We start from the raw sequence: 121,896 nt of genomic DNA, 5'->3' as shown, positions 1-121,896 counted from the left end.
GCTGTTTTAAAAATAAACTTGCCGTTCAGTTTCAGCAGACAAAAACGAAACATCGATCAGCCAATGAAAACAGGCAGTCGCTCATCTACGAATGATTACTTACTAACTGTGAATGGAGAGGGGAAGCCGGAAGCGATCTCCAATGCAATCTGCCTTCATTCACTGAACGATTTATTGCTCCTGTGTGAAAGCCTAAAGGGACCCAACTGAAAGTAACCAATCAGGTTCTACTACTTTTATGGGTTTCTATTATTAGTTCAGGTTAGTTTAGCTCCTGGGGATTCCAATACCTCCATACACACCCTATTAGACTCCCCCATTGTAATGTAAATGCCTGAAACCCAAACCAACCAGTTACACTTCTGTTAATATTTGTGTTACTTTCTTTAGCCTAACAGTAGTTTTTTTTTTTATATTGACATACATTAAGTTACTGCATCAGTACATCATTTACATTTGGTCATTAAATGGGATTCCCCACTTAAAACAATTAAAGTGGCAAAACAGTAAAACTGAATTTCATTATACTTTCAGAATTGGTCCCACAACATACATTGCCAATTTCATACACCATTTTCTTATGGGGAAAATAAATATAATTAACAAAAATTAAATATAAAATAAAAACTGAAAAAAGTGAAAATGTAAAAGACAAAATATAGAAAATAAATATAAAAAAACTTAAAATATTATTTGGAAAAATAAAGATAAAAAAACATTTTTAGATTTCAATGATTTAATTGAAATATTTAACAATTTAAATAAGAGATTAATTAAAGAATGGATTAACATGAAAAGTATAGAGAGAACCAAAATTCTTTTAGCAAGGAGTTGGATATTTCCTGTGTTTCTGTCCATATCTGAGATTATCCAGTTTATCAGTGCTAACTATGTTCAGGAAATCAGAATAACAAGACTCAACTCAAAATTTTCCAAATTTCTAGATACTTGGCAATGCTAGTCCCAATCTTCTCACCCTATATCCATGTACGGCCGGATTCAGATGGCTGTATGCAAGTTGTGGAGGAGAAACCTGTACGCAATTCACAGCATTCAACACATAGACATCCATCCGTGTATTGTCACAAATACACATAGCGCTCAGTTTCCTATTCTTATTGGTTAAAATGGACAAGAATAGAGCATGCAGTGATTTATTGCATTTGGAACATCGGTCCATGTAGAAGAACGTTCATTTGAATTGCCTAATTGGCCATAATAGGGCCGTGTACTGTCAGTAGAATACATGGACATCACAGGGCCAAAATAAACGCCAGTCTGAATGGGCCCTAACCCTCTCTTTCTTTTTTCTTACTCCTATTTTTTATGTTGTAAGTTTCATTAAACACTGGTTAGAGCCAATTCACATAGCCGTATTTTCGATCCGTGTGCCGTGCGTGTATTCTTCAGACAGCACCCAGACTCAGAATAGCCAATTATACTATTGACGCTACCATTTTTGCACACAGACCTGTGGTCCAGTGGTCCCTCATGTCCTATTCTCATCCATTTTCATGTATAAGAGCAGAAAATGCAGTGTATGGGCCTTTGAGAAAATCAGACAGCACACAAATGGCATCCATAGCGATCACTTCTGACACAATGCCTTGAAAACTTACCGTAATTCCACCCACTACATAATAATAATAATAAACTTTATTTGTATAGCGCCAACATATTCCGCAGCGCTTACATAATACATATGGCGTTTCGGTCATTATAACGGAAGAAATTATTAATTGACAATACTTTTTAAATAAACTCCACAATGACAATGAACATATTAAAATACAACAAGGATAATGTACAAAAATCAATGTTAAAAATATTTAAAAGTAAGAAAATATTAAAACAATGCAAACACTAGAAAGACTAAAAAAGCTACTTACTGTAGTGATTTCTCTATATGTCTTCCATATTGTAATTTGGAATCCATAGTAACCTTTAGTGTAACCTTTTTCTGTTTGTAAACGATGCTTTCAGGTTATTGACAATATATTTGAGATGGGGCCTATCTAGAACAATGGGTTATTTTATTTACAGTACACCTAGAAAGACTCTATCTAGAACAATGGGTCTTAAGGTTTGCTTGGGTGGCTTGTGACTTCTCCGAGTATCTAGCTAATATTTGGAGATGAGCCAACACAGACCGACACATATTAAGATGAATGAACAATAGAATGTCTATATGCACATAGGCATGTTGCCAATTTTTGTAAATAGTATGAAAGATGGGCTTGAGAGTACAGGTGTAGGAAGGTCACCTATGGATCTGACAAAATGCCTGGGACTTGCACCCTGATGTAGATGTGACTCCTGCTATGACCGAAACCAAGGGCTTCCCTATCTGATGTGCTGGCTGGCATGTAGAGAAAATTCTGTCTAATCGGTGATGTATTCTCTCATGTTTTCTTAAGTCTATATTCATTGTACGACTCCTACAATAAAGGACTGTAATTATATAATGATGTGTCTGAAACATATTTTCTATTTGTATCCTGACTTGGTAAAACACCAAAATTATCAGGTGTCTTGAAAAAAAAGAAATCACACAACTACTCAGGTCCTTAGGGACATGACCTCATTGCCAATGGCAGATTCTTAAAATGGTGGCATTTCCCATTCCTCCAAAAGCTTGTGTCATTCATGAGTTAAGGGGAGCCAGCTGAGGTGCTACTTAGGTTATGATTAGGTTTCCAGTGCAACCCCAAGAGTCTAGGGGTAAATTGGTAGTCTACCCCTGAAATGCTCAACTGTATCTAAGTGGGGGTTGCTGCAACTATTCCAGAACAGAGAAAGTAATTGCTAAGGATACCTACTACTGTCTGTGTATCCAAAAGTCCCTAATTCACGTGGACTGTGAACTAAAAAAAGACATAATTTAATATATAATTTTGCTAAGCAGATCCTGTAACCAACACAAATAGAATAAAGAGCATTTTGTAACAACCTAAGTCATCATCTCTTCAGCTGTTCATGTAGAACCTGTTTACACTTGGTGTCATGAACAGGAGTTGTCTATGAGAAGTATCTCCTGAGCCATCTGCATATCCATTGTTTCCAATGATGATACCAAAGAGTTCTGTTCTACTAAAAGTACCCAAGTTTAATTAACTGAATGTGACTCCAATAAATGGAATAGAGTATCTAAGAGCTATAGCCCGACTCCTTCAAATCCCTATGACGCATCAAGTGCACTTGGCATTAATTCTACTTGAAGGTCACGCACGAGGTGATGTCAATAGAATCAACGCCTGACTGGAAACACTTTACAGGGACAAAACTCCAGGTTCAGATCTTCAAAGAAAAAAATTCAATACCTGTTGTCAAGATAAGGAGAGAACATTTAGCAGTATTCTTTTGGACCTCCAAGCTTTATGGTACTGCCTGGGAAAGAAGGACCACGAAGGACGTCCAATTCCTATAATAAGACTGGTTATTGCGATATCAATTTGTCTCTGGCTTCCAAAACTGCACCCTGGAACATGACCTTAGATACTGGAAATGCCGGAGGCTGAGGGCCAAGCAGCATAGTGTCCTCCTTCATATGGCCCAGGGAAAAGTCACAAATGAGTGGCAGATAGATCCCTAGCACAGGAAAAGCCCCACAGTGACGCTATAATGAGTAGAGTCCTGGCCGAGCATGTGCGGTCGGTGCCCCATTCTTTTCAATGGGCTCAGGAAATAGCTGAGCAGCTCGGATATCTGTCCAGTCCCATTGAAAATGAATGAAGCATCAGCAGCACGCTTACATGACTAGCACTCAATTCAATCTCCTCCATGCGGGGGATGCAGCAAGCACGGAGTGAGGAGGACAGGGGACACATGACCCCCCCAGTGATCATTGGGGGTCTCAGTGGTGAGACCCCCATTGATCAGCAAGATATCCCCTATCCACGATAATTCGGGTACATCCCCTTAAAGAAAACTCTTCAGGGAATACTCTACAAAATACTAAAGTATGGAACTGGTAAATGTTTTTTTTTGTGTGTGTAGAAAATATTGAACGTGAATTATAGATTTAGTGCACACCCCAAACTGTAGAGTGTCATCCATAAGGAAAACATGCATACAAGGGCCGGCTTTGACACTATATAATTCTGGCACACTTGCATGCACCAATTCTAAATCTGAGAATAGCTAAAGCCATTATGGATATGATTACAGATCACAAAGTTTTGAGATCTTCTGAAAAGCACATACATATAGATAAAGTTAGGCTAAAGGTGCTGCTTAACCCTTTGTAGCTTTGTAGCACCTGCAGTCCTAAGTAAAATCACATTGCAGTATCACAGTGAGTTGAACTAAATGATAAACGGCAAAAGCTTGGGATCCTCTACATTTGGACAACAAAGTAAGAAATCTATATGTTGCTTAGCCTGACTTGCAGACATCTCAGGAATACCTTGCAGGAGCAGGAGGGGGGGTTGGCACTGGATGGGTGTATGCTGATGTGAGGTTGAAGTAACCACTACACAATTCACTTTGGCTGTTAGCCCCTTCCCAGCTCACCTCTTCCTCTCTCTAGGGAGGGCGTATCCTCTCTCTCCTCCACTTGTTAGAGGGCTGGCCACAAGGAGGAGGGGGATTAATACTTTGTCTGCTCTTCATCCAAACACTTGATAGCAGAATTCCAGACTGAGAGTACATAAAAAGAGACTCGTATGTGGTAAGTAACAAAAACAGATGTTTCCTATAGTTTCTGGCCACAAGGTCACAGCCGACCTACTCTAGTACATAGATAAAGATGTCCAATCTCAGAATGGGACATTCACCTTTCTATTGATTGTCTGAGTCAGAAAACCTAGAACCTGGCAAATCAATTGTATCCTGTGTAGCGCTGAGCAGGTTGTTGTACTGCTTCTGGACTTCCCTTTGTTGTACTTTCTACTTGCAGAAAAGTTGTAGGATCTTTTGTTGTAGTGATGGACAGGCTCTTTATGCTGTTTATGTTTTTTTGGCTTTACTGTTATTACTTTTCTTGTGATAGGACGGATGAGATGAGAACAATGTTACTACTTCTGGTAATGTAACTTCTGTTTGTTAGGCTACATTCACACTGCATTGTAGGCTCCGTCCCGAAGTTCAATCTGAATCAGCGAGAACCTGAGGATGGAATTGCAAATAAATTTCTGTCTGGTTGAAATGCTGGAAAAGACCAGAAACCTGCTGACACGGAGATCACAGCTGGGCAGCTTGGGTCTTCATTTTAGTAGTAACCGCCTTTGGTTCTGTCTGGATCCATTTCTAGTGATCCAGATGGAACCTCAGGACAAAATCCTGAGACGGAAGCTGAAATGCAAAGTGACCAAGGCCTAAGTAAATAGTTTATTGAATTGGTCATTTAATCCCTTAAGGTCCAATGTCCATGGGCGGATCGGATTCTGCATGCAGGAACCCACAGCGGAATCTGACCCTGCCCGCGGCCGAGGACACTGCACACCTGTCCGGGTCTTCTGCATGCTGTGCGGGTCTACTATTTTCTTCATTGTGGATGTGTGCGGAAGCCGCCGCACATGCACAATGGAGTTTTTTTTTTAACTCCTGCTTTTCCACGGAATTAACGGCCCGTCCGCAATTCAATTATGGATGGGCTACCGATTGGATGGCTTCCATTGACTTCAATCGAACCCGTCTCTGCAGGAACTGCACTGAAATGGAGCGCGCTGCAATTGTTTTCCGGACCAAAAAATCCGCAAATCAGATCTGCATGCTTTAATGCATGTGCTGATGTCCATGTTTCTCTATGGGTGGCTTGATTTGTGGATCTTCCACACGGGTGACCCGCAGGGATTCTGCAAATCAGATCCACCCATGGACATTGGGCTTAAGGGCTCAGTCAGACGAGCGATTTTTTTTTTAAAGCACATCAATAGCCGCGGTTAAAAAGTGGCTCTATTAAAACCAATGCTTTCCAATGAAAGTGTTCACATGTATGTTTTTTAAAAGCACTAAAAAAATCGCACCTGCAAAAGATAGGACATGCGAGTGCAAATACACCCATTCACATGTTTTTTCTATATGCGATGTGCAATTTTTTTTTAGTGCGGCTATTCATGCACTAAAAAATTGCTCGCCTGACCGAGCCCTAAAAAAGGGGCCTATTTTGGACCTAAGGACATGTTGATTTTTTTAAGATTTTCATCTCCGCTTTTCAAAAACCATAACTTTTTTATTTTGCCGTTGACATAGGCATATGAATGCTTGTTATTTGCATGGCAAGCTGTAGTTTTTACATGTACCATAGGGTACATGATATATATTACAATGTTTATTAATCTTTGGGGGAGTGTGGGTGAAAAAAACCCAAATTCATCTTTTTGTTTACATCCTTCATCATGCAGCAGAAACGATGAGCGATGAGTTTAACTATGACAGTGCAGTGTAGATAGCAGCCATTCAGTATTGAACTGCCACTATGTTAACTGAATGGAGAGGGGCAGGGAGAGCGAGGAGAGAAATCTCCTGCTGCCTCCCCGCTGTGAGCCAGCGATACTAGCTCCTGTAGCACGAGACCTAGTATGTGCGGGGATGAGTGTCAGGCATCGGTTGCCCCGACATTCGTCCCGTCTAAATGAGTTTTCGGTCTTTGTGTTCTGGTTTTGGAGCAGAGAAATTGACTTAAGAAATAAAATTACCATTTCAGATTTTTTCCTCATTGATTTCAATGGGTTTCATAAAACCAGAATGCTTGCAGTTTGCTTCCGTTCTGTTTACTGGAACAAATAGTGCAGAAACTGCTTTCTAAATGTCTCCCATTCTAATTCCAGTAATGACACAATGGGCCTTATATGAAAACAGAATTTAGTCCTAGAAACCAGTCAGATTACAGATTTTATTGATCCAGAGCACATTTAAAAATGAGGGAAAAAAAGTTATTTGATAGACTGCCATGAGCAGCACCTCAAGTTCTTCAGGCTTCATATCTAAGTCCCAAAATTAGGGGTCCGCTCTCTACGGAATTTCCATAATATTTGCAAATAATGTGCAACACATTTCCACAGTGAATAGCGGCTGTTGAGCACTGAGGGTCTATATAGGGTTTATGAGTTTTTATGCTGCTGTTTGACTCATAAGCCAGTAATAATCATGTTAAACAAGCCAAAGCATTTGCTGAAGCTGCACACAATGTAGAGTCATAGACTGAATACAAGCACTGCGTAAACATATGCACTGAGGGAAATCTACTAGGATTTGTGTTATAGTATCATATCACACTATTTGTTCATGTGCCTCGGGTATTTCCGCTGTATATGTGATATCATAGCTATTGCACCTGGGGAAGGTTATACTAACCTTTCTGTAAAATGATTTGTTTGGGTTTATCTTGTGATAAGGTTTCTTATTATTGAAGTATGCAACACCAAATCCTGAATCTCAAGCCGATGGGACATCTTGCTAATAAATGACCTGGATATAGGTTTTCTGTATACCTTATAAAGTTGTGGATACCCCTGTGCAGAATGCATCTAACCTAGCTTGTTAAAATGGGCCAAAAAGGGTAGAAACAGGTAAAAGTCTACAGGCCTTTTAATATGTTAATCCCATTGTGGTCTTGTTTCACAAATAATAGTTATTGTATTCATTATAGCATTAGTTCTTGAAGTCATTACTATTTTTACTGTATATAATGCTACTTTAAAGGGGTATTGTATAAACTGTAAGTTTTTTCAAGTTTTCACCCATCCACCATATTTGGATACTGTGGAGTGCTGCTGGGGTCTTACCTATTTAAGCTTCACCCACCCACTGGATAGGTGAAAACTCATAGATTGGTCTGACCATTGGGACCCCACTGATCCTGAGCATGGTGGGCCTGTGTCCCCCCTTCTCCTCACTGCGGAGTTGCTTCTACCACCCACAATGACATCAGATTGAATTGAGTAGTGGTCGCGCATGCTTAATGCCACTTTATTTTCAATGGGACTGCTGGAGATGCAAAAAATATAACAAAAAATCCCAGCACTTCCTTAAGTGGGACTGCCAGAAATAGCTGAGTACAAAGCCCATTGGAATGAATGGAGTCAGGCTGGCATGTGTGCCACTAGTGCTCTATTCAATCTGATGTCACTGTGGGTGGGAGAAGCAACCCTGCAGTGTGGAAGAGGGGGACATGGGTCCCCTGTTGTTGGGATTGGTGATGGTCTCAGGGGTCAGAACCCCACCGATCTATGAGTTTTCACCTATCCAGTGGATGTGTGAAAATTTGAAAAAACTTTCAGTCTCTGGCATACCCCCCTAAAGGATGCTTTATGAATGTCCATATTAAGACTACAAATGTGGAACCTCATGCAATTTGACAAGATGAAACTGAGATCACCATAGAATTTAATGGTTACTATAGTAGATCCTAGGCTAGGGCTACTTGGTGACTGCTCTCTCATTTCGGTTAATGGGTTTATAATGCGACTTGCAAGTTACCGTGAAACGCAGGTCACAATTTCTACAATCTATGGGTTGTGGTGGCTGCAACTTGTGACCTCATCAACCTCAATGAGAGTGCAAGGTTGCAAGGCTACATACCAATCTTTGATTGCATGACCCCTGTCTGGCCAAAGTTGCTGTGTTGTCTTAGTCTAAGGAAAATTGTGGTACATGAAATACGTGTTCAGGCATGGCAAATTTGTTGCCAATTTTTAGAGTGGATTTTGCACAAAAACCCGCTACAAAATATAGTACAATGTTAGTAAATGAAGTTTTCCAAAGTTCACTTACACTTCTCAGAACTTTTTTTGTCATGTTGTAGAGCATTCTGCATATTTTCTAATCTACAGCACTCCATGCATGTATTTGCACAGGACTCACAGAAAAATCTGTGGTGGAAATTTTGTGTTGCACCTGTACCCTTAGCAGGGGCGTAACTATAGCGGATGCGGTTGCACCCGGGCCCGGGACCCTTAGGGGGCCCATAAGGCCTCTCTTCTCCATGTAGGTAGCCCAGTACTATGAATAAAGCATTATAGTTTGGGGACCCTGTTACAGGTTTTGCATTAGGGCCCCGAATTTTCATGTTAGGACTCTGGGTATGGGTACAGAAGGAGGGAGGGGAGCCCAGCTGAACTTTTGCACCCGGGCCCCTGAACCTTTAGTTACGCCCCTGCCCCAAAGCCTTATTTATAAGTAAAATGCAGAACTGATGCATTTTAAAGACCAATCCTGTAGAACTTTCTAATAACTTTTGGAAGCCATGACAAACTATCACAGAAGAAAACAGCAGTAGCCAGCATTCCTTATATATATAACCTAATCCCTTACAGTCCAACATTTCATTAGTTCTCTATGTGGGAGGACTGCTAGAACAATGTTTTATGGTAACCGGTAAAAACTTTGATCTCGTTAAGATTTATGAGGTTTTTTTTCTGACCCTGGAACATCAGCAGAATTTTATTCTGTTAGATGGAAACAGTTCAAGGATGTGCACTCCGATTTCTCTTAAAATAACCTTACTGGACAGAAATCACTGGTTATTCCAGCCCAAACTGACTGTACCTTGTTAATCCTGTTTCTGGAATGTCTGAGGAGATAATAATGAGAATGGGTAAGTCAGGGAAAAATAACATTTATGTACAATGTCAATGATACAAAAAGGTGAAAAGCAGCCAAGTGATAAGAGAGCTGAATTCAAAGAAACATGACGCGGCTCTACGTATTGAACCAAGCAGATTACCATGAATCACAGCTGTGGTCAGTGGATCTGGCATAAGTACAACCACAATAAATGTACATCACCCTGACATCACATGGATACGCCAAGCACAAGGGCAATGTACGTGCTGAGAGGTTCTCGACAGAATAATGTGGTACTATCAGCACAACTGTTGGTTTCACTGATATCCTGAGTTGTGTTGGAAGGTATTTTATGGGTCAGATAGTCACTCATAGTACCTACCTCTAAGGTCCCTTATACATAGAACTAGAGATGAGCGAGCATACTCGCTAAGGACAATTACTCGAGTGAGCATTGTCCTTAGCGAGTACCTGCCAGCTCGGATGAAAAGGTTCGGGAGCCGGCGGGGGGCGGGGAGAGGCGGGGGAGAGCAGGGGGGAACGGAGGGGAGATCCCTCTCTCCCCCTGCTCACTCCCGCAACTCACCTGTCACCCGCGCCGGCACCCGAACCTTTTCTTCCGAGCGGGCAGGTACTCGCTAAGGACAATGCTCGCTCGAGTAATTGTCCTTAGCGAGTATGCTCGCTCATCTCTACATAGAACGATTATTATTCAGTTAATTGCTGGATCGTGCTAATCTTCACTGTAAACATGGCCGCCAACAACTGGAATGAGGAATGATTGCTAATCGTTCATCATTCAGTTTATACAGGCGTAAACACCTGCCTATAGTTGACCTTATAAACAGTTCATTTGTGAATGACTTGAGGCGAGTGGCCAGAATAGATCTCTGGCGCGCTCTGCCTCCATTAAGTAAGTGATGATCGTTGGAACGACTGTCGGGCACTTCAGCATACTTTTCTTCACATGCAGCATCATTTGAAGACTACATACCTTCAGCTGGATCTACTCAATGAGAACCATCACCCCTAGAACTATTCCCAAGTCACACTAACGTACAGCTCAATGCAAGGCCTGAGGGGACAGTAAATGACACAGAGATTTTGTCTTTGCTATTCGTTATAGGGCTTGTCTGGGATTAGAAAGCTGCAGGTACTTTCTTCCCAAAAGAGCAATATACCTGTTCAGGAGTTGTCACTAGTATTGCAGCTCAGCTACATTGAATTGAATGGGACTGAGATGTAATTCTACACACAACCTGTGGACAGGGGTGGCGCTGGTTTTGGAGGGAAGCAGTCATGTTTATCTAAACCTGGACAACCCCTTTAGGACAAGGCCTATTTTGGCATTAAGGACCAAGCCTTATTTTTCAAATCTGACATCTGTCACTTTATATGGTAATAAGTTTTGAATGCTTTTACTTATCAATGCGATTCTGAGAACGTTTTTTGTGACATATTGTACTTTATGTTAGTGTGAAATTTTCATCAATAAATTTTGTCTTTATGAATAAAAAAAAATCAAAATTTACTGAAAATTTGGAAAAAAAAAATAATCACAATTTTCAAACTTTACGTTTTTGTGCTTGTAAGGCCGCTTTCACATCTGTGCTGTAACCTCCGCTCAGAGGTTCCATTGCAGATCTGGCAGAAAATACCAGAAGAAAAATCGCTGCATGCAGTGTTTTTTTGTCTGGTAAAATGCTGGACAGCTGAGCGGAAATCAAACGGACCACATTATAGTCAATAAGGTCCGTTCTGCGCTATTTGGTTCCATCGTAAGATGGATCCGTTCCACCAGGGGATTTCCCATTCCTGCTACCATAATGCAGCAGAAAAATGAAACCACTGAGGGAAGATGTGAAAACAGCCTAGGAAAGATAGTCAAACACCACAAAATATTTAATAATTGACATTTCCCAACAGTGAAAAGAGAGACAGAAACGCTATCTTTTCTCCTTATGGAGAGCAGCTAGAAGGTGAGTGAATGAGGAGACTTATAAGACCAGTCGTGCTCCTCTGGGTAATATGCAAATAAGGAAGATGAAGCAATACCTCTGCAGCACCATCTATTAGTAGGCAGCATTCCTGTATGGATTCCGGCTTGGCGTATAATTCCCAGTCATTGTTAGAAGGCTTGTATAAAGAGTCTGACGTTGACTTGCAGAGGAATTTTTTTTAATTTCCTTTATTTGAAAAGAGAGAGACATGGGATTCCCGTTCTCAGGATCAGTGGTAGTCTTAGCGGTGAGACCCCCACTAATCAGACTTTTATCACCTAGCCTATGGATAGGTGATAAATAGAGATAAGCGAGCGTACTCGCTAAAGCAAACTACTCGAGTGACTAGTGCGAGTACCTGCCCGCTCATCTCTAAAAATTCGGTTGCCGGCGGGGAAGAACGGTGAGTTGCAGGAGTGAGCAGGGGGGGAGTGTTCCTCCCCACTCTCCCCCGCCGCTCCCCGCCGGCACCCGAATCTTTTGAGACGAGCGGACAGATACTCGCATAAGGCACTACTCGCTCGAGTAGTTTGCCTTAGCGAGTACGCTCGCTCATCTCTAGTGATAAACGTTGTTCTTGGTACAACCCCTTTAATTGATAGCGTCATGTGCCACCTCCTGAAGCCCCACACTAGGCATAACACAGTGTATACTTTGCCTAAAGTTTTCCTTTGTTGGAAGCCTTCCAGCGAGGGAAATTAATCAATGCCTAGAAGATCCATTATTTTATGAGACTGACACAAATTTATTAGACACATTTTTCTTCGGTATGCCATCTCATGGTTGGTATGCTTTACATCAGTATTTTGTCAAACGGTGTTAATTTTGTTCATTTTGCAATTCCTCTTAGCATTGTCTCCTTTTCTGAACAATTTTAAAACTTTTAAAGTAGGTATAAAAAGTGTTTAAAACACATGATAAATTTTGAAGGACACAAAGAACAATTTAGCATCTTTAAAAGAGACTTCAGGCTTTATTAGATTCCAAGTTAAAACCCAGGGACACACAGAAGATGGCAGCTAAATTAAAACTTTGGTGCACATGAATTGCTGCAAGGAAAATGCCTGGCTGGCCACGGCTTCCCCCGACAAAATCAGCTGTTTGCCCCTATGCCACATACTGAACGGGGTTGTCTGATAGAAGAACCCATTTAATACTCATGTTGTAATATTTAGATGTTAAACAAAGGCGGAAATAGTAGACAAACATCCTGAGCTCTTCCAACTTTTTTTTTGTCCAGCGTACCAAGATATCTTTGTTTTCTAGTTGGAGATTTGTTGTATTTTGATCTATCATGTATCCAGTGCCAGAAAGCCCTACACTGTTAAAGAGTGTAATTAGTGACAAGCCTCCTAGGCCCAGAAGGTATTAATAGCTTCTTCATTAGTCTTATGAAGCTTGGAGGTAGTGCATGACTTAGCCTAGTTGTGGATGACGCTTCTTCCTTTCTCATTTCCCAGACGGCTTTATAACAAAATTTTATATTTGAAAAGCTTAAATCATAATCTTCAATGGTTGAAGTGCTTTAATATTATATTTCTTATGGCTACTTGATTTCCCATTATACCCATGGTATATAAGAGTATTTTATTAGACATGTTAGTCATAAATTATCAAAATGTGCTAATCCTGCACCAGGAGAGAGAAATAAATCTTACAACTCAAATAGCTGGCTGTTCCTTACATATGAGCCATGGTATAAAATTAACAAAATGATTTGTGAAGCCAGAAGACTCCAGCTTCTATAGCGGCCCAGCTGTGAATCTCATGACCTTTAATGTCTGACTTTAGACTACTGAGTTTGCACTTTTTTTTGAATATTCAGTAGGAATATAGTGGGAAGCCAGAAGGTAAAGGTGGTGGTGGTGGTGGTGGTGGTGGTGGGGGGGGGGGGGGGGAGACACACCTCAGATCATGTTGAATGCAGTAAGAGGAAAAAATGTATGAACTGTTGGGGTTCTGTTGTGATTAGACAATATATGTAATCAATAAGAATAAGATGCTGAGTGAATGTGGCAAATTAATTCCTAGCCTGGAGACACGTGAAGAGAATAGACCATGAGTCCCAGTATTTCCCAAACAACTCCAACCTTCCTTTTTGGTTGGCTATCATCTTGTTTGAGGAGACTAAATTGATTACCTCAACTCCTGGAGGGGTATGTGCCGATTTCCAGTATTTCATTTAATCGATTAAAAAGGCATTGTGATAGAAACGGAGATTACGTATACCCATGCCACCGTGTTGCATATGATGTGACATAATTGAGAATGAGAGTCTAGGTTTAGAAATTTGCCAGATAAATTCGTTCATCTGCTTATGAAGAGAACAAATTGTGGAGTCTGAAATACAAATGGGAATAGTTCTGAGTAGAGATGAGCGAGCATACTCGCTAAGGACAATTGCTCGATCGAGCATTGTCCTTAGCGAATACCTACCCACTCGGAAGAAAAGGTTCGGCTGCCGGTAGCGGGCGGGGAGCGGCGGGGGAGAGCAGGGAGGAACGGAGGGAAGATCTCTCTCTCCCTCTCTCCCCCCTGCTTACTGCCGCAACTCACCTCTCACCCGCGCCGGCAGCCGAACCTTTTCTCCCGAGCGGGCAGGTACTCGCTAAGGACAATGCTCGATCGAGTAATTGTCCTTAGCGAGTATGCTTGCTCATCTCTAGTTCTGAGGCATTTTATATATAACAATTCTACTCATCCCACCTTAAAATCCCAAATGATAGTCGTTCGGGATTTTAAGCATGCTTAAAACTGAATGACTGGATGATTCTTGTCCAGTCATTCAGTTTCCGCATGCTTTTACATGGGTAGATATCATACAAAACCCCACGGGAGCGCAGGATTTTGAACAACCTGAGTGATAATATTTAAGGGCCTAAAGTGTAAAAGGGCCTTTATCCTGAGGATAAGTCATCAACAGTTCAGTCAAGGAGAATTCCTTTAGCTATAAACCACACATATTTTTATCATTTACATTTTATTCTGCATTTCGATAAAATGAGAAGGGGCACTTGATGAAAGTAGTATTACAAGTATCACTAGGAAGCATCAAATCCTCCAATCTTATGCTTACTACACCCTGGCATTACGGCTGTGTAAGACTACAATGTAGCACAGGTCTGAGAAACATATTGAACATTCTGGTGATTTGTTACGTTGTAGTCTGGCAGTAGTGATGATTCAGCAGATGCACATGGGCTGTCAGGACTGACTGGTAGTGGGTGGGAGGACATTGAAGTCTTACCCAGCATGGGATCAAGTTTGTGTTTGTTAGTCTTGCTGTTAACATAGAAACTGTGTTTTGCTTGGGTAGTTCTCTCTCAGTAATCCCATTGTGTGAGTTTATAGATGCTTGAAATTAGGGGAGGAGTACAACGGCTCTAATGGGTTTCATGTCATACTGATAGGGAGGTACTCTCCATACAATCTCTGTCCTTTCTGAGATGTTTTCTGGACGAAAGAAAATAAGAGAACATGATTGTTTTAAAAAATATGTTTAAATCAAATTATTTGCAAATTTACAATTTTCACATAAAGTAAGAAGTACATTATCTATTATAGCGAACACCCATGTTGTGATAAAGCAGGCAGGCGCTCTCATCCACACAAAGCGTTTGGCTTTTAAAAACAACCTCTGACCATATACCTTATAAGGCATGTTATAGGAGTGATCCGTATTCTGGACTCTCTTCTGTGTGCCAGATCAGACAGTCGTAAGAACATGTAACAGTGTCTCCTGCCCTGGTGGACATAACCCATCCATCTGTTACATGAACAGCTATTTATTTGGCCACAGGTTAGAGAAACTAGATCGGCAACAATCAGTAGATTGCCAAGCCGGCTTCCATTTATAAAGGGGATATGATTGTGAGACAGACCTTTAAAACAGTGGGAGCAATTTATTTAAGCATTTTTGCAAGAATTTGGGCAAGCAAATACTGGTGCATGCCTGTTTTACGAAAAAAATCCTGACTTTTTTCTGTGCTCACCACTTTTCTGAAAAGCGGACAGAGTTTAGGGAAAGGGGCCGTAAATGTAAACTTCTTTCAGTTTACAAACACCACTTACGGACTGCATTTCTTGACATGCAAACAAGTGTTTTGTCACTGATGAGACAACCAAGAACTCAATTGAGAAAATGTGTACCTGACTCAAACAATACGTCTTTTTCATCTGACTGCCCCCTGTGTTGTTCAATTCACTACAAAAAAGTTTCGCTTTAAGCCCCCAGACCTAGCTTGGTTTCAGTCGGCATGAACCAATGTTTGCTGTAGCATAAATGAATTACAATGCCAAATACAGGGATTACATCAGCATTGCATAAAGTCATGTCTTCTGTCTAGGTTTAACAATATCTTTACAACCAAAGTCCCAGTTACACATAACAATTGCCGCTCAAAAGTCATTACGTCTAAACGCCAGCTATTGTGCCCTTTTCATTTGCTTTTCATTCATCATTCAGTTTCATCCAGCATAGAAATCATTGACTTCTCGTTACCTTTGAATACTTCCAGGACAGTGTTTCAGATAGAATGTGAATGACTCTCAAAGATGATCTGCCTGTCTAAATGGGCTTCATGAGCACGAACAACTGCAAATGAATTAGTGGTGACCTCAGCCTGTGACGCTCATTTAAATGAGAGTCGGCTCGTGTAAAAGAGGCTTAAGGGTGGACACCCACTGGCGTTTTTTTCTCCACAGCGATGCAAGACTAAAGTTAAAGTCTCGCATCGCAGTGCGAGAAAAAAGCCAGCATCACGCCGAGATATTGGCATGACGCCGGCATATCCCCAGTCTTTTCAATGGGGCCAGCGGCGCTAGCCCCATTGAAAAGAGAAGCAGAATGCCGGGGACTTCTGCCACAGCTGTCACAGCTGTGGCAGAAGTCCCCGGCATTCTAGCCCATTGCTTTCAATGGGATCGGCACTGCTGCCAATCCCATTGAAAGGAATGGTTTCTGCCAAGCCCCGTGGAATGATTATTGGGGAAGGGCTTATATTTCAAGCCCTTCCCCAATAATCATTCCACGGGGCTTGGCAGAAAGCAGTGCTTTTAATGGGATCAGCAGCAGTGCCGTTCCATTGAAAGCAAAGGGCTAGAATGCCGCGGACTTCTGCCACAGCTGTGACAGCTGTGGCAGAGGATTCCTTCATCCCCGGGATCCCCGCGGGGATGAAGGAAACTCCTGTCACAGCTGTGGCAGAAGTCCGCGGCATTCTCCCTATGTTTTCAATGGGGCTAGCGCTGCTGCCGCTGGCCCCATTGAAAACACTAGCGATATGCCGGTCCTATACCGGCGTCTTTTTTGCGCTGCGAGGTGAGTTTTCTCGTGCTCTCGCAGCGCAAGAGAGAATATATCGCCAGTGGGTGTCCACCCTAAGGGTGATCTTACAAATAATGAAAAATCCTTCCCCAAGTGAATAAACAAATGACACAGTTTGCTCGCTTGCTCGGCTGGTCAGTTTAAAGATAAAGCATCTATTCTTTTTAACAGGATCGTTCAGTTCCCTGTACCAGTAAGAACGACTGAATGATCGGTGTTTAACCCAAACGATTAGCAAACAAGCCTATGATGATTTTCTCGATTGCATAGAATGAGCGATAAGCCAACAAATTATCGTTCATCGATCAATTGTTGGCCGTGTTTACACTGAATGATTATTGTTCAAATTTGAACAATCCAGCTTTGTTGTGTTGCTTTTGAATGATAATCGCTCCATGTCAAAGTACCCTAAAGCTTATATATACATGGCGGATAGCGAGTCGTGCCTGAGATTCTTGGGTGCAACTCACCTTGCATATGCCATGAACATCCTGTATTGTGGGACATCGCACATTTGCATGTACTACTTTCATGCGAGACTTGCACCAAAATAGGACATGCTTCAACTTTTCCTTTTCGCAGCATCGAGAAAAAAAGCACCTACGGTATGTAAATAGACCATTGCATACAATTGGGTCGATTTTCATGTGGGTTTCTTGTGTCGCTTAACACACAAAATTTGCGCTAGAATATCGGCGTGTAGATGCGGCCTAAGGGCTCCCACACACTTACATTTTTTTGACGCTGCGTTTTTTTAACGCAAATGTCAATGGGACTTTCTGATGTTAAAACGCATCACAATTTTAACATTAGAAAGTCCCATTGACAACCGTGTTAAAAAAAACTCAAGTGTGCAGGAGCCATTAGGCCGCATCTACACACCGGTATTCTAGCGCAAACTGGGTTCGCACAGGTCGGATTTGCTGCAGTTTTGCCGCGGTTTGCCGTTGCATATGCAGTGCAGATGTGTTTGGGCAAAAAGCTGTTCTCACAGGACGGATTTTTTCCGCAGTGCAGAAATGCAGCTGCGGTGCGGTTTTTCAAGACGCAGCATGTCAATTCTTTTGACTTTTCCGCAGCGCTTTTGTGTGCATAGGCCTCTATGGACACAGTAAAATCTTCATCAAAATACGCTGCAAAAGTAAAAAAGCGCTGCAGATTTTCCACGCGGAAAATACGCAAGAAAATATGCAAGACAAAAATAACCTTCGAAGCGGTTTTGCCGAAGAAGCTGTTCTTCTGCAGCAAAACCGCAACGGAAAAAAAAGCAGCAAAACCGCAACAAATCCGCCCTGTGTGAACACTGGGTGTTTTTCCACTAGTGCGATTTTGCTGCGTTTTTTAAACACTATGGTCAATGGGTAGAGATGAGCAAACGCACTCATTTAGGGCGATTTCGCAATCGAGCACCGCTTTTTCGAGTAACTGACTACACGGGCGAAAAGATTCAGGGGGCGGTGTGGTGGAGCGGGGGGAAGCAGTGGGGAACAGGGGGAGCTCTCTCTCTCCCCCCCCCCACTCCCCTCTGCAACCCCCTGCTCACCCCCGGAATCTTTTCACCCGAGTAGTCAGTTACTCGAAAAAAGCGGTGCTCGATTGCGAAATCGCCCTAAACGAGTATGTTCGCTCATCTATATCAATGGGAATTTCTAATGTTAAAAACTAGAGATGAGCGAACGTACTCGGTAAGGCCGATTTCGCAATCGAGCACCGCGATTTTCGAGTACTTCACTACTCAGGTGAAAAGTACTCGGGGGCGCTGTGGGGCGGGGCGTGGTGGAGCGAGGGGTAGCAGCGCGGAACAGGTGGGAGCTCTCTCTCTCTCCCCCTCTCCCCCCCACTCCCCTCTGCTCGATTGCGAAATCAGCCTTACCGAGTACGTTCGCTCATCTCTCTTAAAAACGCATGGCACAAAAATCGCAAGTTGGTGCTTTACGATTTTTGTGCGATGCGTTTTTAACATTAGAAAGTCCCATTGACATTTGCGTTAAAAAAATCGCGATATCGCAGCGTTAAAAAAACGCTAGTGGAAAAACACCCTGATACTAGGACCAGTAGCAAGGTGTAGCACTACCTCAAATGTGAACATTCTGTAGCTTTATAAAGACCCTTGCTAATTTGTGCAATCAGTTTTCTATTTAAGTAGTTTGTTGTACATCAGTTTAGGCCTTATTCACACGGGCTACAAAATCTCACGACTTTGTAGCACTACAAAACGCATGTATGTGAAGCTCATGCTTTCCAATGGGATCTTTCAGGCTACAAAACATCTCATGTGAAAGAACCCATTGGAAGCGATGGGCTTCACATGCGTTTTTGTAGCGCTACAAAGTCGTGCGATTTTGTAGCCCATGTGAATAAGGCCAATATTTGCCAGGTGAAGCCAGACAATTGTCCGAAAAACGTGATAGCAGCAGACGCTACCGCTTGTGTATTTACCCTCTAAGCATGCTATTACTGGAGTGACTGCTGCATCCCACTGGGAGTGCAACCTCCAAAACAAAGAAAAAGGCACAACCGCGCAAAGGAACATAAAACTAAGGGGAGTTCTCTCCCTATAAACCCCTAACCCGGGAGGGGGCCCTGCCTACTCGGCGGGCCGATCGCTCCAATAGGTGCGAGCCCGCACTCGTGCCTGGGCCACTGACAAGTCCCTATCCGGGAGCCCTAGCACCAAAGAAAGGAAAACAAATAACCAAATAAAGCAGGAATGGACTTAGCAAGAATAGAGGAGCTCCAGCCAGGATGTGTTCCTCCGTCGCTGTGCAGCGGCAACTGAAGCATTGACCAGCACAGGGGTCAATGCTAGCACAGTTTAAATAGGAGCTGAACTACCCAGCACCAGGTGCTGACTGACATCACTCCTGCAACTACCACACCCCTCAGCTCCAGGAGAAGCAAGGGCACACCCTAAACCAGGTCTGGCTTGCAAGCAAGGTGCAGGCCTCAGAACGGCTGCAACAGTGACATTAACACTTGTGTAGCACTAATTGCAGGGCTGTACCTGCACTAACAGCTTCAGCCCAGCAATTGTTGGGAAAACACAAGCACTGGTGGCAGCCGCTAGCATTCATGTAATAGCAGCCTAAGGCCTGTTGCACACGGGCGGATTTGCATTGCCAAATCCGCAATCATCACCAGCGTGGTACAATCCGCGTTATTCCACACACATTGAAAGAATACAGAATAGTAACAGAATTTGTAGTAAGAAAATGCACCAGTTACCACTTACCTTGGGTGAGTTCTGGGCGATGGTAGAATGAAGAAGAGTATATATCCAAATTGACATGTTTTACAAAACAATGAGACTATCACAGGTAATTATAATCTATATGTAACCGATCTGTGGCTCAAGATCATCTACAGAACCATTGTATCTGTGTAACTGTATAAGGCTTTTCAACAATATACAGTATATACATTTACTAATCTTTTCCTTTTATTCTCCTTTTAGAAACCAGTGGAGATGGCATACACACATTACCTGCTTATTTTGTGCTTGGCGTCTTACTTGAAGGAAGGATTTACTGAGAATTCAACTCTGCCACCATATTCACCAAACACTTCGGCGTGGCCAGCTGGCTGTGGTCAGGATGTCCAGTCTATCTACTTTGCTCTTTGCGATCTTACAGCCGTCTGGGGTATTGTCCTTGAAGCAATCACCTCCTTAGGCATTATTTGCACAATCATTTTAGGGATAATTTTTTTCTCACTTGCTCCTTCAGTTTCTCAAGATGCACGCAAGGGTACCCTAGCCCTAAACTTTCTGTTTATATTCGGGACCCTGGGCTTATTTTCTTTAGTTTTTGCATTCATCATTGCACCCAATTCCAACGTCTGCATAGTTCGAAGGTTTTTGTTTGGTGTTTTGTTTGCCCAGTGCTTTGCATGTCTGGTAGCACATTCGGTCAGGCTCAACTACTTAGCTCTTCAGAACAGAGGTCCAGGTGGGTGCCTGGTGTTTCTGTTAGCAATTGGACTTTTCTTGGTAGAAGCTGTGATCAACGTGGAATGGCTGCTCATTACTAATGTGCGTCAAACAGTCCATGATACTGGGCCTTTTATAAGTCCATGTAACATCACCAACCAAGATTTTGTGACAGCTCTAGTCTATGTCATGTTCCTCATTGTAGCATCACTGGTCATCCCTTGCCCTGTGCTCTGTGGACACTACTTACAATGGAAACGGCATGGAAGACACATTGTATTAACAACATTTTTCTCACTTCTCATCTGGGTAGCATGGATTGTAATGTACCTCTACGGCAATGAGAAGCTAGGACATTCCTCCTGGGATGACCCAGTACTGGCCATTGCTTTAGCATCAAACGCCTGGGTTTTTGTCTTGTTTTATATTATTCCACAGTTAATGGAAATGACAAGGTCTGGATACAAATATGAAGATGATACCTTTAACATACTGAAGAGACATTCTGACACTACACAATCCATAGTGATGGAAAACAGAGCATTCTCTATGGATAACCAAGATGCTGAAATGGTCAACTCTAGGCATGAACAAGGTGAGTTTACTTAATATGTCTTCAAGGGCCAAGACATAAATTCTCCGTTCTCAAACCTCACATCTGTTTTCTAGTTGTATTAAAAGAATATAATCATATTATTATATTTATTTGCCTTCGGGCCACATAATATTCTTACTAGTTATCCAAAACAATTCATGAGGATGTGGTTTAAAAGTCAAACTGAAACCTTAGCTATAACACGGCATGACGCTTATAAAATGGCCAAACGTTGAAATTAGATTGAAAGTAAAATTGTTATGTCAGCTATTGAAGTAAAGGAGCCTCCTGTCTCTTTGTTCTGATGATTCTGGGGATTAACTGTGGTCAGATTCCCACCAATGATGCACGAATTCATCAAAGGGATGGAAAACCCCTTTCATGAAGGTTGCTCATGTGTCTATGCACTGAAGCTGCAATCATTGAACCGCAATATAGTGAGGGATCACTGTATATATATATACATGCCTCTTTGGATCTATTTAATTATGCCTGAGGGCTCAGTCACACGGGCGCATCGGCAACCATACACCGGCGCCGATGCGCCCGTGTGACTGACAGTTAGAGGACGGCCGTACCTGAAGACGGCTGTCTCTCTCCAGCGCTGATCATAGAACACATGACCACACATTCTGTTAAGCTGGCTGCTATTTTCCCAGATGACATAGTGCAGCATGCTGTGCTATCTTACCCTGGATTATAATGGCATTCATCAGCGGAGGTTCAGAACTGAGTACTCAACGCTGGTGTGAACAAAGCCTTATAGGAAAAACACTGGTGATAATCACTATCTTCTACACTTCAGACCCCAGGAGCTATACCTGCAGCCTGGTCCTCTCCCTATAGTTTCCCTACTGGCCGAGCTGGCATGGCAACCTAAATACTCACCATAGCCATCCAGCATTCCATACCCCAGCAATTATGAAGAAGAGGTTTTTCCTCGAAACGCATTTGTTCTGCTGGTTATACTCTTTATATAATAAAATCTTCTTATCTTACCATCATGATCATTTTTGGAGTCATTGCAGCCATTTTTTCTTTCACTCCCACTGTGTACTTCTTGACCTGTCTTGTACAGGTGCACGTCTGGCCGGTAGCACCTCCTACGTACACTTGTACCACTAATCATCATCGAACTGTATACATCCACCCACGGAGTAGCTCCCCGATCTCCTTTCACTTAGAATCCTTCATGCAGTCTTTCTCTAATTATATGCATGGCCACACACTGGTTTACATGGAAATTTACATAATTACACATTTGTAATACATACATCCTATTTCTCTTCCAGTCAATGAAATAATCAATGAAATGCTTATATTGCACTGTATCACTAAAGCTATTTGTGTTTTGTTTCTTAACTAGACAAACCAGTTTCTCCATACAGTAACTATCCTGGACTCTATCCCACTCTACATCTGAGCCCTGCGGTAAGTTTCAGCTCAAAATAAAGTGGCTATAAAAGGTTATATTTAGTCACTATCTTCGTGTTTGCTAATATTCTAAACATGGTGATTAAAACGCCTAAAAATATCCAAAATCAAAGGGGTTGTCCGACTTCCAGCTGTTTTGCTACAGAAAGTAGCAGCTACATACATTGTGCAGTGGCCCGGATTGGTACTAAAGACGGACTTCTATTGAAATAAATGGGACTCAGCCTGCAGTACCAACCTGAGCCACTGCGTAATGTATGGAGCTGTCTGCTTCCTGTAGCAAAACTGTTCGAAGTAGGACAACCAAATGAAAGCAAATCTGTTGGGATGGTATTTTGCTTGAAAGTTATAGAACATCACTACCTACTGGTAATGACATGTGCTTAGCTTTGCCTTTTAAAGAGGATCTTTCAGTTGTACTCATTTGTCTATTTTAGTAATTACATTAACTACAATATAACAATTTTGGAGCATCATCACTTATAGCTCTCTGTTGTGCTGTTCCTGTTATTCCTCCTTGGGTGTTACCAGTAGGATGTGTCCCTGCAAACTTGCATAGTCCAATCAGGGCTGACAGTATCAGACTGTGTAGGGACACACCTTTTTGACAAGTTGTTAATTTTTTCCTATACACTTGTGGAAAAAAAAGGAAACAAGATGGAAATGTTGGATTGCTGCAAAACTTGGCTTGCAGTTATAGCTTAGCTCAGGCAGATACGTAGATGATTACAGTTGTGGTCTGATGAGACATTGGGTCCTACCACCATATCCGTGAAAGTGCTTCCCCTGTTGCTTTGTAAAAAGACCCTCAGAGTTTACCTTTGTGTAGTGTGCCTCTAGTTGAGAGATCGTTGACTGCTAGACATGCCTCTCTGATGGACTCGGAGACATTTTGCCCAGTTAACAGACTTTGAGAAGGGGCGCATCATAGGAATGACAGAAGCAGGATGGTCATTTCGATGAAGTACCCAACACGAGCACGAGTAGATCCAACAGTTTTGTTGTCCACCGTCCAGACACGTGTGGCACCTTCCACTGCTGAGAATGCAAAACATCACTGATCTCATGATATTTCCTCTTCTCTGTCGACCATCCCTTAAAGTGATCATCAGAAGACATTTCTTATGCTGCAATCAACTCCTCTTGAATGAGAAGTGCACTTAGCATACAGGACAGGGGCGAAGCTGAATTGGTTGAGGGTGTAGCTGCTGAGTTAGAGAGGGACTGCAGACTAATGAAAAATGTAGTGCAGTTTATTACCTGTGCCCAATTAGAAGTTGCAGCACAATTAAAGAAGAGTGCCTAAAGGAAGTGTCATGGATCATAAATTAAAAAAAAAAAAACATGAGGGATCGGTGAGTAGGTATTGTTGCAACACATTTTGTTTGAACATTCGATGAAGTTGGATAACCCCTTTAATCTTCCCCATAGGACATGGAAACTGTGAGCCACATACCGGTACATTTACCGCGGATTTCAATGGAACCTTGGCGTTACCATCTGTGAACTTGGGACACATTGACAGTGAAGAGCTACAGGCTGATGAGAAGGCCACTCTATGGATCTCATGCTATATAAGAGCTCCCTCAGATAAACTTCAGAACAAAACTTGTAGGTGTAATGGGACTGATGAAATCCTGCGGGAGGCTGACAAAATGAGTTTTATCACAAGTTCTTCTATCAATTCTTTCCAGCATTATGAATATTTGATAGGGTTGCATTACATTTTAATCATTCTAGTCTGATTTACTGTTTCCTACTTGCCAGACGGTCCCCCTGAGCCTTCATTAACCAACCTGTTAACATTTCAGAAGAACAAATGTTTACTCGCTGTGCCGAACGCAGCAAGCATCCAGTCAGTTCTGGTCACTAAACTCTTATACTAGAGGGAGTTGTTGAGTTAAATGCACTGGCACTAGAGCTAGTAACGATCCTGATGGAGTGAAGAGTCAATAAACTGTATTATATGTTGGCGAACAAATGCCATAATTACTATCTTGTTTTATCATCTTGTTAATCAGTTGTCTTTCCACTTAACTTTAAGGCCGCTTTCACAGCGCTACAAATCGCATATATGTGAAGCCCATGCTTTCCAATGGGTTCCGGCACATTAGTGATGTTTTGTAGGCTGCTACGTTGCGAAAACAAAATGTGGCATGTTCTATACAGCTGCGATTAGCGATTTTTTTTTGTAGCTCATGTTTCCCTATGGAGCCTTCCTTTGTGTTGCATCGTATCGCACGAAATTGTGGTTTTCGTGCACTGCAATGTTTACAGTAAGAAGTCCTATTGTTTGTCCCTAAAATAAACCCTAGCTGCATTAAAAAAAAACAACAAACCAATACATTACCTAACAGGCGCTGTCCGCTCCACCACACTTCTCTTCCGGCAGTTCTGACACACTTGTTTGTAGTTTTCAGGCTGCGTTTCCTGGGCAGGGGGTTCAAAAAATCCAGGAAGCACTGGCTCTGATTGGTTCTCAAGCGCCAAGTCTCAGCCAATGACTGCAGCACTCGATGAGCCAATCACAGATATTGCATTGAATGGCTCTGATTGGTTCATCGAGCGACAGCAATACCGCACAGAACACAGCTGCAATTTTCTCGCAGGGATATCATTGTTGCCCGTGTGAAGGACGCCTAAAAGTTTACAAAATATCAGTTGACTGTTGATTTATTTCTCTTATGGATCAGTGTAATTAAGTGAAAATTAAAATGTTTTTTTCATGTACACTGACTGCTCTTTATAAACAAAGGTTGTTGTTCAGCACTTGATATAATCATAAAAGCAACAGTGATTGATATGCTTTAGGGTGCATTCACACGAACGTATATCGGCTCGGTTTTCACGCCGAGCCAATATACGTTGTCCTCGTGTGCAGGGGGGGGGGAGGATGGAAGAGCCAGGAGCAGGAACTGAGCTCCCGACCCCTGTCTACCTCCTCTCCGCCCCTCTGCACTGTTTGCAATGGGGAGAGGCGGGACAGGGGCGGGGCTAATTCGCGGACCTTAGCCCCCGCCCCCGTCCCACCTCCACTCATTGCAAATAGTGCAGAGGAGCGGAGAGGAGGCAGAGAGGGGGCGGGAGCTCAGTTCCTGCTTCTGGTTCTTCCATCCCCCCCCCCCCTGCAGAGAGAGACAACGTGTATCGGCTCGGCGTGAAAACTGAGCAGATATACGTTCGTGTGAATGCACCCTCAAAGCCACAGAGGTAGGTACACAGCATGGAAGACTTACATGTTTTAGACCCTTACAACTGGGTCCTTACTCATGACTAACTTCCCACAACTAAGACTTAGATTAAAAACAACAAGCTAGTATGCTACACCCCCTCCACAATCATGTGACACACATTATAAACATATCTAAAAATTCACTAAACAGGTAAGTATAATATTGGATATTCCAAAACTAATATAAATACCTTAATTCTGTGCGGAGATTTAAACCTTTGGAAAATCTTGCATCAAGTGTTACTATCCAATATGCTTCTGCCCCCTTTCAGATTGCGACTCCAGTCCCATTCTCTGGCGGCTTCTTAACTATTTCAATGCTGTGTACTCTCAAACTATCAACGTTGCCATGGTGTTTACTATAAAAACGGTGAAATGAAGCAGATAAACTTCAAGTAGCCAAATGTTTAATATCTAAAATATCCTCCAAGATGCAAAGACAGCTCTGTACAACCTATATAGCAGTGCGGAATAAGTTGGCGCTATACAAATAAAGATTATTATTACATAGTGCAGCTTGCATTATACACATATAATCTTCTATATAAAATGCAAAGTCTGTTTGTTTGTGTCGTATACAAATCCACAGTTCTGGTCCAATTTGAGTGAAATGTTGCAAGAGCGTTCTTCAGAACCAGGCCCCAAACACTGGCATAACTAATACCTTAACGCTGCAGGGCATAAATTTACATTCTGCAGCGTCAGGGTATGTTTGAAGACAAATTGTGGTTTCTTATAGCTCACACACGGCAGCAACAGCTTCAATAAGCCGCGCGGCTCATCGGAGCTGTTAACCCTTCAAATGCCACTGTTAATTCTGACAGCGGCATTTAAATGTTCGGGGGTCCCATACGCACCCCCCCTTCCCCTATGAGATCATAGGGAGCCGTGTGGGTGTCATGGCAGCCGTCTGCCTTCTGAATGGCCCCAGGGCTGTCTTGGCAGAATGCCTATCAAGCCATGCCTGTGGGGTGGCTTGATAGACTGCCTGCCCGATAACAGTATAAACCTATTTTCTTTAGGAATTGTATATGTGTTGTTTTCTAGTGACAAAAAAACTGTGTGGACTTTTGACTAGCAGACTTGTCATCACTCCAGACATGTCTACTTTAATAAATAATTGCATTTCCCTCACAATAACAGTTCTGGAGCATCAGAACCATTGCTCTGTTGTTCCTCCTAGAAATGTATGAATAAATTGACAGCTGGGTGTTACCAGTTGGGGGTGTCCCTACACTAACCAATCAGTACTGGCCGTATCAGACTATGTAGGGACACAGCCCTTCGACAAGGGGAATGAAAACACCTAGTTGTCAATTTATTCATAAATTTCCAGGAAGAATAACAAGATCGACACAGTGCAGAGCTATTGATAATTCATGGGGAATACAAATGCTTATGACTAGAGATGAGCAAATATACTCGTTTCGAGTAATTACTCGATTGAGCACCGCGATTTTCGAGTACTTCCGTACTCGGGTGAAAAGATTCAGGGGGCGCCAGGGGGGAGGCGTGGCGGAGCGGGGGGTAGCAGCGGGGAACAGGGGGGAGCCCTCTCTCCTCCCCCCCCACTCACCCATGGCGCCCCCGAATCTTTTCGCCCGAGTACGGAAGTACTCGAAAATCGCGGCGCTCGGGCGAAAAAGGGGCGTGGCTGAGTAGGTCCGCTCATCTCTACTTATGACAGGAGAGCTGACAGGTCCTCTTTAAGCTTTTGTTGGTGTATTCATATCCTCTAAGAACGGTACAGATTTTGCGTATAGCGTAAAAATAGAGCTTTATATATTCTATTCTGGTAAAGACACCTCTTCCCTGGAAAGTAGAAAAGGACATCGGCTTTCTCAAATGTTCCAGACATGGCAGATTTGTTAAGACCACCTGTGTTAGTGTATCTGCTCTGATAGCTGCCACTTCTATCTGTGCAGTTTTCTGAATGTATCCTAAGTGTTCACATTGCTATTGACTGGCACACCTAGCACCAGGTAAGGCCTGGGTTTTCTCATACATCATCTCATATATTGGATACAATGTAAAGGGCAACTTGATGAGAACCTGACTGCAAGAGCCCCCAGGATGCTGATGACAGAGTTTCCTGACATCAAAGTGATCCAGTATGTGACATACACAATCTCCTAGTCACTGAACATGTATGACTGCTGGTCAATTATATTGATATGAGATGTGCAACAGGCATATGTGAACAGGTATTAATAAACTTTTTTTAATTGATTGGCCACTGCACTAAATACCACACTGCTCTAGATGTAGGAACGTTTCTGTCTCCAGGAGGAAATGCTATGTGCAGCCTCTCAGATTGTTGTGCTTAACAGGTGAGCTTAGTAAATTCTTAATTAATTAAAGAATCCCCAAGTTATCTTGGTAAGCATATGTCTACAGTCAGTACACAAGTATCCAAGGCAACATTTCCGTCTTGCAGCACCTTTCTCAAGTCAATCTCCGGCATACTAGCACTGGCTTAAAAAAAACCTGGCAACTTGAAAATCTGCCTGTTTATCACACCACATCTGCATAAACATTACATTTTATTAACAAGCCCCTCCGGCCCTGGAGAAACAAAGATGCTCCAAAACAAACATGAATGGCAGCAGAACAGCTTTGGTGCATAAAACTAATGTTTTACTCCATCTTTTAAAACAAAATAGGCAGCGACATTTCGACCTTGCAATGGTCTTCATCAAGCATGCATCCACAATAAACTTACCCCCTTAAATAATAAAATCAATGCCTTAATGACCAATCAAATGTTCAGGTATCACTCCTCCCCATCATCATTATGCACACACTCATCACAAATACATAATAATGAGCTTCTTCATTCTACAAAGTAATTAAACCTCATCGAGTTCCCAGGTGCTGGTAGTACCATCCATGTTGTCCTTCCACGTTCACAGCATCCATAATCACTTAGGCGTGTGTGCCCGCTGACGTACGCCACATCACCTCCTCATCACATGACCCGAGGTTATGTATTCCTCCACTGCGCATGTGTCAGTGAGCGCTCCCCTCATTCATGTATCATCGCGCTTCTTCTATTGCGCATGCGCTCAGACACACACCGCATCACTATGCCATCACATGACCCCACACTCTGCAATTTCTTAATGCGCATGAGCCGGTGAGCATTCCTAGCGTCCATACGTCATCACACTGCCACAACCTCCACAGCGATTATGTGAGGAACCACATATCAACCCCCGGACTTATCACGCATGCGCATACCATCGCTTGGCTCCTAGCAACAATTATTCCACAGCGCCCATAGCGACCAACATACCGCCATACCAAGAGACACCTAAAGTATCTCAACCATATCAGACCTTATGCAACTACCTCAGTACTACGTTAGATCTCCTCATAGCATCTGGAACCCTGCTAAATCACTATGCCTCAATTAACAACACAGACAGATCACTGGTAATAAGGCTATAAGAGATGGGCGAGCATACTCGCTAAGGGAAATGCTCGATCGAGCATTGCCCTTAGCGAGTACCTGCCTGCTCGGGAACAAAGATTCGGCTGCTGGTGGTGGGTGGGGAGGAACGGAGGGGAGATCTCTCCCTTCCTCCCCCCCCCTCCGCTCCCTCCTGCACATGGCCGCAACTCACCTGTCACCCGTGCCAACACCCGAACCTTTGCTCTTGAGCGGGGAGATACTCGCTAAGGACAATGCTCGATTGAGCAATTGTCCTTAGCGAGTATGCTCGCTTTTCTCTACTAACTATACTATCAAAAAAGGCCACAACAGGGGTATAATCCAATGCTCTTTATTATAAAGTGAACACATGTCAACAATCGCAATCAGCAGGTAATCAGATGGGATTTTTCTTTTTCACAAAAGCCCAGTGATACTGTCAATATCATGTAGAATAGTCATCCACCAAGCACCTGGAAACCGGAAGGTTCTTGGCCCTATAAAAAAGGGAACAAACAAAAGGATCAGTTCACTGATTTGGCAAATAACTGTATCAATAAAGGCATGAAATTAAAACAACTGACACTACTACAAAAACCTCGGCTTAAATATGCGGCAGATAACTGTGATCTATGTTCAGTTGGTATCTAGCGTGTAGATCCGTTTTAATTCTTTACGTTTCAGTAACAACGCCCTACCACCACCCCTAAACAGCTCTGGAACATGGTCTATGACCCTGTAACGTAGTTGATTCACAGCATGATTGCATTCCATAAAGTGTCTAGAAACCGGTATTTCTTTCATTTTAGTTCGAATAGTGCTCTTATGTAGAGATGAGCGAGTATACTCGCTAAGGGCAATTGCTCGAGCGAGCATTGCCTTTAGCGAGTACCTGCCCGCTCGAGACTGAAGGTTCGAGTGCCGGCGTGGGGGAGCGGTGAGTAGCGGCTGTCAGCAGGAGGGAGCGGGGGGAGAGAGAGATCTCCCCTCCGTTCCTCCCTGCTCTCCCCCGCAGCTCCGAGCCCGCCGCCGGCACCCGAACCTTCAGTCTTGAGCGGGCAGGTACTCGCTAAAGGCAATGCTCGCTCGAGCAATTGCCTTTAGCGAGTATACTCGCTCATCGCTACTCTTATGCTGTGTAATCCTCTTTTTAACCTCTTGTATCGTTTCCCCTACATAGCCCAGCCCACACAGGCAGGTCAGTAGGTATACCACATAGCTAGTATTACACGTATACCTATCATTAATCGGAAACTCTTTACCAGTAAGGGGGTGCCTGAACGTGTCCCATTTTACCAAATTGCCGCAACAGGCGCACCCTAGACAGGGAAAATTACCTTGATGTAAAGGTTTCAATAGCTTCTGTCTAGGACCTCCTTCCACCTCCAACATCGTATGCACTAGCTCATCCTTCAAGTTCCTACCCCTCCTGTATGCCATCATTGGGAGCGACGCGAATTCCTGAACCTCTCCACATCCTCTCTGGACCAAAGGCCAGTGTCTTCTAACCACGGTAGCTATCTTTTTACTCATATTACTATACGTGGACACAAATGGAATTCTCTTAGGCCTAGGGCTCAACTTTGGTTTGCAAAGATCTTCCCTCTCCATGTCCCTCACTTCATCCTTAGCCATCTTCAAGATCTGTTCTGGATAACCTCTCATCTTGAATTTCAAACACATCTGGTCAAGGCGTTCCTTAGCAACCTCCTAATTTGCTATCGGCTTCACCTTCTGTAACGGACTCTATGGATGGAAACTATCGAACCGCAAGAGGTTATTGTGGTCCGTAGGCTTTGTGTAGATGTCTGTGACCAAGGCGCCAGACACGTTGGCCACCAAGACATCCAAAAACGGAATCTCTCTTCCTTCCTGCCAGACAAAATAATTCTTTTTTTTTTGCTGTACTACTTTTATTTTTTTTCAAAGACATTTAATTTTTTTAATGATTTTCTGCCGCCATCTTCTGCACGCAATAACTTTATTTTTCCGTCAACATAGTTGTGCAAGGGCTCATTTTTTGCGAGACATCCTGTAGTTTACGTTGGTACCATTTTGGGAAAAATATGTACGACTTCCTGATCGCTATTTATTGCATTTTTTCTGGGAGACAGGATGACCGAAAAAGTGCATTTCTGGCGTTCTTTATTTATTTATTTTTCGGAAGACGCTCATCGTATGGGGTAGATAATGCACTACTTTGACTTTTACGGATGCGGCGATACAAAATATGTATTTTTGTTTTATGATATAGATTTTTTTATTATAGATATGGCAGAAGAGGGGTGATTTAAACATTTACTACTTTTTTTTCTTACAATTAGAAATTAGAGGTTTTAACCCTTAAGGACACGGCCTGTTTTGGCCATAAGGACGCAATGATTTTCATCTACACTTTCAAAAGCCATAACTTTTTTTATTTTTCCGATGACGTGGCAATATGAATGCTTGCTATTGGCGTGACGAACTGTAGTTTGTATTGGTACCATTTTTGGATACATATAATGTATTGTAAAACTTTAATTAATTTTTTAAGGTTCGGGATTGTGATGTGAGAAGATATAGCTAATATGTCCTCTGCAAACATACTGATTTTGTGGTGGATCGAAGAAATTTCAATTCCTTTAATGTCGGGGTTGTTACAAATTTTTATAGTTAATGGTTCTAAGGCTAGAATAAAGAGGAGTGGGGAGAGTGGGCAACCTTGCCTTGTACCTCGATGAATCGTAAAATTATCTGAGCAAAAGCCTTTATAACGAACCAAGGCTTTAGGAGAGCGGTATAGAAGCCGCAACCATGTTAAAAACTCAATGGGAATCTTCCAATGCTCCAATACTGAAAACAGGTATGACCAGCTTGGAGTATCAAAGGCTTTATAAACATCCGAGAGAGCAACATTGCAGGAATGCCTCTGGTTTGTCAGATATGTGTAAGTTGCGTTATCATACGGATGCTGTCTGGAGCCGGGCGACCTGGGACGAACCCTACTTGATCTTTTCCAATTATAGATAAGGCCGGGTGTGACTAGGATTTTGGTGAGGAATTTTTAAATCTACATTGATTAAAGATATAGGCCGGTAAGTCTGCTTATCCAGTAGGTCTCTCTCGGTTTTGGTGACCATTGAGATATCTGCCATAAGTGATGTCTGTCGCACTTGTTGACCATCTCATTAAAATAATTTGTCAGATGCATGTGTAAAGTTGGGGAGACATTTTTATAGTAGGCGGCGGAGAAGCCATCCAGACCTGGGTGCTTGTTGACTTTCATTGTTTCTATTGTGTCCTTGCCCTTTTCTGGAGTGATTTTGCAGCCAGGTGAACCAAAAATGCATCAGGTAGTACGGGAAATGTAGTGTCTTGAAGATATGCGGTTAGTAGCTCTGCAGATGTGTGATGTGGCTGGGAGTATAGTTTGGCCAGAAAATGCCTGAATTCCGATATTACTGTCAAGGGGTTTGCCGTGACTGTGCCATGTTTTGTGTGGAGCCTGAAGAAAGGGCTCACTATTGGGTTGGCTCGGAGTCTACGAGCTAGAGGTGTTGTTGGTTTGTTATTTAATATGTATTATCGCTGGTTGGATCATCCTAGTTTTTTCTCATCTAGGTCTGTAATGCATAAATCCATCTCTATTGGGATGGAAGTTTTTTGGCAGCCTCTTCTGACTGTAAAACTTTTTGCTCTAATTCTAATTGCCTGTGTAGGCGTGCTTTTCTCCCAGGCTGGTTTTACACTGGTGTGTGCCCTTTTATATGTACATGTGTGTATATATATACACACACTTCTTCAGATCTATCCTATTTACCTGAGGAAGGACCCCAAGTAGGTTTGAAAGCTCGCTATTACATCATGTATTTTTGTTAGGTATCATATCTATAAGATTAGGGTTTACACAGACTAAGGCAATGATCTCTCACACACTGCTTTTTGCAGCATTTAGCGCAGTGTTTCAAACGCCATGCTAAATGGCTCCATTGATTTCAATGGGCTTCTCATTCAAGCGTTCGAATGTTGCGTTTTTCTAACTGTTGTCCGCTCTATTTTTTGTGTTTCAGCGCTTTATAACACACCTCATCACTAGAGTTGAGCGAACATACTCTGCCAAGCTTGATGCTTGTTCGAGCATCAAGCCGTGTGTGACCCCGCCCCAGTTTTTGGCTCCTCCCCGTTCCTCCTCTTGCATGCAATTCCTACACATGAGAAAAAATAGGGCCTAATCTATCTATGTTTTACACAGAACGCTGCCCTAGAAGTCTATGGCAGGTTAAAAAATCAAGGGAAGGGAGTGACCCTGTGGACAACACAGGGACAAGAAGACAGTTGCCCTTATTAGGCTCTAAGTAGCCATTCTATTCCATGAAAAGGCGGTGTTAGGCCTCCTTCCCACGAACGGATTTCCGCCGCGTAATTCGCGGCGAAAATCCGCTGCGTTGCACGCAGCTATTAGGTTCTATTGAACCTAATAGCTCCATGCTCACGATGCGTAATTCCACCGCGGAATTACGCACCGCGATTTCTCCCGTCCTCACCCGCAGCATGCTCTATTTTCTGCGGGTGAGGACGGGCTGTACGCACTGACGGCTTCCATTGCAGTCAATGGAAGCCGTCCATTCACGCTATCTCCCGCTGTAACCAGCGGGAGATAGCGTGAAAAAACGCTTTCCCGCCCACCGCCGAGCGTCATATGACGCCAAATGACGCGGTCCGGCCGCGTCACGTGACACGGCTGGTGACGCGAGAGCGGTGGGCGGTGACGAGCGGTGACGAGCGGTGACGCGGCGGTGGTGGGCGGGGAAGCGATTTCACGCTATCTCCCGCAGGTAAGTATAGGGGCTCTGGGGGGCGCCGTGACGGGCTTCACAGCGGAATATTACGCTGCGGAGCCCGTCACGCTCGTGGGAAGGAGGCCTTACACGCGCTTGTGAACTGGCATGGTGAGCGCAAAATTTCATAGACTAATAGACTGGTAGAGTTGGAAGGGACCTCCAGGGTCATCAGGTCCAACCTCCTGCTCAGTGCAGGATTTACTAAATCATCCCAGACAGATGTCTGTCCAGCCTTTGTTTGAACACTTCCATTGAAGGAGAACCACCTCCTGTGGTAACCTGTTCCACTCACTGATCACCCTCACTGTCTAATATCTAATCTGTGCCTCCCCCCTTTCAGTTTCATCCCATTGCTCCTAGTTTTTCCTGTTTCAGCAAGCATATTTGCGCATACGTTTGTGGAAGCCCTAACTTAGTTTCTTAGGCTAATTTCACACGGATGAGACATGGGGCCGTGGATCACTTCGGGGGAGTAGCGATCCTCCTCTGTGGTTGATTGTAGTTTCTCCCATTTTCATAGGGGAAGCCTGGCACTGCATCAGGTGGTGAGATGTTGCTGCTGACCCCATTGAAGACAATGGGCATTGCGAGGGCGCAGCCAAAGATAAGCTGCAATCTGGGGAAAAGACATGGCTGGTGTGTATAAACCTATTTATAGGAAGGGGGATCATATGTGTGTGACATTTGTGTGTCTGGCAGCAACGCAGAAATCTCACGCATGTGAAAACGGCCTTTGGCTACATTTACACGTGCGAGTGCTCCCTCAGCCCGATATCGCGCTCGCACGCTTCACAGCGATGCGCATTATTGATTAAAAATCACTTCTGTGAAATTGAGATCTTCACGCGTGTGACAGGATGGCGTTTCCTGTTGACTTCAACGTGATACATTGCACCACACAGCAAGGAAGCGTTGTGCGACGTCATTTAAGGTCCCATTGAAAACAATGCGCAAGGCATTCCGGGGGGAACGCACAAAGATAGAGCGTGCTGCGAGGAAGGGTGCCTGCACTCGAACGGAATTTCTAGCGCGTTATTTTATGCACATTGTCCGCCCCAGACCGCAGCCAATATACTCCTATGAGGATCCGCAGTTGTCCCCAGACGGACGGATTTGTATCGCGTTTTTTCACGCGCTTGAAAAAATCTGCGACCTGTTCTAATTTGGGTCAGATTCTGCGCGTGAAGCCTCCAATACAAGTGAATGGGTGCGTTTTTTCACGCAGTACATCCGCAGTGCAGCTGTATTTTATATTTGTAGGAGTTTTGCGCGCATCTCAGAAAACACACGGTAATCTCGTGAATAACCGGCGCGATCACATAATACACAGTCACGTGACCGCCGGGCCCTGCGGTATATGAAGGTCAAGAAACTTCTGCCTGCGGAGCCGCACCGGCACTCTGTGAACACGAGCCTACGTGTGAGGCTGACGGTATAGGTCTACGTATAATACACACACGCCGCCATTCTGCGGTATTTCCCGCCGCACGCAGCACTTATATAGCGGAATGTGAGCTACCGCCGCCGCTCATCACCGCACCGCGCCGGAACTGAGCGCTGGTCACGTGGTCTCTAACTGCAGCATCGTGGCTCCGCCCCAACCGCTCAGTTCACGCCCCTCCGGCTTTGGAGCACCGCCCACTGCTCCCTGCTGACAGCAGCCCCGTCCTACCGCTGCCTTCCATTCATTGCATGGAGGAAGGAGGGAGGGACAGCGGGTACACATGGAGCTCAGCAACCAGGAAGAGGACGGTGTGCACGGCGCGGCCGCTGCAGGTAACCGCTGTATGCTGGGAGAAGTAGTCCTGCAGAGCTGCGGGATGCTGGGAGAAGTAGTCCTGCAGAGCTGCAGGTTACTGGGGATGCTAGGAGTAGAAGTCCTTCAGAGCTGCGGGTTGCTAGGGGATTCTGGGAGTAGTAGTAGTCCTGCAGAGCTGCAGGTTTCTGGGGATGCTGGAAGTAGTAGTAGTCCTGCAGAGCTGCGGGTTACTGGTGGATGCTGGGAGTAGTAGTAGTCCTGCAGAGCTGCAGGTTTCTGGGGATGCTGGAAGTAGTAGTAGTCCTGCAGAGCTGCGGGTTGCTAGGGGATGCTGGGAGTAGTAGTAGTCCTGCAGAGCTGCAGGTTTCTGGGGATGCTGGAAGTAGTAGTAGTCCTGCAGAGCTGCAGGTTTCTGGGGATGCTGGAAGTAGTAGTAGTCCTGCAGAGCTGCGGGTTACTGGGGGATGCTGGGAGTAGTAGTAGTCCTGCAGAGCTGCGGGTTACTGGGGGATGCTGGGAGTAGTAGTAGTCCTGCAGAGCCGTGTGTTACTGGGGGATGCTAGGAGTAGTAGTCCTGCGAGTTACGGGGGGGGGGGGATGCTGGGAGTAGTATTCCTGCAGAGCTGCAGGTTACTGGGAGATACTGGGAGTAGTAGTAGTCCTGCAGAGCTATGGGCTACTGGGGGATGCTGGGAGTAGTAGTAGTCCTGCAGAGCTGGGGGATGCTGGGAGTAGTAGTAGTCCTGCAGAGCTGGGGGGATGCTGGGAGTAGTAGTAGTCCTGCAGAGCTGGGGGGATGCTGGGAGTAGTAGTAGTCCTGCAGAGCTGCGGGTTACTGGGGAATGCCGGGAGGAGTAGTAGTCCTGCAGAGCTGGGGGGTGCTGGGAGTAGTAGTAGTCCTGCAGAGCTGGGGGGTGCTGGGAGTAGTAGTAGTCCTGCAGAGCTGGGGGGTGCTGGGAGTAGTAGTAGTCCTGCAGAGCTGCGGGTTACTGGGGAATGCCAGGAGTAGTAGTAGTAGTATAGAGCCTGGCTCTTGCCTATGACCTGAAGGTTGCAAGTTCAATCCCTGCATGATTCAGGTAGTCGGCTCAAGGTTGAACTCAGCCTTCCATCCTTCCGAGGTCGGTAAAATGAGAACCCAGCTTGGTGGCGGGTAATAAATAATAATTACCTGAAAGCGCTGCGGAATAAGTTGGTGATATACAAATACCAAGATTTATTTTTTTATTTAGTCCTGCAGAGGTGCAGGTTACTGGGGCATTCTGGGAGTAGTAGTAGTCCTGCAGAGCTGCGGGTTACTGGGGAATGCTGGGAGTAGTAGTAGTCCTGCAGAGCTGCGGGTTACTGGGCGAATGCTGCAAGTAGTCCTGCCGAGCTGTGGGTTACTGGGGGATTCTGGGAGTAGTAGTAGTCCTGCAGAGCTGCGGGTTACTGGGGGATGCTGGGAGTAGTAGTAGTCCTGCAGAGCTGCGGGTTACTGGGGGATGCTGGGAGTAGTAGTAGTCCTGCAGAGCTGCGGGTTACTGGGGAATGCTGGGAGTAGTAGTAGCCCTGTAGAGCTGCGGGTTACTGGGCGAATGCTGCGAGTAGTCCTGCCGAGCTGTGGGTTACTGGGGGATTCTGGGAGTAGTAGTAGTCCTGCAGAGCTGCGGGTTACTGGGGGATGCTGGGAGTAGTAGTAGTCCTGCAGAGCTGCGGGTTACTGGGGGATGCTGGGAGTAGGAGTAGTCCTGCAGAGCTGCGGGTTACTGGGGGATTCTGGGAGTAGGAGTAGTCCTGCAGAGCTGCAGGTTGCTGGGGGGGATGCTGAGAAGAACCACTATTACTAAATCTAGACATTAATACCCTTGTAAGTGACCCGTGGGCTCCGGCACCCCTACCTAATAACCACTACTAGGCTGCTATAGGAAGAATGATGAGGACTTTACTCAGTGCCCGCCACCAGTACGAACGAAAGGCTTACGGATTTTTATTAGTAGATTCCAAGTAATGGCGGGCTCACGCGAGCGTGTTGGTATAGCCTATTCCGTGCAGAATACACTATATCAGCCACCCATAGGCGGCCATGTTACCACTGACACGAATGGCACAAAATAAAGGCGCAAGAAAAATTTCAGCTTGTTTCATCCTGGCGCGTATTATTCATGCAAACAGCCCAGTTAGTACATGGTGATTGGCGGAAGTATGTAATGTCGTTGAGTACCGCGCGCATATCTCTCGCAGCCGTCACACTGCAAGATACACTCATATGAGCCTGGCCTAAATAAAAGGGTCCAAATTTTAATTGCACTTCTCGTTATTTATCTTGTGGAATATAATTGTGGGCTGCACCCCTTACCAATACAGGGGTTGTACCAGGAGCACAAGTTACCCCCCTCATCTGAGACCCCCGCTGATGTCAATAATGGAGGGCCCACATCCTCCGCACTGCTGCCTTACTACTCTCTCCGCAGTGAGGACGAGACTGAAGCGTGCTGCCGCTCCATTTACTTTCAATGGGACTGCCGGAAATAGGCGAGCGCTCGGGTCTTCACGTCAGCCCTATTGAAATGGAGCGCCAACTGTGCATTCTCAGCTAGCGCTCCATTAATTCTGATGTCACAGTGGGGAGTGTTGCTACCCCTACAATGACAAGAGGGGGGGGGGGGGCACGAGACCCCACCGATCAGCAAGTTGTCACCCATCCTGTGTATAGGGGATAACTGTTACTCTTGGTACAACCTCTTTAAAGGAAACCCGTCACAAGGTGTGTGTGCTGTAAACTAAGTTATGGTGCTAATATGGCAGACTCCTAGGAGTCCGTGGAGGTAAATCTTCTACTTATCCAGCTCCCTGCCCCATTGATTGCTATGGGAGTGCGCACATCGCGTCCAGCCAGCATCCAGCTGACTTTCAGGGGTGACGGTGGTGGATCAGGGAGCCAGATAAGTATAAGAACTCCTGGGAATCTGCCGTATGAGCTATAACTTTCACTTATGGTGCCCCTACCTGCTGATGGGTTCTCTTTAAGCGTTGCCTAAATCAACATAGATACACTATAAGAAAAAGAGTTATGGACCTCATAACTTCGTATCTTTAAAGAGTGCCCGCACTTTCCTCTTCTACATCGTCGGCTGTGTTTGGAGCTGGAGCGCTTCGATGGGGAAAGTGCAGGTACTCTTTAAGCCTTCTGTTGCAACTGGTAATTCTTGGCTGTGATACATGTTTGTCATTTGTACAGAGCATTCCCGGATCCTGATCCATCTTCAGCAAGGAAAAGCCTTCGTATGGAGATCAGAGGATGCCCGCAAGATCCGGGAGGAGCACGGGCTGGTGGGGAACCTGGTAGGAGCGTTGGTGAGGAAACCTAGGCAGAACACACGGCTCGGCCTCCCACTACAGCTGCTTCCCGAAGAAGCCCGGATACTGGTGGAAATTGGGGCAGCACGACTAGTACATCATTGCTCGATGGACGGGGAATCCTCAGTAGGTGACGGATTGTTAGTGGTATTAATGTTACTCCTAGATGAAGCCTGCAGAAAATTAGTACCAATGTTTTACACTAGTAGTTTTTATATTTATTGGGGGTCAGTCAACACTAACTCAGGCAATAAATGAGACATGGAATCTGGTGGCAATTGGCAACTGTTCCATGATTAAAGGGGTTGTACCAAAAACTACTTTATCACCTATCCACAGAATAGGTGATCAAAGTCTGATCAGTAAGTTTCTCACTGCTGAGAACCCTCACGGATCCCAAGGAAGAGGGTCCTGTGTCCCCTCGCTTCTCATCACTGTGGGTCGCTCGCTGCCCTTGCCCACTGTTACTTCGCAGTGAATGGAGCAGTGGGGGCACATGTACGGTGCTACTCCCTTTATTTCAGTGGGGCTCACGGAAATGGCCAAGTGCAAGCACTCGGGTATCTCCAGCCGTCCCATCAGGGGCGTAACTATAGAGGATGCAGGGGATGCGGTTGCACCTGGGCCCCAGGAGCCTTGGGGGGCCCTTATGGCCTCTCTTCTCCATATAGGTAACCCTGTACTATGAGTAAAGCATTATAGTTGGGGGCCCTGTTACAAGTTTAGCATCGGGGCCCGGGAGCTTCAAGTTACGCCTCTGCGTCCCATGGAAAATGATTGGAGCCGCACATACGCAACCACCACTCTATTCTATATCCTCCTCCCTGCGGAGGATGCAGTGAGTAGGACGGGGACATAGGAACCCAATCTCGGGATTGTAGGGCATTTTTCAACAGTGAGAATTCCCCCCCCCCCCCCCCCCCCCCTTTACCACCACTGATCAGATTTCTATCACCTATTCTATGCAGATTTTTATCACCTACTTTATGGATGGGTGATAAGTTGTTTTTTGTATCACCCCTTTAGCTTTCTCCAGTTTTCGGCCACCATAGCTCCAAGATGTGCCCAAATGCTGCATGACCCAGCTGCTATGTCGGACCCTTGAACCCAAGTAGGAAGGGAGCTACCTGATCAACTTGGGTGCGACTGCTAACACTCCTAGCAAGAAGCTGACTTTGTAGGGGTCATTCAGATCTAATACGAGGAGGGTTTGAGTTCGCCAGCTCTCTGATTGTAGCTTTATGGAGAGGTTTCCCTGTGTTTTTATGGGAAGACTGGATGACAGCAAATATTGGTGAACTTGCACTCCCTTTTCTTGAGCCCTCAGCGGCATTGAAAATGCATTGATGTGAGATCCTTGTTCTTCTAAGCCAAGTTATATGGAACGTATTTTCATTCGCAGAAATTTCTTCAATATGTCTGCCATGTGTGATATACCCTGAGAAAACCATTTGGGAATCCCTATTTGAGCTGTAACCATGGCCATATTTGTGTCAACCAGCTGCCCAAGTAACTGAAGGGGCCAAGAAATGGCTAAATTAAGTTTTTCGCAGCTTGACAAGGAATTATATTTACACTACATATTATTTCCATATTTTCCTAATCATGGGGACAGTTTCACACAATCATAATAAAATTGCTTATTGGGGTCCATATTATGCATGAAAAAACAGATCCTACACGGTTCATACAGTACTGCGCGGCTTCCATGTGTTGCAGCTATAACACGGACCCTAACATGCAGACGTGTTTCAGCTGTCGGAAATTAGCCGTAACGTGAGTTAGCTTTACTTTCTCTATTTGTGAAACAAATGTTTTTGTAATTCTTTATGTACAGGATGGACCGGATGTCTCCACTGCTGCAGATGTAAAGGAGTCCTATGCACAATTTCTGCGTTCTAGCTATGAAGAACAGTGCAAGCTGGCCTTGCAAGAAAAGAAGCGCACATTGGAAGACTTGTCAGAGCGGATTGCTGAGGGCAGAAAGAAGAAAAAAAGGCGAGTTGAGCAAGAAGGTATGTGGAGACTGGTGTAATGGCTGACCAGGCTAATGCTCTTCAATAGCAGTGCCTGCTTTAATTTCCGTGAAACAGCTAAAGGGCTGACAACCTTCCTAAATCTGGTTTTGCATTTTTACACGGCTATTTAGCTTATTGGATTAATGTATTTATTCATATGGGTGATAAAATTGGGGCGTGTGAAAAAAAAATCGCAGCATCAAATTGCTGATCATTTTCGGTTGCCAATTAATTTTTCAGTAAGTGATAGGTCTTGCCTAGAGATGAGCGAGCACGCTCGGATACAGCAGTTACTCGAGCGAGCATCGCTCTTCTCGAGTGACTGCTTACTGGTCCGAGCGTGCTCGGGAGAAGCGGCGCAGGGGTAGAGAGAGATAGAGATTTCCCCCCCCCGAGCACGCTTGCACCAGTAGGCAGTTACTCGAGAAAAGCGATGCTCGCTCGAGTAACTGCTGTATCCGAGCGTGCTCACTCATCTCTAGTCTTGACTGGAGGCTCTCATAAGTTACGGAACTTAGCTCCGCCCCCCGCCATTGCAAATAGTGGTGAGGGGTAGAGAGGGGGCGGAAGCTCAGTGCACTGCTCCCAGCTCTTCCAGCCTCCTCCCCCTGCAGAGAGGGACGCCGTATATCAGCACCCGGCCAATATATAGTTGTCTGAAGGCGCCCTCAGTAAGAGAAACCAAGTAATCTTGTAGATATACTTTTTAATGGCTAACAAAAATACATTATGTTGCAGCAAGCTTTTGGGAATTCCCATCCTCAGGCTAACGTTTCATTCATTATCCTGAGGAAGGGGATATCCCGAAAGCTCGCTGTAACATCATGTATTATTGTTAGGCATCAAGAGGGTATCATATCTACAAGATTACTTTTTTTTCTTACTGAGAACAATCACACTTTACTCTACTGGCTAACACCGTACCAAACCTTTTTTCAGGATAATGGGGCATGTAGTAGGTAATGTAGTATAAAGCCCCATTCACATGACCGCTCACGAGTGACTCGTTCTTTCTCTCTTTTGCTCGCTTTCTTTCTCTTTCCTCCCCTAGAGGGGTGAATACTTCCATTATAGGCATATGAATGAGTGTGCCGGAATCCATGAGAAAAAACACTGCTGGCCTCCATGTAAATTGGAGGTAGAGTTTGGCCAGTTTCACACGACCGAGAATCTTGTGCGAGTTTGGTGCGTTGCTAGAGGCACAAAACTTGCACAAATATGAATCCTATTCTTTAGAATCGAGGAAATCTATATTTCCTATCTTTTTGCGTTCTTCGAAACGCATCGCCCATTGTTTTTAATGAGTGAGTAAAACACATCACACTGCGTGCGAAGCGCTCATGAGTGCGATGCAAGGTTTCCCATTGACAACAATGGGTAACACTTGCCAATCCTCTAAGGCAGCTGAAAGACCATCGCTACTTCACAGAAGTGATGGGAGGCATTCTTCCCAGAAAAACGCACGTTGACAAGCGCAATATCTCCCAAGCTTCTCTGCCTAATATCACGCTGACCCGTGTGTAGGTAGCCTATGGTTAATGGAGTTCCCTAGGTGCCATGTTTGGAATGTGTTATAAAGATGTGATTATCCTCATGTGAAGAGTGTTTTATATTCAGTACTTTTTACCTAAGTTTATATCTAAATGGATTGTCTTATGAAGGCAATGTCTGTCCTTATGCCCTATTGTGAGATATGGATATCATGAAGGATAGCCCTGAGTGAGGGGTGCTGGGTCAGGACATTGAGCTGTCCTAGGACACTTTCTTTTGCATGGGCAGTCATTCATTTGAGTGGCCACCATGTAATACTACATTTCCCCTACAGTACCCACTGCAGGAAAAAGCTTGGCTGGCAGCTGCTCCCCCCTGGCTAAAGCAGCTGTTTAGCAGGAGTGGGACTCATTGCAATCCGCTAAATATTGCATCGCCTTCATTTGGAGGGGGGTTGTTTCTAATGAGACGGCCCTTTAAATTGTCAATTATCTATACATTTGTGTGATTACAGAAGAACCAATGGAGTCCTCCTCTCAAGGCCCTATAAAAGAACTATGTAACTTGGAGCAGACATTCCACTTCCCAAAGGAAGCCATGATGGTGCAGATTCCTACAGCTCGGCTGCATCCTGGTAAAGAAGAAGAGGTGGATATACAAGAAGTATCATCAGAATGGCCATATGCAGGCCAGAAGAATCATGAGGCACGCTACAGGGTTTTCAGGGATCTTTGGCAGAAGGGCTATTATCTCACCAACGGTGGCAAGTTTGGGGGAGACTTTCTTGTTTATCCAGGTATCCTATTCCTGCTAATACTTTATTCACACGTTTTTGTTATAGACCAATAATATTCTGTAAGGTTTTAGGGATGCTTGAAGTGTACCTGAGTTTTCAAAATCTGCCAAGGTCTTTATTGGGTGCTGCCTTGCTGCTGTTTGCCTCTACTTTGAGCCCTTAACAATTAAGTTTTCCATGTAGATTTTTCTGCTGTTCGCCATCCACTTACTGGTGGGGTGTCCTGAGGTTGCCCGTCTGCCCATACTGTACTGGCTGGGACTTCCTCTCCCACACTTCTCATGCTGTTTGCCTTGGCCTACTCCAATCAGCTGCATAACAGCATCTGAACGTGTGCCCCTCTATTGCGTGTAGTAACTAGCTGTGTCCCCATGTCCCTGTTACTAGAAAAGCTAAATCCCTAATAACAGGAAGTGGATTGCAAAGGTGATGGGAGACCCCTAGTGGCAGGAACTTCAAACTTTATTTTCAGTGGTAAAACAAAAAAACTTTTAATGCAAGTAAAATCATAGAATGGTAGAGTTGGAAGGGACCTTCAGGGTCATCTGGTTCAACCCCCTGTTCAATGCAGGATCACTAAATCATCCCTAGTACATTACAAGATTGATTATACTGGGTGAGCATAAGTTGTGTGAAACGTTACTGTCCATTTAAACTTACTATTGTCTCATGAAAGAGGCCCATAAAGGGATAGTGTAGCAGGGATAGAACATCTGTTTTACAGCCTTCCCCAAACTTAGTTCTACAATCTGAAAAGATTCTCATGACAGTGGCACTGTACTTATTCTGGGTCAGAATATTGTTCAAGGGGTTGTCTCTTGTCTACTGCTGTGGCTCATAGGGGGGTGACCCAAGCCAGGTACCCGACTCTATAATGTACATATGCCAAAATAGGACAAATGGACAGGGTTTCCATTGAAGAGACAACCCCTTTTAATATGCATGTATTGGAACAACCCATTTGGCTTTTTAATCCTTAAACTGCCAAAGATGTTTGTAATCCGCCATAACGTTTACACTGGCCATGACAAGACTAGAAGGGCAAGCGCTTAAATTTCAGCATTCCATTAAAGTCCAGAAACCTAGCTTTTAAATGTTACCAGGCACCTCAACTTGTAAACGCTGCACACATGAAACAGCGCTCAAAGTCGAGGAGCTGGATGGAACGTTTACCTCCTGGTTCTTGTGTCTCGGTAGGTTGGAAGATAGAATGTGTAATATGTGATCTGTGGGTTTTTTTCCCCTACTTTTGGTACTTTCCCACAGGTGTAGTTAAAATGACATTGGAAAGATGACGTACCTTTTTTCACAATTTTCAATATGGTTTTTACAGGTGAAACTTGTAAATGTGTTTCAGATGTGAAAAACACAATTGCACTGAAAAGTGTAGCAAAAGCACATGCGGTTTTTCCAATGCTGCTTTAACGACCCTTCAGCCGTAGCCATATGAATACACCATAAAGGTATATTCCCACAAAACCTGCACCAAAGGTCTTCTGCGCAGATTTTACACACAAAATCTGAAGCGTTTCTGCCCCCTTGTGGCTGTACCAAAGAGGAGTAAGAAGATGAGCAGTTGGACATCTAATTACCCCATGACTCTAATAGGCCGCCTGCAGACGAGCGGGTCGGATCCGGCAGCGAGAAATCTCGCCGCGCGATCCGACCCCAGAGCCTGCAGGGACGAGCGCGTACTCACCCGCGCCTGGCGGCCCCGGCTCTTTGATGTGCCGGCTGCCGCGCAGCCGGCGCATGCGCAGACCGGAGCCGGCGGCCAGGTGAGTGCGTGCCCCGCAGAAAATTAGAACATGCCGCGGTTTGTTTGCCGCGCGAGATTTCGCGCGGCCAAACCGCGGCCGTCTGCATAGGCGTGCGTATTGTAATGCACTCCTATGCAGACTTTCAGCGGCGGAAATCCCGCGGGAAATCCCGCGGCGGGATTTCCGCTCGTCTGCAGGCGGCCTTAAGGACATTCGTCAACTCTGCCACCTATATAAGTACTGGTGATGGTGTGTGCATGTAGACATAGACATGTGGCTTACATGAACTGTGCAAATCATGCAGGCCCTTTTCACACGTCAGTACTTTACATCAGTGTTTGTAAAGCAAGTCTAGGAATGGCATCTATGCAAAGAAAATCAACAGAAGAATTTGCGCTACTTCTGCGCTTTGGACTCACTACAGGTTTTGGCTTACAGGCGTTTGCAGAAATGTAACGTTTTTCAACACTGCATTTACTGCGGTTTCAGCAACGCTGAAAATGCAGCCAAGGAAGCTGGAAAACCAAAAGCAATGCTCACCTAGCAGGTGCTGTCAGGGTCCCGGGCCGCTGATCTCTACAAAATACAAAGAAGCAGCAGCACTCCGTCATAAAACACTATCTGGTCCGAGGTGCGGGTCCTGTGTGCAGGCTCCACTGGTCCCCACTCCTGGGACCCCAGTAGCAAGTGATTGCAGAAAAATGGAGCAGCACCACGGGTCTTCCAAAAAGCTGTTGTTTTTATTTATTCCATAAAAATGGGGCAGCAACGTTTCAACTCTTTTTCAAGCTGACCACCACTATAGAACACCATAGACTTTATAGAAAACATACACCAATCAAATGCAACCCACACCCAACACATAATTAAAATGACAGAGGCTCACCTGTGACCAGAAGCAATCATAGAATCCCTGTGGGAAGCACGATGGCAGGAGCAGCTGCGGCATACGTTCTAGCACAATAATGCAAACCCATTGCGTTTATGCGGGATTACGAAGTCCATCGCGGTAGTGCACAACGCTACAATGCACTTTGTGGCTCAATGTCGGAGATCACATGCCCACTGCGCATCCGCAAGAGTCCTAGAACTCTTGCGATAGTTCGAGCATCACACAGGGCTTCAGCATATATTATGCCCGTTCACATTGATGTAACCATAGACATAGCGATATGTCTACAGTGAAAATTACTTATCCACAATGGCATGAGATCGCATCCACAGAGCACACACACTGTCAAGAGGCCGCGGCAACCGCCTCCATCTACCATGCTGGTCTACATCATAGATTGCCACGCCGCTGATCTCTGGTGCTGCTCCAGGCTTCCCCTGCACTGACAGATTATCTATTGCTGGTAGCGAGGTTTGAGAACCCTGCCTCTAGTAAGCGATTGGCTGATCCAGCGCTGAGAACCAATCAGAGCTGGCGAGCTCTGATTGGTGCATCGAGCCAGCGCTGAGAACCAATCACAGCAATCTTTCTGGAGGCGGGGTTTTCAATCTGTCAGTGTAGTAATTGATGTAACTTTTTTTTTTTTCAGTGTTTCCTGGTGGTATGCATAAAAAGTGCAGTGAATACACATCCAGTTGCATATTTGCTGCATTTTTACACAATCCCATAGCTTTCAATGGGTGACTTCGATCCATGGTACATGACAAACTAGGACATGCTGTGATTGTATTTATTTTTTTATTTACAAGCTTAAAAAAACACAAAAGACCCTGCACATTTGAATACACCGATGGTGTCCTATGCGGTCCATAAATGACAGGGATAGAAAAGACGCTGGTGTGCCTGAGGCCTTGGGCGCTGTTGGGGGCCGACTTTTACCATTACATTTTATTCCCTTCTTACATTACTAAGCTTCGATGCAAAATTACAGGACTGGCCATGAAAATAAAGCGTCGGGGGGCATTTCACACATTAAGTGTCTATTATCGGAAAATATAGGGGTAGGAGGAGCTCAAAGATGCAAAATGTCACAGTAGCAAAAGGGTTAATTCTGGTCTTAAAATTTAAAGGCGTTTGCAGGCATATTTTAAAGCAAAATGGTTTCTATAAGAACATGTATTTGGGAGCTAAAACCTGCGCGGAGCCGTGGATATGGCCCGACTAGACCCTTGCAGCACAAGGCCTTCGCTCTATAGATATGACTGCATTACACAATGTATACACATAGGACTACCTTCGCATCTCTGTAACAGTATGGCCACTATTTTCCGTTCTCTTTTGCTACAGGAGATCCAATGCGCTTCCATGCACATTATATCGCTATCTGCTTGCCGCAGGATGAGGACCTCGCACTAACGGACGTCATCACCGCAGGACGCCTGGGTACAAATGTAAAAAAGACAGTTCTGCTGTGCTCCTCCAACCCCGAGGGACAAGTGACGTATACCTCCTTACAGTGGTCCGGCTTGCAGTGAGGTACTGCTACGCAACCTTGCATCAGGATTAGACTTCATGTCGTCACATTACCGACTTTTTTTTGAATTTTTATAGTTTGTCCCCAAGCGAAGGCTCCAAACCCCAAATTATGTGGATGCTGCTTTTAGGCAGAAGGCTCCAGGCATGGAGCTTGGGAAAGAACACGTGGTTTCTGAGAAATGTACTACATCTCAGCTGGAAATAAGACTCCTATTGCTATACCCATTCTCAAGAGTGGGATGTCATCCGTCTCCAGCCAACGGCATTTCTCACTGTACAGTTTGCTGCTGTTTTTCCCCCATTGTACAAGTCTTATTTTTTAAGATTATTAAAGTTTTCTATTTAAGAGATATTTTAAGACAAGCAATTTTAACCCTGTTGTTCCAGTATCACAAAACTTCGTTTAGATATGTATTGAAATATGGCTACAACTACGGCCAAAAACTATAATCTCTTATCTGTTTCGGTTCCGACTCAGGATAGAACTGAACATACAGCATTGCCTATAATGGGGTTAGGTTCCTGCTCAGCTGTCCGGCTTTTAGACAGAAGAAAAAGTGCTGATGCAGCGCTTTTTCTTCCAGTATTTTGAGCAGGATCGGTGGTGGAACATCCGAATGGAGATTCCAACAGAGTTGAAATTAGCCTTTGGCCTCTCTGACACAGGCCTTTACAGAAACGCAGCGTTTACAGCAGATTCTGCCCAGTTTTAGCAGCGCTGGCGTGCGTTATGCCAGCGTTCTCAGCACAGCCAAGGCTGCTGATCAAAAGAAAAAAAAAACAATACTCACCTGGCTGGTGAAGTTGCTGTCCCTGGCGCCGCTGTCAGGATCTTGTGAAGCCGGCCGATTGCTATGATTGGCTTTCGCCGTTGAGTGACAGCCGCCTGAGCCAGCATTGGATGCGTCCATTCACAGCCATTCAATGAGTGAATGTGATTGGACGCATCGAGCACGCTCAACCAATCGGAGCAATCTCTCATTGGAGGCAGGGATTTCGATTTCCCCATCACCAGAGGAAAAAGTTCCTCTGCCGGCTGCCAAGTCCCGAGAGCGCCACTGGGGACAGCGACATCACCTACAAGGTGAGGATTTTTTATTTTTTTTTGACTCGAAGTGTAGCTAGGGAGTTTAGTGCTGCCAAAAGTGCGATACCAAGTTGTGTTGCGATTTGGTAGCGCTGAAACCCCTGCCCATTCATTTCCATGGGCAACATAGGGCTGAAAACGGCCCAAAAAAAACATGCACCGCTGTCAAAGCGAAGCATTGAAGACGCTGCGTTTTCAGCCTTGTGTGAGCAGCCCCAGTTAAATGAATGGGAACATTATACAGCATTTAACGCAGCGCTAAACACTGTACAAAAACGCCTGTGTGAGGGAGGCCTCAGGGCTCCTTCACATAGGCATATTTGTACACGCCATATGCAGAAAACGGAACCCAATAACAGCAATGAGTTCGGTCACACTGCTGAGGTGGTTGCACAGTATGCGAGAAGATGCATAGTACGCTGCGTAATTCCTCTGGAAGAACACATCTGGATGTAATTAGCCATTTTAAGTGGTGCAGTTTGTATCTTGTGCGCAAATGAACATGCCCAGCAGTTTAAAAAAAAAGAGTGAAGTACGCTGAGAGGGGTTGGGGGGAAATCAATACTCACCTTGCAGGTGTTGGTGGGGTGCCCAGCGCCGCTCTCTGGACAGGCGGCTGGGCACTTGTTCAGCCGGCAGAGGATGTTTTGTAAACCCTCTGTCGGGTTTACAAGGGGCCAGCCCCATTGAAATAAATTGGAGCGGTGTATAGAATTCAGTGCAGCGCTAAACACTGTACAAAAACTTTCGGTGAGGGAGGACTTAGCACCTGGTCCAGTTTGGCGACTGAACCACTCACTGAAGACCACAGGAGCATATTTTTCATCAGTACTCATTATTTTATGTCCATAAGGCCCGATGCAGAGTGGTGTATTTGCATTGCAGAATCCACAGCACATACTGCCCATAGATATGTTATTGAAAGTTGCTTTTCCATATCCACAAGCGGAAGTCAATTGCAATTTTCCACTCGTGGAGGTAAAAATTGCAGCATGTACTATTTCAGTACGGACGGCTTCCAGTGAAGGCAATGGAAGCCATCCGATCCGTAGCTGATACTTATGCAGTATGCTCTAATCAAGAACATGGGAAAGTACACTAGGCTATGGCTGTGACAAATACAGTAAGACACCAACGCTCATATGCATTTCAGATCTGACAAACTGCGAACTCCTTCACTCAGATTTTGATCAAAACATGAGGGCCCATCCAGGCAAACCTTACGCGATAAGTTCTTAACATCTCTCTCGGCCAAAAGCCTTCAAATTCATAGGGAAGCGGCATACCTGGCTACATACTCTCCATTCAGCCATCTGTCCCAGGTGCTTCAATGAGACTATATAGCCAGGTATCCTACTTTCCCGTTCATTTGGAGGCTTTTGGCCAGTATGCATTCACTTCAAATTGAACATGATGCAAGCACTGCCCAGCATGGGGTGTGTACATAACATACGGGCCAAACCATTCCCACTAGGCTCTTAAAATATAGTGATTGCCTCTAAATCCGGGAGAGAACTGCAACAAGATGATTACAAGATCAGGAGACATAAGATATTTATTAACTTAATGTTTTTTTTTTTACCAAGTCAAATGAATGCTCTGTGCATCGACTCTTGGACTAATAAAGAGGCTTCATTTACACTTTAGCATTCAGTAAGTTTTTTTTTTTTTTGTTAAAGCAAATATCAAAAATATCCATATTATTTAAGGCATACCCTATACAAATTACTTAACGTAAAACACACAGTGTTTGCATGAACACAGCCCTACACCTTGTATGATAGAGAACACAATCATACCTAATCCCCATAATTAATTGCTAGTTTTAGACCACCAATGGACTGTGTGTGCTCTGATTGGCTACAGCCGTTAACGGGATTAGCACTGGCCAATCAGAGAGCAGTGTACATTAGGTAGTTAGAAAATTGCTGGTAGCTATCGCACTGTGCCAAAAACAAAAGTCCAGAACTAGCCGATTGGAGGGGAGACAAGAGAAGTAATATAGGTACAATACCCCCTTCCCCTCGTCCCAGAACCAAAGGGTTGCTTTAAGTTTTTTTTAAACCGGAAAAAAAAACCCTCAGATGAGGGAAGAGTTATACGTGGCAGTCATGTCCTTTACACCATTAATACTTTAGTAACTTCTGTCTGAAATGTTAGGAGGAAAGTAACAAATAGTCCGCAGCAGAAGGTGGTGAGCGGCCTCACACACTGATGGTACGGAAAACATTAAAGCCAGATAGAGCTGTGCTAATGACTACTCCTGGGCACTGTGGATGCCAGTGTAACTCCTTAATGTCCTTTTCTCCTTGGTGAACAAACAGCAGCTGTGGTGGGATGGCTTGTAACGTAGAATCTTCTGCTTCACCCTCCTGATCTCGCTCCACCGCCAGATCCCACTGCGTTATCTGATCATCAGCGCCAGCAGCTGCAAACACCCCGCTGTCTGTAGGATGCCACTCAACAGATGTGATCGGGGCCGTGTGCTGCTTAAACCGGGCCACACTTACTCCTTTCTGTGAAGAAAAGGGAACCGCTAGTTGAGAAGTCTAAACATTTACTAAAAACATAAAACATCTAAAGAACAGAAATTAATGTTTTGAGATGACCCTTAGGAGGGTGGCTGTTGAGGTCTCCCACTCAGACCTCTCCCTTCCATGGACAACTATTACATGGCTGCTGCAGGTGAAATCATGCACTTAGGCCGGCTTCACACGAGTGAGAAAGTTATGTAAAATATTAACTTTATCATGGCAGCCACAAATACAGAAGTAGATGGCGATTTGTTAGGGGTTCTCCATCAACGGAACTCCTCAAATCAGTTGCCAAGTGCTCTTAAAAGGGTCTCTTGGCTTTAGCTGATGGGTGGGGTACTTAAAGGGGTTATCCCGCGCCGAAACGGGTTTTTTTTTTTTTCAATAGGCCCCCCGTTCGGCGCGAGACAAACCCAATGCATGTGTTAAAAAAAAAAAACCGTTTAGTACTTACCCGAATCCCCGCGCTGCGGCGACTTCTTCCTTACCTTAGCAAGATGGCCGCCGGGATCTTCACCCACGATGCACCGCGGGTCTTCTCCCATGGTGCACCGTGGGCTCTGTGCGGTCCATTGCCGATTCCAGCCTCCTGATTGGCTGGAATCGGCACACGTGACGGGGCGGAGCTACGAGGACCAGCTCTCCGGCACGAGCGGCCCCATTCACCAGGGAGAAGACCGGACTGCGCAAGCGCGTCTAATCGGGCGATTAGACGCTGAAATTAGACGGCACCATGGAGACGAGGACGCTAGCAACGGAACAGGTAAGTGAATAACTTCTGTATGGCTCATAATTAATGCACGATGTACATTACAAAGTGCATTAATATGGCCATACAGAAGTGCATAACCCCACTTGCTTTCGCGGGACAACCCCTTTAAGGCACTGAGGTGTATTACAACCTGCAGAGGACAGTTATGAAGTGGCTGTGGCCAAGTAGTAGTACTGATAAAATATCCATTGCTATATGAAGCTACCATGTGTACTATGCTCCCCATATTACACCATCTAGTGGATTGTGCTTCGGGAGCAGAGACGGACAATGCTGCAGAACACAAGGCCTTCTCTGCTGGCCGCTCCCCTTACATCGTACACTGAACACATACGGTTATTTCTGGAACATGCCAGGTGTTCCTTGCACAACACTCACTTGAAATTGACGCAAGTCCCAAATCTTGAGGAGGCCGTCATCTCCCCCACTGAGGATGAAAGGTTCCTGGCTGTTCCAGCTGATCACATTGACATCACTTTCATGCGCCTGGCTGGCGCTTAGCATGCACGCCTTATTAGGTGCTGCTCGGATATCCCAAATACGAATAGAAGCGTCGACTGAGCAGGAGGCAAAAACCTGTTAAGCATAATTACCATTAGTTACTTAACATATCCAACTGTGGTAGTGTCATTACATATTCCTTATATGTACGGTAAGACATTAGGATAGACTATTGCCATGCGATCGGTACTATAGTGAAGGGCTCCAGACAACGCTCAAGTAAATGTGGCCGAGTGCAGTACCATGCCCAGCCACATAAACGACAACTTGTGGATAGGTGTGGCACAGTTTCTGGGAGAAACCAGACATTTTTATAATAAATTGGGCCATATACAGTACAATATCTTGAAGATGCAAACTTTCTCCCTTTCAAGTCAAAAGTCTCACTGACCAAAGATGAGCGAAACATTGCATCTATATTCTGCTATACAGTTTAGCTCTTATCTGCTACATGTGAGCAGTTTTATTTTTGCACACATTTTCCAGCTGCAGTAATTGGGATGCACATTTCTATATACAGTGGTGCCTTGGCTTAAAAGTTTAATTTGTTCTGTGACGGAGCTCTTAATCCAAAATACTCTTATGTCAAATCAGTTTTCCCCACTGAATCCGTTCTGGACCTCCCAAAACACGACATCAATTCCTTTTGTTTTTTCAGTATCTCTGCTTGCTGTCACGGAAAGACACAAGAGGAACGTTGGTCCTGATCACCATCACAGCACTCATTCTAGAAATCAGATTTCTTTTTTGTAGTGTCGGAAAAAAATGTCACCATAATATCACCAGTACAGATATTGGGTTCTTGGTAGTAAATGGTTCCCATTCAGTGACAGCAAGAAGACACCCTAACAGACAGGAGTAGTGACTAACAAGGACTAGAGAGAGCTGAAGATGTGGCTGTATTTGAGAGGGTTCCGCAGTTCACCCCTATAATATGGTAATGGCAGAGCTGTGACATAACAGACCACCAGGCAGTCAGCAAAGGAGTACAGAGGCTCCCTATGCCCATAAAGCTGCCTGCGGGGCAGCCGACTCGTCCCCGTCACTCCCCACAATGCTTCTCCCTCACCTGCTACAGCCTGCAGGCTTCTGATTGGCTGCTGCGCCGTGTGACATAACGAGATTCCCGGAGACAGCGGCGGCACTGCGCGTGCACAGTGATGTCACCTATCTGGTGGAATGCAGAAGCAGGCTCGTAACCTGAGGCTTTGCTCTTAAAATCAGAGCAGAAATTTGGGAGAGAGCCTGCTCGCAAGTCAAGAAGCTCGCAAGCCGAGGCACCACTGTACATTCCTGTAGCTAGAATGCTAAAAAGTTTGTTACACAGTGTTAAGTGCAGATTTCTATTTACCGTAGCTTCATTTGGTGACCATTGTAGATCCTCCACAGACTTTGTATGACCAGCGAAAGGCCTTTGGTCAACATGCCATGTGCCTCCTTCTTTAGGGTTCCACAAATGAATGTTCTTGTTACAGTCCCCAGTAATCAATCGCCCTGGACAGAGAGATTATGAAAAAAAATAGATATACCAAGGTGAGTGTGAAAAGGTGTGTAGATACACAGGTTTTTGTGATGTAAATAAAGGCATCTTTAAGATGACCATGAAGAGTTAAAACAGCAGGTACAGAGCTAGAATTATTTGCGCAGCCACCACTTCTTGAGGGGAGGGCTGTCAGCAGTATCCTTAAGGGAAAAAAAAGAAAATTCAGCAAACTGCACCCTTAAATCTGGTTCAGGGATGTCGGATCTCCCCCTTTGGGACAACCCCGGGCTGACAGCCTTGCTCTCCATCCCAGACACCCACTACTGGACCAAACTGGGAGTTACCACGATAGGTGACATATATAAGGAGGGAACATTCCCTACATTCACTCAGATGTGTGAACAGCTCCAGACCCCGCAATTACAATTATTTAGGTTTTTTCAGCTGAGACATGCGCTGAACACTCAATTCCCTCCGACTTCTACCCAAATCTCAAAATTCCCCACGATCGGCATACTAAAATCACAGGGCCCCAAGGGTCTGATCTCAACCCTATATACACACCTACTCTCAGCAAAGCTAAACTCTACTCCACTGCTCGCCTTCGATAAATGGAAAGCTTGTATTCCATCCCTAACACCTGAAGAATGGACAGAAATAGAGGAATCCCACTTAACAGTATCCCCTGCTATAAACAAATTGATTCAACTATATATTATTCACCAATCATATATCACCCCTAGCCGTTTATGTAAAATGGGGAACACCCAGTCAAACTCCTGTCATAGGTGTAACCAACCGAACACGGACTTTTGGCATCTAATTTGGAACTGCCCAGATATTAAGACCTACTGGTCCAATGTATTATTTCAGATAAACCAACTACTAGAACCCCCTCACACTATAAATGCAGACCCCAAGATAATTTTGTTTGGAATATTGGAGGAGGAGCAATGGCCAAAATATAGAAGTGTATTTCTTAAAGAAGTACTTTTCCTAGCACGTAAAGAGATAGCCATGCACTGGATGGCCACAGATTCGCACTCGACCACACAATGGATTCAACTCGTAAATTCGATAATCCCATACGAAAAAAATTCTATACCAGAACAGAGGGTGCCCAAACAAACACCACAAGATCTGGGGCCCATGGCTGGAGTCCTACTCCACGCTGCCCGCAGACTAAACAGCACACCAACAGGAACAAAGATACGACCAGCACGGATTGCTTCAGTTTAATAGGTTTATGTTTATTTAGATTATATAAAATTCTAGACATGCACAATGCAAAGAATCCATTTTGTTAGATAAAAAACAATAAACATGCGAATAGAACATGAAGATACAGCTAAAGTAAACCTCAGCTGAAAATACTAAGTTGCAGATTTAAAGTGCAATGCTTTCTTTAGTTTGGTAAATTCCATAAACTGCGTAAACAATTGTATGTATGACATAAGACTGAACTCTAACATCCTACATTTCTCCTTTCTGTATCGTATATTATATGTGACAAATAAAGTGAAGTTAAAAAAAAATCTGGTTCAGGGAGCCAACAGCCACCGTTTTAGCATTTAGAAGTGTCAGTGAATGGCTCTCGTTAGAAACGTTGTATATATTGGAGAGTGAGAAAATCAATGAAATCACCAATTTGGTTGCTTTATTTTTAATATCTTTGCTCAGCTCTTTGTATACATCTAATCCCGTCAGCTCTCCTGGCATGTCAACAAATACTTGAACTTCCCATAACATAGCGATTCTGGAGTATCTTCTCTAAAAAAACATCTTGTAATATTCCTTAATTATTCCTCCTGGAAATTTATGAATAAATGGACAATGGGTGTTAGCATTCCTCTTGGCAAAAAGGTGTGTCCATGCAGTGTTACTATGGGCACTGACTGGATAATGTCAAGCTGTGCGGGGACACACCCCTTTGACAGGAGGAATGGTAACACCATTCATAGATCTCTAGTAGGAGCAGCAGAGGAACATAATGCAAAGTTCTAAGAAAAATGCTCCAGAACTGTTCATTTTTAGTGGCGACGGGTCCTCCTTAAGCATCAATATATACATGGATTGCCTACCTGCTGTCTTTGGAGACCAATCCATGGCAAAACCCTCAGTCATATGACCAGAAAAAGAGAAGACTGGTTTGATTTTAGTTTGTTCTTCTTTGAGAAATGCAGCCAATGTCTGGGAGTCCGACACCGCTGCCAGCTGCTTCTGCAGATCGTAGATTTCTACTTGACCTTTTTCTGACCAAACTGCAGCGACTGGAGTGTCCATAAGTGTAGACACCTGAAAATATAAAAAAAACATGACTGATCTCAACTGGTTCTATAATGTTCCCCCTAACGTGACTTGCCAAACAGTTTATGCCATAATATAATACGTGATATATACACACACTCTTATAGCACGTTGTGAAAATATGACCTTTACTGTAAAGGCAAAACAAATGCTTACACAGGTTGTACCAAGATGCACACCCCCCTTTTAAGAAGGTTAACCCTTTCCAATCCAATGTCGGGCCTGCCCCGACATCATTTTCCTCCACAGCTCCAATGTCGGGGCAGGCCCGACACTGCAGTGCAGGAGTGCATCTGCACCCGATCATCAGACACATTGGGTGCAGATACACTGGTCCCCATCGAGGACCCCCTAGGAGAAGGCAGAAAGGGTTTTTAACCCTTTCTGCCTTCTCCTTTACACATTACATAGCGCTCAATTAGCGCTATGTAATGCATAGAGATTCCGGCCGGCCGGCGATCATGTGACCGCCGGTGTTACCTGACCCCCGGCGGTCACATGAACTCCGAGCCGGGAGCCTGCACTGTGGGACCTGCTTACCTGACCGGCGTCTTGCGCGTTCTCCTTCTGTCTCCCGGCCCGGCGATCATGTGACCGCCAGGTGCCACCTGACCCCAGCAGTCACATGATCGCCGACCCGGGAGGCAGAAGGAGAATGCGGAAGACGCCGGACAGGTAAGCAGGTCCCTCCACGGTGCAGTGAGCACCTGCACCCTCCTGAACTCTGTCAGTTCAGGAGGGTGCAGAGAAAATGTATTTTTTCTCACCCATTTTCCCCAGCTCCAATTTGGAGCTGGGGAGAATGGGTGAGAAAAAATAAATGGATTGGAAAGGGTTAAGCTTGAAATAATCAGCTGAGCGCCCGGGTTTGGTTCTCGGCATCCTGGGCAAACAGCAGCCAACTTGACTGTCCAAGATGAAGTAGAACAGGACGACCATTAACATGAATTGCCATCCTGTAACAGGGCAGCAGAAGGTCCGCGAGGACGGGAGTCACCATTACCGAGTGGTTCTCGGATGCCATCTTGACACAACCCCTTTGAGGCTTCATCAAAAGGAAACCAAGAATCTCTTGTATTTACCCGAATTCTGTTAATTCCACCATAGTGAGGGACCATAGCTAACTCTAACTGCGGATTCCTCTCCTCTTCATCCTCATCTTCACTTTCACTGCTTTCAGAATCAGATTCGCTTTTCTTCTCTTTGCTGGTTCGGTGTAGATTGTGCATCTTCATCACCAGTATCCTGAACACCACATACAGGAGCATATGAAGCACATACATCATCACCATCTAGTTTAGAACAACTCTTGTAGTAACCATTCACATTTTCACAAGATCTTATAATGGAACCAACCCAAGACTTTCAGTAGCTGGGACCCAGGTCTGTACAATGGAAGTGTTGGGAGAGGAGAATACATACCATATCAACATTGATGCCCGACATGAGTGGCAATGCAAAACCTACCCATGACGGCCTATCAACTGCAATTACCAAGTGACGTCCCAAATATATCTAGGCTGCCACTAAGCAATTATTATAAGGGGCTGTCCCATGAAAATAAGTTATCTACAGGAAAGGTGATAAGTGTTTGGGTTCCACACCGATCACAAGAATTGAGTCCTGAGTGTCCCTAAATGAATGGAGTGATGGTCAGACTTGTGCACTACTGCTCCATTCATTTTTAAAGGGGATAGTACCAGAATTACACATTATTCCCCATTTAAGGTTTAGGGGATGACTTGCTGATTGGTAGGGGTTGGTTTTAATCTTGCCACTTATACCTCTGCCAATCCCAAGAAAGGAAGTCCCTTATCTCCCGTTCCTCCTCACAGTGAGGAGAATGAATGGAGCAACAGCTACACAGTGGTGGTGCCGCTCCATTCATTTTCAGTGGGACTACCAAGACAGCCAAGCGGCAAGCCCTCGGGTACTTCCATTAGCTCCACTAAAATGAATGAAGCACTGACTGCACATGCTTGGCCAGTGTTGCATTCACTGTGATGTGACTGCAATGAGAGAAGCATCCCTGCAGTGAAAAGAGGAGGGCAAGAGACCCCCTGTTCTCAGAATCAGTGGAGGTCTCAACAGTGAGACCCCCACCAATCCGCAAGTTATCTGCTATCCTGCAGGTATGGAGTAACTTGTAATTCTGGTACAACCCTTTGAGAGGGAGAGTGTAAGGCTGTGATCACACAGCCATCATGTCTCTATTATATCTAAAAGTGGTTGCCCATTATTGATGGGAGTCCTAGCCTCAGGAAACATCAACATTCTCGATTGACTGTTTCGCATTTCAGGACTCTGGCTGATCAGCATGTACGAAGCACAAAGCTCCGTTCCCATTGCAGCCACTGATGCGGCTAATGCAGGCGCAGCTCCTAACAGTTGCTGACGCTTCAGTGCCAATCAGCCGCCTCTAGAAAATGGAGGTAGCATCCCGATTGGTGAATATCAGCAAGTGAACTGTTTATACATTTGTACAACTCCCCCTCGTGTGGTGATGGATCAGACAGGAATACATGCATTGTACCTGTTGCCTTGTGCACCGTCTGCCTGAGTCCCAGCACACAGGAACAAAGTCAGCGGGTAATCTGTACGACCGTCCCCCAAGTTGTCCGGGATGACATCGAAACTGAGACATGGTGACCCTAGAAAGTGAGGACAGGTGTCATTATGTAGACTGTAGAGATCAGCAAATCATGATCACTATGAGCATCGGCCCCACCTGTCTGCGCCTGATGGTAGAGCACATATGCATCCTGGTCCATCACCAGCTCCTCGCCGTCCTTCAGGGGCTCCATGCCCGGCAGATACACTTTCTGAGAACCTTCCTCTTTCTCTTGCTCCTCCTCGTTTTCCTCCATGATATCATCATCTTCCTCACTCTCCGTCTCCTCCATGTCTTCCTCTTCTCCCTCCTCCGTATCGTTCCATGTAGGTTTCCCCTTGCTGGCCATGTTGGAGTAGGTAGAATGTCACTTCAGGTGGAGAGGTTTTTTTTCCCAACAACCTGTATTGACAAAAGCTAAAGAAAGAAGAATATATCTATTAGATATTACACACGCTGCAACAAGCTCTACGCAGTCAAAATTTGCTTACTTGAAACTTCTTATTTCCTGGAGTCTGAAGGCAGCACAGCAAGGGTTAAGTTCCTATGGTACCTGGTTGTACAGAAGAAAAGGCCATAATTAGAGGGATTAATGAGATTGGAGACAAGGAAGCACTCTTGTAAACTTTAAGCAATACAGTTTATTAGGGGGGACAAAGCGGCGCTGCCCCCGGACTGCAGGAAATAAGGCAGTCCAAGTAAGCACATTGTGGCTTTCCTGGTCATTCGGGCAGCACAGGAAGGATTTGAGAAGCAATATTTACGTGGGAAGGGAGGAGGGGGGGGGGGGGATAGTAGCATTCATGAAAGACTGAACACTGTAAAGCCGAGATGTCACGTCTGTAGTGTGTGCAGAACATTGAGCTAGATGGCCATGTTGTGGCTCACAGATGTGAAGCGGACTCTGCCCAGGATGGAGCCGTCGCACATACTGAATGGGCTTGTACGCTTTCCCAAAGGGCCAAGACCTTCTGAAGTACAGCAATGGAAAGGTACAACTTGTAATCCCATTAGAGAGAGAAGCTTTACTGCCTGTTTTCCCTTATTAGCTCCTTGGAGTTGGATGAACAGAGACTCTTGACTTGCGGAATGGCTGAGAGCCTTGGATTTAATGGATTACAGCTCTGAGGTCTAATGAACGCAGCATTTCTTGCTCTGGACTTTGATGATCAGGATGAAAGACAAAAACTTCCTAATTAACATTGGTCTTGGAAGCTAGAGGACCGGGTAAAGTCCCGACAACAATGCAGCGTGTCAAATCTGGGAAGTAGGGCTTCTTGATGGAGAATACCTGCAATTCAGTTCTTGTGACGGAGGCGACAGCTACTAGAAAGCAGGTTTTCCCATGTAATTTTAACCCCTTAACGCTACAGTACATAGTTACGTCCTGCAGCGTCAGGGTATGTATGAAGGGGGATCGCGGCGCGACCCCTCATAATACAGCGCAGGCTGTTCATTACAGCTGACACACACGGGCAATAGCTGCAGTTAGCCACGTTGCTGATCGCCACTATTAACCCTTTAAATGCCGCTGTCAATTCTGAGAGCAGCATTTAAATCCCCCGCAATGAGATCGCAGGAAGCCGTGCAGGTGTCATGGCAGCCAGGGGCCTTCTGCAAAGCCCCAGAGCCGTCTTAGCAGGCTGCCTATCAAGCCATCAGCCTGATCTTTTATGCAGCATAAACTATGAGCGATCAGCTGATCGTTCAGTTTAAACAGCGGCCGTTCAGTACTGAACAGCGGCTGTGTTATGCGAATGGAGGGGCGCAGGGGAGCAAATTCTCCTGCACTGCCCCCCCCTGCTGGCCACTCAGTGAGCGAGACAGCTCTGCTAGCTCCCGTGTGACAGCGTGGACACACAGGGACAAGTGTTGGGCATTGTTTGCCGGACCCTCGTCCTGTGTAAATGGGCCTTTAGGGCAATCCTCATTACTATCACCCGTTTGCAGTCTTTTTACCCCGCGTAGGCCGGTCTCACATGTTCAGATTTGAATTGTGGATTCCGCGATTGTCCTAAAGTACAGGACGGTTCCTCATTGTGTTTCAGATGTTTTGATATATAATATGTATGGTTTTGGATTATAGGGCGCATACAGCGACAGTTTTGGTTGGCGTCAGCTTTGGGTCATTTTCTTTTTTTATGTAGATTGGTTAATTTTATTCTGTAATTTCTTCTTACTTATTTTTGTAACTATTTTATTTTTACTATGTCCCCCATGACGTTATATAGGACCTCTGGGGGACAATCGAGTCTTTTTTTTAATTTGACACTTTTGCACTGTAGCTGTGGCATCCATAGGAGCCCCAGTTACAGGGAAAAACCTCCCTTGTAGTGACAATAGTCACTGGCAGAGCTGATCAGGGTCTGTTGGGATCCTGCAGCCCTCCTGTGCCAGGGATCACCCGGCAGTCACGTGATCGCTGGGTCACATAGCAGAAGTTCCACTTCCACTTCTTAGTATGTAGCGCTCATTGAGTGCTACACATTTATGTGGAAAAGGAGAAGCGGTTAAAAGCCTCCTCTTGGTTGTCAGCTGTGACTAACAGCTGAGGACCAGACCTGCTGGATTGCAGAAGCAGGGCTTTAATCCCCGCCGTATTTCTGCAATCGTGTGGGATTAAAGCCCAGGACCGAGCGCCCTAAATTTAACACACTTGGTCCTTAAAGGGGTTGTCCTGCGCCGAAACGGGTTTATTTTTTTTTTCAATAGCCCCCCCGTTCGGCGCGAGACAAACCCGATGCAGGCATAAAAAAAACAAACCGTCCAGTACTTACCTGAATCCCCGCGCTCCGGCGACTTCTGACTTACCTTGTGAAGATGGCCGCCGGGATCTTCACCCTCGGTGGACCGCAGGTCTTCTGTGCGGTCCATTGCCGATTCCAGCCTCCTGATTGGCTGGAATCGGCACGTGACGGGGCGGAGCTACGAGGAGCCGCTCTCCGGCACGAGCGGCCCCATTCAGAAAGGAAGACGACCGGACTGCGCAAGCGCGTCTAATCGGGCGATTAGACGCTGCTATTTGACGGCACCATGGAGACGAGGACGCTAGCAACGGAACAGGTAAGTGAATAACTTCTGTATGGCTCATATTTAATGCACGATGTACATTACAAAGGGCATTAATATGGCCATACAGAAGTGTATAGACCCACTTGCTGCCGCGGGACAACCCCTTTAAGCGATTAAAACATGTGATTCTTACCTACATGAAATATCTCATGTAAAGCAATGCCAAGTTGGCACAAAACACATGGCACTCACAGAGAAACTGCAGATTTTAAGAGTACAACCGGTCCAAAAGTCTCAATATCACAAGTGTAACCTGGCTTTAGGAACTATGTAATATGCATCAGAGCCCGGCGCGTACAGAGGCTGTGTGTAGCAGAGCCCGGCGCGTACAGAGGCTGTGTGTAGCAGAGCCCGGCGCGTACAGAGGCTGTGTGTAGCAGAGCCCGGCGCGTACAGAGGCTGTGTGTAGCAGAGCCCGGCGCGTACAGAGGCTGTGTGTAGCAGAGCCCGGCGCGTACAGAGGCTGTGTGTAGCAGAGCCCGGCGCGTACAGAGGCTGTGTGTAGCAGAGCCCGGCGCGTACAGAGGCTGTGTGTAGCAGAGCCCGGCGCGTACAGAGGCTGTGTGTAGCAGAGCCCGGCGCGTACAGAGGCTGTGTGTAGCAGAGCCCGGCGCGTACAGAGGCTGTGTGTAGCAGGGCCCGGCGCGTACAGAGGCTGTGTGTAGCAGGGCCCGGCGCGAACAGAGGCTGTGTGTAGCAGGGCCCGGCGCGTACAGAGGCTGTGTGTAGCAGGGCCCGGCGCGTACAGAGGCTGTGTGTAGCAGGGCCCGGCGCGTACAGAGGCTGTGTGTAGCAGAGCCCGGCGCGTACAGAGGCTGTGTGTAGCAGAGCCCGGCGCGTACAGAGGCTGTGTGTAGCAGAGCCCGGCGCGTACAGAGGCTGTGTGTAGCAGAGCCCGGCGCGTACAGAGGCTGTGTGTAGCAGAGCCCGGCGCGTACAGAGGCTGTGTGTAGCAGAGCCCGGCGCGTACAGAGGCTGTGTGTAGCAGAGCCCGGCGCGTACAGAGGCTGTGTGTAGCAGAGCCCGGCGCGTACAGAGGCTGTGTGTAGCAGAGCCCGGCGCGTACAGAGGCTGTGTGTAGCAGAGCCCGGCGCGTACAGAGGCTGTGTGTAGCAGAGCCCGGCGCGTACAGTGGCTGTGTGTAGCAGAGCCCGGCGCGTACAGAGGCTGTGTGTAGCAGAGCCCGGCGCGTACAGAGGCTGTGTGTAGCAGAGCCCGGCGCGTACAGAGGCTGTGTGTAGCAGAGCCCGGCGCGTACAGAGGCTGTGTGTAGCAGAGCCCGGCGCGTACAGAGGCTGTGTGTAGCAGAGCCCGGCGCGTACAGAGGCTGTGTGTAGCAGAGCCCGGCGCGTACAGAGGCTGTGTGTAGCAGAGCCCGGCGCGTACAGAAGCCGTGTGCGGCAGAGCCCAGTGTGTCCGTCATATCATGTCTGACGCTCGGCTCTGCTACCTGCAGGTTCTATACACACATACAACCTGTGGATACAGCTGTGTGCAGTACACTTATTACTGATGTGATATGAACTGTAGAGCCGCCCCACTACATCTATCCCGCCGGCCCAGCACGGCTCCACGTGTTCCAGGCGCCCCGTACCTCACAGCCCGGCATGGGCAGCACAGCTTTGCAGGAAGTAAGAGCTCTGCCGAGATCTCGCGAGACTTCCAATTCCCGCACATGCTCAGAGAGCGGAGCCCGGCGCAGACTGCACAGGTGGCCTGCTCCTAGGAAGAGCTGTGCTTGTGATCGGTGTCCGGGCACCCTCGGAGTGCTCGCTGCCACCCCAGAACACACAGAGCGTCCCTGCCATTCAGTGACAAGTGCTTCCTTGTCTGCGGGGTGTATAAGGGGCCTGTCTGCCCTCTCATTACTCCTGCTAATGATGCGTCACTTCTTCATGCCCGAACGCAATATGCTACATTGGAGTTCCACACGCGGATGTGCGCAAAAAGCGTTAGATCGCAGCACAGTTTTTCAGGCAGAATTAGGACCATAAAATCCCTTATTGAGTTCTGAGTGTGAACAAACTGTGATGGCGGCTGTCCGCAGGCGGGTGGAAACGCAGTGGTATCCGCCCCTGTGCCCGGCCGGTGACCCCGCGTACCTCTCTGGAATCTTCTTAATCTGTACTGCAGGTGGTCCGGCCAGCACACATGCACAGCGTAGATCATGCCGTGCCGCCGCTAGGTGATGACGCAGATGCCGTGACCTTACCGCAGTGATGATTGCAGAAGGGCCGCGGGTCGGACGGCTTCCGTTGACTTTGATGGAGGCCGTCCTCACTGAATCTACCTAAAATAGAGCATGCTGCAGCTTTTCCTCGCAAGTTGAAAATCGCAATTGATTTCCGCCCGTGTGCGGGCAGCCTAAGGCTAATTTCACATGGGCGAGTGTGATATTGGGCCGTGCAACTTGGCCCAATGTTGGGGTTGGGAATGTGCGATTTCCCTGCAGAGGCGAGGCGCTTTTTACACACAAACACATCACTTCAGGGACGCAGCGCGGCTGTCAGCATTGGCGAGTGTTTCCTATTGATTTCAATGGGAATCCTTGCATTGCATCGCGTGCAGCTCGCGGGCGCCCAAAGATAGCACATAAAAAAATCTCATGTGTATTCAAAAGAATGGCGGTCATATTTGTGCGACATCTGTGCGTCTCATAACGCATAAATCTTGCACGATTTTCTCAGCCGGGTGAAAACGACCTAGGGGCTCCTTCACACGGGCGCATGTGGGCTGTACGTTACACGCATAATACGCAGTCCTAGAAGCCCACAGAATTACATTGGGCCACGCTGACCTGCCATTTTCTTACACATGTATAGTGTGTGTAACAAACCCGCAGCATCAGAGGCGTAACTTGAAGCTCCCAGGCCCCGATGCAAAACCTGTAACAGGGTCCGCAACTATAATGCTTTATTCCTAGTACTGGGCTCCCTATATGGAGAAGAGAGGCCTTATGGGCCCCCTAAGGCTCCTGGGCCTGGGTGCAACCGCATCCCCTGCATCCACTATAGTTACGCCCCTGCGCAGCATGTTTTACTGTGCTGCACATTACGCACATGGCAGAGCTGGATTCCGTATGTGGGTTCCCACAGAGGCTGTAACCGTGGCTGGCGACCCCGCGCACCCGCTTTTTCTGTACTGCGGATGACTGCAGACTCTCGTTGTCGGTCATACACAGTACAGATTTTTTTTGTTAATGTTTGTTTTTCCCACACCGTCACTAGCTGATGAAGCCGGTACCGGCAGCCTATCCGCTAAGTCACTTGTGGATGGACTGCGCATTGGACGGCTTCCATTGACTTCAATGGAAGCTGTTGGTGCAGATTCTGCACAAAAATAGAGCATTTGCAGAAATCGTAATCACTATCCGCTCATCTGAGTGGACATGTGAGAAGGTTCTATTTTCTCAGTAGGCGCGGAATATTGTGTATCGTCCACGCGAGGGACAATCACAGACTTTGCTATTGAAATCTGCTTGATGAAGCTGGCCTATCTAGGCAGGCTACATGTGTATTTGCTGCATACTGCATAGTACACCTGTAAAACTGCGCAGCCCACGTGCGTCCGTGCGAGTGAGGCCTTGGGCATCGTTTTTTGCGCATTGTTTTACTGCGTGCAGAGCTGCGTTTTCCTGCTTTTTTACAGAGTATGTTTGCGCAGTAACAACACAGGCGAACAAGCTGATGATGTCACAAGTTTTTTTTTCCTATTCCAGTGGCATAGTAATCTGCGTAAAAATGCAGTAAAGCTGTGCGACTGTTGCGCAACATTTTACGAATCTGGAGTCAGCGGTGACCCGGCGTTCTACCTCATATGGTACTGTGCATGACAGCGTATCACGCACACTGCCTTTTGCAGTACAACAGTCTTTGGCTAAATTTCTGGGTAGGGGGCTTTCACACCTGCCGGGGGGTTCCGCTTTCCTGCTGCATTTGGGGAGCAGGAAATCGGGATCCCTGCAGCCGAACAGTTCTGTCTCTGGACGGTCCCAAACAGCGCCGGGCGGACCCCACTGACTATAATAGGGTCTGCCCGCTTTCCACTCAGCTGCCTGGCTTTTGGGTGTAAAAATAAGTGCTGCATGCAGTGCTTTCTCTTCTGGTATTTGCAGCTGCGTTTGTAAGGCCGCCTTCATGTGCCGGGGCGCACAGGTTTTGCACAAATATGAACCCCATGTCTTTGAATGCGTTCATACACATGAGCAATTTTTATTCCCGCATCGCATGCGGAATCCAGTCCGCCCGCGTGAGCCTGACCTTGTAGTGATTGTGCTGAGCTTTGATCAGTGTTGTCTGAACAATGTTTTAATTGTTTTTACATTTGTGTCCTTATATATTCATAGGTGTTTAATAAAGTATCTTCTAGTAGTCTGCCTTTTGCTGCGCTGATATTGGTGCTGAGGTTTTTATGTACACACTTGCTTCTCTTTTGTTTTCTGACAGGCAGCTGAATTTGCTGCTATGGAAATTCGCACCAAAATGTGTGTCTTAAAGGGGTTGTCCCGCGCCGAAACGGGTTTTTTTTTTTTTCAACCCCCCCCCCCCCGTTCGGCGCGAGACAACCCCGATGCAGGGGTTAAAAAAGAACACCGGACAGTGCTTACCTGAATCCCCGCGCTCCGGTGACTTCTTACTTACCTGCTGAAGATGGCCGCCGGGAACTTCTCCCTCGGTGGACCGCAGGGCTTCTGTGCGGTCCATTGCCGATTCCAGCCTCCTGATTGGCTGGAATCGGCACGTGACGGGGCGGAGCTACACGGAGCCCCATTGAGAAAAGAAGAAGACCCGGACTGCGCAAGCGCGGCTAATTTGGCCATTAGACGGCGAAAATTAGTCGGCTCCATGGAAACGAGGACGCTAGCAACGGAGCAGGTAAGTGAAAAACTTCTTATAACTTCTGTATGGCTCATAATTAATGCATAATGTACATTACAAAGTGCATTAATATGGCCATACAGAAGTGTATAGACCCACTTGCTGCCGCGGGACAACCCCTTTAATGCAGATTTTGGTGTGGAATTCTCCATTTGTTGTGACCAAATTCTGCCCATCCTAAGGGTCCATTACACTGATAAACAAAGATTTTGCTACTGGGAGTAAAGCATGTTATGTGCATGAAATCAAGGGAGTTGAATCCAAATCTGAAGTCAAAATTCGCCTAGGATATCTAGATCTTACGTTATAGGCCAACTACCATCCCAACAGTGTGCCCCACAGCAAGGGCAGGATTGAGGCGCTCAACCCTAGGTCTCCAGACACAAACACTGCTGTTGTCAGTGCCCAAACTAAACCCAGATTCGATGTCGAAGATAACCCGGCAGACCAGTTTTGTTGTTCGCAACACCACTACAACGGAGGTGATGGTGGGTGTCAGAGGCAGTACATGTAATGGGTGCTGTGAGACCAAATGTCCTTTAGCCAAGTGCCTGGAAATGCTTCCGACAGACACCGGGATCTGTAACTTTGGCGCCACCTGTCTCTGGATGGTGGACCACGAAACTGTTGGAACTGCTCATGTTTATTGGACGATCAGGCGATCCTCTACTGGTGGTCTGTCAAGAGTGTCCTGAGCCCAGTCACCTTGTGTGTGTGCACTCATGTATCCACTGGTCACAGCACCTCCTAACAGTCTGGTCAGAACGGCCAGGTGGCGGGTAATTCGTCCATCCAGCTTCTCACATTCTGATAATGCCCCCTCTCAAACGGGGGGAATCTCTTCCATTACATCATAAAGGCGTCTTGTGGTCAACAAGCTCTACACAAGCAGATAAAGAGGTCACTACACAAGGAGCCTCTGAGAGCCTTTTAATAGGCCAAGGGGGGAACCAGTTTTAGTGTCTTGGGTGGCAAGACCGTCCATCAAATCATGGCACAACTCCAATCATTTGCATATCTGCTGAGATGTAACTGCATGCCAAATTTTTGCATCAATTAGTACAATTTTGGGAAATATGTCTTTTTGATCACTTTTTCTTCAGATTATTTTTGGAACCAGGAAAGCACAGAAAGCACAATTCTGATTTTCTGTCTTTTTTTTTACAGGCCTGACCATGCAGGCTAAATATCAGAATATTTGGATAGTTCGGACTTTTGCGTACACAGCGATAACAAATACGTGTGGGGTTTTTGTATTTGTTTTGCAGCACAAGCAATGCGGATGAGATTTTACTAAATCTAATTTGCATACTGTGAAAAATATCCATACTATAAATCCACCTGCAACGTAGATTTCAAATCTACTGCTTGTTCATTCACTGTAGACTTCATTCTTTGTCTTCTTTCATGTCTCATGCAGATTTTGTCGCAGATTCAGTGCTAATTTTCCGCTGTATGAATTTTCAGATTTTGTCGTGGGTTTGTTGCAGAAATGTGGCGCAAATTCCGTCACAGAAAATCCACCTTGTGTGACCTTACCCTTATACTGCAGTGGTCTACCATGACAAAAGCTGCTCACTCTCTGGGTGTTGAATTCTTACCGCCATCAGGCAGGGATATTGCTATGTTATTTAGCCACAGAGTGCTCTATTCCCCTGACCAATTGGATTTTAACCCTTTCCAATCCAATTTGTATCCTGGTTTTCCTAGGGGGCTTACTCTTTTTCTGCCGTTATACAATGGCGCTATATGCTGGCTAAAGCCAGTACTGCATGAGGTGACACGTTGGATAGGCTCCGACAGCAGAGAGGCTGGCAATATACAGTAAGAGAACCCCGGCGGATGTCTTCCAACATCGGAGCTGCACAGCCTTAAATCATAATGTCTTCAGAGGTCAGACAGTGGATTGAAAAGGGTTAACTACTTGCTCTCTCAGCCCAAAGTATGCTAGACTCTGGCTCTGTGCACAGCCAAAATTATCGCAGTTGCAGGGCATGTAACTGCAATGGGACCTAGAGGGTAAGGAGACCTGTCATCTGGATCCTAAGGCGTGTACCACTTTTCAACTGGATCTGCATCCTCAGAATGTGGATCCAGTTGAAAACTAAGTGCATTCAGTAAAGCCATCAGCCTTCTGCCTCACACTTTCATTGGCTGGTATTTGGAAGCTACCCGGCTTCTAACTCAGTTGGTGTGATAATGTCACTGCATCGCACTGTCTGCACTGGTCTGCAGGAAGGGGAAGACCACCTGCTTTTCATCATGAGAATGGGTGTTAGATGAGTTTATGTTAATTGGCACAAGAGGCTACTTTTATGATATGGGGGCACCACTACTTTATGTAGCACTATGGGAGCCACTGTTACTGTATGGTGGCCACTATTACTATATGGTGGCACAATCGGGTCACTTCACTGTTATTCTATTGCACTACAGTGGGGGTCCCTATTATTATATGGGGGCACAGTGGGGCACTATTACTGTATGTAGGCCATTATTACTATATGGGGACACAATAGGGGCTACTGTTAATGCATATAGTCACAATGGGAGCACCGTTATTATATGCAAGCACTGTTACTGCTATATGGGGATACAAAAGGGCACAATTATTGTATGGAGGCACAGAGGGGGCATTATTGGTGTGTTGGGGCATAAAGAGGGCTCTGTTATTCTATGGGGGCACTTTTACTTTGTGGGTTCACAGAGGGGTTACTATTACTGAATGGGGTCTAAAGGATGCACTATTACATTGTGCGGCTGAAAGAGGGGCATTATTACCACCTCAGGCACTATGAATGGAATGATTATGTAGAGGTAGAGAAAGGGAAGAGTGTTCTGGAAAAGTGAGGAGCCAAAGATGTCGGTGTGTTAAATTCTGAAAAAAATGAGACATGATTGGAAGAAGTCTTCATAGTAGTATGGACTGAATGGAACAGAGAAGTGAAAGTTAATGACTTAGATCAGAGACAACATCACCTGTGATGCATTGATTTTAATTGCACTATAACTGCAAGGTTTGCAGACTATATCCCAACCACACTACTTGGACTTGAATTGACAGCTTAGTTTTCACCTGCTCTCTTCTCTTGAATGTTCTTATCAGCTAATTTATGACCGCAACAAAGTTTATTAAAATAATGGAAACACCTAGACCAGGGGTCCCCAACTGCAGTCCTCAGGGACCACCAACAGGTCATGTTTTCAGGATATCCTATGGTAAGAACACCTGTGGCAATGTCTGAGGCACCGACAATAATTACATAACGTGCGCAACACTGTGGAAATCCTGAAAACATGACCTGTTGGCGGTCCCTGAGGACTGGAGTTGGGGAACACTGACCTAGACGCATATTATCAACCCTGGACGTTTCTATTGTTTTTGTAAACCCCTACATGAAGAGGCTGCAGGAGACAAACGGTGTAAAATTCTTAATGCAACCCTACTGTAAAAATGATTGTCAGCCCAAAATGCATTCATTTAGGGCTCCTATCCACGGGTGAATGTTCATAATCCGGCCGCGGGGAACGCAGTGAATGCTTTCCATATCGTTGCTATGAAAAGTGCAGCCCCCCTGTCCACGAGCGGAGAATCATAGCGATTCTCCGTTCTTGGCCGGCAATTTACAGCATTCTGCGAATACCCGCGATTCTCCGCAATCAGCCTATCTGTCAGATAGGCTGACTGCGGAGATCCGTCTGCTGGCTCCTGCTGGCTCCTGCCCCCGTGGCGGAGATCCGCCACAGGATTTCGCAAGACAGGCAGTCTTAACCCTTTCCAATCCACTGTCTGACCTGTGAAGACATTATGAGTTAAGGCTGTACAGCTCTGATGTTGGAAGACGTCCGTCGGGGTTCTCTTACTGTATATTGCCAGCCTTTCTGCTGTCGGAGCCTATCCAACGTGTCACCTCATGCAGTACTGGCTTTAGCCAGCAGATAGAGTCGTTGTATAACGGCGGAAAAAGAGTAAGCCCACTAGGAAAACCAGGATACAAATTGGATTGGAAAGAGTTAAGTAAAAAAATTGTCCCCTAAAGGTGTCCATAGCCTTTTTTATTGTCCCCTTTATTGCATTGGTTCACCTTCACTATAGTGCTATTCAAAAGAATATACAGGGTAGGACTAGAAAAAAGCAGACCACAACGATTATCGCTCAAAAAATCTTTGCGTGATCACCTTGCGCTCCAAGCGGGGGATGCAGAAGACAAGCGGGGCCGCTTGTCTTCTGCATCCTGCTGTTCTGTGCTCGGAGCACCCAGCTGTTATACAGCCGAGCGCTCCGAGCAGGGGATGCAGAACACAGCTGGACCGCTGTGTTCTTCATTCCTCGCCTGTCTTCAGCGGGATACAGATAAAACAATAGTATCAGCTGTATCCTGCTGTGAATTCCTGATAGCTGATCTTTCAGCATGATCAGCGATCAGCGATGAAGAGAATATGTCATGGCAATGGACGCCTTTAAATTTATGGTACTCTATTCTAATCCCATACACGTTAAAGAACCTGAAACTCCTATTTTAGGTGACTCTGTGAAGCACTTCTTGTTTGAAAGTTAAATGGTTCTTTTGGCTTATTAGTCAGGAGAGACCACATGGCAACAACACCAAGTGCTGTCTGAGCAGTACAAGTTAGACCACTAAGAGCCCCATCAGCCTTGTACTCCATTGTAATGACTACAAATGTGCTTCTTCACCCCCCCCCCCCCCCCCCCCCCCCAATCCCCTTGTTCTACGGTCTACAGCATTTTGGAGTAGAGAACATCACACACACTCCCCGTTATATGAAATAAAGATACAATGTTGGCTAAGTCTGAGGAAAAAATGTCATCCAGCTTTTACACATAATCCAAAATTTGGGCTGTAGAATTTTAAATGAATTGCACAAAAAAGTTGTAATTTTTTTAGGAAACACTCAAGTGTGGAACAAATAACTTGCATCTTGGCAATTAAAGGGGTTGTAGTTATCAGGCAAGTCTTTTATCATATGCATTATTAAAGCATTTAGACATTACAGAATGTAGTTCTCCTCTTGGTATCCCCTTAAAATTCAGCATAGAGCCGCTGAAAAACTAAGCTTCCTCTACGGAGGGTTCGGTAGAACCGCGGATAACATGGTTGCCTATTTATTTCAATAAAAACTCTGTAATGCAACAGTTCTATGTGGCTCTCACAGGGGGATTCAGCAACCAGGCCCATGGTGAACAGTCCAGTGCTGGTGGGGCTTTATTTGAAGAAGGAGTTGCCCTGATGGGATCTCTCCCTTAATTTATAGTGGATTGTTTGTAGAAAAAGTTTTTAACAACCATCTTTTTAATTTCCAATTTGCCTTAAATCAAGCATCTGATATCAGAAGTAGGGTCACATTACCAGAGGACATCAATATAGAAAGAGTTTTCAAAGAAGAAGACAAATAGAAGTGATCTTGAATATTCTTAAAATTATGCATTGTACTAGCAGAGAATTAGTTGTCAAGGAGATGAATCAGGATGACATCAAAGAAGAAATCTGATTCACACATCTCTATTCTCTGATGGCTCTGGTAATTTTCGAATAGTGGTGCAGAAGCCGTGCCTAATTGCCTCATCTAGTCTACTCTTCAGTCCACAAGCACAGAAGCCCATTGTAGACACTGATGTATGCCAAGTACACATAGCAACATTCACATGTGTATACTTTCTCAAATAACCCTTGGCACACTTTTCAATCAATGTAAAAACCAAAGTCATGGTGACTTCATTCAGATATTTCCATACATCAAACATCATTGTATACCAGGAGGATCCCTTCACTTGGCCTGGCCTAGTCTTTATACTACAATTAGGGCTCACACACATTATAAAAATCTGTCCTTAGCTCTGTTTTTCAATTTATTAAAAACAGTTATGGGTCTAAGAAGGGAGGAATCTAAATATTGCCATGCAACGCCCAATAATACCTCTGAATAGTGTCCACACTTACAGTATAGTGCAAGTAGTTCCAAACAATAATGTTATATAACGCCTAAATCTTATCTATGGTATTGAAATAAGGCTATGTCATCGTAGTCAATATTTGACATACATGCTGGAAATAGCTCTATGGCATATGCCTAATGTAGCCATTGGTTTCTATTGATCTGATGTATGCCAAGTGTGTCCTTTTGATTTGGGTAGTATACACTGGTGTACTTTTTTAATTTGTATTAGAAAGCATAGTGGACTGTGTTATTCCATTCAGAGGCATCCCTGAAGGTACTGGTATATGTTTCTTTAAAGGGGTATTCCCATCTCAGCTTCTCACGGCCAAGAAGTGAGAACCCATAAGCTCTATTCCGAGTACCTGTTGAAAAAGAGCTCAGCACTTAACGCACTCCTGTTTCCAAAGCTCTCATTGAAGTAAATGGGAGTTACAGAAACAGTGTAGCCAACCTGGGGAGTTACAGAAACAAGATTGCTTGCTGTTTTATGCAGTTTCCATAGCTCTCGTTCACTTCAAGCAAAGCTACGGAAACAGGGCTGCGCTAAGTGCTTGGCTCTTTCTGTAGGCTCCAGTTGGGTGACCAGTAGCCATGGCAGTGGTTTCCCATCTCACATATGAAAAGCCAAGCCATACCTCTTTAATATGGGAGACACATTTAACTGTATGTTATACAGTTGAATATGTTGAAAGCTTACATTCGGTGCACCCATGGTGAAATGTTCTCAGCGTAGACACTGAATGTCAACAAAAAGTGTGATATGAACAGAGTCTAGTGTGATTGCTCTCAGTGACAGAAACCAAGTAATCTTGTAGATATGATACCTTTTAATGGCTAACAAAAATACTTGATGTTATAGTGAGCTTTCCGGAATATCTTACCCCCTTCATCAGGCTTATACTGTGATGCTGTGACTTGAAGTTGCCCTTCGGTATGATAAGTTTCATACTGTTATAATACTGAAGGGCAACTTCAAGTCACAGTGTCACAGAAGAATTTGCGAGTATAAGTTTATGGCCATGTTTGACACCCTCAAGAATGAAATGAACCTCAGCCCGGGTTTCTTGCATAAGTGGGAAATAAGAAAGGTCTGAAGGAGGTCAAGACGGGTGTCCTCTTTCCAATCATTTTTTGTTTTTCTCATAAGAATTCAGAAATTGATTGTAAGAATGTTTCCATCCAATAGGTGGTGCTGTTAAGGTAGTATTTCTATCTTCTTATGTGTTCATTAGTGATAAGAGACATCATAAAACTGTCGCATTCCTCAGCTTAGTGAACTGATTTAGTGTTTGTCTCTCTGCTCAGACTGTCTTGTGTTTTTTCAAAAGTCAAATTTCTGTGCGTGAACAATCACACTTTACTCTTCTGGCTAACATGGTACCGAAGCATTTTTCATATGAGCAGAGTCTAACACAAACATACAGAATCCTCATAACACCTTCACACAGTGCCCACACAATACTCCAAGTCATTGCCCAAATACCTTCATAGAGAGCCAATATAATATTTCAATAATACTCCAATAAAGCAGAAACTTAATGCTGCACTTCAGAATAAACTACTACAAAACACTTGATGCTTATAAGGTTAATTTAATGTAATAAAGTGTTAACGGCAACATCCTTAGCTGTCTAGAGCAGGGAAGGCGTTAGTAGTGACTTCTGTTGGTCTAGGGCAGTGTTTCCCAAATCCAGTCCTCATATTGCCCCAACAGGTCATGTTTTCAGGATTTCCCTTTAGTAAGAACACTTGTGCAATACTGAGGAAATCCTGAAAACCTGACCTGTTGGGGTCCATGAGGACTGGAGTTGGGAAACATTGGTCTAGGGCAGTGGTGGCGAACCTATGGCACGCGCGCCAGAGGCGGCACGCAGAGCCCTCCCTACTGGCATGCACCGCCATCGGCCGCTCACCACTTGTGAATACTGGCAGGGGCAGCGGCTCCCCTGCCGGCATTCACCCAGCTGTGCTGCTAGCAGCACCGATCCTGGCGGACACTGTGACGTCAGGGTGCAGCCGGGATCCTCCTCCCCCAACGTCTCCTCGGTACTGGTGTATTATGTCACCACCAGAAGTAAGGGATGGTAACATAATACACCTGTCAAGCAACTGATTCACACCTCCAGCTTCTGATTGCCTGGGGGCGGAGGACTGCGGCAAGGCTGAGAGCGGCGGGCCCGAGGCTGGGAACGCCGGCAGAGGGAGCGCAGGGCCTGGCCACCGGCCCTGGCATAGAGGACAGTGGCAATGCTGGGAGCTGCAGAGGCTGAGGCGCAGGTGCGGGAGGAGAGCGCACCACAACTGAGTGACGGAGTGGGGGGTGGAGGGGAGGCCGCTATGGCATGTCACTATTACTCTGGGGGCCGCTATGGAATGTCACTATTACTCTGGGGGCCGCCATGGGATGTCACTATTACTCTGGGGGCCGCTGTAGGATGTCACTATTACTCTTGGGGCCGCCGTGGGATGTCACTATTATGCTGGGCCGCCCTGGGGTGTCGCTATAATGCTGGGGGACGCCGTGGGGTGTTGCTATTACCGCTGGGGGACACCGTGGGGTACCGCTATTACCGCTGGGGTATGTTTACATGTGGCAGAAATGGGCAGGGCTGTATCAAAATAGACAGCGTACAGATTTTGACTGCTTTTTGGATGCGGAAATGCTGCAGAATTTTCCACAGAAATTTCCGCTGAGGACATTCTGCAGCATTTCCGCATCCAAAAAGCAGTCAAAATCTGCACCGTCTATTTTGAAACAGCCCTGTCCTTTTTATAATGACTGAGGTAAAATCATATGTTGTGATAAGCCCTGTCCCCTGACGTGTTGGCACTTTGCGATAAATAAGTGGGTTTTGGGTTGCAGTTTGGGCCCTTGGTCTCTAAAAGGTTCGCCATCACTGGTCTAGGGCATACATATCAAACACAAGGCCCGCTGGCCACATTTTATACAGCTCGCTGGCTGTGCATCAAACCTAACAGGAATTCTACTCACCCAGACTGCAGCTCCAGCGGTGGCAGTGCAGAGTCTGTGGCTGCTGACCTCTCCCCAGGGCATCTGCGTGCGCCGCCCTGCACACAGCACAGGTGCTGAGATGAGAGGTCAGCAGTCACAGACTCGGCAGTAGCTTCCGGACCGGAGCTGCAGGCGGGGTGAGTACAAAGCCTGTATGGATGCTGCCCAGCCACAGGCCAATATAGCGGACACAATTACTACTGGAGTCATTTTGGGCGCACTATTACTACTGGGGCCACTATGGGGGGTTGGGGGGGCACTATTACTACTGGAGCCACTATGGGGGACACTATTACTACTGGTGCCAAGATGAGGGGGGGGGGGTCACTATTAGGGCTCACTCACATACGAATAGGCTCATTTCGATCCTGCAAATATGCTGCATATTTGCACGGCTGAAGATTGCTTACGGACGCATTTTGGGCTGTTTAGTGTGATTTATGTGCGCAAATACACTGCAGATTTGCACATGCAAAAAAAGAATACAGACAGGTCGATTGACATGGTGCACCAAGGCGCAGTGAATATGCCTGTTTTACACATATTCACTCTCGCCCATTCATTTCAGTGGGTTATTGCGGTGCATAATATGCACCAAAATAGGTCATGCCGCGTATTTTTTCACACGATTGCACATGACATGAAACAATATGCTTATGTAAATTAACCCATTGAAATCAATGAGTTCTTTTCACTGCATAATACACTGCGCAAATATGTTCATATGAACGAGCCTTACTATACAATTACAATTGGCCCTGTAAAGGCAACCATAAGGCTAATGTGACCCTTGGTGAAAATGATCTCGACACCCCTGGTCAAGGGTTTAAAGTGGCTATCTCACAATGAATTGTAACGTTTCTTTGTTAACCCTTTCCAATCCAATTTCCATCCTGGTTTTTCGGGGGATTACGCTATTTCTGCAATTATAAAACAGCGCTATCTGCTGGCTAAAGCCAGTACTACATGAGGTGACACGTTGGACTGGCTCCAACAGCAGAGAGGCTGGCAATATACAGTAAGAAAACCCCGACGGATGTCTTCCAACATCGGAGCTGTACAGCCTTAAATCATAATGTCTTTCGACGTCAGACAGTGGATTGGAAAGGGTTAAATCACACCTAACAATTTTTAACCCCTTAAAAGGTTGCAGCTCTTAAGTGTTTCTATTTTTAGTTTTTTTTTTATAACTTTTTCATCTTGCAGCCTATGAGGGGCAGTTTTTTTAGTATTACCATTTTGTATAACTTTTATTAATTTTTACAGTATGGGCCCACAGAATACTATGGTGCGGTAGGCAAGATTCATGTGTTGCAGATGCCAAATACTGCCTTGTGTATGTGTAACAAACTCGCAAGTAGCCTGTACATTTATATGAGGAGACTTGTGCTCAGCTGATACAAGTTTTCTTTTGGTAAAAATAATGTTATAATAAAATGCTAGTTTAGGTGAATGGCTAATTATGTGTGCCAGCCAGGTGAACACTAAGGGTACAGGGCCTCAGGGGTACTGCAGCATGCATTATCTAGCTGATATCATGTCCCATTGAAGTGATAGATGTGATCCCATCAATTCAGCAGTGATGAAAAGTTGTGGCTGTATTAGAAAGCATGTAAATATTCATAAGCCCCCTATTAATTTATGACAAGTTCTGTTAACGCTTAGTACAGTAACAAATGTCACCTTTGTAATAAATAACTTTTTCTGTAAAGATCTAACTTTCTTCTTATCTCTGTATGATACAATTCATCACTTAGAGTTTTACATAACCTCTGGTGGTTTGGAATATATGTTTTCTTCTGAACCTGATGTCCTTGAAGATTACCATTGTATTACATTGACTATGCATCCCTCATTTATGCAGAACAAAAAAAGTTATTCTTTTGTTAGAGAGCATTAATTCTTAAAACAGAAAAGATACCTGAAGTATCATGTCCTTGAGTTGTCCTCTTCTGTGAAGTCTTCTAACACTCTGAGTTAGGCCTTATACACAAGGTAGTGAGTGCCATATACATGGAGCCTGTAGATTAATACTTGTCGTTATGGATGGAGCTCTTTTTTTTTTTTTACCTGTATTCTGTATGAAATTAGAGGCATGCAAAGCTATAGTATGAGTAGTCACAAGGTGAATAATATGGAAAGGAAACTCACAAGGTGAGAAAAATCTCCAGCCATACTATATGTTGTGTGAAATGGAATAGCATAGGTATATAGAAACGTACTTCACCAGGGGGAACCAACGGTCCCTCCTTTCAGGTCAGCAGTCAACGCCACCCTAGTTTAAGGCTATAGTATGGCCGCTGATGAAGAAGGGTCACATGACACGATCTTGTCCATCACCAGCGCACATGGAGACACTGTGCACTTGCACCAGTTTCCTACTCATCCAGGACCTGCACCCAGGAAGGAATCTGGTGCAAATGCAGTACATTTTAATGGGAGACGCTGATGGGCAGGATTGCACCATGTGCCAATGGCTCATCAGATTGATCAGCTCCGTCCCTGACATACACAGAGTCATCATAAACAAAGGAAGGTAACCAGCAGCACTCTCTTATACCCAACAAGGGTGGGACTCTGTAGCGATGCAGCAGCCACGTAAAGAGGAATCTGAACCCATGTTTCCTCAGGAGAATAATTAATGTGAATACAGAAATCCATGGCAGCATCTGGTGCAAAATTCAATAACAAAAACTATTCCTCCATAGCAGGGCGATGTTTCAGCCACAGGTTGGCCTTTGTCAAGCTCAAATGTTATATACAAAACTCACCAATATATACCCAATATATACTGATTAACCAGTGCTGTCCATGTGAGCGGTGCTGTCCAGTCAGCGCTGACTACCAATACATACTATGCACAATATGGCTCAGGTAGTCATTGAGGCTGTGCGGCCATCTTTGTTTCTCCAGGCCTGGAGGGTCACTATTGTTAGGGGTTAATCTTGTTTCTAAAGTAATTCCTAATGCTGACATGACATAAGAAAAATAAGGAACTTAGAAGTTGCTCATTTTGTCCGGACCTTGCATTTCGGACATCGTGATAAGACACAAGAAACTAAGTAGATAAGTTTCAAACTGACATTTCATGGTTGTGGCCGGATACGCCCGAACTGCGCCCGAGCACAGCAGATGTGCTTTTGCAAGATAAAGTTGTTTTTGCAAGAATGAAAAGTGCTAATATTTTGTTTTCCAAACTAATCACCTGACTAAGTAATTCTTCGAAGTCGCACCCTGCGCGGGCGACGGTCTATATAAGCTGTGTGTTTCTCCAAATAAACCAGAACTTATTTTGATTCACTTGCTGTGTGTATAGTGGATTCTTATGGTTCTCCAGGTACTCGTTATAATTTTCCTTTTTAATTTGGACTCAAGCAACATCCGCACTGGTCTCTGTTGAAGACCCCCTACACTATAATAACTGAAATTATGGTTCACCAGTTAGGTAACATGTGTATAATTATATCTTTGGAATCGTGACATGCTGTTAAATGCAACGCATTCACTCCCATCATCGTGCAGTTTCGAACTACCAATATCTTGTGTATTGTGTTTGCTGTCTATGGGCAAATAAAATCATGTTATAAAATATGGTGGTCATTGTTCCTCTCTGGGAAATATGACTGAAATATTCAATTGTATTTCCATCTTGCAGTTTTGTGCATAGACTCAGCCAATCTCACCGTGATGTAGAGGTCAGAGGTGCGGCTTGAGGAGCCTTTAAGACCCTAGGGGCACAAACTCAAAATTGTCACAGTGATATGGTGTCATGCCACAGGAAGCAGGAATTAATTAACCCCTTAGTGACCAGCCCATAGTGTTTTTACATCTTGGCTGGCAGGGCTTTCATCCCCTCTGCTCTCCTCCTGCCCGTGCAGGCTCATCTCTCTTCTCCTCCCCGCTCGTTCTTTGCAATGAGAGGGGGTGGGATGGGGCGGAGCTAAGCGCCATCCCATCCCACCTCCTCCCATTGCTGGCTCTGGACAAAGGGTGGGTGGAGCTAAGCTCCCTCCCTCTCCCCGCCACTTGTCCATAGTCATCAATGGGAGGAGGTGGGATGGGACAACGCTTAGCTCTGCCCCCTCCCATTGCAAAGAACGAGCGGGGAGGAGAAGAGAGGTGAGCCTGCGATGGGGAGGGAGGGAGGGAAAAGGGGCGACGACATGGTAGTCGCAGCGTATATGCGCCAGGACCCATGCCGTTCACCAGTTTTTAGCTCTCCCAATGTAGCGTATATCGTCCGGCCATGAAAACAGCGCCCGATATATGCTCGTGGGAAAGAAGCCCAAGGGGTTAAAAAGTTACAAAAGAAAACAAAAAAACATTGTTAATTCTGGCCTGCATTTTCAAGATATACAGGTTAATTTCAATCCGTGAGATCTGCAGCTTTTCTCAGAGATGCCAGTGTCTTCTAGGGCATTCTGCCCCGGGAATTGTGATGAAGATCATCCTACAGTGCATTTGGTGACTGATAGGAGCAGTTTAGATAGAGGAAAGCAGCAGTAAAGCAGGATCTGCTCTCCCCGAGTCATTAACAGCATGCAGGTGTTGTTTATTGTGCCAGTTCTCCGTGAACGCGCAGAGCTACTGAGGTTGGGTTAAATCCATGCAAAAGGGCACTGCAAAACAGAAGAACTGACCAAAAACAACCCATTACATGGCAGCTTTCATTTTTAAGAAACCCATTTTCGTGTGCTCTGTTAGGATGCCTGACATAACAGAGGTCCCAAATTGAGGATTTCCATGTCTTGGGCAGTGTAGAGAGTGCTTGCAAAGATATTCTCTTGCTCTAGAGGACCTGTACTGTTCAGCCCTACACAGACAGTCCATTGATTTGAATGGGCAGTGTGTAATGCTTCATTTTCCCTGTGGTGGTGCTGAAAGGCAATTGAACAGTAACCGCCAGGTTTCCCCAGAGATTGCTGTTGATTCCTGGGGTCCGATCCGTGATCAGCTAATTAACCCCTTCCCGCTCCATGACGTACCGGTACGTCATGGAGCGGCGAGGTATGTATGAAGAGAGGTTGCGTGGCAAACTCTTTTCATACAGTGCGGGCGTCAGCTGTTTATAACAGCTGACACCCGCGGACAATAGCTGCTATCGGCCGTTCGGCCGATCGCAGCTATTAACCATTTAAATGCCGCTGTCAGTTCTGACAGCGGCATTTAAATCCCCCAAACTATGTTCGGGGGTCCTGCACGGCCCCTCCCCCCCCCCCCCGTGGTGAGATCGGGGAAGCTGTGCAGGTGTCATGGCAGCCAGGGGCTTAATGAAAGGCCCCAGGGCTGCCTTACCAGACTGCCTATCAAGCCATCCCCGTGGGGTGGCTTGATAGACTGTCTGTTAAATTGCAGTATGACATAATGCTATAGCATTACGTCATACTGCAGGAGCGACCAAAGCATCGCCTGTTAAAGTCCCCCAGGGGGACTTCAAAGTAAAGTAAAAAAAAAATCAATAAAGTTTTTTTAATTAAAAAAAAGTAAATAAAAGTTTAAATCACCCCCCTTTTGTCATATCTATTATTAAAAAATCTAAATCATAAAATAAAAATACATATTTGGTATAGCCGTGTCCGTAAAAGTCCGATCTAGCAAAGTAGTGCAATATTTTTCCCGCACGGTGAACGTCGTCCAAAGAAAAAATAAAGAACGCCAGAAATGCACTTTTTTAGTCACCCTGTCTCCCAGAAAAAACGCAATAAAAAGCGGTCAAAAAGTTGTATGTATTCCAAATTGGTACTATCGGAAACTACAGGAGATCCTGCAAAAAATGAGCCTTTGCTCAACTACGTCGACGGAAAAATAAAAAAGTTATTGCGCGCACAAAATGACCGCAGAAAATAATTGAAAAAATTAAATGTCTTTGAAAAAAAAAAGAGGAGTATAGTAAAAAAAAAACCTATACAAGTTTGGTATCGTAGTAATCGTACCGACCCATAGAATAAAGTTATCATGTCGCTTTTGTCACCGTTTGTGCGCCGTAGAAACAAAACGCACTAAAAGATGGCGAAATGTCATTTTTTTTTTCATTTTACTCCACTTAGAATTTTTTTTAACGTTTTTCAGTACATTATATGGTACAGTAAATGGCACCATTGAAAAATACAATTCATCCTGCAAAAAACAAGCCTTCATACAGCGACGTTAATGGATAAATAAAGGAGTTACGATTTTTTTGAAGGGGGTAGGAAAAAATGAAAATGGAAAAAGAAAAAGGGGCAGCGTCTTTAAGGGGTTAACAAGGACCCTACTAACCATTCTCAAGTTACTATTTTAAAATTGATAAACCCTTTAAAAAATGAAAACAGAGGTCCAATTATTTGCTATGGACCACCGGGCTGGTTTTACTAATGGTATCTGGATGTTCTATTTTTATGTGCAAATTCTAGAAGTACGTATCTCGATTGTTAATTACTGATGATTAATTTGCAAAACAATATATAATTTAGAAACAAATGCCACCTCCTTTATTCACAGTGAAGCCCCAATGAAGTGACCTCCAGTAGTGGGTACATCCTATTTTCCCCAGTAGGATGAGCTTTATGATACAATTATCAAGTGAAATGACGTTTTTTTAGATTACCTCTGTTCATTTTTAATCATCTGTGTTTCATTGTTCTATCACAATATGCCATCCTATTACCTTTCAGTGTTATGCGGCGGAATAATATGGTCATGATCATAGTTTATGGCTGTAGTTCAGTCCTAAATGAACTATCAATACAGTTGTGGTTCCTCACAATGAAAAACAGATTATCATTGGAATTTCATTTGCATAAACCTGCTACACCGCACTTCTTTCTACCTCTCATTTTCATTGTATGCTATTTGGGAGTTTTCTGCCAAGTTTCCAGAATGGATGAAGAGGGCATCAGAGAAACACAAAACCTTAGTTCAGTGACATTTCTGCACTCATTGATTATAATGAAGTTGGCAAGCAGTAGTGGATTTGAAAGTGTGGTCACAGCTGGCATAGCATAAGCATGCCGCAAATCATTAAAAACGGACTTCTGTAACTCATAAGCATCTAAATTCAAACCAAGTGAGACGTGAAGTTGGCATGACCCAATGTCACTGCAACCATTTCTGTCATATTCAAAGCATATCCATATCAAAGCCTTTCCTTGGCACGAAAGGTGGGCTCATAATGCTGGAGACGACAGAACAGTATCATGGCTATTGCAGATAGATTTATCAAGCCATTTCAATATAGATATATAACTCTGTAGTGGTACCATTTGGCTGGCTCTTACTTGCTTGGAATATTTTGGTTTTTGTTAACTATATTCCTTAATCGCTGAGCTATGGTGACTGTAATATATAATGCGGCATGTATGTTCTGCAGATTAAAAGCCCACGAGTAAATACAGCAAACAGTATACCAGTACACATTATCTATTTGGTTCTGCATTGCTTCTTGTTTTATTGCTACATTTAAACCTGCAGTAACATATCAGCATATTGAAGGCTACAGAGAACAAAAGCATAAACCTAGCTTGCAAATGAGTTGTTTATTTTTTTGCCTTAAATCATGTAAAGCATTCTACTTTCTCATTACACAAGCTTACATGATTTCTTTCTGTAAGCCAAACACACAAATGATTTTGGAACTCTGCTTTATAGGAGATTTTACCATAAGAAATGCCTATAGTGACACGTCAGGCGATAGCACCTGTATGGGATACACCCATGCATTGTAAAATGCTGTGAGCACTTCTGATGTATCTATTGTAGGAAATACTTTTATTTCCCATAAATTGTAACTATAGAGCAACTTTGCCTAGAATGTTACATTATACCATTCCTCTGTTATTCTTTCAGGAAATATATAAATGTATACAACTCAATTGAGTGTTACCATTCCTCTTGTCAATGGCGGGAGCCCCTACACACACTGTCCAATCAGCGCTAACAGTGTCAAAGCTGATTATCTTTACATACAAGAGAGGATGGAGCGACTAATACATTGCCTGTGTCCCGGTTGTGTTGCTTTTGCTGACCTCCGCACACTAGTAGCCGGCCCGTTTACTGAGCTACTGATCTGCTTCCTTCTCTTCTAGCATCAGCTGTTTTGCTCCTGCAAGAAGCATTTTCCTGGCTCTCAATAGTGATAGACTATAAGGCCGCATGCACACGGACGGGTCAGTTTTCGCATGCGGAATCCAGCCCTGGCAGCAACGGTGTCTGCGCGTACCTGCTGTCATTTTGTTCTATCTGTACTGCAGATGGTTCGCATGGTTCGCCGGCGCACATGCACAGTACACATTTTTTTCTAAAAAACACCTCCTTTTTTCACAGAATCTGTGGCCCGCCCGCAATGTCAATTGCTGATGGGCTTCGGGACAGACGGCTTCCATTGACTTTAATGGAAACCGTCCGTCTGGAATCTGCAGGAAAATGGAGCATGCTGCAATTTTTCTTCAGCGAACGGAAACCACAATTGGTTTTCACTCGTGTGCAGGAAGAATCACTTTTACATTGCATTCTATGGGCGGTATTTGCTGCGGAATCTGGAGGTGGGTGCCCCCTCCGGATCCCGCAATTCAAATCCACCTGTGTGCATTCACCCTAAGGAAGGTACAAAGATAGCCCCCAATGCTGGCTATTACGTCGCCTTTTTCGGGGGGGGGGGGGGGGGCGCTAATATTCAGATTAAGTGATAAAATGCCTCCTCTATCACACTACTGTGGGGTGTAGCTGACATATCTTAGCTCTATTGCTTCTTGGTTTGCATTGAACCCCTATACTAGACAGCTGATCTAATGGAATGGAGTTGTTTGAAGATCTTTGCATTGACTATTGAGTTATGGGAAAATAATTAAAAGCTAAAGATGCTTTAAAATAGTATTCACATTTTATAATGTTATGGCATATCACAAGGATATATCACTACATTATGATTTGTGGGGGACTGACCTTTGAGACCATTGTCAATGCTAATAACAAAGAAGCAGAAGCCCTTTTAGCTGAGAGTACCACTGTGCAGGGAAGTGCGACCCTGCTCCACTCAAGTGAATGGTGCTAGGCAATAGGGGGTGCCCTGGAGCACAGTTGTGCAGGGACAAATTGTGAAGGAGCTACAGCACTTAAAGGGGTTGTCCCGCGCCGAAACGGGTTTTTTTTTTTTTCAATAGCCCCCCCATTCGGCGCGAGACAAACCCGATGCAGGGGTTAAAAAAAACAAAACCGGACAGTGCTTACCTGAATCCCCGCGCTCCGGTGACTTCTTACTTACCTTGTGAAGATGGCCACCGGGATCTTCTCCCTCGGTGGACCGCAGGTCTTCTGTGCGGTCCATTGCCGATTCCAGCCTCCTGATTGTCTGGAATCGGCACGTGACAGGGCGGAGCTACGAGGAGCCGCTCTCCGGCACGAGCGGCCCCATTCAGAAAAGAAGAAGACCGGACTGCGCAAGCGCGTCTAATTGGGCGATTAGACGCTGAAAATTAGACGGCACCATGGAGACGAGGACGCTAGCAACGGAACAGGTAAGTGAATAACTTCTGTTTGGCTCATATTTAATGCACAATGTACATTACAAAGTGCATTAATATGGCCATACAGAAGTGTATACCCCCACTTGCTGCCGCGGGACAACCCCTTTAAACTTGCACCTAGAGATGAGCGAGCGTACACGGTAAGGACAGACACTCGAGCGAGTATCGTCCTTACTGAATACCTGCCTGCTCGCCCGCAAAGATTTGGGTGCCGGCGAGTGGCGGGGAGCGGCGGGGGAGAACGGGATGGAGATCTCTCTCTCCCCCCCCCCCCCCCCGCTCCCTCCTGCTCACTCCCGCAACACAGCGCTCACCCAGCCGGCACCCGAACCTTTGTGGGCAAGCAAGCAGGTTCTCGGTAAGGACGATATTCGCTTGAGTATCTGTCCTTACCGAGCACCATTGCTCTTCATTTTAAGGCTCATGGGGAAACTAGCAGTCAAATACCCACAGTTCAACAACAGATGAAATATCCTATCAAATCTATAACTCGTGTATATAAATCTGTGTATATATGCCATAATACTCATCTGGTTCCTATTCTCTCTTCAACTATTCTAATTATCTTTTCCAATGTTTGGCATGCAGGTTCATTTTGTCATCAAATTGAAAGTAAAGTAACTTGAAATGAACGCTAACTTTTCACAACTCATGCTCATCTGATAGCCTATGTGTATCATCAATCTTGCAATATACTTACTTTTTTTTTAGCTTTACCACTGAAAATCAAATTTGAAATGGCTGCCACTAGGGGACATCCTTCCAGTAACTTTACAATCCACTACCTATTGTTAGGCATTTGGCTTTTCAAGTAACAGGGATGTGGGGACACTGCTAGTTTCTACATGCAACCAAGGGTCAGGCAATCAGATGGTGCCTTGTCACTGATTGGAGGAGGGCTTTGCAAGGCAGCATAGAAAGTGTGGGAGAGATAGTCAAACAACACTAGATAGCAAACAGCAGGGCAGCAGAAAAAAAATCTGCAATGAACACTGAATTGATAGAGCTCAAATTTGATGCAAAGAGCAGCAACGCAGTATCCTGTGAAGACTTGGGCTGCTTTGAACATTTGTTTGAAAACCCAGGTAAACCCAGGTACACTTTAACCTAACTGTATTTTAACTTGCCTTCTGGAAGAAAACAATGCAAAATCATTGGACAGTAAACACTGTCTACATGTACAAACCTTTTATTAATAAATGTTTGAGATACCTGTAAGGTGAAAAAATAAAATGTGGAATGTTGGTGCTAAGCAATGCTTAGCAAATGTCAAAAGAAAACACATGTTAACTGTTGTTTGCCACTTGCACTTAGACCCCATTTACACTGACAGATGATTGCTCAAAAATCGCTCAAACGACAGTTTGAGTGACAGTTTTGAGCGATCATCTTTGCATAGTCTATCGTAGCTAAGTAGATACTTAAGAGCTATGCAGGCGGAGCGGGACACTGCTGCTATCACTTGGCGAACAATACAGCTGTTTTGCATAAGCAAACAGCTGCATTGTTCTCCGCACTTACAGCTCCTGTCCCGCTGTGAACTACCAGCGGGACATGAGCTGAAAGAATCTTATCAGCACTGCCAGCTGTGAAAACAGCCTGCACCGCTGATAAGAGTTCATTGCTCAATTCTAGAAAACTAGAATTCAGCGAGGAACGAATCGTGAACAAAAACTGCTCATTATGTCTAAATGGGCCTTTACTAGGAATGATTATTGCCAGTTCATATGCTACTTTACGTCAATGGCGGATGATGAACCAGTGCCTTTTTCCTGCAATGAGATTTGCAGACATATTTTTGTTTAACATTGAAAGCTAAAAACAGCATGTAATGTTAAAGAACCTGGTTACAGGTTTTGCATTGAGGCCTCAGAGCTTTAAAAGGCAACTCCAGCTAAATACATTTTTCCATTCCTGCCCCCTTCACCTGATTGCCTGTCACAATCTGGAGGTATTCCAGACACTTCCATTAAGTGCAGCCCTCTGTCTATTGCTTTTCAGTCATTATCTTGAGGCTGAGATTTTTAGCTTTCACATCTATCCCATGATGCATCAGCCTAGCATTATCTAAGGTTATACCATTCTGCCTGCTGGGTGGAGACAGTTTAATTATCATTACCTTCTATAGTCACCTAAATAAGCTACAGACCATAAGTATACAGTCAGGGGCATGAGCTGTGATCTCCACTATTATAGCTGAGTTACAGGAGCTTTGTGTTTATTTTTAGATACTGTGACAGGAATACCTGTATCCTTCTGTAGGCTGTTTAAGTTGTAGATCCGTGTAATAGCATCAGACAAGCTGAGAATCTGACTAGTAAATGAATACATAACTCCAAGCAGATCTAATCAATACATTAGATCTTTAGTAGATCTAAAATATAAAACTAAAGCAACTTTGTAAATAATCTTGATTAAAATTTTGTCTATAGTTCCTATAAAGATATACTATTTGTATCGCCTTGGTAACAGACTGCAAACAAACACAGTGTAGTCTGATCCTCTAGTTATACTCCCTTCTATCTGCTGCCTACTTTTTCCTAGCCTACCAAATGTATATTAGCAAGTAGTAGGGTGCAGACAAAAGGGTGTATAACTTCAGGATCAAACTGCACAGGGTTTGTTTGACATGACATGATAACTTTATTCTATGGGTCAGTATGCCTACGACAATACCAAACAAATTTATAGTTATTTTTTTGCTGTGCTGCTTTTAAAAAAAAAAAATCTTTGGAAAAGCATAAAAAAAATTTCTGCCACCAACTTCTGACAGCTCTACCTTTTATTTTCCTGTCAACGTAGTTGTGTGGTGGTTTGTTTTTTTGCAGGATAGACTGTAGTTTCTATAGGTACTATATTGGAATATGTGTGACCTTTTGTTTGATTTTTATTACATTTTTTCTGAGAGTTGAGGGGACCAAAATAAAGAACAATTCTCGCATTGTGTATTTTTTTCTGGATGATGTTCACTGTGTGGGATAATAGATCAGACATTTATGTACGCAGCGATACCAAATTTTTTTTTTCTTGATTTATAATTATAAATATGGGAAAAGTTTTTTTAAAATGTTAATGCCGTTCATATTTTTACGATCTCGTTATGGAGGTGACCCCCATATAACCAATGAGAACTGATAGCATCATTTAAAGTGTTAACAGTCAAGATCAATATTTACTCTGATAATGGCTGTTGCTGGCGGGTATCAGCTGTGGAAAACAAACAGCATCTGTCATGTATGGAGCGGGATCGTCTCCCGATCCTCCATCATACAAACCCCGAACGTATAAGATGTAAATTTACATCCTATGTTGTTAAGGAGTTAAATAGAGGCACTTATGGCTGTGAATAGTTGGACAGAGAGCACACAGCTGTTCTCTGCTTCTGCAGTCCCCGTGAAAAATGAAGACCCTACAAAAATGTTGCAGGTATCAGAAAAAGGAAGGGGTCCTTAACCCCTTAAGGACATGACCTATTTTGGGTATAAGGACGCAACTATTTTTGGCCGGTTTTTATCTGCGTTTTTTAAAAACCATAACTTTTTTATTTTTCTGTCGACTGTAGTTTTTATTGGTGCCATTTTTGGGTACACAAACTATATTGTAAAACTTTTATTAATTTTTTTATGATAGCAGGGAGAGAAAACGCATCAATTCTGCCATAGTTTTTTTTTTCTTTACAGCGTTAATCATGTAGTATAAATGACACAATACATTGTTTTTGCGTGTCCATACGATTTCAACGATACCAAAATTCTTATATTTTTTCAGGTTTTTCCACTTTTCCGCAATAAAAACCCTTTTTTGGAAATTATTATTTTTTTCTAAATTGCTGCATTCAAAGTCCTATAACTTTTTTATTTTTCCATGGACGGAGCTCTGTGAGGGTTTAATTTTTGCAAGACGAGCTGTAGTTTTTAACCCCTTAATGACGCGGGCATTTTTCTTTTTCCATTTTCGTTTTTTCCTCCCCCCTTTAAAAAAATCATAACTCCTTTATTTATCCATCCACGTCGCTGTATGAGGGCTTGTTTTTTGCGGGACGCGTTGTATTTTTCAATGGTGCTATTTAAAGTACCATATAATGTACTGAAAAACTTTTAAAAAATTCTAAGTGGAGTAAAATGAAAAAAAAACGACATTTTGCCATCTTTTAGTGCGTCTTGCTTCTACGGCGCACAAATGGCAACAAAAACGACATGATAACTTTTTTCTATGGGTCGGTACGATTACTACGATGCCAAACTTGTATAGGTTTTTTTTTACTATACTCCTCTTTTTTTTTTTTAAAGACATAAAATTTTTTTCAATTATTTTCTGCGGTCATTTTGTGCGCGCAATAACTTTTTTATTTTTCCATCGACGTAGTTGAGCAAGGTTTCATTTTTTGCGGGATATCCTGTAGTTTCTGATAGTACTGTTTTGGAATACATACGACTTTTTGATCGCTTTTTATTGCGTTTTTTCTGGGAGACAGGGTAACTAAAAAAATGCACTTCTGGCGTTCTTCATTTCTTTTTTCGAACGCCGTTCACCGTGCGGGAAAAATTATGTGGTACTTTGATAGTTCGGACTTTTACGGACGCGGTGATACCAAATACATATTTTTAATTTATTATTTAGATTTTTTAATAATAGATATGGCAAAAGGGGGGTGATTTAAACTTTTACAACTTTTTTTTTTTTTCAATTAAAAAAAAACTTTATTGATTTTTTTTTTAACTTTACTTTGAAGTCCCCCTGGGGGACTTTAAGATGCGATGCTTTGATCGCTCCTGCAGTATGACGTAATGCTATAGCATTACGTCATATTGCTTTTTGACAGGCAGCCTATGAAGCCACCCCACGGGGACGGCTTGATAGGCAGTCTGCTAAGGCAGCCCTGGGGCCTTTCATTAGGCCCCCGGCTGCCATGACACATGCACGGCTCTCCCGATCTCACCGCGGGGGGGCCGTGCGGGACCCCCGAACATCGTTCGGGGGATTTAAATGCCGCTGTCAGAATTGACAGCGGCATTTAAATGGTTAATAGCCGCGATCGGCCGCGCGGCCGCTAGCGGCTATTGCCCGCAGATGTCAGCTGTTATAAACAGCTGATGCCCGCACTGTATGAAGAGAGGTTGCATCGCAACCTCTCTTCATACATACCCCGACGCTCCATGACGTACCAGGTACGTCATTGGTCGTTAAGGGGTTAATGTTACTATTTTGGGGTACATACAGCTTTTTTTTTATCACTTTTATTGCGTTTTTTGGGAGGCAAAACGAAAAAATAAGCATTTTTCCTCAGTTTTTTAGTTTTTTTTCGCTTTTTGTCGTGCAAGATAAAAAGCATGTGCAATTTATTGTATGCGTCATTACGGATACAAAGATACAAAATATGTGGGATTTTCATATTTTTTTTATTATTTATCCTAATATGGGAAAAAGCACAACATTATTTTTACATTTTAAGTTTTTTCACATTATTTTTATCTTTTTTTTTTCACTTTTTATGTCCCTGTGTAGGACTTGTACAATAGCAGCTTTTAAGCTATTATTAACATTAGGCTACTCGTATACAGAAATCAACTTTTTGGACACCACCGTAAATATTTCAGACAACTCAATACAGACAGCTCTATACCGGAAACCAATTGATTGTCCCACATACCCAGTTCCTATTCTAAACACATTAAAAACTCCATCGTCTACAACCAGGCCAACCAGATCTGCTCCAACTCAACGCAATCTAAAAAAGACATTTTAAAATCAGGGCTACCATCCCACCTCAATTGATGACCAAGTCACCAGAGCCACCAGGATAACCAGAAATCAACTACTCTAATACAAGGAGAAAGAAAAAAAATAAACGTGTGCCTCTAGTAGTGACCTACTATTCACAGCTAGAGGTACTAAGGAAGACTGCAAAGAAACTCCATTATACCTTAAATAAGGATGACCATCAGAAAACCCAATTCCCGGTTCCTTCCCCTTCTGTGTTACAGGCAATCTCCTAATTTGAGGAACTTTAAAATCAGGAATGCATTGCCTTCTGACACACAGAAATGAACTTTTCCCTGTAAGGTAAGGAGCAGCAAGACCTGCTCACATATACTAGCTGTGGACAGAATACGGATCCCCAACACACAGCAGGACTATATGATCCCGGGGACCTCCAAATGTTTCATTTCCAACGTAGTGTACCTGATTTGGTGCAGTAAATGTCCTGTTGGGGGGCTTTATATCGGGGAAACAGGACAAAAACTGAGAGCCAGGATGAAATCTCATCGCCACTCAATTAGAGAGGGAAAGACTGAACTACCTGTGGCAAAACATTTTGGTGGTCAGGGACACAGCATGATGAGAGTTATTATACTGAAGGGCAATTTCAAGTTGCAGCATCACAGAAGAATTTGGGAGTACAAATTTATGGCCGTGTTTGATACCCTCAAAAATGGAATGAACCTCAGCCTGGGATTCTTGCATAAGTGGAAAATATGAAAGGTCTAAAAGGAAGTCAAGAGGGATGTCCTCTTCCTAATCATTTTTTTTTAAACTTCATAAAAATTCAGAACTTGACTTATAATAATGTTGCCATCCACTAGATGGTGCTGCATCTCCTTTCATGTGCAGGTTGAAGGAGAAATAAGACACATCATAAAACTGTCACATTCCTGAGCTCAACGGACTGATTAAGTATTTATGGCCCAGCTCAGTTTGTCTGTTGTTTTAAGTCTTGAGTGCAAAACAGTCTCAAATTTCTGTGTGAACATTTGTATTTCAATCAAGAGGGGTGACCGCTCTGCATTTGTATATTATGTATGCGCCCCATCCAAACCAGTTCCATTTTAGCCTGAGGAAGGATCGATGGAAGATCCAAAAGCTTACTGTAACATCATGTATTTTTGTTAGCCATTAAAAGGTATCATATCTACAAGATGACTTGGTTTCTCTTACTGAGAACAATTACACTTTGCTCTACTGGCTAACACTGTGCCAAACCTTTTTTTCTCGTTTCCTATGCAAGTCTGATCATTTATAATATCTGACGCCCAATTTTCAGAGGTACACAGGGCTTTTACTGCAGCCTTTTTCTTTTCCTTCGTTTATATAGCATCCTTCCCTGTGCCTTACATATTTTCTTTAGCTTAATCAGACTGTAGCTCCAGACTTTGGAGAAAACTGTTAATGAATCTGTTTAGCACGTTATGTAACAGTATCATCAGTTGTTATTTCATCTTTATCTTTGAAGGGTAAACATATTGAAACTATATAAATCTGCTTAGAATTTCATCTTTGTCACTTAAGAGGGAAAATGATCAAAGTGCAGAACGAGGCAAGGTAAGTATAAAGGGAATAGCAGAGACATCTGTGAGCTTATTTATAGATGCACAGCTTGAAAATATGCTTTACACTGACATTAATTATGGTGTTTGCAAAACAATGTTTCTGTTTGTAAATGTTGAACCAAAATATAATTGTGAAATTCTGAGTCATTTTTCTCTCTCTTCACATACGTGGGGGAAGTGAGTAATATTTTACTGATTGCATTTTTCTTCTTTACATTCAGCTTCCCTTAAGCATATACAGTATAATATTCTTTTCTCATGCACTGTAAACTTTAAAATTCCAACATTCTCTTTCAAAGGAATATTACAGGGCTGGGCAGGAAATCAAACTACTAACAACCACTTGACCGTGAGTATGTATGTTTGTGTGTGGATGCTTCTCATGCTCCGCCCCGGTGATGTCATCATTCCACTCCTGGTGATGTCATCACAGGTCCTACAACATATATAAAACACAGAGCTGGCCCGACAGAAGAACAACACAGTTAGGGCTCTTGGAAGGGGGAGGACAAAATTAACAAAATGAGAACCATTATTATCGCAGACACAACTCAGCGGTCCTGTCAGAGGACACCGACCTACCACCACCACAGAGATCCAGTGGGCTGAAGGACCTGTGGTGAAGTCACTGCTGTGGGAGGAGCCATTCTGCAGTTTGGTAGAAAGTATTGTATACTGGATAAACTGACAGCAGCTACCAGGGCCGGTGATGATGTCACCCTCATGTGATCACCTGTGTGGGTGGAGTCAGGGATCACATGACCAGGAGCTTATAACTGTATCCAGGAGTCTGCTGAACTGGTGATGTCTGGAAATCAGCATTGATGTACCACGTAGTAGAGCTGTGTGTGTGATGTGTGGGGATCATAATGGATGTACCATGTCACACAGCTGTGTGGTGTATTGCGCCACCAGAAACACTGGTAATATAATTTCCTAATAATTACTAGTAACTACATATGAGCAGATCATACTACATATTTATATCAGTAGCTGAGTCATTGCACATGTGCACACATACGTAAATATTGTACTTGCACACATTTACCAAGTGCATATTGTAGTAGTGCCACTACTTAAGCAGCAGGGCAATTACTGGACTAGCAAATGGGTACCACAAAAATGGACTGTTTCTGGAAACTAGGGTGTGTGCAGCAGAGAAAACGCATTCCTCTGAAATTTGAGTTGAGTCTAAGGGTGGTTTAATATGGAACAACTATCAGCCGAAAGAATGTTCAAACAAGCGATTTTCAATGATAGTAGTCCCGTGTAAACATGGGACCTGACATGGTACTATGCAAGAAATCACTCAGTAGTTGCTAGTCACTATGTTTGAGGGCTTCAAGCTGGAGTGTTCTCTTATCCTCCTCCGCCAGTAAGATGGTCTGGGGCATCTCTAAGAGTGGGAGGCTTACTTCAGTCGGTCATGGTAACCCTGTGCTCATACATGGGTATGGGTATCAGCAGATTCTCTTAGCCAGGTTCTGGCCACACTAGTTCATTGTTAGGTCTTGTATTTAAGTGGGCCCTAGGCATGGCAGAGTAACATAGCCTTCATGGATAGGAAGTATAAAAACCAGAACCAAGCATCTGCTGCTGTCAAACTTCAACTGTCAAATGGAAACTTGCAAACAACAGAATAACTTATGGTCGTACTTGGGCCAGTATTCTTGGTAAATTAGTCCCGTGTAACAGAGAGGAAACAACAACATCCCTCCTCTTCCAAGGTAACAACAGTCTCAAGAACAGTTTAGTTAAGTTACCTGGGTTCCATGTTCTGATGGGAATTAGCTGGGGATCGCCTAGGATAGGAACCACAGGGTACACTTTTAATTCAAGCAGCCTGGACACAGATCTTCCAGGCTCGAAATGACATTTATTCTCTTCATTTTAGGTGCAGCAATACAGAAATCAGCCACTTCAGATTACACCAATATACCTTCCATCTACTACGACTCCTGTCATCCTATCACACTTCCCACCCCTCTGCTCAGGGCACTCGGTCTGAGCACTTACCACAGCACATTCATAAACCTGAGGCAGAGCATCAGCATTTCCTTGCAAATTTCCTGGTCGGTATTACACTGGGAAATTGTATGGTTGGAGGGCCAAACCCCATCTTGCCACATTGCCATTCTTTTATTTGTTTTGGCACGTACTCTTTAGTGTTGCATGGTCTGTTACTAGCTTAAATTTCCTTCCTAACAGGTAGTACCTGATGGCCTCAAAAGCCCATTTAATAGCCAAACACTCTTTCTCCACAATTGCATAGTTCGTTTTGTGTTTGCTTAGCTTTCTACTCAAATATTACACTAGGTGCTCTACTCCACAAATGTTCTGGGATATTACCGCCCCCAGTCTGGTGCTAGAAGCATCCGTTTGCTCTATGAACTCTTTTTTTTAAATCTGGGGTCATCAAGACCGATCTGGGACACAGAGCAAGTTTCAAGGTCTGAAAGGTAGTTTCAGTCTCTGGACTCCACTTTATTAACCTGGAATCTTTCCCTTTTCTAAGATCATTCAAAGGAATTGCTATATCTGAAAAATTGGGGTAAACTGTCAATAACAACCAGTAATTCCTAAAAAGGTTTTTACTTGTTTTTTAGTAGCAGGATGTGTCATTTCTGGATTGTTTGGATTTTCTCATCTTGGGCTTCACAATGCCTCTACTGATGATATAATCCAAATATTTGGCCTCCTCTAATGCAATGTGACATTTCTTTGAGTTCTCTGTCAGACCAGCGGCCCACAAGTCATCAACAACTGTATGTGAGTTAGATGTTTAATCCAGTCTGAACTAAAGATGACAATATCATTGAAATAGGAAGAAGCATACCGTTGGTGGGGACTGAATATTTTGACCATTAGTCTCTGGAACTTCACTGTGGCCCCCTGAGGCCAAAAGACATAATTTTATGCTGAAAGAGACCGCCTGGAGTGCAAAAGGCTGTTTTTCGCCTTATCAGACATAGGGTTCTAGTACCTCTTGGTCAAATGTAATGTACGTGCCATACCAAGTCAGTCATAAAAAAATGCAAACCAGAAACCATCTCCTCTGCAGATGCTCCTTGCAAGGACTGGCTGCAAACCACAACTGATGCACAGGAAAATGGAGAAAGTCCAGCGTTGGGTTAAAAGCTTTCAGTCTTTATTAAACAATCCAGGCAGACATAAAGGACATGTGCCATCTTACATGTTTCAGGCAAGCATGTTGCCCTTAATCATAGAATATCGTCTACCCGGGGCATGAGACATGCATGAAACCTAGATGAAACCATTCAATTTCCTAAAGTCATTACAGAACCTGAGGGTACAGTCTGGTTTTGGGACCAGCACTATCAGGCTTGACCACTCACTGTATAATTGTTCAATCGCCCCTAATTCTAACATGGTTTTATTTCTTTGGAAACAACTTCATGCTGGGCCTCTTGAATCCTATAAAGTTTCTCATTGACCTGTACACCTGTTTCGGTGACAATGTCATGTTTGATCATCATAATCTGGCCTGGTTTTTCTGAAAAGAAGTCTGTGTTCTGGAGGACTAAATGTCTTGCCTCCTTCTTTTGAATATCTGTCAAAGCCTCAGCAATCTTAACCTCTGATACCGGCTGATCACTCATAGGCGGAGCTAGTTCCATAGAGAAAGATGGTCGATCTTTCCAAGGTTTTGATTACATTTACATGGTAAACCTATTCTGGTGTTCTTTTCTGTGATTGATATACCTTATTCGTTACATCAGACAATTTTTCTTTAATTTCAAGTGGGCCCTACATTTAGCTAGGAATTTGCATTCCACTGTTAGAATAAGGACCAACACTCGATCTCTTGGCTCAAAAGCACATACTTTGGCTCCTATATAGCTCATCGTTTGGGCTTGTTAATGTAAATATAATGTAAATGCTACTCTTTGAGCGCTTTGGCTAGGGGTGACCAAACTTCAATTTTATGAACAACTGTCACCCTCTGGAAGTTCCTGCAATGAAAGGTTTGTGACACTCCAGAGATTGCAGCATCTTGAAATACATGTTAGCTGCTCATCAGTGGTATTTTTACAGCTGCCGTTTTAATAAGATTAATTTGTTTGGCAGAAATTTTGCTTAATGAGCCTATATCAGATCGTATTCGCCTCTACTGTGAATTAACTCTCATATCTTTTCACAGTTCAATGATCTGTCTTCAGTTTCCATGAAATATCAATTATTTCCATGCCTTTTGTAAGACATTGGACTATTTCATGCTTTTCATCTTCAGAAAGGCTTTGTCCACCCCATGTTGCATGAGAACTGTGACTTGCTTAATAATGTGGAACACGCTCTGTATGTAACTTTCCCTTTAATCAAGATCACCTGGCGATCTAATTACCACACCTGTCTGAGATTGAATAAACTAGCAATATATCATCACTTTATGAGATGGGAATACCCTTTAGGCAACTGCTTATGACCATAAAGTAAAACCCTCACATCAAACAATTTACGATACATCCCAGACATGTTGGATGTTGACAATTTTAGGATCCATGTGCTGACACCCCTACTGACTGCTAGCATATAGGGGCACAAATCTAAGCTTTGGGGCTTTCAAAAGCTGGACTCTAGAAATAATATCTTTACTATGACATCTCAGAAAGTGCATGGTAACATCTTATCATTGCAGGGACAGACATGTATGTAACCTATACAGCTGGTTCTGTATAATAGTGGATCCTATTGTTTATTGGAGGAAAAGGAGAATAGTCCCTTACATGTTCTGTTTCCTAATTACTGTAGATGGACTTACTGGAGAGCCATGCAGCCATGTATATGGTAGCCTGTAGCTAGCATCCCACAAATTAGCAAGTTGTTAATCAATGAGCCCATAAACCGTTCTTGCACAGGCATCCTCTGTTGTTGTGTATACATCTGGGTAAGATATTGTGAAATCACAAGAGAGTTTTAGTCTTTTAAGCTGCTGTGCCATCATAAGTGGGTTTCCATCTGGCAAGCTATTGTGACAATACAAGTTAGTTTCAGTTAAAACCAGATGACAACTTCTTTGACATCAGCTAGGAAATATGCTGTGACATCACACCTTTTTTCTGTCCAGTAAGCTGCTGTGACATCATAGGTTGGTTTCTGTGAGGAACGCTGTTTGAACATGGGTATAACTACTACGGTTTCCACTATGGCAGTTGCCATAAGGCCTAGCAGTTAGTCAGTATCCAATGATGATGATCACGACAATGCAGAACCTCATTCCAAGTTTTGCTATGGGTCTTCATAGTCACTTGGTACATTCCCAATGCTGTGTTATCACAAGACTATCCAGCATCGCAAACCCTGTCCCCTTTGCCCTGGTCCCCACTGAAACAGGAAGTGGTGACATGACATTCATTGCTCACATGACCATTGCAACCAATTGCTTACCTCAGCGGTCACGTGCCATTCATGAACTGCTGCAAGTGATTGGCTGCAGCAGTCATGTGACATCATTGCTTCCTGTAATAGAAAGTAAAGTGGCAGCATCAATAGGTGCAGAAAATTCCAAGAAAACTTTATTCACCTACAACCAAAAAATGTACAGTGACGTTTTGACCTACAATTTGGTCTTTGTCAGAGGGGACCAAAGCATATGGTACTGTGAAATGGTGAGTAATGGTAATTATATTTTTTTATGAAATTACCTACCCTGGGATCAGACTACATAACCTTTGATTGCATAATCTGTGACTACATAGTCTCTGACTAGTGTTGCTTTTGTACTATATCTTCCAGTCAGGCACCAGAATTTGGAAATGAATAGAGAAGTTTCGAGCCTTGTCAGTCATTTAAAAATTTGAAAATTGCCTTTTCTTGAACTGAAGGCTTCAATTATCTTCAGTATTGTTACTGTTGAGACAGTCTGAACAGACAGCTAAAGCGTCATGGCCAGGATAAGTGATGAGTAGAGATGAGCGAGCACCAAAATGCTCGGGTGCTCGTTACTCGAGACGAATTTTTCGCGATGCTCGAGGGTTCGTTTCGAGTAACGAACCCCATTGAAGTCAATGGGCGACTCGAGCATTTTTGTATTTCGCCGATGCTCGCTAAGGTTTTCATTTGTGAAAATTGGGGCAATTCAAGAAAGTGATGGGAACGACACAGCAACGGATAGGGCAGGCGAGGGGCTACATGTTGGGCTGCATTTCAAGTTCACAGGTCCCACTATTAAGCCCCAATAGCAGCAAGAGTGCCCCCCCCTCCCAACCACTTTTACATCTGAAAAGCCCTCATTAGCAATGCATACCTTAGCTAAGCACCACACTACCTCCAACAAAGCACAATCACTGCCTGCATGACACTCCGCTGCCACTTCTCCTGGGTTACATGCTGCCAAACCCCCCCCCCCCACGACCCAGTGTCCACAGCGCACACCAAACTGTCCCTGCCCAGCCTTCAGCTGCCCTCATGCCACGCCACCCTCATGTCTATTTATACGTGCGTCTGCCACAGGAAAAGCAGGCATACACTGCAGAGGGTTGGCACGGCTAGGCAGCGACCCTCTTTAAAAGGGGCGGGGCGATAGCCCACAATGCTGTACAGAAGCAATGAGAAATCCAATCCTGTGCCACCTCCATCTGGCGCTGCACACGTGGGCATAGCAATGGGGAACCTATGTGCCACACACTATTCATTCTGTCAAGGTGTCTGCATGCCCCAGTCAGACCGCGTTTTTTTATATATAGTCACAGGCAGGTACAACTCCGCAATGGGAATTCCGTATGCACCTACAGCATGGGTGGCTCCCTGGAACCCACCGGCGGTACATAAATATATCCCATTGCAGTGCCCATCACAGCTGATGTAATGTCGTGCTTAATGCAGGTGGGCTTCGGCCCACACTGCATGCCCCAGTCAGACTGGGGTTCTTTAAAAGTGGAAACAGATGCATTTACAACTCCCTGTGGACCCACAGCATGGGTGGGTGCCAGGAAGCCACCGGCGGTACATAACAATATCCCATTGCATTGCCCATCACAGCTGAGGTAGTAATGTCATGTTTAATGCAGGTGGGCTTCGGCCCACACTGCATGCCCCAGTCAGACTGGGGTTCTTTAGAAGTGGAAACAGATGCATTTACAACTCCCTGTGGACCCACAGCATGGGTGGGTGCCAGGAAGCCACCGGCGGTACATAAATATATCCCATTGCATTGCCCAACACAGCTGAGGTAGTAATGTCATGTTTAATGCAGGTGGGCTTCGGCCCACACTGCATGCCCCAGTCAGACTGGGGTTCTTTAGAAGTGGAAACAGATGCATTTACAACTCCCTGTGGACCCACAGCATGGGTGGATGCCAGGAAGCCACCGGCGGTACATAACAATATCCCATTGCATTACCCATCACAGCTGAGGTAGTAATGTCATGTTTAATGCAGGTGGGCTTCGGCCCACACTGCATGCCCCAGTCAGACTGGGGTTCTTTAGAAGTGGAAACAGATGCATTTACAACTCCCTGTGGACCCACAGCATGGGTGGCTCCCTGGAACCCACCGGCGGTACATAAAAATATCCCATTGCATTGCCCATCACAGCTGAGGTAGTATTGTCATGTTTAATGCAGGTGGGCTTCGGCCCACACTGCATGCCCCAGTCAGACTGTGGTTCTTTAGAAGTGGAAACAGATGCATTTACAACTCCCTGTGGATCCACAGCATGGGTGGGTGCCAGGAAGCCACCGGCGGTACATAAATATATCCCATTGCATTGCCCAACACAGCTGAGTTAGTAATGTCATGTTTAATGCAGGTGGGCTTCGGCCCACACTGCATGCCCCAGTCAGACTGGGGTTCTTTAGAAGTGGAAACAGATGCATTTACAACTCCCTGTGGACCCACAGCATGGGTGGCTCCCTGGAACCCACCGGCGGTACATAAATATATCCCATTGCATTGCCCATCACAGCTGATGTTATGTCAGCTGTAATGCAGGTGGGCCAAAAATTAATAGGATTACACTGTAGGCGAGGGCCCACAAAAATTGGTGTACCAACAGTACTAATGTACCTGAGAAAAATTGCCCATGCCCAACCGAGAGGGCAGGTGAAACCCATTAATGGCTTTGGTAAATGTGGCTTAATTGGTAACTAGGCCTGGAGGCAGCCCAGTTAAAGTAAAAATTGGTTGAGGTGAAAGTTTCAACGCTTTAAAGAGCATTGAAACGTATAAAAATTGTTTAGAAAAATTATATGACTGAGCCTTGTGGGCCTAAGAAAAATTGCACGTTCGGCGTGATTACGTGAGGTTTCAGGAGGAGGAGCAGGAGGAGGAGGATGAATATTATACACAGATTGATGAAGCAAAAAGGTCCCCGTTTTGGATGGTGATAGAGAACGATGCTTCCATCCGCGCGTGCAGCCTACGTATTGCTTAGGTATCGCTGCTGTCCGCTGGTAGAGAAGAGAAGTCTGGGGAAATCCAGGCTTTGTTCATCTTGATGAGTGTAAGCCTGTCGGCACTGTCGGTTGACAGGTGAGTACGCTTATCCGTGATGATTCCCCCAGCCACACTAAACACACTCTCTGACAAGACGCTAGCCGCAGGACAAGCAAGCACCTCCAGGGCATACAGCGCGAGTTCAGGCCACGTGTCCAGCTTCAACACCCAGTAGTTGTAGGGGGCAGAGGCGTCACCGAGGACGGTGCTGCAATCGGCTACGTACTCCCTCACCATCCTTTTACAGTGCTCCCGCCAACTCAGCCTTGACTGGGGACCGGTGACACAGTCTTGCTGGGGAGCCATAAAGCTGTCAAAGGCCTTAGAGAGTGTTCCCCTGCCTGCACTGTACATGCTGCCTAATCTCTGCGCCTCCCCTGCTACCTGGGCCGCGGAAATGCGCCTTCGGCCACTAGCGCTGTCGGATGGGAAGTTTACCATCAGTTTGTCCACCAGCGCCCTGTGGTATAGCATCATTCTGGAACCCCTTTCCTCTTCGGGAATGAGAGTGCAAAAGCTTTCCTTATACCGTGGATCGAGCAGTGTGTACACCCAGTAATCCGTAGTGGCCAGAATGCGTGTAACGCGAGGGTCACGAGAAAGGCATCCTAACATGAAGTCAGCCATGTGTGCCAGGGTACCTGTACGCAACACATGGCTGTCCTCACTCGGAAGATCACTTTCAGGATCCTCCTCCTCCTCCTCCTCCTCCTCTGGCCATACACGCTGAAAGGATGACAGGCAAGCTGCATCTGTACCCTCAGCAGTGGGCCAAGCTGTCTCTTCCCCCTCCTCCACATGCTCCTCCCCCTCCTCCTCCTCCTCCTCCTCTGGCCATACACGCTGAAAGGATGACAGGCAAGCAGCATCTGTCCCCTCAGCAGTGGGCCAAGCTGTCTCTTCCCCCTCCTCCTCATGCTCCTCCCCCTCCTCCTCAACGCGCTGAGATATAGACATGAGGTTGCTCTGACTATCCAGCGACATACTGTCTTCCCCCGCCTCCGTTTCTGATTCCAAAGCGTCTGCCTTTATGCTTTGCAGGGAACTTCTCAAGAGGCATAGCAGAGGAATGGTGACGCTAATGATTGCAGCATCCCCGCTCACCATCTGGGTAGACTCCTCAAATTTTCCAAGGACCTGGCAGATGGCTGCCAACCAGGCCCACTCTTCTGTAAATAATTGAGGAGGCTGACTCCCACTGCGCCGCGCAAGTTGGAGTTGGTATTCCACTATAGCTCTACGCTGCTCATAGAGTCTGGCCAACATGTGGAGCGTAGAGTTCCACTGTGTGGGCACGTCGCACAGCAGTCGGTGCACTGGCAGATTAAACCGATGTTGCAGGGTCCGCAGGGTGGCAGCATGCGTGTGGGATTTGCGGAAATGTGCGCAGAGCTGGCGCACCTTTCCGAGCAGGTATGACAAGTTTGGGTGGCTTTTCAGAAAGCGCTGAACCACCAAATTAAAGACATGGGCCAGGCATGGCACGTGCGTGAGGCTGCCGAGCTGCAGAGCCGCCACCAGGTTACGGCCGTTGTCACACACGACCATGCCCGGTTGGAGGCTCAGCGGCGTAAGCCAGCGGTCGGTCTGCTCTGTCAGACCCTGCAGCAGTTCGTGGGCCGTGTGGCTCTTCTCTCCTAAGCTGAGTAGTTTCAGCACGGCCTGCTGACGCTTGCCCACCGCTGTGCTGCCACGCCGCGTGACACCCACTGCTGGCGACGTGCTGCTGCTGCTGACACATCTTGATTGCGAGACAGAGGTTGCGTAGGAGGAGGAGGAGGGTGGTTTAGTGGAGGAAGCATACACCCCCGCAGATACCACCACCGAGCTGGGGCACGCAATTCGGGGGGGTGGGTAGGACGTGAGCGGTCCCAGGCTCTGACTCTGTCCCAGCCTCCACTAAATTCACCCAATGTGCCGTCAGGGAGATATAGTGGCCCTGCCCGCCTGTGCTTGTCCACGTGTCTGTTGTTAAGTGGACCTTGGCAGTAACCGCGTTGGTGAGGGCGCGTACAATGTTGCGGGAGACGTGGTCGTGCAGGCCTGGGATGGCACATCGGGAAAAGTAGTGGCGACTGGGAACCGAGTAGCGCGGGGCTGCCGCCGCCATCATGCTTTTGAAAGCCTCCGTTTCCACAAGCCTATACGGCAGCATCTCTAGGCTGATCAATTTTGCAATGTGCACGTTTAACGCTTGAGCGTGCGGGTGCGTGGCATCGTACTTGCGCTTGCGCTCAAACTGTGGCGCTAGCGACGTCTGGACGCTACGCTGAGAGACATTGCTGGATGCGGAGGTGAGGGTGTGGGTGCAGGCCAGGAGACGGTACTGCCTGTGTCCTCAGAGGGGGGTTGGATCTCAGTGGCAGGTTGGGGCACAGGGGGAGAGGCAGTGGTGCAAACCGGAGGCGGTGAACGGGCATCGTCCCACCTTGTGGGGTGCTTGGCCATCATATGCCTGCGCATGCTGGTGGTGGTGCCTCCCCGGCTGATCTTGGCGCGACAAAGGTTGCACACCGCTGTTCGTCGGTCGTCAGGCGTCTCTGTGAAAAACTGCCACACCGTAGAGCACCTTGACCTCTGCAGGGTGGCATGGCGCGAGGGGGCGCTTTGGGAACCAGTTGGTGGATTATTCGGTCTGGCCCTGCCTCTACCCCTGGCCACCGCACTGGCTCGGCCAGTGCCCACACCCTGACTTGGGCCTCCGCGTCCTCGCCCGCGTCCACGTCCTATAGGCCTACCCCTACCCCTCAGCATGGTGTATTAGCAGTAGTGCAGAAACAGAACGCTGTAATTAAATGTGCCGCTTATTGGCCTGTGGTTGGAGGCTGACTTCGTTTACGGAACCCCAGGAAATAATTTGGCGCACGCCTGCTGTAACACTTAGCTGGCTGCGTATTTATTTGGAGAACTACTACTCCCAGCAGACACGGACCCTGAACACTGAGCACAGTGACAGGCAGGCCAAATAGATTTTTTTTCAATATTTTTTTCAAAAGGACCACTGCGTATATTCAATCTATAATATATGTCTTCTGGCCCTGCCTACACAATTCTGTCCCTGATGTGTGTGTCACGGAACTGCAGTGTTGCACTGTTATTATCTTCAACAGACCGGTGATTTCAGAGCCAGGAAATAATTTGGCGCAAGCCTGCTGTAACACTTAGCTGGCTGTTTATTTATTTGGAGAAATACTACCCCCAGCAGACACGGACCCAGAACACTGAGCACAGTGACAGGCAGGCCAAATAGATTTTTTTCCAATATTTTTTTCAAAAGGACCACTGCGTATATTCAATCAATAATATATGTCTTCTGTCCCTGGACTGTGTCACGGAACTGCAGTGTTGCACTGTTATTAACTTCAACAGACCGGTGATTTCAGAGCCAGGAAATAATTTGGCGCAAGCCTGCTGTAACACTTAGCTGGCTGCGTATTTATTTGGAGAACTACTACCCCCAGCAGACACGGACCCAGAACACTGAGCACAGTGACAGGCAGGCCAAATAGATTTTTTTTCAATATTTTTTTCAAAAGGACCACTGCGTATATTCAATCTATAATATATGTCTTCTGGCCCTGCCTACACAATTCTGTCCCTGATGTGTGTGTCACGGAACTGCAGTGTTGCACTGTTATTAACTGCAACAGACCGGTGATTTCAGAGCCAGGAAATAATTTGGCGCAAGCCTGCTGTAACACTTAGCTGGCTGCGTATTTATTTGGAGAACTACTACCCCCAGCAGACACGGACCCAGAACACTGAGCACAGTGACAGGCAGGCCAAATAGATTTTTTTCCAATATTTTTTTCAAAAGGACCACTGCGTATATTTAATCTATAATATATGTCTTCTGGCCCTGCCTACACAATTCTCTCCCTGGAGGCGTAATGCTCTGCACGGCCGATATACCAAAAAAAAAAAAATGTGCAACACTGCTAAAAGCAGCCTCCACACTACTGCACACGGTTAGATGTGGCCCTAAGAAGGACCGTTGGGGTTCTTGAAGCCTACAATAACTCCTAACGCTCTCCCTGCCTCCAACACTTCTGTCCCTGGACTATTACTGCAGGGCGCAATGCTCTGCATGGCCGATATACCAAAAAAAAAAAAAAGTGCAACACTGCTAAAAGCAGCCTCCACACTACTGCACACGGTTAGATGTGGCCCTAAGAAGGACCGTTGGGGTTCTTGAAGCCTACACTAACTCCTAACACTCTCCCTATAGCAGCTCCGGCACCAACAGCACTGTCCCTCAGCTATCTCACAACGCATCTGAGGCGAGCCGCGGGAGGGGCCGATTTTTATACTCGGGTGACACCTGATCTCCCCAGCCACTCACTGCAGGGGGGTGGTATAGGGCTTGACCGTCGCAAGGGGAAGTTGTAATGCCTTCCCTGTCTTTCAATTGACCAGAAAAGCGCGCTAACGTCTCAGAGATGAAAGTGAAAGTAACCCGAACATCGCGTGGTACTCGTTACGAGTAACGAGCATCCCGAACACGCTAATACTCGAACGAGTATCAAGCTCGGACGAGTACGTTCGCTCATCTCTAGTGATGAGCAAACTTTTCAAAAGTTCAGTATGGCCATTTGCTGAATTTAGGCAAAAAGTTTGGTTTGGTCCAAATTAATTCAATCTGTACCGGAACTTTACCAATACCCCTAAAACTGGTGTATAACACTGTCTAAGAGCCATAAAAGTCCTATATAACACTCTTAAGTCACCTAGGAGTGTATTCAAGTACCTTTGAGCTGTTTCAATTTAATCAACAAAAAAGCAGTAAAAAAAAAAAAAGATAAACAGAAAGAGAAGAGAAAAAAAAGAAAGACAAGAAGGAAAAAGATTTAGTTTTCTTATTTTCCTTTCTTTTTCCTTCTTCTCCTTTTTCTGTCTTATTTATTCCTTCTTTTTAAAGGAAAGAAAAAGAAGAGGAAGAAAAAGGAAGAAGAAAACTTTTAGAGGGCGTTCAATTGAAGTAAACCGCCCGAGGTTTGGTTTGTGCCAAACCCAATTTTTAGCAAAGTTTGATGCGAAACAGGGTTCAACTCTTTCAGTTTATTCACCACTAGCCAGGAACTCAACCACTCCCTTTTATCCCAAGTAGATTTATGTCCCTTTATTTCTCTCTACTTGAAGCCTGTTTATTTGATTTTGTATAAGAGGCTGGCCTTTCTACAGTTTCTTAGGCTATGTTAACATCTGAGTCATGGTTTCTGCTATATCACAATGCAGATTCAACACATGACAGACATTGGAATTTAGTGTGGTCCATTGGGGATTCCATAGCGGTGTCCATAATTTTGATGGGAAAAATAGAGCTGCATGTTGCACTATTTGTCCATTCAAATATGATGGAATCTGTAAAGGAGGTGCAGGAGGGATCCTTCGACTCAGATGTGAATACAGCCTTAGGCCTCGGTCAGACGGGCGTTTTTTCGCGCGATTTGCGCATGCGCATGCGTCCGGCGATTTTATAAAACCATTGCTTTGCAATGGTATCGGACACATGAACACTTTTTATGCGCTCGTCCGATAAATTATAGAACAGAAATCGCAGATCGCACCCATCTGCGATCTGCGATTCCTGTTCTCTTCTCTATATGCGCTCAATGGGGCCGGCGGCAGCAGCGCTGACCCCATTGAGAACATATAGAAGACAAATCATTCTCCTCTGCCACAGCTGTAACAGCTGTGGCAGAGAAGAACGATGTTTGCCCATTGAATTCAATGGAGCCGGCAATATTAGAACCGGCAATATTAGAACCGGCAATATTAGAACCTACATCCCTACATCCTACATATTGGAGCCGGCAATATTAGAACCTACATCCCCAATGGGATGTAGGTTCTAATATTGATACATCTTTTTTACCTGTCCTTGGCTGAAATAGGACTAAAATAGGTGTATATGTACGGTAATTTGGACCATTCTGTATACTTTATATCACGTACAAAAAACAGCCTTAGCATGTTTACCATTGTGGGGATTTATGGAATATGAAGTAGAAAACATAGATGTTGCTTCAAGGAAGGTATTTCAACCAGAATATTAACTGGAAAAAAAATGAAAGATGTTTCTGTTTCATTTCAGATAAGAAACAACTTGACTTAATCCTGGCTTTCATTTCAGGAAAGGTAATACAGTGATCTATCGGCACAATATTACCTGAGTCTCTTTCATGTTCATCACCTGTGTCATCCTGTATGTGATGTCCCTGTCATATCAGGAGAAAATGAATATTGCTTTTTACCCTCTGCATGACAAGGGGAAATGCTATCAACCAGCATTGCAGGGAAGATTAAGGCATAAGAGTAATAACTTCTTCGGCTTTCTGTTATGGTTTAAAGACATAAGAGGACAATTTACCATCAGAATACACAATTCTTCCATATTTAGAGAGACAGTGTAAGAATCTGTGATGTTATTTTCACGTTTTCTCATATATCTGTTCTTTTGAGGAATACCTGACCTCTTTTAGTCTTGCATTGAGATCAGTAATCCTTCCCGCATATGACTGTCCTATGGATTCGGCAAAGACTTAACTCTTTGAAATAAACATTTCTTATGAAAGGTTAAGCAAAGACGTAAAGAGACTCCACCAAGACTTATATTAGAAACATGGAAACATTGGTTTAAGTAGTTGGTGTAGGAGGCACCAAGCATTAAAGGGGTTTTATCACAAAGTTATTCCCTATTTACAGGATAGTGGATAACTTGTTTATCGGTGGAGGTTCAATCGCTGGAACCCACAAATTCTCCCAAAATGGGGCTCCAGAGTGCCCCAGGATGAAAGGAGCAATGGTTGCATATGCGCACCACCCTGCCATTCATATCAATAGGATCACTGCAGAAAGCGCAGTTTAAGGCCTTAGTCAGACGGGCGTTTTTAGCCGCGATTTGCGCATGCGCATGTGTCCGGCGATTTTATAAAACCATTGCTTTGCAATGGTATCGGACACATGAGCGCTTTTTATGCGCTCGTCCGATAAATTATAGAACAGAAATCGCAGATCGCACCTATGTGCGATCTGCGATTCCTGTTCTCTTCTCTATATGCGCTCAATGGGGCCGGCGGCAGCAGCGCCGACCCCATTGAGAACACATAGAAGACAAATCATTTTTCTCTGCCACAGCTGTAACAGCTGTGACAGAGAAGAACGATGTTTGCCCATTGAATTCAATGGAGCCGACAATACAACCGTCTCCATTGAAAGCAATGCGCTGCCGGCGAGCGCTGGATGAATTGTCGGGAAGGGCTTAAATATATAAGCCCTTCCCTGCAATTCATCCTAAAATGTGTTAAAATAAAAAAAAATTGTATACTCACCTTTCCACTGCAGCCGGAGTTCTGCCGCGGCCGCTGTCAGTTCTCCTGAACTGCTTCTCGGCACTATTCAGCCGGCGGGGCTTTAAAATCCCTGCCTGCTGAATGATCTGCCTCTGAATGGTCACAGCCTGACCAATCAGAGGCAGGTTTCACTCACACACCCATTCATGAATTCATGAATGGGTGAGTGACTGCTGCCTCTCATTGGCTCAGCGGGAGCTGCCCCTGATTGGTCCCGCTGAGCCAATTAGAGGCAGCAGTCACTCACCCATTCATGAATTCATGAATGGGTGTGTGAGTGAAACCTGCCTCTGATTGGTCAGGCTGTGACCAATCAGAGGCAACTCATTCAGCAGGCGGGGATTTTAAAGCCCCGCCGGCTGAATAGTGCCGAGAAGCAGTTCAGGAGAACTGACAGCGGCCGCGGCAGAACTCCGGCTGCAGCGGAAAGGTGAGTATACAATTTTTTTTAATTTTAACACATTTCTGGATGAATTGCAGGGAAGGGCTTATATATTTAAGCCCTTCCCGACAATTCATCCCGCGCTCGCCCGCAGCGCATTGCTTTCAATGGAGACGGCTGTATTCTAATTAAACGCGGCTAGGAGCAGATTTTCGGGCGTTTTTTCGGCCGATTTTTCGGCGCCGGTCACGCGATTTGCGCATGCGCATCCGTCATGCGATGCGCAAATCGCGCAAAAAAAACGCCCGTGTGACTAAGGCCTAAGCACCCAGCTTTCTCTGGTGGTCCTGACGAAATTTAGGGATCCTCCATAGTGCCATTCTCAGGATCAGAGGGAATTCCAGCAGTTGGATACCTTTGAATTTTTTATTTTTTTTGGGGGGGGGGGCAATTACAGATGGGAAGGCTGGAGAAAAAAAACTGAAAAATTGGGGAAAAAACATTTTTTTCCAAAGTCATTTTTCTTTGGAAAATGTGAAAAAAAAGTGTAGAATGTGTTCTTTTCCAATGATAAATGATATATCTATGATATGGTATTCAAACTATATAACATAAAAAAGGCTTTAGAAAAAAACTGTTCTTTTCCTAATTTTTACATCTTTTTTTTAGGCCTTCCCATCTCTAGGGGCCATACATTTTTTACATAGTGACAGTTCATATTTGTCTTCAATAAATTAAGTGCTAATTAAAAAATTGTAATTTGTGTTTATTCTGAAAATGATTTTTCCACAAAGGATAGTAATGGCAAATCCATAAAACATTGAATGCAGTGATAGTCACGCTTATCAGTGGCTCTATCCTCTCTAGTCTATGGGAATTCTGAAAAAGAGTCTGTGAATGCAATGCATATTAGGGCAGCAAGGGTGTCATCATCAGTGCAGTATATAGAGCCATGCGATATACAAAGGTGGTGTATATGTCAACTATACAGTTCAAGGATGCAGTGCATGGGCAGTTGGACCTACTGAGAGTCCACATCAGTTTCCAAGCCTCTTATATATTCATTCGCAGTTTATATGCTGTGATGATGTCAAAAGTGTGTGTCAGTGTGTTTCTAAACCGAGTATATTTTGAATATTTGACAATAATCTTTGTTTTTGTTCCTTCTATTGTGATGACATTAAAATGATATTTGTTGTTAATCTTATTATATTTATTGGATGTGTTCTGTTGTTATGATGTCACATTCGTTTTTTTGGCTTTGTTCTATCATGATGATGTCACTATGTTTTTGGTCTTAATTAGCTTAACTTTGATGATGTCACAATAATTGTAGTTATAATAGTGGTATTTATTCATTTGATGTGTTCAATTGTTGTAATGTCATAATAGTGTTTTTGTCATTATCCCTAGGTAGAATTCTAAGGAAATGATGCTATGTTTACTTTTCATTCATAGGTTAAGTCTTTATTCAGAAGCTTTGTTCTATTATGATGCTGTCACACTATTGCTTGTCTTTATTCCTTAGCTATAGGCTATTGTGATGATGTCATAATAGTGTTTGTCTTGCTATAAGATTTTCTTTTATAATGATGTCACAATAGTGTTTATAATTACTCTTTTGTTATATCTGTGTGATAATTCAAAATTGTTGGTTTTTTTCTTTAGATCGAGTGGTTTGTATGATAATTGGGCAAAAAACTGTTAAGGCCCATTTACACGGAGTGATGATCGCTCGAAAAAAAATCGATAAAAAGCGATCGTTTGAGCGATAATCGTTGTGTCTAAACAGCTGATTGTTAAATTCAGTCCAACCTAAAAATCGTTCTTCAGCCTTATCAGCAGTTCTCCACGGGGAGTGCTGATAGCATTATTTCCTGCTGGAGAACAAAATAACTGAAACCAGATAAGAGCCCTCAGGCTATTAACTGCTTTCAGCTAAAGCTTCATTTGCACATTTAATTACTCTTAAGTAGCTGAGTAGCTACTTAATAGTTTATTCTAAATGATCGCTCAAAGTTGTCACTCATACTGTCGTTTGAGCGATCTTTGAGCGATCATCGCTCCGTGTAAATGGGCCTTTAAACATATGCAGTGAAAGACTGATGAGTGATAAATCGCTGATCAGATCTTACATGCAGACCATAAAATCATTGTTGGTCCGCCAGTACATCTGCCTGTGTAAGCAGGTTGTCGTTCATCTGCCTGTTTACTGTGAATGAAGGTGAGCGGCCCGAAACAATCTCAAGCCTGTGCTGCCTCCACTTACTGAGTGATTATCACTCCTGTGTAAAAGCACAGGAGTGATTATTGCTGGGATACTAATGCCCAATAGTCATCCTGTGTAAAAGGGACTTAAAGGGGTTGTCCCGTGGCAGCAAGTGGGGTTATACACTTCTGTATGGCCATAATAATGCACTTTGTAATGTACATTGTGCATTAATTATGAGCCATACAGAAGTTATAAAAAGTTTTTCACTTACCTGCTCCGCTGCTGGCGTCCTCGTCTCCATGGTTGCCGTCTAATTTTCGCCGTCTAAAATGGCCTAATGGCCAAATTAGACGCGCTTGCGCAGTCCAGGTCTTCTTCTGTTTTCAATGGGGCTCCGTGTAGCTCCGCCCCGTCACGTGCCGATTCCAGCCAATCAGGAGGCTGGAATCGGCAATGGACCGCACAGAAGAGCTGCGGTCCACGGAGGTAGAGGATCCCGGCGGCCATCTTCAGCCGGTAAGTATTGAAGTCACCGGAGCGCGGGGATTCAGGTAAGCGCTGTCCGGTTTCTTCTTTAGGTCCCTGCATCGGGGTTGTCTCGCGCCGAACGGGGGGGGGGGGTTGAAAAAAAAAAAAACCGTTTCGGCGCGGGACAACCCCTTTAAGGCTTCATATTTGACTAAAGTGTTCACATTAAACAAACCAAAGTCACTCCTCATCTAAAGCAGGAGAAATGGTTTAACAATTTTAGCAATGCATTTTGGCAGTTGTATTTCAATAGTTTTTTTATTCAATAAAGTGCTTTACTTCCAGCTTTAAATGCTGATCAGCTAAATCCTAAAAGTGAACGAAGGGAACAACTTAGTGTAGACTATTGCCAATGTTCAGCAAAAAGACAGAATACTTTATACTCACAAAGCAATAAAAATGTGAAGACATCAAATATAAAACAGTAATATGCTGAATCGAACTCAAACATGATTCACAGCTAAGCTTCCCACATTTTCTTTCCACCTTTCAAAAGTAGCAAGAATAGTTATAAGATGCATGTATTAACACAAACATTATAATTATGTGTGCCAAAAATGTGAGCTTTTTATACGGTACCAAACTGGTATAAAACAGCTCATATGCCCATAGTGTGTATTTTCAGTATTCTTGGCTGAACTTGATTGAAGGTTATAGTAAAAGTAGTATCCCACACAAAATAAAATTGACCGTGCATTAGCAAACCAGCAGAAGCTGAACTTGAATATGATTATGATATAGATAATAGATATAATATAGATTATAAATTACATTTTTTCACTAACAGTTAGGGTGGTTTCACATCTGCGGAGACAGAAACGTTCGGCTGCGGGGATCCGCTTTCCTGCTCCCCGAACTGAGCAGAAAAGCAGAATCCCCAGCGCAGGTGTGAAACCACCCTTATTGGCATTTTTTTATTCTGTTGTACTGACCATTTTGTAAATGTGACTACGGGGAATCCAACTATAGTGGTTGTTACTCTGGAGTCAACTTATTAAAAACTGTCACTATATTACTGCTAAAACATGCTGATAACATGAGAGTTTACCATGTTGACCAATATGGCTGCACTTCCTGCTGTCAACTGAAAAATGTGAATATCTCTGTATCTAAATAAAACTTGTACTCTTGCTCTAAGGACCTGTTCACATCAGTATTGGAGGCTCTGTTTGGAACCGCCGTAGCTGATTTCCACTGAAAAACAGGACAAAAGAGCGCAGCACACAGCAGTATTTTATCCCGCTAAAGCCGACAAAACGTTGCTCGGTCAGTCAGAAACCAAACGGACCCCATTATTGTCAATAGGGTCCATTCAGCACCGTTTGGTTTCCTTATATGATGGTTCTGTTTGGCCTGGGGGGGGGGGGGGGGGATGAAAACCCCTAGTGCTGATGTGAATAAGCCATTACTACTCAAATATGGCAAATTTAATATTTTGGGTATTGTATGAAGAGAATTTGTTAAATTATGAAAGGGCCATTCCTAACTATCATTGTAAAACTATGCATCTGCTTCATTAAAGACTTAGATCTTAAATGAGTCATGACAATACCCATTCCCAAAGTGGATTTCCCAGAAAAAAAAATAACATTTATCACTTATCTACAGCCTGGCAATTCCTTTTGGAGGGGTCCCAGTTCCCCCAATCCTCCTCATTTACATAACCACAGTGAGCAGTTTGCATGGAGTAGCAGCATGCATTCTCAACCACCCTTATACACAGTCCCCTCCTTGCCCTGGTCTTGTAGCTGAGGAGCAGAAACAGACGACTCAGGACCCATGTACTAGTGATCAGTGGGGGTCCCAGCAATTAACCATTTACCTTATGGATAGGTGAAAAATGTTTATTGAGAGAAAACTTGTTTCTGAAAAAATACAAAAGAATATTTGGATACTGTATAATGTACCAAAATATTAATCCTTTCCAATCCACTGTCTGACATCTGAAGACATTCTGATTGAAGCCTGTGCAGCTCCAATGCCAGAAGACATCCGGCAGGGTATTCTTACTGTATATTACTGGCAACTCTCCGGCATGTCCCATACCGCAGTACTGGCTCTAGCCAGCAGATGGCGCCATTGTATAATGGCAGAAAGAGAAAACCCCCTAGGAAACCCTGAATTCAAAATTGGATTGCAAAGGATTAAGGATATAAATATTTATGCTAAATATAGAAACTGGAAATAAGATGCCCACGGATGGATTATCGCTGCAGAATTCGCGGATTCCGCACCAATGTCCGTCCGTACACATGCCATGTTAAAAGATTTTTCTCTGCCCACGAGCGGAAATCAACTGTGATTTTCCACTCACGGGGAAGAATCGCAGTATGTTCTATTCTGTGCGGAAAATCGCATGGACGGCTTGCATTGCAGTCAATGGAAGCCGTCTATCCCGCGGTGAGTCGTCACGGATCCACATCATAGCAGGCGTGACGGCAGCGTCATGCCCTGCACTGCGCATGCACGCCGACACAACGGCTGAGACTGCGAGATTTCGCAGTTGGAATCCAACCCAGCCTAAGATCTATTTCTCTCCAAGTATCTGCAATGCAAAAAAAAAGCCTTATGCGCCAGGGCTTTCTCTTAGACATCATATACATGTCTAAAACAAACGGGAATTTTAATTTTTCTATTTCGGTAATGGAGAATAAAGTAAAATAGGAGGAAAGATTAAGAGGTTTTACAAAATATCTGAGCAGAGCACACTCAATACTCAATATAAACAGTGTATCTTTCCTGGAGTCATATTAATCTAAGGAGAAAATCCATTTATCACTAGGCAGACAGAGCTCTTCATTTATTTTTGTAATGCTAAAATGAATTTTACGAGAGGTTAGGATTACTAAATTGGGACTCAGGGATGTCAAAATTTAGCTGGAGCCGGCTTCATCCATCACTGTCCTTTCAGTATTTTGTAGCATACAAAACACACATTGACTCAGCTAGAATTAAAAGAAATTTTGGCAATTGGGAATGCAAAAGAAAAGTCCAGGAGGAGAAGCAAGATAACTGATGGATGGAAAATTCTCAACAAAGCCATTTATATTTTTTATTTGGACATGCTTCAATATGATTGCTGGTGTGGAAACTCAATGCTTTATTATACAGCACTCTATAATATAACTAGCTAAGCTGTCGGTTTTTTTCCACTTCAATGACAATTTCACTTATGAAGTTTAATAAAAGTCATACTATTCATTTATTTTTATTAGTAAGTAATGGATCGTAAACTGTCTTAGGCTTCATGCAAAGGACATGAGCTTTACTCTACCTATTTATGGTAGTGCATTACTGACGTGTTCTCCACTACAGGCAATGCTTCTGAGAGAGCATACCCTGTAATATGGCACCCAGTGAATCATTCCATAGAGTCCAACAGAAATGAACTCTCTATACCTTCATATAAAACGGGAGACAGAAAGTGCAGTGGGGCACCATATGCTTATATGATTACCATATGCCAACTCCATCCAACCCAGAGGTTGTATAGAGCAGTGTTCCCCAACTCTAGTCCTCGGGGACCGCCAACAGGTCATGTTTTCAGGATCTCCTCAGTGTTGCACAGGTGATGTACTTATCATCAGTGCCTCAGACATTGCCACAGGTGTTTTTACCATAGGATATCCTGAAAACATGACCTGTTGGTGGTCCCTGAGGACTGGAGTTGGGGACCCCTGGTATAGAGCCATAATGTGGTTATCTGGAGTTGGGGTTCACAAGTGGTGGATTTTAGTTCAAAGCAAGAATTTGAATTTGAAGTCAGGTAATTACACCTGCTCTTCATCATCCTTGCTGATGCCACCTCTGTTATGTCCAGTTTGTCTTTTTCCAGTCTTTGTAATTATACTCATTTGCATAAAAAACAGCCTAGCAACACAAAAAAACTGTAAGAAAGAGCTCCCTTATAAGAACAAACAAAACATAATCCAAAAATTAAGGCTCTCAGGCCTTTGGAAAAGAATTAGCATTGCACATTTTGTCTTGATGCCCTCAATGGAAGGCGGAATGGAAAACTTTTATAACACTGCAATTGTATATCATGTCACATGATGCACACAGCTTTAGGTATTAATTTATTTGCAATTGACTTAGGCTAACGTTCATGTTTTCCAACAGTTCCCCATTTTTTTTAGCACAATTCTTAAGCTTCTGAACAGTTTAGCCCATCTATTTCTATGTGTGACCAGGCAACATATTACATCATAAAGGAAATTTGAAAAAATGGTTCAGAATTTTTTTTCCTGTTATGTGATGGCAGCCTTTTTTGCAATAGAAACGAGTATATGCATCACTATATTAAATTAGCTTCTCAGCAGTAAAAGAGAACGTGACTTAAACATGACTGTTTGCTGGAAACTGCTGAAAAACTAATTTAAAAGTGACAACTAGAGATGAGCGAGTACCCAAATGCTCGGGTCCTCGTTATTCGAGTCAAGCTTTTCGTAAAATTCGTGAGCTGTATTCGAATTACGAACCCCATTGACTTTAATGGGAGACTCAAGCATTTTTGTATGGGACCCGCCGGTTGCCGAGCTTTTTTTTTTGTTGTTCTCTCTCTCTTTCTCTCTCTCCTCCTCCCCCTAAGCCAGCACAAACTACCGTTGACGTGCTCAGCGTCGCAGCAAGCTGGGTGCAAAACTGACACGTCACAGCGGGGAGGGGCCAAAACTGTGGCGGGGTCGAACACAACGTGATGCTCGCTCGAGTAGCGAGCACCATCGAGTACACTAATACTCGAACAAGCATCAAGCTCGGCAGAGTACGTTCGCTCAACTCTAGTGACAAACAATATGGCAGTAGATTTGTGACTTAAAAAAAATAATAGCTAAAATGGAGTACAGGAATGGAAACATCTCCATAAGTATAAAAAATAAATAATAAACTATACTGGCTAACATTATTAGTCTTGACTTAGTAATATAAATATCTTTAAGTTTTTGTTGTTAAGTTAGGTAATGGGTTTCTTAAAGGGGTTTTGTCATTAAAAAAAAAAGAAATTCTATACCCACCTATTCCTCCACAGGCAGTCTACTTACAGCATCTTCTCCTCCCTGAGCTTCTGCAGTCCCCCGCGTCACATCTCCTCTAGTCTGGCCGGCATCTTCAGTAAAGGTCACGTCCCTATGATGTAGCCTTCACTGGCTAGGAAGGAATGCTGATCTATTGCTGAGACAGCATGCATGCGCAGTCTCTGCAATAGCTCGACACTCCCCATGCTGAACTGTGAACTGTGACATAACGTACGTTTCCAGCAGGAAGGAGACTGCCTGTTAATGTATGTAACATCACAGGAAGCAGCTGGAATTAGCCAGATGGAAGTGAGGTGACCTCTCAGACTGCTGGAGACATGAGAAGATCAGCAGGAGAGGATCTGGTACGTAGACTGACGGGGGCGGAATAGGTAAGTATAGAATTTTTTATGTATCTATTTTTTGATATTCAAGAGGATAATGAAAAAAGAAAGAACTTACTTCACTGGAGGGGGTTGGACATAACTCTAACTTCCCCACAAATCCAGGTCAGCAGAAAGGGATCACAAATAGGTAAACCCAATCTTTGTTTCAGTATTTATTATTGATCAGACTATATGACAGGCAACGCATTTCGGGGCACCCAGGAGCCCTTTCTCAAGTGTCAGGCTGGCAATGTAACGCCATGCTACTGTATCTGAACACATGACCAGTCTCAGCCAACATAGTGTTAGCACCTTGCATAAACACAACATTACATAACTTTGGTTACCAGTTAACATCACTGGTGCAACAAAGTCCAAGGATATACTTTGTAAAGCTGGAGTACCCACTTACATATGTAGCAATTACCTGGTAACCTTCCTCTTCTAACTGGTGGCCTAGTTCCTGTATTAGTAATTATTCAGTCTTTGCTATAGTGGATATTTAAAACAAGAGATAGATTTTAAAGCATGGGAGTGAGACATGGCATCAGCCTGAGCCAATGATGATATAGGAGATTCCATTTCAGATTCCATTTAGGCAGTGTAGATATAGTGCCATCACTCATCACTCATCATGTCTGAGCTCTAATTGAACAGACTAAAGGGCAGCCATCATTGAAGGAAATATATGGCATATACTACCCAGAGGTAGATCTGGATATATATATATATATATATATATATATATATATATATACTGTAACTTTTAAGTTCACACCTTGACAACACATTTATGTATTTTTCTGTATGAATGTATTTTATTTGTACCGTTGCAGATGTAACGGAGAGAAATAAAATTTGCTTCAGCCTGAAACGAAGTTAGGTTGAACTCTAGACAACAGCTGTAAAGAAAGAGCGAACATCAATTCCAGGTAATTCGTGTTCAGAAATAAAACAAGGTTATTTCTTTTTTCACCACTATTGTCACACCTGGCAGCATGACGTATTTGCACTGCGATTAGATCTTCTTCTGAATCTTTTTTCTATGTTCTTTCCTAACTCAATTTCCATGTATATTTGTGCATAGTAGACAGGACTGCATACAGCAGTTTACTGTCACCTTAAATTGTTGCTCTTTGCCCCAAGCTTATTGTGAAAAATAATAGCTTATTACTATCCAGGAAGGAATAACAATCAGCTTCAGATCTACCAGCAGTGCGGAATTACAAGGGGACAGCATGTATGAGAACTGTTTTGAGTGATGAGCAAAACTTTGCAGTGTTTTGAGGCTTCTCACAAACTAAGCCAGAAGCCTGCTGCACACTGATGAGGGACAAACACCCCGAAAGAGCTGTCTGTGTATGGTTTTCTAGCTTGGTTTCCTATTCCCAATCATTGTTAAGACATGTTAAAAAGTAACTTTGATTTGAAACAGAAAAAACGTCAGCCCCCTTGCGCTACTATAAATCTGTCTGCATCTTTTAACCCATTTAGAACCAGGCACAGTAAATATATGGTGCCTGGTCCCGGGCTTTAAAGGGGTTGTCCCGCGCTGAAACGGGTTTTTTTTTTTTTCAACCCCCCCCCCGTTCGGCGCGAGACAACCCCGATGCAGGGACCTAAAGAAAAATCCGCACAGCGCTTACCTGAATCCCCGCGCTCCGGTGACTTCTTACTTACCGGCTGAAGATGGCCGCCGGCATCTTCTCCCTCGGTGGACCGCAGGGCTTCTGTGCGGTCCATTGCCGATTCCAGCCTCCTGATTGGCTGGAATCGGCATGTGATGGGGCGGAGCTACACGGAGCTACACGGAGCCCCATTGAGATAAGAAGAAGACCCGGACTGCGCAAGCGCGGCTAATTTGGCCATTAGACGGCGAAAATTAGTCGGCTCCATGGAAACGAGGACGCTAGCAACGGAGCAGGTAAGTGAAAAACTTCTTATAACTTCTGTATGGCTCATAATTAATGCACAATGTACATTACAAAGTGCATTAATATGGCCATACAGAAGTGTATAGACCCACTTGCTGCCGCGGGACAACCCCTTTAAGACCAGCCATATGTAAAATTACGGCGGGGATTAAAGCCTCCTGCTTCTGTAATCAATCAGAAGCAGGACGGGTTATCAGCTGTTAGTTACAGCTGACAACTCAGAGGAGAAGGCAGGAGGGGTTTTTAACCCTTTCTGCCTCCTCCTTCCCCTAGTACACAGTGCTCAATGAGTATAACTATAACTTCCACTACGGGAACCGGAGGGTCACATGACCGCCTGGATTCCCTGCTATAGCAGAGCTGCAGAGTCATAATAGACCCTGATTAGCTCTGCCAGTGACTATTGTCACTACATAACTATTGCTATGTAATTAAAAAACATAATTACATAAATAAGTAAAACCAAATTACAGAATAAAACAACAATATATACATAAGAAAGAAAATAACCCAAAACCGACGCCAACCAAAATCATCACCATATACACCCTGTAATCCAAAACCATACATATTATATATCAAAATGTCCGAAGGAAAATGAGGAACCCGTTCCTATACTTTATTTTAGCATTAATATGCTAATAAAAAAATAACCAGAAATGTTTAAAAAAATCTTTTTTTAGCGTTTTACCCCCAATAAAACAAAAAAATGGAAAAAAAAGTCAGTGAAAAAGATACTAAAAAAATAGCCCTATATATCATGGGAAAAAAAACGCAGCAAAAATAATTTTGGTTGCTATAGGAAAAAAAATAGGACAGTAAAACCACCTAAAAAGTGTCTGGTCCTTAAGATACAAAACAGCCTGGTCCTTAACCCTTTCCAATCCACTGTCTGACGTCTAAGACCTCAGTCACACAGGCGCATCGGGACCCGTACACCGGCGCTGATGTGCCCGTGTGACTGACACCAGCAGACAGACGTACCTGAAGACGGCCGTCTCTCTGCAGCGCCGGGAGGAAGAACATGTGACCGGCTCCATTGCCGGTCATGTGTTCTATGATCAGCGCTGGAGACAGACGGCTGCTTCAGGTACGGCCGTCTTCTAACTGTCAGTCACATGGGCGCATCGACGCCGGTGTACGGTGCCGATGTGCCCGTGTGACTGAGGCCTCAAGACGTTCTGATTGAAGGCTGTACAGCTCCGATGTTGGAAGACATCTGGCAGGGTATTCTTACTGTGGATTACTGGCCGCTCTGTTGTCAGGGGCCTCTCCAGCATGTTCTATACCGCAGTACTGGCTCTACCCAACAGATTGTATAATGGCAGAAAGAGAAAGCCCCCTAGGAAACCCTGAATCCAAAATTGGATTGCAAAGGGTTAAGGGGTTAAACCTTTCCAATCCACTGTCTGACGTCTTCGTACATTCTGATTGAAGCTTGTACAGCTCCAATGTCAGATGACGTCCAACAGGGTATTCTTACCATCTATTGCCAGACACTCGGCTGTCGGAGCCTCTCTGGAGTACACACACTGGCTTTAGCCAGCAGGAAGCCTTTAGGAAACCTGGAATCCAAAATTGGATTGGAAAGGGTTAAAGCTGACTTGGAATGGGGAGAAATCATTGAGTCCAAATCCCTCCAGTGAAGTAAGTGATCTCCACTTTGTTTCAGCATACATCCTATTTACAGGTGTATAGTAGCGCAAGGGGGCTGAACTTTTCGGTTTCACATTGTTTATTGCCGAGGCTGGATACCTCAGATTTCTTTCCCCTGCTGCTCTCCTGACCTGATTGGGATTTTACAAAAGAGGGATAATAAAAGCTGAAGCAGACCCTTTTGGTGTGGAGTTCTGCATGTTGACCAACTCCATACCAGATAGGTAAGTCCACTTTCATCTGGATTCCTCCCTATACTTATAACTAGAGATGAGCGAACGTACTCGTCCGAGCTTGATACTCGTTCGAGTATTAGCGTGTTCGAGATGCTCGTTACTCGTGACGAGTACCACGCGATGTTCGAGTTACTTTCACTTTCATCTCTGAGACGTTAGCGCACTTTTCTGGCCAATAGAAAGACAGGGAAGGCATTACAACTTCCCCCTGCGACGTTCAAGCCCTATACCACCCCCCTGCAGTGAGTGGCTGGCGAGATCAGGTGTCACCCGAGTATATAAATCGGCCCCTCCCGCGGCTCGCCACAGATGCGTTCTGACAGAGATCAGGGACAGTGCTGCTGGTGCCGGAGCTGCTATAGGGAGAGCGTTAGGAGTATTTTAGGCTTCAAGAACCCCAACGGTCCTTCTTAGGGCCACATCTAACCATGTGCAGTAGTGTGGAGGCTGCTTTTTGCAGTGTTGCACATTTTTTTTTTTTTGTATATCGGCCGTGCAGAGCATTGCGCCCTGCAGTAATAATACATAGTCCAGGGCCAGTAGTGGTCGTGAGGCAGGGACAGAAGACATATTTATTGAATATAGGCAGTGGGCCTTTCCAAAAACATTTGGGAAAAAAAATCTATTTGGGCTGCCTGTGACTGTCCTCAGTGTACTGGGTCTGTGCTGGGGGTAGTTGTGCTCCTAATTCATACGCAGCCAGCTAAGTGTTACAGCAGGCTTGCGCAAAATTATTTCCTGGCTCTGTGTTGGCTGTTACATCACCGCTGTATTCCAGTCCACAGTGCAACAGTCTGCAGTTATTTTACATACTCCAGGGCCAGTAGTGGTG

The 121,896-nt window shown here is 44.6% G+C and overlaps 3 protein-coding genes across 3 annotated transcripts; 2 read left to right on the top strand and 1 right to left on the bottom strand.

Annotated features, from left to right (window-relative positions):
- Positions 1-4,631: 4,631 nt before the first annotated feature.
- LOC136631474 (G-protein coupled receptor family C group 5 member C-like) lies at positions 4,632-25,002 on the top strand. The gene is made up of 4 exons (XM_066605770.1): positions 4,632-4,669; positions 20,288-21,356; positions 22,723-22,787; positions 24,222-25,002. The coding sequence occupies exons 2-4, from the start codon at positions 20,300-20,302 to the stop codon at positions 24,294-24,296; spliced, it is 1,197 nt and encodes a 398-aa protein (XP_066461867.1). The 5' UTR covers positions 4,632-4,669; positions 20,288-20,299; the 3' UTR covers positions 24,297-25,002.
- Positions 25,003-35,967: 10,965 nt separating this feature from the next.
- On the top strand, positions 35,968-48,221 carry TSEN34 (tRNA splicing endonuclease subunit 34). Its single transcript, XM_066607731.1, has 5 exons — positions 35,968-36,054; positions 39,258-39,502; positions 41,214-41,391; positions 43,400-43,681; positions 47,681-48,221. Exons 1-5 carry the CDS (start codon positions 36,003-36,005, stop codon positions 47,866-47,868), a joined length of 945 nt encoding a protein of 314 aa, XP_066463828.1. The 5' UTR covers positions 35,968-36,002; the 3' UTR covers positions 47,869-48,221.
- Positions 48,222-50,508: 2,287 nt separating this feature from the next.
- On the bottom strand, positions 50,509-63,916 carry GRWD1 (glutamate rich WD repeat containing 1). Its single transcript, XM_066607730.1, has 9 exons — positions 63,831-63,916; positions 59,656-59,717; positions 59,282-59,581; positions 59,087-59,204; positions 57,636-57,798; positions 56,328-56,541; positions 54,115-54,257; positions 52,641-52,838; positions 50,509-51,472 (listed from the first exon to the last, which is right to left on the bottom strand). The coding sequence occupies exons 3-9, from the start codon at positions 59,511-59,513 to the stop codon at positions 51,161-51,163; spliced, it is 1,380 nt and encodes a 459-aa protein (XP_066463827.1). The 5' UTR covers positions 59,514-59,581; positions 59,656-59,717; positions 63,831-63,916; the 3' UTR covers positions 50,509-51,160.
- Between the last annotated feature and the right edge of the window lie 57,980 nt (positions 63,917-121,896).

This window comes from Eleutherodactylus coqui, chromosome 6 (assembly GCF_035609145.1).
Source record: "Eleutherodactylus coqui strain aEleCoq1 chromosome 6, aEleCoq1.hap1, whole genome shotgun sequence".
NCBI classification, from domain to species: Eukaryota; Metazoa; Chordata; class Amphibia; order Anura; family Eleutherodactylidae; genus Eleutherodactylus; species Eleutherodactylus coqui.
This window is presented reverse-complemented; position numbering and strand designations above follow the sequence as displayed.

What these genes read in the sequence shown, in the direction of transcription:
- LOC136631474 (XM_066605770.1), top strand. Translation starts at nt 20,300, where the DNA reads ATGGCATACACACATTACCTGCTTATTTTGTGCTTGGCGTCTTACTTG. An exon ending in CAACTCTAGGCATGAACAAG is followed by an intron (nt 21,357 to 22,722) that starts GTGAGTTTACTT and finishes TTTCTTAACTAG; the next exon opens with ACAAACCAGTTTCTCCATAC. An exon ending in CTCTACATCTGAGCCCTGCG is followed by an intron (nt 22,788 to 24,221) that starts GTAAGTTTCAGC and finishes TCTTCCCCATAG; the next exon opens with GACATGGAAACTGTGAGCCA.
- TSEN34 (XM_066607731.1), top strand. Translation starts at nt 36,003, where the DNA reads ATGGAGCTCAGCAACCAGGAAGAGGACGGTGTGCACGGCGCGGCCGCT. An exon ending in GCACGGCGCGGCCGCTGCAG is followed by an intron (nt 36,055 to 39,257) that starts GTAACCGCTGTA and finishes TCATTTGTACAG; the next exon opens with AGCATTCCCGGATCCTGATC. An exon ending in AAGGCGAGTTGAGCAAGAAG is followed by an intron (nt 41,392 to 43,399) that starts GTATGTGGAGAC and finishes GTGTGATTACAG; the next exon opens with AAGAACCAATGGAGTCCTCC.
- GRWD1 (XM_066607730.1), bottom strand. Translation starts at nt 59,513, where the DNA reads ATGGCCAGCAAGGGGAAACCTACATGGAACGATACGGAGGAGGGAGAA. An exon ending in GGTCACCAAATGAAGCTACG is followed by an intron (nt 52,839 to 54,114) that starts GTAAATAGAAAT and finishes TATGCTTAACAG; the next exon opens with GTTTTTGCCTCCTGCTCAGT. An exon ending in GGGACTTGCGTCAATTTCAA is followed by an intron (nt 51,473 to 52,640) that starts GTGAGTGTTGTG and finishes TTTTCTTCACAG; the next exon opens with AAAGGAGTAAGTGTGGCCCG.